This window comes from Chelon labrosus, assembly GCF_963514085.1.
Source record: "Chelon labrosus genome assembly, chromosome: 13".
Taxonomy (NCBI): Eukaryota; Metazoa; Chordata; class Actinopteri; order Mugiliformes; family Mugilidae; genus Chelon; species Chelon labrosus.
In genome coordinates this window covers 19,061,872-19,196,493 of record NC_140346.1, presented here as the reverse complement: position 1 = coordinate 19,196,493, position 134,622 = coordinate 19,061,872, and the positions used below count along the sequence as shown (strand labels likewise).

The 134,622-nt window shown below is 44.0% G+C and overlaps 3 protein-coding genes across 6 annotated transcripts; all 3 read right to left on the bottom strand.

Annotated features, from left to right (window-relative positions):
- Window positions 1-23,595: 23,595 nt before the first annotated feature.
- LOC311497916 (ras-related protein Rap-2a) lies at window positions 23,596-25,727 on the bottom strand. The gene is made up of 2 exons (XM_084558295.1): window positions 24,843-25,727; window positions 23,596-24,424 (listed from the first exon to the last, which is right to left on the bottom strand). Exon 1 carries the CDS (start codon window positions 25,446-25,448, stop codon window positions 24,897-24,899), a length of 552 nt encoding a protein of 183 aa, XP_084414421.1. The 5' UTR covers window positions 25,449-25,727; the 3' UTR covers window positions 23,596-24,424; window positions 24,843-24,896.
- A 17,116-nt stretch (window positions 25,728-42,843) lies between these two features.
- Window positions 42,844-46,125, bottom strand: p2ry1 (purinergic receptor P2Y1). The gene is made up of 2 exons (XM_084558248.1): window positions 45,487-46,125; window positions 42,844-45,282 (listed from the first exon to the last, which is right to left on the bottom strand). The coding sequence occupies exon 2, from the start codon at window positions 45,251-45,253 to the stop codon at window positions 44,183-44,185; it is 1,071 nt and encodes a 356-aa protein (XP_084414374.1). The 5' UTR covers window positions 45,254-45,282; window positions 45,487-46,125; the 3' UTR covers window positions 42,844-44,182.
- Window positions 46,126-70,760: 24,635 nt separating this feature from the next.
- LOC311498545 (muscleblind-like protein 1) lies at window positions 70,761-134,062 on the bottom strand. 4 transcript variants are annotated; one of them, XM_084559183.1, is made up of 10 exons: window positions 133,707-134,062; window positions 114,588-115,606; window positions 88,783-88,953; window positions 83,991-84,209; window positions 80,781-81,020; window positions 77,801-77,918; window positions 76,943-76,978; window positions 76,068-76,159; window positions 75,649-75,722; window positions 70,761-74,530 (listed from the first exon to the last, which is right to left on the bottom strand). In XM_084559183.1, exons 2-9 carry the CDS (start codon window positions 114,759-114,761, stop codon window positions 75,666-75,668), a joined length of 1,107 nt encoding a protein of 368 aa, XP_084415309.1. In that variant the 5' UTR covers window positions 114,762-115,606; window positions 133,707-134,062; the 3' UTR covers window positions 70,761-74,530; window positions 75,649-75,665. The 4 variants fall into 4 exon arrangements, with proteins under 4 accessions (XP_084415309.1, XP_084415308.1, XP_084415310.1 ...); XM_084559182.1 differs by having other exon boundaries at window positions 77,801-77,951; window positions 133,707-134,061; XM_084559184.1 differs by lacking the exon at window positions 76,943-76,978 and having other exon boundaries at window positions 77,801-77,951; window positions 133,707-134,061.
- Between the last annotated feature and the right edge of the window lie 560 nt (window positions 134,063-134,622).

The following is a 134,622-nucleotide window of genomic DNA, read 5'->3' as shown; positions in this document are numbered from 1 at the left end:
TCTGATGGTGTCCTGTGGTGTCTAGGAACAGAATGTTGTTAGTGCGGGCCTTGATCAGTTTGGGATCTAGTGAATCTGGAGGCCAGGTCAACACCTTGCGCTGTTCTTCATGTTTTTTGTTCCTAAACCATTTTTTTGTGTGCCTGTGTCAGACTGCATCCTGCTGGGGATGGCTGCTAACATCAATGAGTGTCGTTGCTATGGGGTTGGGGTGCCTGGTCTGGTCTAGGTGGGTGCTACATGTCTCAGTAACATCCACATGAATCAATGCCAGGTCCAAAAGTTTCGCATCAGAACACTGAATTGTCACAAGATGGTCAATGTTATGTACTTCTCCCGTCTGTGGTTTTAATGTTGTGGCTGATCGGTGTAAATAAGAGCTACTTGCAAGATTTAGTGCAGTTCAGTCTGGCCTATTTTCAGCTATCCCGCCCCCACTCATTAATTAGTCGGCCTCCAGTCGTCTTCGAACCTCGTGACCCCATCACTCTGCTGCTGACTCATCCCGAACCCCAAGTCCAGTAATTCCCCCCCATCGTCCCACCCCCCAGCTCCCTGCATCCGCTTCGCTGAACCCATCAAGTCAACTAATTACTCTTCTCATCTTCTCAAAGCTGCTTAATGAACCCTTTAATCAAATAAAACAGAAATCCGTCCTCGCGTTGGCACAGTAACCCCACACCTTCTCTGGATCCGCGGATCACAGAGCCACTCTGTCTGGGGCTAGTCTGGACAAAGTTTACGGGAGGATGAGCTCGTGTGAGAAAGGAGGATAAGAGGACTTTACCTGGGTATTGTTTCAGCTCAGCCCTCACACCAGGTGTGTTTACGGGCCCACGGCATCTTCAGTAAGCCGGTAAGTTTTGACTCACTGACTGCGTGGATGGCATCGCTGGTCACTCTTTCTTGGTTGAATTAAGCAATAAATGGCAAAGATTAAGATGATTTCATTCAATTGTCGTATACACACGTGACACACCCACATAAGCACCTAAGTACACATACAGTACAAACATACACACACCGGGAGGGCAAATCCAAAAGGAAGTTGTGATAGCATCACTTCCTTTCGATAACTATGGACTGGTGACTGTGGGAAAGAAATTGTGAATGTCTGCGTGACAAACTGAATCACACTGCCCCGGAGGGACCGAAGGCGACGCGGAGCCTTCGCTAAACTGCAAAATAAAACACTGAGAAAACCGAAGAATCCCATTATGTCTGTAATATTCCTCCAGTGGAATTTTTCCACCGCGTCCGCTGAGTCATCGTCGTGTTTTAGGTAAATAGCTGCAACAACACAGGCCCATTAGCAGTATGTTGGCGGTTATTAGGGATAATTGCTCACCTTCGGGATTTCCTACAGCGAACATGCAAGCCTCGAGGTTCGCACCTTTATCTTTCTCCGTGCAGAAATCCGCACGCTTACAGTTCGAGGCGCGGAATGTCTTAAAGCAAAGCGAGAGGGGCAGATGTTGACATCGAAGGGGGGTGAAAGATACTCACCAGAAAAAGGAAAAAAAAAAGTTTACGGTGGAGCAGAAAGTGTGAATGAGACAAAGGCAGCAGGAATGCTGGTGCATTGTAAAGCGATTGTGCGTCTGTGTGTGTTTGTGCTGGAGGTCAACAAACAATGACAGCAATTTAGCCTCGGAGGATGCGAACAAAGAGATCTTTGTTTAGTTTTCTCACACATGGCGCATGTGCTCAAACCCGGCTGACAGGTACACCAGAGGGGGAAGACACAGTCATGAAACAAATTTTTCTCCAAACTGCACGGTAAGCGGTATCTTTGTGTCGGAGACAAACAAGGAAGCCTCTACACGTCACACACACACAAGAGAGAGAGGGCCGCATCTCTGTCCCTCTACAATTAAAGTCTTAGTCACACTGCGCCAAAGGCTATTTCAGTCCTCTTCCAGCCCAGTTTCCTCAGGCATCTTCATAGCTTGTTTCGTCTCGTTACATATTTCCTCTTTTCTCTTTCTTTTTTTCCTCTTTCTTGGTGACAAGGTTGTGAGTCAAAGCCCGCTGACGCTTATTGCTATTGACGCGTGCTACCAGGCCAATATGAACCCTCAAACTGGCTGCAGCTGAAGAAGCTGTGACTGTGAGCGAGTGCTTTTTGAAGGACAGACAGAATTGCTCTTTTCATTCAAAGCACAGCACCATTCTCACCGAGAGGCTAGAAGAAAAAAAAAAAATAAATTAAATAAAACATCACCCAGTTTGACAACTCGCATCTGTCTGACACGGGCGCACAACGCACTCAACACGACTGTCCTTATAAATCACTTACATATACATCCATCCATCTCGCACACCTCGTTGTCTTGTCACTCAGTCGTAACACAGAGAGGCTCTGTGAATAGATCCCTCCTCTGCGTCTCTTGTCAGTCTTCCCTCCCACACCCTCTCAGCTTGCCATGGATCCACTGTTCCTGAGCGGCCCAGAATATCACGGAATGACAGTTCTGCCCAACATGCCACGTCTGCCGCTGACAAATTTGGCAGCAGCCCATTCTCTGTGATCCGCTCACATCATCTTCCTCTCAGGCTGAAGTCCCTGCGCTTTTTAGCTGGTGTTCAGTCAGCACTCTTTGCATCTCTTTTTCTTGTGTTCTGGTGTTATTGACCTGTTTTTTTTGCAGGGGTCTATGTTTCCTTGGTCAAATAAACCTTGATAAATCTTGTGACAAAAACTGGATACAACGTCTAAAGGAGGAGCCACGACGCTCATCAGCTCATCTATTCTTTCCAGCGCTAGTGGCACATTATGGAAGCGGCACGGCGGAAATTTTCTCCAAATGTGATTGTTGGGAAATACCCTACGGGGTGTATTGACACAGCACACACTCCAAAATTGAGGCAGCAGTATGAAGTCACTGTCACATAATCAAACTCTGCTGGGTGCCGCAAGACATTTACGATAAATGATTTGAGACGGCTTGCCTCCGCGAAAACCATGATATCATCGGGACATAACGACTGACATCACTGACAAATTTACGCCCGCCGCTGCAGTGTGACTGAAGTGATTTGGGGACTGCGAGGATGAATGGTTAAAAAAAAAAAAAAAAGTAAGTCGGCCCAGTGAGGAACAGGTAGATGCTGTTTCATGAGTGAACAAAGACCCTGCAGCATGAGCTCATCATTGAAAGAAGTGAGCTCATGTCTTGACTGTTAAAGCGGTATAGTCCTGCATAATGAAGGGAACATTTGCCACTTTTCAGGTGGATATAGGAGGACGTAGGAGGAATGAAGCTATACATTCCTCTGTCCATGCTATATTGACAAATAAATGTCCAAGAGAGGGAAGAGGTGTGCTAGCCATATCCTCTTGGCTAATGCAGCTAATGCAGCTGCAGCCTTAGCTTCTCTCTGTTGGACTGCTTCTTCCCATGCCATTTCTGCTGTTGGAAGGATAGTTTTTGAGAAATATCTACACTGTGTACACCTACCTGGCACAGATTAGAACCAGAACCAGAACTAGATGCTGAAATAATAGTTTCAGTAGGCGTCACTGGTTCCTGGAAGAAAGACATGTTTTTGAAGCTGAGCCTCTTTTGGTTACATACACATTTTGGCATCATCACTGACAGGTATAGTGCAACATTTTGAATTTAAAGGAGATGTATGAGTTTTGCACATAAGTGTGATGTCTAGTCTAGATTTGTTTCATTACAGGCCTTTTTGAAAGCATTACATAATGCAATCAAATGCAATTAAACCCTGACTACTCAATTGTCTAATACCTAAACAAAATGTGCACATACATACGTGTTGTTATTGCACAATGCATTCAGCTCAGACTGCTAAGAAGGGTATCACCTACTTGTAAAATTCCAAACAAAGGCATAACACATCAGCCTGTATAACCTGCATGGATATTACTTAGAGAATGACCGGTGTACTCAGCGTGGAGACACTACGACAACGATCTTGCGGAAACGACTCTATGTCAAGACTTTTGTAGCTTTTGTCAGATATGTGACAGAAAACTTGTGCTATCAGTTTGGGTGAGAGGTTTGAACGATGAGAGAATTTACCTGACAGGAAGCCTCGCAGCTTTATGGAGATGCCACCGCTTGATTGTCGAGGAGCCTGTTATGCAACAATGAAAAAGACAAACTCGCGCATCACTAGAAAGGGGTCAAGCTTTGCGTTCAAGCTGCATTTGAGAAATTTACAGTGATGCCACAATTCCCTGAAGTCAGCTGCTCGGGGTTGTCAGGCTGTCGATGAGCTGCCTGCAGTCCTGGTTTTTGCAGAATGGTGTCGTCGAACATGATGAATCGGTGTGTCAGTGAGAGAAATCACTCTGACTGGCTGTGCAGCTTAGAGAATCAGTAAAGAGAAGCTATAAAAGTAAGCAACAATGTCGGCGTCGAGAAGGAACACAAAGAAGGCTCCTCAAATATTTCTGCAACGACATGATCACCTTGAGTTAGCAAACTGCAGACCAACTCATCAACGTGATTCAGGAGAGGCCAGCTCTGTACAACAGCTTGTAGGTCTTCATGGCCTCCTAGCTTACTTGCTTACTAGTCCTCACAAGCGTTGCCAGATATACGTTAATTATCGTATACGATAATTTGTCATTTGACAATGAATAAAGCAGCTGATTCATTCAAATGGCTAAGCCTCCGTGTTTATTCCTTAGGTTATTGCAGTTACATGCACATAGAATAGCTTTGATTTTAAATGCACTGTCCTAGTGTGCGACGTTTTTCAGGTTGTTTTAGTACGTACGAGAGTTTGGGTCAAAATACAATAATTTTAGAGCGACTTTATGATATTTCTTCATTTCCCATCTGGCAACACTGGTCCTCACTCTTCCAGTTTTACCCACAGACAGCATAAAGATGGACGGCAGAACCGCAAAAGTGAAGCCAAAGCAAGTAGAGCTCCCCCTGGTGACTGGCTGCAGTATAGGTCATAAGCTCCGCCCCCTCCAAATTAGTGGATGGGATTGGGGCAAACTAAAACACCAAAGTACACTTCAAATAAATTTTTTTTTTTTTCCAAGGATGGTTTCTGTCATTTTAGGTAGTTAATATTATTTTTATGCATGTTCAAGTATCAATTTTTTGGATAAGTTTCGTTTTAGCTATAGAAACAGGATGGCGACCACCAGTTGCCATGCCAACTGCTCTGTAAAGCAGTCCTGTGGTACCGTGAGAGTTGTAAAAAAAGAAAAAAAAGAAAAATAAGTACAAAGTGTAATCCAACATTTCCTTCCTGATTAAACAAAAGCGAGTGAGTCTGGAGGAAGTTGGTGGGGTCGTCGATATCGTGGCTCCGCGTGGCTCCACTCTCGGACTGTACTGAACAGACTCTGGCTCCGAACTCGCAAGATGGCACCATCTGTATCCCAGGGAAAATAGCCTCAGTTTGGCCAATGCAAGGAAATGGCGCACATTGTCCATATTTATACATTCCATGGTTTTACCCTTCTGAATCAGGAATACAGACTACTGCCACCTGCAGGTATGTAGAGTTATTTTTTTCTTACACAGGCACAGACAGCATAGGAGCTAGTTGGCTTACGGAAGTCTTTGAGGTGCATTCAAGTGCGACTTTTTGATCCAGACACAAGCTATGTGACGCAACATCACAGCTGGCCTTTGTTGCAGGTAGGTCTTTGATTATTTGGTGTGCCCGAGTCTTAACATGGTAGTAGCCTCCAGTATACTCACTACAATACAGAGCCAAAAGCATGTGTTCCTGTTTAAGAAGGAAATCAGTTTACTACCTATGAAAAGAACAAAGTATTGAGACTCTATGATGGTACCTGCATATACACTGTATACTGCATATATATATACTGTACTTGCATGTGGCTCATCTTGTTTCATGTCAGTTGTATAATGAGTGGTGCCATAATGCAGATGCCTGCTCTTCATCTCAGGACAACGTAAAAGCTCAGCGTGCTGACACTTAACACACCCACACAGTAGCAGAGAGAGGCAGGAAGGAAAGCAGAAATCAAATATTTACAACAGACAGATAGACAGATAGATAGATAGATAGATGGATAGATAGATAGATAGAAAAATAGATAGATAGATAGATAGATAGATAGATAGATAGATGTCTTTCCTATCGTCCTTTTTTTTGTTTTCCTCTCAGTCCTTTGCAATACGTGATAAAATAAAAAGCCTCAGGGTCCAGAGGACTCTAATCTATTTTCCCTGCTCCTACACACTGTGAGTCATCTATCCACACTCGTCTAACCCCTCCTTTATGTACCTCTCTCTGAGGATGGTGCACTGAAACAGAGCCTCCACTCCCAGACGAGCTGTTTGACTGTGAGCCCCACAGACTAATGGAGCACTTCACCGTGACATCCTTTCCCATCGCCACCTGAATTAGAAACCTGCATGTAAAACGGACCGCGTTAGGGTTCATTTTGTCTGCCCATGCCTATGGAATGCGGGCAGTGATTGAATCAGTGCACTGAGTCACCGGCAAGCTTATTTAAACATGAAAATCTGTTACCTGTGTTATTCAATTTTCATCTGTTTGCGAGAAATGATGGGAATTTGTCTCTAGCTGTGAACACACACAAGTTGCTCACCAGAATTCAGTTAGTGAGTCATAATATCGAATGGAGCTTATTTTATCTTCTCTGAATAACTGCGCCCTTACGATTTAAAGAGATATTTTCATATTTTATACTTTATCCTGACCTTTAATCCTGTTGATTCTCTCTTTCTTTAATTCCCACCTAATATCAGAGGTACAAATGATTCTATCTTACGTGAGACTGGTTTGACAGCGTACACTGACAGGAGAAGTGAATAACATTGACCATCTTGTGACAATACAATGTTCTGCTGGGAAACGTTTGGACCTGGCATTCGTGTGGATGTTATTTAGACATGTAGCACCCACCTAGACCAGACCAGGTACCCCAGCCCTGTAGCAATGACACACAACCCACAGGACCCAAAGGCCCACACTGACAACATTCTGTTACCAGACACCACAGGACACCCTCAGAAGGTCCATGTCCATTCTCTGATGAGTCACAACTGTTTTGGCGACACAAGGGAGACCTACACAATATTAGGAAGGTGGTCATAATGTTACACCTGATCGGTGTATTGCTAAGTATAGCACAATCTGTGCCTTACTGATTACTGATTACGAACCGATACTGTCACATTTGTCATCTTTCTCTCATCTTTCATCTTTCTCTAATCTCTAATGATGCCATAAACAGTAAACATCTAATTATTTTACGTCCTTTTTCAATCAACTTCAAATGTGTGCTTCCTTGAAACTATCTATGCAATAGATCTGGAGTCAGTTTTCAATAGTTTTAAGTTATCCATAGCGAAAACTAGTTGGTCTAGTAAAGCTCAGTGTTAAGTTCAATCAGGAAGCTCTAATCCTCACTTAATCTCTTAACATTTTTCTAATCACCAGGGTGTAGACACAATAAAATCTTTACTGTACACTTGGATGCAACACTCACTTGATTAAAATACATTATCTGCCTCATTTATTTATGTTTTGGCAGGGAAAACACTCAGTATAACACAACAGCAGCTACAGCGCTGCTAGCCTCCCAACAAACAAGTTCAGCATCTCTCTGGTTCAAGAAAAACAGGAAATCACAGTATTCATGAAAGGAGCTCAACCTCATGAACTTTTCCCCTCGCACTTATGTGCGAAATTGTGCAAAAGGAGTTCAGCGTATATCGCAGAAAATCACGTTCACGGCACACAACACTGCACTTGAAACCCGAGACTTGGACGCAGAACAGAGCGGGGTCAGTGTGTCTGTGGGTCCACGACAGGGCCTTCATTCACCAGAACACAATAGTGCCAGCTAGTACAGTCGGCCCACTGTCCCGTCTGGTGGCCGAACGGCAGAATGCAGACTGACCTACAGTATGGCTCCTCTATCTTCACTCCTTTTTTTGGGGGGGGGGGGGGGGGGGGGCAGATACACTCATTCACACAGAGCACAAGAGCCCACTCAGTCCAGGAGTGAGTAGAAGCATTCATCAAGGGGAAAACAGTGAGTTTTGGGGAAGCATTTGGCCAGAGTTTGACACTAGGGGTGAGGGCGACCGTTCAAAAACAAGCCCCGCATACATATGGACAAAAACAGCCACGCAAATTTGAGGGCGCACCATCCCACCCTGTTTCGGTTTCCTGTCAACGGCTACAATAGTATCTGCCTGCAAGCTGTGTAACCCAGCCCTATCTTATCAACTGCAGGCTCAGACACAGCCACAAAACTCTGCAGCATGTGTGTGTGTGTGTGTGTGTGTGTGTGTGTCGGTGTGTGTTCCCCAGGAGGCATGGGGAATGAATTCACTTCACAGGAATGCACAGCTGAGTCTGAGTGTTTTTACATCAAAACACTACTGTATGTTTTTTTTTTCCCAAACCCTGTTTTTCACTTTTCTATTAAGCCTCGAGTTTTTGCTGATGTTGGATTTACTTGTTTGCTGTTTGGGATCTCAAAGTCCCCACGGCTAATAACTAATAACGTCAAGAAAATGAACATTTTATTGTGAAATATTTCTTGTTTTTTTTGTACAAAAACGTTTCCAGCTGACCGGGTCTTCGCGTTTCGAAGAAAACTGCGCAGAAACACACAGGAAATGAGGAAATATTTCTCATGAACAGTATGTTTTGCATTCATGCTCAAATAAATATGACGCTTTTTCTGTTTGGCAAATCTCAGAGAGGCTTGACTTCCTGTTGCAGTGGGAGTCGGTGTGTTGAAAGTGTTGAGTCAAGGAGCTTTATAACTGCATACATACAAACGCACAAAAAGAAGAAGAAGAAGAGCAATTGGAATTAAATAACAGAAAAAAAGGACAAGTCTGTTTCTCTCCTTTCATCCCCTATGCACCCGAATTACGATTCTTATCTGCTTAATGTCATCTAACCATAGATTTACTCCTCTGTCACTGCAGCTGTTGCATTCTTCAGAGAACATCTCCATCTTGTCCTGGCTTGAACACTTACTCTTTACCGCCTACAGTTCTCTGAAAATAGACAAATAACCCACAGGGAGCACTGAGACACACATTCAGAGCTCTGCACCTTGAGAAACAGTAAATTGCCTTTTTGCGAACCATTTTTCTCACATGTTCTGGAGCGTGCACGCATGACAGTATGACAAACACGCACGCGGGAACCTGTAAAACGATTATTAGGCATGGGGACGTGAGTGACGCCCGCACAATGCTCGCCAGGCGTGGATTTTTGCGCGAAAGCCCGGAGGCAGACGTTTTTCATCACGTCACCTTCTCTGCGAGCGAGCCCCAGCCTGAAAACCTTTTTATTATGGACCTTAACTGCATGTTAAAGTAGTACGTGTGGATGTTATGTGTATGATAGAAGAGATAGGAAATGCCATGCGAAGGCTGCCTGCAAGCCGCACGTCCAAGCAGTAAGCAATAAGCAGAACGTAAATCAGTACATGACACAACAGGTTGTTTCACAGAGCCTTAGTTTACAGATAACTTGCATTATAACTCCTCTCAAAACAAAAAACATCTCACAAATGATATATACCATATTATGAGCAGGTCTGTGCTAGTCCATGATAGCCACAGATCACAGTGTAATTATATACTGTACACGGAGGGAGTGGATTGAGATACAACAGACAAGTGCAGACAGCACCAATTAAATGGTGGTTTAAGTGTGTTGTTGTCATGGTGACTAAGCTAGTGGGCTACCTCTGAAATTCTGTTTCATATTGAATGCCGTTGCTTTTGTTCCTGCGCCCGTCTCCTCATCCTTAACCTCCCTCCTCGGCGCGTCTGACTCTCGCTCCATCCCTGCCTGTATCGTTTTTTTTTTTCCTTTCTTTCTTTCTTTTTTCTCGAAACATCAAAATCGCGCTTTGCATTTAACCAGCTTCCAGCCTCCTCGTCCCCTGCACCGCCCCGCTCTTTGTACGTCTCTTTGCATTCCTCGCCCAGCTGTGCCCTCATCCATGTTACCACGTTAGACGGTTAGCAGACACCGTGGCACAAGATGCAGTGGGGGTGGAGGATTTGTGCCACGGGGGGTTTACAGTCCGCTCCCCCCACCACCGCCGCCGCCGCCACCGCCACATTTCTAAAGGAAACAGCCCGTTTCATTGTTTACCCCGGTGTTCAGACACACCAGAGGTAAATGGTTTTATGTGATCTGTCTAATCTGGGAGAGAAAGCCTGACTAGAAGGGAGGCGTGGGAGCTTTGGAGTGTTTTGATTTTAGTGACCTTCCCTTTTTTGTGCAGTCTGGCTCTGCTGCAAGTCTACACAGGTACGAAACACGGCCAGACAGGAACAAGCATACACCTTAGGATTTTTACCTGTCTAGCAGTCAGCCTGGGATCCTTATCAACAAATATATATACATTTCAGGTCTGGAATTACAACTGTTTTGCATTAGTTTCCACATAGTATGCAAATCATTTAACACACCACAAAAGCTGCATTAATTACGTTATTGGGGCTGTAATTTTTCAAATGAGGCGGAAATTTTTCTAATGAGGAAATTAAACAAGCAAGTCACGTGATCAGACAGTGCAGCAGTCCAAACGCTGTACTGTATTTGGAGGCAAAAATTGACACGTCAACGTGGTAACAATAATAATATCTACCTGCGCAGAAAAATGGTCATGGACGTGATATGAATAATGTCTAACCTGGGCGTCTGTTTGAAAACCAGCAGTTCACTTTGTGAGTGTGAAGTTAGCAACTGAGGGGCCAAATGTAAGAAAACAAAAGGGCAGCAAGGGAGATGGAGGCAGAAAAAAACAGACAAAGGAAGAGAAAGAGACAGAGAGAGAGAGAGAGAGGCACCACACTGTGAAGCAACAAACTGAGTAGACAAACTTCCACTTGGGTGTGTGGGAAGAAGGCATAAGTTGACTTTTGCGTTATTTCTCAGGAAAAGGCCTGATGACTCAGGTAGGCTGGGGGCAAGCTGCTTCTGAGAGAGAGCGCGTGATGCAGACAAATATAGGCAGGTAAAAAGCAAATCAGCCAGAGAGGAGGAGGAAGAGGAGGAGGAGGAGGAAGAGGAGGAGGAGGAGGAGGAGGGCAGTGAGACTGACAGATGAACACAAGACAGGCCTGTTGGGTACCGCCATTATACAACAACAGACGTGACGGTGCAGACTAATTACAATGCACAATGCAAGTACATGATACCGAGGCTGGGCTAATTGTGTGGAGCATGTGTGTGCGTCCGTGCACTGGTGTCTCTGCTGCCTTTGCATGCGGGATTTATCTTTGCCCAGCAGGCAGCGTTGTACCATATGGTCCACGGAGTGGATATTCCTAACAACACACAAACACTCACACTTAGACACAAAAGACATGTAGGTTCACACGCTAACATTTACACAGAGAGAGAGAGAGAGAGAGAGAGAAAGAGAGAGAGAGAGAGAGAGAGAGAAAGAGAGGGATACACAGAGAGAGAGAAAATGTGATGGAGAGGAAGAAGAGGAAGAGACAGAGAGTCATTGGTGAGCAACATCGAGCCATCTGTCCACCCTGCATTGCCGAGATCCACAAATCACAAACCAAACAATAATTACACAACAAGCTAACACCGCGCCGAGACGAGCAGCGAATTGAGTTTGCTGACGATATATGCAAAACGCGAAGGCTTAAATAGAACGAGACGAGGAGAAAAGAAAAAGAGGGACGAGAGCGCGAGATAGCAAAATGATAACAAGCACTCAAGAGTTTTTTTTTGTTTTTTTTTTTTTATATTCTCCAGACATTTTGAAGCAGATGAAGAGATGACAAGATGCCCCTCTCTGAATTCCCCTCAGACAGTAGGCCCTTCAGGGGAGGGCTGGCTGGAGGTCCACTAAGCCCCTCAGAGCCCATATGGTCTGCAGGCTTACACACCCTGAGATGACATGAGAAGGCAAGCCCAGAGGCTGGATCCATAGACAGGAAGTAGAAACAGGAACAATGAGGAGGAGGAGGAGGAGGAGGAGGACGGGCAGCTTGTTATGAGCATTCAGAGACGTGCGCTCATCAAGGACACGGTCTAGTTAAAGGCGTGATGTTGCATTAGCCCGTGTGTGTGTTTGGATGGGTGATCGCCTACGAGGCTACGATGGGGGTGTGTGTGATCAAACTAACTCTACAGGATATGTGACTTGTCCGTTTGTGCACGTGTCAGGGTAAATAAATAAAGAGCAGCGACGACTCTGTCATATGACGGCCCTGCACAAAACTAACAGCATCGGCCTGAATTAGATACCTGCGACGCGGATTCACTCACAACGCCGCATCTTCTCCCTGCAACTTCTTCTTCCTCTCATCTATTGTTGCTTTCGCCTGTTAAATCGCATTTATTGAATCATTTTGGATTGCTTTGGACAAATTGTCGCTGTAATGTTTTGGCCTCCCCGCCGCCTTGATCGGATGACATCTCATTACGGCCGACAGATCACACACTTAGTGTGTTATCATTGCTGCCAGACTGAAAGAGAATCAAGGGAAGGAATTAATATATGAAAGATGAGATGTGCATGGATAATTATCAAGAGAGTCACATGATTGTTTCACCCTCTTTTTGTGTCCAGGGGCTTTGCTAACCTCCAGTTATTTCTCATTACAAGTATGTCAGCTTCTCTCTAGAATTCTGAAGTCATTATGGGAGGGATGGTGACAGTTTTGAAAATAATATGACGATGATTTCTGCAAAACCGTGGCTAATATACCGTAGCTAATGTCAGCTCATGAACAGCACAGCTACCCAGATAGTACTCATTTTGGTACGGTGTGTTTCCAAGTCATGAAAGGTCACACCCTTCCTGTTAGCATCGCCAAGAGGTGGATGAACATCCTTTAAGCTAATTTGTTTAAAGCTACTTGGGTCTACACCATAGCATGCACTCTGTCCTGACCAGACGCACCCATAAATGTAACTACATGGCAACACAGACCGCAGCGACTACAATTCTCTTTCCTTTTTGGACGAGTCTATTAAATGGTGGTACAGACCATCTACTCTGACGTCTCTCTTTTCTGCAATGCAGTAAACTCAGTGAAAGTAATCAGTTCCGGTCGCCATTGTTTGAAGTACACGAGGAAGCTCAGCGCAGCGGCACAGAAATCACATCGGTGACTAGCATAGGCTCTGATTGGAACAATTGCAGAAGTATAATCTATAAAGATAAGCTCCCTGTGTCTTGTTTGTCCAATATGTACCATCTTTAACACGGGGTTATGGGGTTATGTGCTGGACCGTTTCTTGGCAGTGCACGACGACTCCCGAGTCCTTTCATTACGTGTCCAGCCAAGAAATAGTCTGCTAGACAGATTTATTCCTCTGGACAGAGTCAAGCTAGCTGTTTTCCAGTCTTTGTGCAAAGCTAGTCTGCTCCTGCTGCTAGATGTAGCTTCATATTTACCTCACATACTGTTGTGAAAAACATGGTCTGAAACTGTAAGACACAAACAAGCTCTTGCATCATGCGGCTCGCTCAAAAGTCGGTGCTCGGAGGACAGGCTCGGACATGCCCCGGAGGAGGGAGGAAGAGAGAAAGAGAGAGAAGAGTGAAGGGAAAAGGAAAAGAGCTGCACAAGGACCGACACTGAGTCACATAGCGGGACAGGAAGTCTTAGATGGAGACACCCTTCCTTCCTGTGAGCACACTGATCACTAACACTGGACACCATTCAGTCTCACATCACATGACACATGTGACAAGTATTATGGTGGACAGTACCATGTGTTGTATTGTGTGTGTGGTTTGCATGGAGTGGTATTCTTCAACGTGTCGCCCGTAGTAACCGAGTTATCAAAACTATGAGATTCTGTGTGCAGCCTTCTCAGAGAGCTGTGTGTAGTTTTCTTTTGGTAAAAAATAAAACTCCTCTGACATTTCACCAGCCAGACATTGAGGAGTGAAAGTTGATAACCAAATTAGTTTGCGTAAAATGCCCCGAAATGAGCAGCGAGCTCCAGATTTTACGTGCGGCTCTACAGCCTCCCACCTGTTCACAAGCTTTTCAGACATCCTATTGTGCTCGTAGCCTAACGAGATATTTGCATATGAACCGCTAATATCATTTTAACACCTTCTTTGAAAGAAGTGCGGAGGACTGGATGTTATTTTCACAGGCAGATATTGGCTTAGTTAGATCGCCCCACTAGGAGCGTGATCTGTTGTAATAGAGGAGAAGAAATGGCCGGCGGACTCAAACTAGATATCGAATACGCATCGCTGTTATAACCGCTGTCGAATCCGACAAGTCGAAATCTGTTTAGAGGCACAAAGAAAAACGACTGCAAACCCACCACCGCCGCCAGTAAAATCTGATCCCGACAATAACACTGGATATGTTTACACTGTTGAAATAATAGCCCAATCAGAATATAAATGTAACCTCATGTAACAACCTCAGTCTGAACTAACTGAACCAACTGGAAGGTATTTTCAGTCCGACTGAGAGGTGTCATGTAACCTGCTGATAATCTGTTTTTGTGGGAAAATTTTGGCACCTAATAACCACGTAAACGCTCGCTCTGATTTGATATTCTCTCAGTTTGAATGAATACAGGAATTCAGTGTTGTCATTAAAGTTGATATACACCAGTCAGGCTTAACATTATGACCACTGACAGGAGAAGTGAATAACATTGGCCATTTTGTGACAATACAATGTTCTGCTGGGAAACATCTAGACATGGTGTTTGTGTGGATGTTACTTAGCCATGTACCACCACCAGGCAGTCATAATGTTATGCCTGATCGGTGCACATGAGCAGGTTGTTTGCATCTTGTACACCACTACCATTCACACGAGCCCGCTGTGTCTATCACACGTTTTAAGCTGAGTCAATGCAATGCCAAGGAACAATACAACCTGTGTAAACAATACAGATTTTAACATGTTAAATAAAATAAAAAAAAACATCAAACATGGAAATGTTTCATGAGAAAGGAAGTGCATTGTAAGTGAGGCCTCAAGTATCCCGACCAAGTGATTTGTAGAGAAACACTGAATGTAAACAGCTTTATGTGAATAGTTATCAAGAATGATCGCCAGCAACAAAACAATGCGACATGTTCGCCGGTTGCCGACATTAAAAAAATCACGACTTCCTATCCGCTGCGAAGCTGGCAACCACAGCGTAGCAGGATCCAGAGCCCAGCAATGTGGGTCAGTAGACTGGAGATTCCCAGTGTCACAGGAGACTTCCACATCTCCACACAGGATATGAGCAATTTCCTCTAAGCCCTAGCTTCTCCAAAATTCCCAGAAATCAATTCAATGTGAAGGGTCATATCTGGGGCATCTTTCACATCTTTAAGATTATAATGGCAGTTTCATGTGTGACTATTGTGTTGTTGCATGCAGGAACAATTAGACAACCGTGCATGCAGGTATGACCGCATGCACGGTACATGGCGTCCTGTAGCAGCACAGAAACAACACCTCAGTTTTGGCGAAAATGAAAGAGGTTCTTAGGATGAGTCATGAGGAAATAACCAGGCGCGACGTGTTAACATTGATTCGGCGGCAGATGTTGTGATTATTTAGTTTACGGCTGCTGCACTGTCACACTCGCTTCCTCCTTCAGTGTGTTGAAAGCGTGAGGCATGTTCTCTGGCATTCTGGGTGTGGCGTTGTGTAATTTTACGGCGTAAAGTGAACAGTCAGCTGTGCCACACGCCGATACGTCTGAGCAATCTTCCCGTCAGGACCAAATAAGGAAATTGTTTCGGAAACATAAGAAAGCATGTTCCTACAAAACACAACAAGACGCTATAACAAAAAAAAAAAAAAACCTCAGCAATCTCAGTATAATTATTGTCACAATGTGGATAGAAAAAATAGAGCCTGACAATTTCCCTAAAGACTTAACAGAAAAGTATATATAAACACCACCTTACTGTATACACACACACAAACACACACACACACACACACTAGTCTTTTTGTAGTTGCTCTCTCCCACAACGTTCTTTTTCTGCTCCCTGGTTGCTCAGGTTATAAAAGAGATGTTGCATAAACCGGTCTCCGGAGAAAAGTTTCATGATAAATCTGGACTCGTAACTGGGCAAAGGAAAAATTGATATTTAGAAATGACAAAATTACAAGAAACATAGCAAACAGATAAAACTCAAGGAAACAGGTGGCAGGGAATCGTAGATTATAAAGTGACAATGGAGACAGTCAGGAACTCGCTGTAAGAAAGGGATGGAAAAATGATGGAAAGAGAAAAAAAATATAGGATTAAAAGATGGGGGGGAGGAAGGTCATTGATGTCACGGCATGTTAGTCAGAATGCTGAAGTTGCCGCGATGGTGACAGGAGGGCAACACCAGGGTGGTAGGAGGCAGTCACATGACCCGGCGTCAAGCCCCGGAGGAGGATGCCACTAACCCCCTTCCCTCAACTACATCTCCACCAGATGGGGGGATGGAAAGGAAAGGAGGGCAGGAGGAAGAAGAAGCGGCTCGGTTAATAGCATTCTGAGCAAAAATGTTTTGTTTGCTTTACATCCCTGAAAACTGCAGACGCAGGAACATGTAAAGGGTGAAGACAGATTTCCTTCACCAGAAGGCCAAGGTTCATGAACCACTGACATCCTGTCCTGCTGGAAGTATAAGCAGTGAATCACCAACTCCCGCCAGGAGCCAGCTCGAGTTAAAAACTTAAGAACTCCTTTACAACCTGGAGATTTAGGCATTACTTCATTAAAATGAGCAGAATCACATAAAGCAGTAGGAGAACACTGATCAGCCACAACATTAAAACCACTGACAGGAGAGGTAAATAACACTGACCATCTTGTGACAATGCAAAGTTCTGCTGGGAAACCTCTGGACCTGGCATTTGCATGGACGTTACTTAGACATGTAGCACCCACCTAGACCAGATCAGGCACCCCCACCCCATAGCAATGACACTCCTTGATGGCAGCAGCCATCCGCAGAAGGATGCAGTCTGACACAGACACACACACAAAAACGGTTTACTCAAAAAACATAAAAAACAGCACAAGGTGTTGACCTGGCCTCCAAATTCACTAGATCCCAAACTGATCGAGTATCTGTGGGGTGCTCTGGAACAAGCCTGATCCACAGAGGCCCCACCCCTCAACCCATAGGACCCAAAGACCCCCACTAATAAAATCCTGTTGCCAGACACCAAAGGACACCCTCAGAAGGCTCATGTCCATTCTCTGATTAGTCACAACTGTTTTGGAGGCACAAGGAAGACTTAAACAATATTAGGAAGGTGGTCATAATGTTATGCCTGATCTCTGTAATCTTTGTAAGACTGGAGAGTAAAAGAATATAGAACGTGGTCGACACATCCGACCAGACGGTGTGTGCTGATGTTCAGTGAATATTTAAAACGTCAAACTAACACAGTATACTGCACCCCAAATGTGCTACAAGCGCAACTAAAGGAAACATACACATACATTACTTACACCTACAATAGCAATAATTAATTTAGTTGCAGGTTTAAGTAGCGTGTGACTTCTAACAGCGGAAACAAGACATATCACTTCAAAACAGCAGCTTGTCAACGGTTGCCTTCTAACACGTCCAGCAGATACAGAGTGACAGTATTTCAGTTCTGTTTCTGCGCACGTGTCTATAATCTTAGTTTATGGGGTTTTAGAGCTTTTTGTCACTGAAACACCTGCCTGAAGTAGTCAACAACACTTTAGAAGAGAGACAGAAATGAGAAGATGAGGAGCTGAAAACCACAACAATGTGACAAATGATGCTATAAAGCACTGTAAAACTTAGGTAAGCTACACATTTTCAATCTTTATAAGCTCCAGGCATTTCTTAAACATTAATTGTGCAATTTGACTGATTAGTGTGACCCTTTCAACAAATTTTTTAAAGCTTAGGAAGGATTTAATGCACAAACAAGCTTTACAAAGAGCTGGGACAACCCAGTCCAGATGCAGAGATGCTGTTCTGTTGCTGACTGTGCACCGGGACATCTCTACGCTGTTGTTAGCAGCGGTTGAAGGGTGTGGGTATTATTATATTACGAAAAAAATAAAAAAATAAATCCCTCACAGCTAGTAGTTTAAAACTTTAACCGTGCTTTTCTGTGGTTTCACCCAAACCTTCGGAAATGACATAAATAGCACTGACTGGGTCAAAATCGCCTAAATGTGACCTAATTCCCTAACGGCCAAAGCAACCCCATGATCGCACAGTGACGAAGACAAGACGAGGAAACATTTGAGGCCGTACACTTCTTGTAACTCATCTGACAGAAGGAAAAAAACAAAAAAAACAAAACAGCCTGTCATTCCAGTGAAAAACCACACCCAGACCTCAGGAGTTCCATCTGAAGAGTGCTGTAGAGCGACTGCCGGTAAGTGACTCACTCAGGCCAAAGGTAGCACTGTGTTGTCAGAAATGTTATTGATGGTGTTTACACTCTAATGAATCACGGAAGTTAACCGAAAAGATTAATCACGCATTTGATTATGAGCACAGAAGGATCAAATCGTAACCCCGATTTCCACCACGTCACAGTTAAGACACCGATTGTGAATGAGCTCAATTACAAATCGGGTCCTTAAGCATTACTTGTCCTCGCTGACACCAGTGAACAAAAGCTATTAATGCACACAAGGGACAATGCGAGTAACTAGTCCTGTCTGACTGCCTCCTTTGGCCTAGTTTCCTTTTCAGATCGAGCCGTGGTGTGAACCAAGGCAACTGTGCTATGATTATCTAAAGATGGGTATAAAGGGGAGTTTGAGCGTGTGCCCAGTGGGATCAATCTTGTGACACAGTGGGGCGGTGTCTGGGGGCCTGTTTAGACAAACCCTGCACTCTCTCTTTTATCACAGCTGCTCATTCTTTTTCCGCCTTTGCTTTTCGCTGTGGCTTCTTATTCCTCCCTTGGTTTCTATTAGCTGAGGTCAGGAGTAACAACAACAACAACAACGACGGAAGCTGGGAAACAACAAGGAAAAGTAAATTTCAATCGCACGTAAAGGGCAAGTGCAAGGCCAGAACCATACGCCGCACATGAAACGCCGCTTCTCGTCGTGTCCCGGCTTTCTCCCCCCCCCCCACTCTTCCCACCTCTCCTTCAGTTCTGGCTAAAGACATGTCCAGACATTACAGTTGAAGGAATGACAGGAATGGGAGGAATTCTGGGGCATTCCCATCTTGGCACAGTCGGCTCAGAGTGAGAACGCCACTCCCTGATTCACAGAGGGGTCGTAATGTGTCTCGGTCTCAGCTAGATTTAGATGATAATTAATTAGAAATACAGCTTTAGACAATCAGTTACAGAGGTCCACAACTAGGGCAACAGATACAACATTCTCCAGCAAAATCTATATGCTGATATAACACACCGGTCAGGCATAACCTTATGACGACTGACAGGAGAAGTGAATAACACGGGCCAGCTTGTGACAATGACATGTCGTGCTGGATGTTACTTAGACATGTACCACCCACCTAGACCAGACCAGGCACCCCCATCCCATAGCAATGACACTCCTTGAAGGCAGCAGCCATCCCCAGAAGGATGCAGCCTGACACAGGCACAAAAACGGTTTAGGAACAACTCAAAAAAACATGAAGACAAGGTGTTGACCTGGCCTCCAAACTGATCAAATATCTGTAGGATGATCCACAGAGGCCTGATCTGTGTATATATATACACACACGATTTAAAATGAAGTATTACAACAATTCACGGCTCAAGGTGCGGTATTGTTAAAGAATGTGAAAAGATTGCATGGATTATGCAATAACTGAGTAATAAGGAAACTGTCAGGTGTGATACGGCCCACTGCTCCTGTGCAGGAACTTGTTCCAGCAGACGAGGTGAGCGGTGCCTCTGCAGCTCGCGTCTGGAAAAAAGTTCCGGTGCCGGAATGCCGCAGGAATCTAACCCGCTCCGTTTAAATGCGCTCTGCGCAGGTTTAGCGCAGCATGTGTGTGTGTTCATGTGCGAACAAAAGAGCGACAAAAACAAAGCTCGTTCAGCCTTCGAGGGGCAAGACAAACAAGGAGCAAATGGATATCCCTGCGTTGTTATGGCAATGTCCTAGACAAAAGAAAAGAACAGCGGCACCGACGGCAAAAATAACAACAGCCGCTTATAAACTAAACACGAGCTACGTCGAAATGCTTTTTTTTCCCCGCCTTCTTCTTCTTCTTTTGTTCCATTACAGGTGTCGAATGATGCGCCGTGTCAAAATAAACAACACGCAGGGAAAGCAAGGCTAATAGAGTCGAATGGATTTCAGAGAGCACACTGCCTTAGACAGATACGGCGCATAACAGGCACATCTGCCAAGAAAGAAAGGGAAAGAAGAAAAAAAAAAAAAAAGGCAAGGCCGCTCTCTTGAACACAACAGAGCGTCAAAAATAGCATGATGACGCCGAGAGAGAAAGAGAAGCCTGTAATTCAGCAAAGAGCCTATATAGTGATTAAGTCCCATGTAAAAAAAGAAAAAAAAAATGCAAACACACACCACCCACTCTTGGCTGGCTCTGTTGCAACACTTCCTGTCAGAGCAAATGATTCCAACGGCAAAAACAAAACGTCAAAAAGTCAAAAATCTTGCATCAGTGCAACAAACCTTATCTTAATTATCAATATCAACAATTATCAAGATCAATATTTGGTTTAATGTACCCAGGGCTCTAAAATCTGCCTAGATGCTATCACTTAAAGTAAAAAACGCGCTTCCTGCCATCACGAGCAAAGAAAATATATACGTTTGAGGCGACCCCGCGCGAAGGATGATCAAACAAACCGACCAGCATTCTCCTCTCCTACACCCTACAGTCACCATTCCAGCAGCGGCTGAACTCCCACAGGTCACGAGGCCGCCCTGTGCAGCCATACCATATCCCAACCCCCCTTTAACCATGGCAACCACGTCACATGACCATCTCCCATGACCAGCAACCACTGACGAGCCGAGCCATCTGCAGACCCGAGCACCGCCGATTTCCTGTTGGCTGCGATAGAAAGCTAAAAAAAGAAAATGACAATAAAAATAGTGCAGTTCCAAGACTTTAAAATGATAACACTGGAAAATGCTGCTTAGGACAATGGCGAAGCTTAGCAGCTTTGCGAGTCTGTGATCAATTAAACTCACAGGCAACACTAGTGCCGAGATGTGCAAAAAGTAAAAAAGAAAAAAAGGAGGGGGGGGCAGGAAGTGAAACTTTCACCTTCTCACTCCTAAGAAAGAGATAGATAAAAAGAAACAGGAACTCAACAGGCCCCTTTCTCTCCAAAGGGCAAATTCTTCTGCTATCAGATGTTTATACCACAGCAAGAGATTGAAACTGTGCAGCAGCAGCAGCAGCAGCAGCAGGAGCAGGAGGAGGAGGAGGAGGAGGAGAGGAGGGGCGGCGGGGAGGGGGTGCACATTTACAGTAACTGGGGCATAGCTGTAAAAACTTCTCCCTCTTGTCCACTAACAGTTTAACTGTATTATTTGAGTTCAATTTCGGGCACCGTTCTGGCCTAATTGCACAATTCTGTACGGAGAGGCTTGGGAGGAAACATGCTATTAGCCTTGTCTTTATATACAGGAGATAGCGCGGCTGGAAAGCAGCCACAGCTCGTGGTGCGTGTCAAAGGAAGATCTGAGACCTGCTATCAGCAGCCACACTAAACCAAAGGTCTCCCGCACGCAACGCTGAAACCGAATATTAAGTTGCGAAGCTCTCTCGCAAGATTCAGGGAGTAGTTCGGCTTTACTCTCTCAAAGAAATTACTGCTCACCGAGTCCAGTCAAACGTTTTTACAATTTTAAGATTTTAAAGTGGATTTTGAAGTCATTTAATGATCTCTATCTTACACGATCTGGCACCAGTCCTCTAAGATCTGTCATGTACGTCCACATAGGCCAATTAATTTTAATATCAGCGTATTTATTTCAAACATATTGCCCGGCTCTGCCGTACGCCAGGGTTTGATTGCACCTGTTGGCTGTTACATTCACACCGAACTGCTCCCTCGCACAACCCTGTACTTCCCCAAGCCCCACAGTCACATGGTACAGCCAAAGCCAAAGAATACATATGATACCATTGCTTACACTTGGATAGCTGGCATAGATACCCCAGGCCTGCACGCTGCTGGAAAGTGACAGGCAGACACATTTGCTCAGACTTACAAGACGCATACAAAACATACCACGGCACAACACACATCTAGTACGGCTTAAAGACCGGCGCGCATTTCCTCGCAGAAAGGCTAGATTTCTATATGAAGCCCGTCTTGTGTTTGTTCACTCTCGGTCGGTTGGTCGGCCGCGCCAGGGCGAGGTAATCTCTGTAGGTAAACAGAAGCAGAGCGGTGGCATGCTCAGCCATCCTCCGCATCGCACCATCGCACCCACACACGCGGCAGCCGGCTTGATGCTCTGGGCCGAAACCCTGCTACGCGGCCCACACAGTTAAAAAGAGACATTTCCCTGAAGCTGAACTGCCCGGCCTTATCTATTAACGCAAGCGAAGGTGTTGAGCTGATAGGCGCGCTTTGATCCTGTATCTGTTGCGTGAAACCAGCCGTGGTTCACCAAAAGGCAGGAATGACAAACGTCAACAGGTACCTTACGAGTTCCTTTACTTGAGTTCCTGCTATTAAAAGCGCGTTAATAATCGGGAATAGCTAGGCTTGTGTTACACGAGAACGGAACAAAAAGGTGGGTTACTCATCCCTTTGTCACACCCATTCGTACTTTGTTCTGCTTTCTTCCGGTTTTTGATCTTGTATCACAGTGGTCGCGCTGTTAACCGCACTAAAGCTTTTTTTGTGCACGCCTCGAGGCGACAGAAAGATGTTTTTCCTGTTTCTACTATACCCCCACGATCAACGGAGCTTGGGGGCCGGTAGATGTGTCGACACAGAGAGCAGTAAACACCAGCCATGCATTTACCTATTGTAGTCCCACTTCCTGTTAGCACGTGGGCTACCGCACATCCTCAGCTATAATACGACTCATGTACATTTGGGTTTGCAGGGGGGGGGGAAGTCGAGATACTGTAAATAGCACTGAACGTTTACTTCTTTTTTTTTTTTTTTGTTAACCACGGCACCCCTGTGGGAATTAGCGAGCATTCACGATAAAACTCTACAAATTCAGCTGAAACGAGAAGGGTGTCAACAAAAACAAATCACAGCCGGGTTTCTTTTTAAAAAAATGCAATTTGTATTAAAAGTTTTTCTTTTTTTTCTTTCTTTTTTTTTTTTCTTAAACAGACAGCCCACTGTTAAACGGCCGGTCTGAAATTAAACTTACAATCAGGTTAGATTTGTCAACGGTACATCATCACATTTCCTGTTAAAAACAACAAAATGAACAGAACAAACTGAATATTCCTTTGATTTAAGTGGCCTGGAAGGTAAGTGTTGTGTGTTGTTATCACGTCCAAAAGGGGAGGGGGCAGGGGGGGAGGGGGGGGGTTCCAGTACCTGTGCATTTCAAGATATAGGTTTGGCCAGACCAAGCAGACAATGCAAAATAAACACCTTCAAAAAAAAAAAAAAGGCCAACGTTAAAACATACAGAAAAACCTGCCATTCCATTAACAAAAAAAAAAAATCTTTTTTGTGTTTGTTCTCAGCCTCCACCGTAAACGAGATTATCCAGAAGATGAGTTCACTAGTTTGTGGATTGCCGTGTCGAAGAATTCTTTTGGTGATACGTGTGTAGGTTGGCACTCAATCTGAACAGCTGATTTGTTTTGGAAAGGCACTCGGACACGGGAGCGACGGGTTCAGCGTTCCCACGTGTCACTTCGCTTAGGGTCCCTCTCGCGCGCCCAAAGAAGAGGTGAAGAAAAAAAAAAAAAGGACAAAAAAAAAGTGGCACTCATCACGTTTACTCCACCACCAAGATACTGTACGTGGCGTCAATTTCTTCAGACTTTAGGGGGCGGGGAGGGGGGGGGGGAGAGAAAATGGATTTGGAGTGTTGTGGGCTTAGGCAGCCCAAATCTTTACCTTGTCCCAGACTGTGCAGTTATTAAACAAAATATATTCTATCTCCCTGTCATCTTCTCATACAGAAATATCCATTATTGAGTTTCTCTAAGTGTTACTCTCCATATCTTTTCCGTTGGGGTTTAGTTCCAGTTGGGAGTTACAGTTGGAACTGGCAAGGAAGGGAAAGAGAGGGGGGGGGGGTTGGAGGCCGTTGCTGAAACTCTCGATCTGACGTTGTGTTGACATCAATGGTGGACACAGATCGTGCAGCAAAGATACTCCCAACACAGCAGAATTCCTGAAGAGTGGACCCCTCCCTCTGCCTCAGTTGCTGCCCTCCTCCTCCTCCTCCTCCTCCTCCTCCTCCTCTCGTCCCCCTGCAGCATTCCTCCCTTCATTTTCCTCCAAGGCCGGGGTGGGACACGAAGAAGAGCTCAACAGTACAGACTTGCTGCAACACACTGCCACAAAACAGGAAGAGGGTCGTGAATGAAAAAAATAAGGGTTAAATCTGAGCTAAGAAACACCAAAACAACACACACGGGTTCTTGAATGTAGGCCACGCGAGAAACTGGGATTTCCTGGAAACTCCTGTTAACCTCGCTGTGGAAAATTTAAGCAGCTGCTGTAGGGATACACAGGCTGAACCGTCAAGTTTGTGAACCTATTTAAGTCAGTCTCCAGTTCTGCGAATGACACTTCTCCAGTCTGCTTAGGAAAAAAACTACAGGACTTGCAAGAGTCCTGCTGCAGGTGATCAGTAAAGTTCATAGGAACAAAAAGTCTAGCTTACCACCCTGTTCATAATATGTGCCAATAAAAAGGTTATATATATGGTGCAAATGTAAAATATTTAAAGAAATAAAAACACCAACTTACCATTTGCAAACTTAAAACTGAGCAAAGAATAAAACTTTATGATTGTCCTGTCTCTTAAAGAATAACACACGATGAGCAGCACTGGTCGTCGCCATTTGGTGTTAAGGCATAGTTCATTTGTCGGACTATCTCTGCAAACAGTTCGTCCACCGATCTTTTATTTTTGGCTGAAGTTTCCATGAACGGGCATTTCCACTCGTCCGCCAGTGCCTTCCCCTCGCCGGACGAGACCTCCCTCTCCCCGGCCAGGTCCACTTTGTTTCCGACCAGGATCATGGGCACCCTCTCGTTCCTCTTCACCCGGATGATCTGATCCCTCATCGGCTTGATGTCCTGGAAGCTCTGCTGGTTCACCAGGCTGTAGACCAGGATGAAGCCCTGCCCGTTTTTGATGTACAGGTCTCGCATGGAGGCGAACTGCTCCGTCCCCGCCGTGTCCAGGATCTCCAGGACGGACGGAGAGGAGTCCACCTCGATCTCCTTCCTGTAGAAATCCTCTATCGTGGGGTCGTATTTCTCTATGAAGGATCCCGTCACGAACTGGACGGTCAGTGCGGATTTCCCGACCCCTCCGGACCCGAGAACCACTACTTTGTACTCTCTCATGGTTCCCAAAACAGCCGACGCTCCTCTGCTTCCTCTCCGCTGTTGAGCCCGCTAGCCGCCCTGCTGGGTTTCAAACCGTTCACCGTTGCGCCTCAGCCAGCAGTTATGTACGGGCTCCGGTCGGTGGGAACGGGGCGTGGCCGTCAACTATTGCCGTTCAGGAGGTGAATACGGTTGTTTCGGACCCACGCTCAGCATTTGTAGTGTGGCATGCTGAGTTCCCCGACGACAGCCCAGCCGGTTCTCGAGCGAGCTTCCCCCGTTTTCGTTCAAGTAGCCACCGTGCGTCCGTTGCTCTCTTTGTCAGAGTCAAGTCAAACGTAACGGAAAACCGCCACTTCCGGTTGGCTTTTTCAAAATAAAACTACCATAGCCATACTGTATGCTGAATAAAATCAAACCAGTTATTTTCAATACTTATTGAATAAAACAGCTCAATAAATATTTAAATACAGTAAATTATTTATCTGTATCTATTACCAATTATAATTTTAATTCTATTGTTTTCCCTCTTATTTGCTAATTTCCGGTGCACCTCTTGCTAGCTTCGGCTAACTTGACACAACAAGCTCTCTGCGCTTCCTGCCCACACTCAGCACGCAGTCTGCGTCCCACGTCACTCAATGCATACGCTCCTATGTTTAGTTAAAGGTGCAGTGCAGCTGTTATTGCACAGTCAGCGCAGCTACTGCCCCCAGTACCCACGCAGACCTGCCACACCTTAGTTTCGACATCGCTGATCCTTGGGCTTACTGCTGCTTGACTCACTCTTACGGGAAATGTCTATCTGTTGCGATCCGTGCAGTCTAGAAACTATTGCTTAACCCTCAGTGTGGGGCCTTTGTTTTTCACCTCTTAAACTCTGCCTTGGTCGCATGAGTTTCAGCAGCATTTCCAAAAAAAAATCAAGATGCATTACATCATAAAGTGTATATAATTCCAAACTTTCCAAATCCAAGGTTATTGTGGGAATTTTCACTTTTTTTTTAATGTGGTCTACAAAAAAAATAAATAAATAAAGATATTACCAAACCAGAGTGACATAACAACAAGTGTGACGAGAGCGAGAGTAGTGAGATGACTCACATAACCATTCCTGTGAAGCATGACCCCACATGTGACGCATTTGATGGCTGTTGTCTGCGTGCTTGTTTTGTTTTCTTGATGCAGCCAGTATCAGACAAATCTTTAGTTCCTTGTTTTCATAATTCGTATCTTTAAGCCACACTCCTGTACCCAGGCAGCGCAGTGAATCATGCTCAGAACTGCCAGGAAGGAAAATTTTGTTGTTGTTGTTGTTGAGTTTCACTTTTGGCTGATTTACAAATTTATTCAGAATCTGGAAGTTGTCTACAGCTTATGGAGCAAACCAAAGCCCATGTGGTGAACTATTTAAATCATCACAATTCTCTGTGCGTGTGCATGTGAGTGGGTATACGGTCATCATTACACCCTCTTGTTGTTTCAAATCAATGCCTGTAAGCGCACGCAAGCGATGATTAAACCACATTGGTGACTTCATCACCTAGAGGGATAGCTGGGAAAACTCTGTTGGATCAATAGCGGTTTAATTCAGCCACAAATCTCTACCGCCGATACAACCCACAGATGAAGTTAATCTGTGAGTCATTGGCTCACACGCCAGCAGGCAGATGAAAAGTCACAGGAGGGTTTGGCCGCAGGTTAGCTTTTAGGTGACATGTGGATCCGTCTGCCACGAGGACTGTAGTGCCCTGCAGCCAGCCCCTCCCCAAATCCCATTAAGAAACAACAAGCCTAAAAGACAATCAGCACTCTGCCCCATGGGGAGCGGAGGGTAATGTGACCTAGAGCCTTGTGATGTGGATTGTCACATCTGTGAGAGTGATCACCCTGACTTTAATAACCGGGACGTCGTGTCAGAGAGTTTATTTTCACACACTACTGATAATTAGATAGACATGGCCACTTTAACAGTTAATGGTATGCCAAACCCCCAGGATAATTCTCAACAAGAATCCATCAAAGAACTGGATAAGGGTTGCCCTCCACCTTGACTGTAACGTGTCTGCTTGAACAAGGAGAAACTCTGTAAAAGTCATTGTTAGCAAAACCAAAGGCTCCAGAAAATACTGAAATAACACTTCTATTGCATTTTTCAAACAGAAGGAGAAGTTACAGACTCACAAAGAATTTTTCAGGTTTATTTTATCTTCAATCAACAGTTAAATTCATTCATTTATTTTTATTTTTTATTTTTTCAAGTGAGCACGCAACTTCGAGGCTAACAATATTAAAAAATATATAGTCACCAGAAATCAAGGTTTGTAAGAGTGCATGTTTTATTTCAATAACAGGATGCGGGGTGAACATTTTAGAAGGAGATCTTGCAATTTCCTGTTTTATTTTGTCGTGGTATCGCTATGATAACAGGGCCAAAGTAACCTGATAGGACTGCGGTTGGGCTACAGGTTTACTTTAGAGCAGCGTTCGCTTTGATGCCGGAGGTTTTTGAAGACAAGAGCTCTGGGAATGAAGATGTGCTTCAAGCTACTGATAGAATACTCAGTTTGTGTGCAGTTCTTGAGTTAGATCATTTAAAAGCAGAGCCTGAACAATTACATGTCAATTCTGAAAATACTGCAGCGATAGTAAGTGCAGAGCCACAATAACCTGAAGTATGAATGCAGGCATGGTAGCAAAGTTACCTGTGCGTTTGAGGGTTGAAACAGTACCTCAGTATACACTGAAAGTGTGATTGGTAACTGTTTGTTTAACATTTAATAGTCACACACCCAGACGTCTGCTGAAACTGAAACAGGGACTTTCAGACTATTAAAGAACCACAGCCAGGATTTCCTGACATCTAGTGGTGAGGATGCAGATTGCAATCAAATAAATACACCTTTCTGAGCATCCACCATTTTTGAGTTTGTCTAATTTGGGTTACTGCAAGTCATGTTGAAATAAAACGGCAGACCTTGTTGAAGAGGACATGCTCCCCTTTTAGATATGACTAACTCATTATAAGCCTACAAAATCGCTACAATTCATAGACAAATGCACCAATGAAAACATAAATACATATAATCGTTCACATGGTCATGTAGGTTGGTGGGCTTATTTCAGTATTGTGCTTAGTTTGCACTGCTAAAACTTTCTTAATCCACAGATCCTTTCTTGTCTTGTTACTGCTCTTTGTAACTTCTACCAAGGGGCCTGGGCTCATCGGCCCTTGCCTAATACCACCCTCATCTTATACTGTATCATCCACAGCATGCCCTAATTGAAAGAGCCCGAAATAGCCAGAGGGCTGCCCCTGTGCAATCTATTCAGGATAAGGTGAACATTTACAACAACACAATAAGATGTACAGTGACAGGTCTCTAATCCTCACTCAGGGTCCTCCGAGAGTGACAGTAGACTAATTAAAACGTCGGAGATCTCTGAGCTAATTAATGACAGACAAGTTGCCTCTGAGCCCGCGGAGACGTTTCAAACAACAAGTTTCAGGCTTTAATTTGAGAGAGAGAGAAGTGGTGTGGCAAACTGTTATCACTTGGTTCTGATGTGCTGTTTACAGCCTCCTGACCTTGAATTAATTGCTTTATTTTCATCGTTTGTGTTTCCACTCAACAGTCCTCCGTGGCGATGCGTGCACATTTTGATTTATGAATTCAGACGGTGGAAGATGCTCATTCATCATTTCAGGGGTAACGGAGCAAAGCCCAAAAGCCATTTTGAGATTAGACTTAACAGCTAACAGAAATATAAAGCCATGCTTATGCTACAGTTTGTATCCTTTTGTCTTGTACGGTGGTATGTGAGTGAGCCCATTTACAGGGTCAGGATGTCATCTGAAAAAAACAATCTGCAAAAATTGAGTTAAGAGAGTGCTGAAAACCTCAAACTATAGACAGTTGTGATAAGTTTGGTGTCTCACAACTCCTGCTTAGGCTACGTACTCCATTTAATATCTTCCTGCACTTTGTCATCATCTATGCTGTGTCACTGAATATCTAAAAACAGCACTGAAGGAGCCGCTTGCATGAGCGGTTGAAACGCCTTCAACAAAACTCAACAAACAAGTCCAGTTGCTTCTGTTTTGGAGATGTCGTCATCTTAGATGAAAGCCTTTTAGTCTGAGGAGAGGCCAGAAATGGGAGAGAAAATCACACGTTTAATCTTCTTAATACTTCACGTGTTACCCATTGCGCCTATTAAGTAAAGGCCATAAAAGCCTGCTGTAAGCCGCTAATTCTTTTAATCTTGCCCGCTTCAAAACGTTGATCACCTCCCGTAGTCGTTGTCTTGGCAGAGCCCATCAACCTGTTCATTGCTGTACAAAGGAAAAGAGGGAAAGTGCACTCTTGACCTTGGAAATACCAGTTTGACAAAATAAGCTTAAGCCTAATGTTTTGTTTGGCGTCCTGCAACACAGGCTCTCTCTAACAGTTCCAAAATGCACTTGATGTTGTTTCTTGGAGTTGTTCTGTCGGGCTGATAATTCTCCAAATTCACAATAATTGCTTGGTAGTATGTACGCCAGAAATTGGTTCTTTGTTTTTGACCCATCCAAGTCTACGTTCTTTGAAGCGTTTCTGTGAAATCTTTCTGTGAAATGGGACGGATTCTCGTGTGTTCTATATCAGTGGAGCTGTGTTACATCTCAAAAGAGTTTACTGAGATTTCTATTGGTGGAGTGAGTGAAGTCTAAAAAACAAAAAGTTTGAGCTCTCTGTGATCAGTTGTTTGCTTCTATTTCTTGTGCATCTTTTGATTGTAGTATTGTTCATTAATTCATCTTCTGTAACCGCTTGTCCTGTAAAGGCTTGGGAGGACTGGAGTGTATCCCATCTGTCATCGGGCGTGAGGCGGGGTACACCCTGAACAGGTCGCCAGTCTATCGCAGGGCTAACACAGAGAGACAGGGAGAACATGCAAACTCCACATAGAAAGGCCCCAGACGGTCTGAACCCGGAACTTTCTTGCTAAAAGGCCCACTATGTTTTTTATTATTACTACTGTACACAATACCAGGATCAGTGGGATCCAAGACAAAGGTTTCTCTGTCAGTCTTAACAAAACAAAGCTCACATGTTAACTAAGTATTCAGTACTTTTTGGCTTTTTCTGAGTTGGACAAATTTCCTCTCCACTTTCTGGACCTTTTAGAGAATATTTTAGGGAGAGTTCATGTCTTCCATACACATATATGTGTACAATCTGTAATTGCTTTGTTTGAAGAAGGATGAGAAAGACTGAAAGATGCCTTGAGCCAGATTCCAACCGAGGATATCAGATCAAAGACAGTACAGGGTTTGCACTGTGAAGTTTTTTGTTTTTTTTAACTAATAATTTTCTTATTCTGTTTGTTGCACAAGCCCTGCGATAGACTGGCGACCTGTCCAGGGTGTACCCCGCCTCTCGCCCGATGACAGCTGGGATAGGCTCCAGCAGACCCTGCGACCTTTCACAGGGACAAGCGGTTACCGAAGCTACCGAAGACATTTTGTTTACATACTCATACATATTCATTAAATTTGAAATTATATAAATGAAATAATCTGAGTGAAGAATGCCTTTCCTTTACATATAATAGCGAAATTTTGCTTTAAAGTGTCAGGAGCTTCAAAGGTAAAAGGACCAGACAGGATAGAGGATGTAGAGAGTCACCGTGTCCAGTGGAGGGCAGCAGACTTTCATCCAACCAGCCTACATGCCTGACATTTCCTGCATGAGTTCAGACGCTGTTTACGGCCCAGGTGAGGCGGTGGCTCCACACTGAGGTGCGAGAGCTGCGAAATGTGCGTGTCATTTCACACAGACGGAACAAAATTACAACGGAGAATTGATGAGCGTCCCCATAAGGAAAACAATCACTAATGTGCCAGTTTTGATTATTAAGTGTGTGCCGCAGCTTTTGCAGTTTTAAAAGACACAGAAATAAGCAGAGACGGCGAAGAGAGGATCTTCTGTTGGCCTTCTGGCGTGCTAAGAATCCAGCATTGTCCAGAAAAGGATGAAGACAAAAGCCCGTTGTCCTGGGTGAAATGCCATTATTGCCATTCGCCAACAACACCGGAACAGTCTGGAGAGTGTCGCTGACACTGTGGCATGCAACTTTTCAACCAAACTAATCAGAAAACGGACGAGAAAACTGAAAGAAAGAGAATATGTGATGTAAGGCGAGGCAGAGGGTATAAAACAGAAGGAAGCAGTAAATGGACAGAAGCAGGGGTGACAGAGATAGAGAGAGAGAGAGAGTAGACACAGGGGCTTTCATCCAGGCCACAAAGCCGGCCTTTCATGTGTGGAATTTGCCCATCATTAATAATACATATCCAGTTCAGTACAGTTGACTGCTGGGGGTTAAAGTTTAGGGTAGAAAGTCACAGCAACCGCCATCATCACAGAGAAGAGCCTGACATTCTCGCTTCCTCACTGAGGCCGATGGGGGAAGTTCATAATAATGAGAAACGCTCTGAGCGAGTGTGTTCATTTCATGGTGTGGAGCGCCGAGGTTGCCTCGGGAGACTGCAGCAGTTTTGTAAAGTCCTCAGGCGGATGCAAATGTTCTCGTCATAACCAGATGTCATTCTTGGGGAGGATGTGAAGTCTTTCGGGTTCAGCGCAGCGGCCAGAGAGAAGCGGCCGAGTCCCGGCTGCGGCGTAATTACTGCCGCCGCCAACACAATGGCGGCAATTCATCTGTTAAAATAGGAGGTGTGTGTTATGCGTGCGTGCTTCCTCCAACGTACTCCACGCCCACCATGTCCTACACGGGAATTGGAATTGGAAAGGTTCCACTGGGGTTCAAGAGAACGCTTGAAATAGACAAGAATGGAATGACTTCTTACCTTGTAATTATAATCCTACCTACTGCCAGTGCTGGAATGGCATTCAAGACATGTCCACGCTAATAGGAAAAATATTTGAGCGTCGACGGATTTAGATTGTTCCCTGCGAAATGCTGCCGAACATATTTTGGAATTGCCTCGTTTTCCCTTTTCTTGTATTTTAAATTAAATGTCATTTTTGGGAAATATTTACCTTCCTGCAAAGAGTCAGATCACCTTAGTGTTTCTAAATGAAACTATACATTCAGGGGATGGCGGCGTTAGCTTTGTGCAGGCTGGAAGCAGAGAGGGGGAAAAGCCTCTGTTCAAAACAAAAACAATCTACCCAACAGCTGAAATACTCACAAGTAAACACTTTAAATTTTGTTTCCTAAACGTGTTCAGAACTGTATTCTGCGGCGTATGTGCTGCATAATTCCCTGTCCAGGCTGCAGTTCAACGAGCTGTTCCCAAGCTTTAAACTAAGCTAACCATCTTGACTCGACCATAATCACAAGGCATGCTCTCCATCACCAGATTTAGAGAAGACATGGTAATGAATCTGCTGACACCAGAGTTCAGTAGCTGTTTCAGGATGACCTACTTTCGGGACTTTTCATTGCTGGTTATGACATATAAATCCATTCAAAAAAGACATCTAAAATTTCCTCTTAACGTCTTTTTCTAAGGCTTTCGACCTTTATGCAACCGCTTCCCTACACATGTCTGCTTTGCATACATCAACATGAACCCAGGAAGGAATTATGCACGACACTACTGTTACTACTTATGTTCAGCCATTTCATTTGTCAATTCGTGCGATTTATTAGTTACGTATTTACATAGCAGCTACGAGGATATACAGTATTTGTTTAACAAAACTTTAGCTCTTTTCTGGCTGTACGTCTTTTCTCTTCAGGTGCTGTTTCGGGTTACGTGCCATATAATCCCCCCCCCCCACCCCCATATTTTCAAAGTAAGATGTGAAATCGTAGAATGTGGAGAGGATGCGAGTTGAGAGAAAGGGTTCCATCAATGTGTCCGGGATGTGTGTATGTGCGTTGTGTATGTTTCTGTAAAGGAACACGAATGTTCGACTTGCATGAATGTTTCTAGTGTTATTCACCTGCATCTGCTAGAAAGTTAAATGCTGCACTGACATTTTGGCTTGTCATAACAACATTAATGATGAATGTTATTGTTGCAGTTCTAAGCAAGAGTATGAGTAAAAATGAAAATGAAATGCCATGAAGTGGAAGTTGCTGACTGGAATCTAGCCATCATAAATTTGACTGTTTACTCCGGTCAAAATGACTTCTGCAGAATTGGCAATCGAAAGAGAAACATGACAGTGTTTTCGTCTAGTGGAACGACAGGATGGGTGAAAGGTTAGCCATGTTGCAATCAAGATCAGCTTCCCCATTCAGTGCACGACGTCTCAAAAACTCCAAATGGATGGATTTTGAACTCTCCAGAATGTCAACTAGATGTGTATGGATGCTCAACTTCCTTGACTACATGTTAAAATGTATCTGCATCGGAGCAGATATGACCTTAAACCCCAGTTCCAGCCTCTGTGACTCACGGTGCAGCCACCCTCTGCTGTCCCCCGGCTGGATCAATACTCCATTTATCAGTGACTTCATGCGGCGCGAGTTCAGCTGGCTGAAGCAACAGGTACCTCAGATACATCAGACAAAAGTGCCCCGGCCTCGGCCAAGGCCCGCGGCTGAATGAACCCCGACGATGACCACTCAATCATGATAGCAGCCGCTTGGCTAAGTTTAGCAGGGGAATCCAGGACAAGTGGATCGTCTTACGCACGTACACACACACACACACACGAGCGTGCGCGCATGTCATTGGCCCAGATGGAATCGCAGAGAAGATCTTTTGTGCATACTGGAAAACGAAGTGCAAAACTGCAAGACGCTGCTTCCTGTTTGTCGCAGTGTCCTCTTAACGGTCATTTAAGTTCCAGTTTCACAACTATATTCCTCTTTAACGTCGCGTGGCTCCTTTTAAAGCGCATCACTTCCACCTCCTTTGCACTACATCCCCATTTCACTTCCCTCTATGAAACAGCCTTTCTCCGGAATCCGTTTTTGTCCAGACACATAACCCCCCCAGACAAGATACTAACAGGACACCTGCATAAAGAATCTGGCTGTGTGTGCGGGTTTGCGCGCACACGTCCGTGTGTGTTGCCATTTTTCACCTCGCCTAACCCAGACCATTAATCATCCGCAGACGCTCTGCGGCCACTACACTCTCGCGCTGGCACCACTTACAGCCGACGCAGACATCTATGAACGTGCACGAACGCGCACACACCGAACTGCTAGGATTAATAGGGTGAGGCAGCCAAGCAGCACAGGATAATAGAATCTAAACAGCAAGGCTGGATGGGGGGAAGAGGGAAAAAGGGAAATAAGGAATAAGAAGGGGAGGCATGTGGAAACGGACCGGCTAATCACCAGAGTAGGTCAGAAAAGGGAGAGGAGAATTTATGATTGAATCGGGGAGGTCAGGGGTGAAACTGACAACACAATAACAGGTGTTGAATATATACATATATATGTATGAAAAAATGCAAATTTCATTGCTGTTTTGTGTCTTTCTTTGATTAACTCTTGCTCTTCAGATGTGTGTGCAGCACATTCACAAGGGGAAACTGTTTTGTCAGCTGTTTTCTACGGAGGAGAATGCATTCCGCAGCGGATTTTAGGCTAATGGGTAATGGAGGAGCATATGCAGTGCGCAGATGCGTTGGTGTGTGGGCTTGTTAAGGTTTGGCAACACATTTGTGTGTCTGTCGGTACAACTTAAAGGTGCACACAGAGAAAAGAGGTGGAGATAATTGAAGGAAATAATTGAAACAAAAAAGGTTTCATTTTGTTTCTGCACCTGGAAGCTGTCAAAAACCTACCTTGACATGAGTTTAGGGGAGAATGACACGACCTTCCCTTGGTACATTTCACACCCAAACCAGAAACACACCCAAACCAATACCGCAGAAGTAATACAAGTTAACACCTGAGAGTCACCTGCTAAGCATGCAAGGTGTATCTTTGTCTAATGAGCTAGGGAAACCACACCTTCCGTGGAAGGCCAGATGATTGACAATGCAGCGTTATCTGCGGTGGATTATTAACACTCAAGGACCAGAATAGGAAGTAGAACGCATGACGTGACCGGCGACAAGAATAGCCTCTCAGTGTGCAGCAAACACACCTACTGTGTGGAGAAGAGGGCGGGACAAATCAATGGAGGGACGGGATTAAAAGTAACTTTGAGGAGATTAACTTTGAAGAAGCTGAATCAAAAATACAAAGTTAATTACCACCATGTGTCCGCTTCAGAGGAGATTTACCAACACTGAGTCTGCATGGGGATGTTCAAAGCAGATATTTTTTTCAGACCTTTAAACTATCAGGAAACTTATTTTTTATTCATATATATATATATATATATGAATAAAAAATAAGTTTATGGTTTAAAGTTCTAAGTGATGCCTTGATGTTTTGCATTAAGATTAGAGCGCTCAGAATTGTTCCCATACATGGTGTGGGTTTAGAGCAGATCACTGACACAAAAATGTCATGCTGCACAGGAAGTGGTGCATATTTTTGGTTTGTTTATGTATTTTTTAATGAACTGAACTGATAATGAAAAAAAAATAAAAAATAAAAAACACCACAAGCCGCACGCACCAGGAACCAGGAAACTGTCTGCTGTTGTCATAGTGACTGCGGTTGTGGAATCTGACCTCCTGTCCTGCATGTTTTGATTCTAAACTATTACAAAAAGCACAAAGCCTAGAAATTATTATTATCATTTTTACAAAATAAAAAAATAACATCGGCACAGTGGTGAGGTGGTTAGCACTGATGCCTCACAGCGAGAAGGTCACCGGTTCGAATCCATGGGCCGGCTGGGCCTTTCTGTGTGGAGTCTGCATGTTCTCCCTGTGTATGCGTGGGTTCTCTCCGGGTACTCCACTTCTTCCCACCATCCAAAGACATGCTCATTAGGTTAATTGGTGATTCTAAATTGGCCGTAGGTGTGAGTGAGAGTGCGAATGGTTGTCTGTCTCTCTGTGTTAGCCCTGCGATGGACTGGCGACCTGTCCAGGATGTACCCCGCCTCTCGCACGATAACAGCTGGGATAGGCTCCAGCAGACCCCCGCGACCCTTACAGGACTAAACGGGTATAGAAGATGAAATAATAAAACACATTGCTTTACACTTCGTGTGCAGACATTAAACGTGCATGCCGCACACACTCAGCGACAGAACCTCTACCAGATGTTTCAACCTTTGTGTTCTTAAAATATTCGGTGACAGAAAATTTCAATACGCTCGAAACTGCTTGTGGCTGTGTTGCTGTTTCCGCTCATCAGTCAGGGAGCTACGAGATGAAGCATGAGTGTTTTGCTGGAATAATAAAGCCACTTTTTATCATCATTACCATTGTGCAGTATTTGTTGGGTATTTAAATCTGAGGAGGAGGCAACATAATAACAAAAACCTGCTTTTTTGACTGCTTGAAGCAAAATATGCGATATAATTTAAATCATGTAAATCCTGCTTCTGTGAGATATAAGGCTTTAAAGGTATGTGAAATATGTAAGTATTTCGAAAAGCTCAAAAAGTCCATTTTCTGTGTCTGTTTCAAGTCTCGCTGAAGCCACTTTCGTAATGATGTGCCGTGATATGATGCACGCATATTTGTGTTTCAGTGCCGACTCAAAGAGCACCTAAACGCTTGCAGCATATAGAGACAATTAGCCACACAGCTGGCGTCCACTAACTAATGGCAGGTCGAAAATGCACAAAACTCGAAATGCGCTGTGGTGTGCAGCAGCTGCTCTGGACCCTACAGTGCTATTTTTACTTTCTCAACACAACTTTCTTTCATTTCCACACTGACATCGGAGCGCCTACCCTTACCACACACACTGCCACAGCATAGAAATCGCCCTACAACCAACGCGCATGATGATCCGCAAGATAAGCTGCGTGATCCCGGGCCAGCTGAAGAGACCAGGCCTCGAGCCAGGAGGAGGGAAGGGATGTTGGGGGTTGTGATTCTTCTAATGGCCAAACTTGTACTTGTTGTCCATTTCAAACACTGTATAAACACTTCTGGATAAACTTGAGTGCCGTAATGTACAGCGTTCAAGTCTAGTCTAAACAAATATTAATCTTTATGGTGGGCTGTAAAAAAGGGTGCGTGGACATCTCGTAATCCTTCGCAGAAGCAGGAGCTTATGTCTTATGGCCCCGGTTTGACAGGAAACCAAAAGCGGCGAGGAAGAGTAGACCTTTGAAGTCCAACGAGACCCTTCTCCTTACTTGCCGATAGCACATTTAGTTAAGTTTGTCCAGTATCTCCATTATTTGCCTGCTGTGTATATAGCAGTGTCTACAAACAGCTTGCTGCAAAGCCCTTTGCTTTCACAAACGCCGTCTCTTCCCTGCAACACACACACAGCAAATATGGAGAAGCGAATGAGATCTGCCGGTACATAAACTTTGGTCTTGAGAGATTTATTCCCTCCACCTTACAGCAGGGCACTGAGCAGACTGACAGGTTGCCAGCTAATAAAAGCATTGCATTCTCGGCGGAGTGCATAGCTCATCACCCTTTACAGTAGTTTCACAACTCCAAAGAGGAGCTGCAGGCTCAGAGAAGCTTGCTTAATACTTTTTGAGAAATGTCTTCCTACGTTTTAGTTATGGCTGTCTGTGCAGCAGTTAGGCCCTTGGTATTCGTTTTGGACTGAATTAGTTTGGGTTGGGTCTGGTTTTACGATTTTATTAAAACTATTTCTGGAACTTTTTCCTTATGGCTTCATGGGTGGCCCATTTTTTTTTCTATCATTATATTTCACTAGGATTTTAGTGGACCTAGAGAAAGAGCACCAGACATGAGATAAAAAGATGGATGATATGACTTAATTGCCAGAGGAGGAGAACATCCATAAGCCTGTGTAGTTATTGAAGTGATTGATCTAAGCTGCTCCTTCATCCTTTATATTCTGTATGTATACTATATAGCCAAAGTCCAACATCCTTCCTACCTCTCCCGTTTCTATCTTAATGTTTTTTTTCTCTCTCTATGCCTACAGCACATTTTGTTATCGCCTCAGTTCTCAGCTTCTTGTTCTCACACCTTACTTCATCTTATCTCATCCCTATTCTCCCCGAGCAGCGGGAGCCCTTTAATTTAACCTCAGTTCATTTCAGAACTACACTTCCTATCTCATAACTCTTATCAGACGGCCCGGCTCATTTCTTCCCTGTCTGACAACGCTCTCATCACCCGGGCCCGCCGAGCTGTTTGCAAATCAGCCCCCCTGTGAAATCCGCCGACAGGGGAGTCGGCCCAGCACCGACCGCTCCGGAGCCGTTTTAGACATTCAGACAACCCTCCTCTCAGTTGGGATTAAACAGCTTGATGGGATCCTTTTGTGCGAAAGACGAAAGGTTTGTGGATGACAGCCAGTGAGCCGATCGTTCAAGTTGATCGACGACGACGCCGGGAAGAGGCAGAAAATCAACAAGAAGCCAGACGAGATTGGTTGCAGTGATATTGATCATAAACCTCGTGACTGCCAAAATATGACAGCCCTTCGACTGTCTCACACGCTCTCCCATACAAGTTCACCTAGTCCCATCTAATCCTTGTACACATTATATGCAATACAAGTTTACTATTATTGCTACTGGCAGCAGTCCAAGCTTTAAGGATGACTTTACAGGAGTCCACAGAGTTCAAAATGTATGGCAATTACAGCTGTGCTCACTCCATCTGTACATTAACAGAGTAGGGAGAGTAGTTGTCTGCTTGTCCATACATGTGTTAGACAAATAATCTGAGCGTTGCGTCTGACAGCATGATGAAGTCATTCCATTGAGTCAAAGTAGGGCAACACCAGAGGGAACAGCAAACACATGGGCCCAAAGACACTCATCACTGTTTCATTTCAAATCGCTTTTAACGTCAGAAACGGCCACACCGCAGGCCGCTGGTTCTGCTGATAACCTGTCACTCACCGCTACTTCGCTCGGTAAAGGTTTATCTGTTGGGGACAGTCCCTCTGTCGATGCAGACATATGAACGCAACACAACGGAAGGCTGCACGGACCAAGATGGATGATCAAAATCTTTAATAAAATTCAGTAGTAGCGATACTGCAAAAATGGGGGGGGGGGGGGGGGGGGGGGGGTGTTATTTCAGTATATCATAATATGGGATTATTATTACTGATGCATTCATATCTAAGCTGCAGCCTATGCTGGAATCGATTTTTATAAACTGTCGGGTGGTTTAATTGGCTGTGTAACCTTGCATTTTATAGGCTCATAAGTAAGTAACTGCAGTGTTCAAATAAAAACAGTAGATTATAAACGGGACGCAGCACCCGTTATCCAGTTGCACAGTAAAATACCTGAACCTCAGAACTGTTTGGAAACTAGACCTCTATTTCCCACGCTTACCTATAAAGGTGTGTCCTAACCCTTTCTCTCTTATCTGTTCGTCTCAGTTCCCAACCCCCACCCTTCCCATCCCTCACTTTTCTTTTCTTCCTCTTCCACCTTTCATGACAGGAGCGAGGGGACAAGGATCCAAACCTTCCTGAGATGTGCCCCCCACTCTGAGTCTAACTCCCTGGGTTCCTCTACCATCATCTGTCTACACATTCCTCCCCCTTTATGTCCTCCCTTTGACCCTTCTCATCCCATCCACTCAGCCCTTTTCATCCCATCCCCTTCGACCCTTTTCATTCCATCACTTCGACCATTTTCATCCCGTCCCTTTCGACCCTTTTCATTCCATTCAACCATTTTCATCCCATCCCTTTCTACCCTTTTCATCCCATCCCCTTCAACCCTTTTCATCCCATCCCTTCCAGTCCTTTTCATCCCATCCCTTTCCACCCTTTTCATCCCATCCCCTTCAACCCTTTTCATCCCATCCCCGTCAACCCTTTTCATCCCATCCCTTCCAATCCTTTTCATCCCATCCCCATTCAACCCTTTTCATGCCTCCATCCATTTCTCTCACAGCCTGTCTACCAGTAAACTTATTTGCATTATTTAAGGCCTGGTCTTTGTCAGTCAAAAGGAATAAATATAGTTTGTTGATGTCACTGGTTGCACACGCGCATAATGTTAAGAATGTAACACATCTCGTTCCTCCACTTGCAGACTCTGGCGAAGAAAAGAAATAGCGATGTCAGAAAATAGTGTAGTATGTGCACAAAACATATAACACAGAGAGACAAATTATAGGTTTAGTTTCGTGAATACCACATACACACTGACATACAAAATCAGATCACTTTCTCCAAGTTCAGACGACTTTTAAAATTCCAGCTAATAAGACTTATGCAAACCAATGCCTCCAGGCTTGTGAACACCAGGCAGACAGGTTTGAGTAAACATTTCTGGGTTATGGCATTTTCTCCTGTGTAATTTGTCATTTTAACTTCTGGCTGAGCAGCGATCACGTGACGGTTTAGTCTCTTTCCAGTGCAATGGTGTTTTTACTAAAAATGTCTGCGCGAGAAACTGCACGCGCGGTCCTACTAGTCGCAGCGGCATTTCACTGTCCACCAACTGGCAAGTTGAGTAACGTCCCGCTGACTGTGTGAAGTGTGATTCCACACACATACATGGGCACACTAGTTTGCATTTGGGCATGCATCAACAGCCTCGAACCTTTCACAAATATTTTCATTGTCAGTGAGGTGTGAACTCTCCTTACCTGACTGGCAACGTTTGGTCATGTAATGAATTCGGGATCCACTTGCACAAGCAGCCCGCTGGTTGACGAAGGCGTGGCCAACGGGAAAACTTGACATGCTTCTTTATGCACGATAAAAGTTTTCAGGACAGTTTCCCGTTACCATATAAGTGCAACAGCAGTTGCCGGTGTCGTGCGGTGTGTCGATGCATGACAGAAGCAAGTAAACACATGTTAATGTCGAAGCAGCGCAGCGCAGCAGTGCAGTGTTGTAACCAAGAGTCACTGAGCAAAATATTTTTATAACGTGTTTACTCAGATGCAGCAGTTGGGAAACACGCAGTGAGTGAGTTGTCTTGAAAAACGGCACCGTGTTGTGTACAAACAGACGCCGTTATGAATGGCCCTCAATGCTCTGAAAGGCCATAACAGCACATACCGTTTCCTCATACGTGCTGTAGAGAGCATTAAGTGCATTTTCATATGATGTCACCACAGCACCGTCTCCGTGCAATGATCCACTGACACAGAAACAACGTGGGAATTGATATGAAAGCGAGCGCATATTGTCGCGTGTGGTTTTTGCAGCAGTCACATGGTGCCAATGGATCCACTAGAATTAGCAGGCTAACCACATCACTGCAGCCGTCTCGTGATAGTTTGTATCACGGGTTCCTCACCGGAGGAGCGGACCACACTCTGACATTTTGATTACGTTTGGTTTCTTGTGTGGTTAGCGGTAGTTGAGATGGTGCCCCTGCGATGGAAACGGATGCTGTGCCAAGGCGCACTGTAAATCCCCAAGAACAAAGCTCGGTATTTTAGTTTGGTTGTCCGGACTGTGAGTACCCTGAGGGGGCCCCCCCTACCAACAACAGCTTCCCACACAAAACTATGCTCCCCACAACCGCCATCACTCTTCGCACTCGACTCTTCCTTCTGTTGTCCTCTGCGTTGCCGAACAGTCTCTTTACCGACAATTGTTTGAACAGTTTTTTCCCTCTGGGTGATGAAATGCGCAGAAGTTTCAAAGTAAAGAAAAGAGGAGGATGTGAGAGAAAAGAGGTGAAAGGTGGCTGAAAAAAGGAGGGAGGAGATGCTGGCAAGCATCCCAACTCTCTGCAAGTCAAGGCTCAAAGGCACTCATGTAAGCTTGAGATTTGGCTCTGGTTGAATATAACTTTCGTCTCATCAAATCAAGTGCAAGCACAGAGCATGTTATTTTGCTTCCAAAAATAAAAAGATATAAATGTGTGTGTGTATCAATAGGTCTGGGGTCAACAAAGAGACACAACGCTACCTACTGCAAGAGGGCCTCCGCTTGACACACAAACACATTCGCACACACACATATATGCCAAGGCCAGATATGCAACGTGCACCTCAAAGCCAGGAAATCAAAAGCCGTTTGTATTCATGGGCCCCGTTTGGAGGGAGGAGGATGGTCGGCTTCCTGTGCCCACGACACCCCGCGCGGCCTCGGGCGCCTGGCAACACACCTCGCTCCCCTGTCTGCATCAATAACTCCACGGCATTGTGACAGAAACAAAGGCGGTCTCGAGGATAAGCCGGGAGGAAAAGGTGCCACTCTTTATTCTTCCCGCGTTCTCTTTACTTCTTCCTGGCTGCGCTGAAAGAGAAAGCCAAAAGCAGCAGCAGCAGCACGGAGGACAAGGAGGTGGAGCAGTGGGGAGGAAGGAACTCCGCACGGATGTCTCCAAAACTAACAGTTTGTTCGCTCGCAACAGTGACAGGCGTTTCACTTCGAGCCCACCCCGCCGCCGCCTTGGAAGAACGGCGCGAGCCTCATTACGTCGTCTGTTTTAAATATAAAAATTTATTGACAAAGATACACGTGGCCTCAAATATCCTGTACAGCTGATTTACTTCCTTTCTTGTCACTTACAGCCGACCACAATACAGATTTACAAAGGAATTAGTACGGACATCAAACATCTAGGTTAAAAGATATACAGAACGAGACAGAGAGTGCTCCACAATCATTTCTCCAGAATGTTTACAACAGATACAAAACAGAAATGATTATCTGCCTAAACACAGACACAGTGCACTATTTACTTTGAGGTATTCTCATAAAAACAAATCTTCAATATGTAGATGGAGTCACATAGCAGGCGACCGAGTGCGTGTGTGTCTGTTCTGCTCGTTTAAAAGCTAATATTCTCTATGCTGCAATAAACACTCGAGTAGTTAGAACCTGCTTTGGTGAGTCAGTGTTTCTAGATTTGATACTGGACTCATGCACTAGAGGTCTGGATTAGCGATACTGACGGTCAACAGCACAAACTAATCTGGAACGTCACAACATCCTGTACAGTAATAGTTCATCATGGTATTATATACACGAAAATACTGTAAATATTATCTTCTTGGTTGTTTTTTTTTTTTTTTGTTAAATCTGTAACGAACAGGTTAAAGAGAGAAAGGTTGCGGTTACAGAGCCGTCACGGACCGTCACCTCAGAGCTGTCAGATTGGAAAAAAGGAGTTAACCACGTCCCTCACCCCGTCAGTAGCAGATGGAGAAAGAAACGAGGAGCGATAGGTAGCCGTCAGAGCAGAGGGAGCCCCGGTCATAGTGCATTACGACGTCTGCACGGCAAGTCCATGCAGCCGTCTCGGGTTCAGTGCATTTACTTTTTTTTTTTTTCCTCTAAAAAGCCATCCCAGGTACACTTCCTTAAGCACAAGCTCTCACATGCCTAATGACTATTGATTAAACATCAGCTCGTGGCTGGAGAAGGCGCCATCTATTCTCAGTCCTATTTTGGCTGGACAAATTGATGAAGAGGGTATTAACGCCTGTAGGACATCGCGTTTCCCGCACTCCGGTTCACCATAATGTTCATTTTGCCCGAAGTGTAAGCAACACTAACTGCTTGACAAGGAAGAGGATCGATGGCTCTAACATTTAGAGTACAATACGGGACAATACAGTACAATAGCTTATCAACATCGACAGGCTGCAAGCGAGCGATGGTTATCACAGGGTTAGATGGAGTGTTTCTGTTAAAACATCGTCCAGTAAATTCTACATACAGTCTTCAGTCCACACAGTGCATTTATTTATTCCAACTCCATCATCGGTTTCAGAGAGCTAAAAGAGATCCGCAATCACGACCGGGCACGCGTTGGTGCCCCGTCACAGCCTGCTCCGGTCCCCGTTCTCCACATACTCGGCCAAGCTGTTGAGCGCCGTCTCGTCGCTCTTGGACTGGAGGACATTGTCCCCCTTCCTGGAGGGCTTTTTAGTGGCCCGCGACAGCTTCCTCCTGAACGTATCTCCAGCCAAGAAGTAAAGAATAGGGTCCACGCAGCTATTGAGGCTGGCCAGCCCCCGGGTCACCTGGTAAGTCGCGTAGACACGGTTGTTAAACTCACACATGTCAGGGCTCTGGAAGTACAGCCTGGCCCTCATGTTAAGGTTTTTCATCACGTGGAAGGGCAGGTACGAGACGGCAAAGACTGCGAGGACTATGATAACCAGGTGGATGGATTTCTGCCGCAGGGGCGCATTGTTCATATCGTTGCAGATTAACGCTTTGACGATCATGCCATAGCAGCAAAATATGATTATAAAAGGGATGCAGAACCCGAACACAGTCAAAGTCATGCTGTAGATGAAATAACCTGGTAACTCATCCTCAGTGGTGGTGTCATAACAAGTGGTCGCGTTACGCTTCAAGCCGGTCCTGGAGTAATAAAGGATGGGCGAGATGCCTATAACAACCACAATCCACACCAAGGCGCTCGTGATAACGGCGTTTTTCTTCTTCAGCCGACCCAGAGACTTGAGCGGGTGCACCACGCCGGTGTACCTGTGAACGCTGATGCACGTCAGAAACAGAATACTCCCGTACAGGTTCACGTGGAATATGAAGCGCTGCAGTCGACACAGAACGTCCCCGAAAATCCAGTCGGTTTTGTTGAAGTAGTAGAAGATGAGGAAAGGCAGGGAGAGGACGTAGCAGAAGTCAGCCAGGGCCAGGTTGAACATGTAGACCGAGATGCTGCTCCAGGGTCTCATGTGGCACACGAACATCCAAATGGCCAGGCTGTTGCCCACCAGCCCGGTGATGAAGACCATGATGTAAACAGTGGGCAAGTAGTAGAACTGGAAACCTGTCTTGGTGAGGGAACATCCTCTCGTGTGGTTGTGGAGATCGGCTTCTGTTACATTCAGGAGGGAGGTCAGGTTCAAGTCCGCGGTCATGGTGTCAAGGGCAGAGGCAGGTCCTTTTTCTGCATGAGAGGGATGGACACATGAGGAAATGGTTGCATGATGACAGCAGCCGCATAAAACAGTTGGTTAAATGTAGATAACGTGCTGTCTATATGCCATTGTTCCTTTGGTTTCACTTTATATTCAGCCGTGCACATCAAGTCGAGCACCGAATTAACTGTGCAGAATGCCCGCGCGCAATCCACACTTATTTCAACACTCACCGCTGAGATCGACTTGTGTTCCACATTCCTATAGCCTTCACAGTCGCAAAGATTTCAGTCAACACGCGGACGGGGCGTCTCAAGCTCGTCAAGTCCGTCTTCCTTCAGTCTCCTAACAGAGTTGGAAATTGTTAAAAAGTTGCGATATCCTTCAGGTCTGTGCTGACACTTCAAGGGTGGGGGGGAAAAAAAAAAAGTCCGCCGTCGGTTTGGTCATGCGGGGCGACGGTGTTCCCACAGCAGCGGCAGCGGGACGCAACAGAGACAGCTGCAGGCTCTGGCACGAAGAGCAGGAATTACAAACAGGCTCCGTAAAGCGAGAGGCGCAATGGAGAGGGGAGGTGCGCAGCGCTCGCACTAAAACCACTGAGCAGCTTCCCGTCTCCAAACGCACAGTTTCTGTTCCTCCCTATTCCAGTTGGATCCTTATCAGGTCCGACCCGCCTGATTAGGCACTGTTTTGATAAAGGGATATGGATACTTTGCAGTCCGGCTGAGTCACTTTGTATACCGCGTTACTGTTCCAAAGAGATTATTTGGAACTCGCTTGCACTCGCATTGTTTTGCAATCGACACCTGTTTTCACATTTCAGATGTGAGCCATGCAGACAATAATGGTGCACAGCTTGATGTATTGATATCAGTTTGACATTTAAAGGAAATGTGAAACAAACAAACTCACCATAACGAGAAAATATGAATCCAAAACGCGTTGGAGCATTATCATTTTGTTATTATTTCTTTATTTATTATATAGTTTCTCCTGTGTTCCCGATGCATCCTAATTTTCATCCTATGGTGTATGGCTGAATGACATCAGAATGGAAATGAATAGGAGGAAGTCATATATCATCGTGCAGCCGTAATGGACTCCAGTGATATGTCATGGTTATGGCTTTGCCACTGTGATTGACATTTTGCATGTAATAATCGTCCACAATCACTGTCTATCGAGATGAGTTATGAGCCCATGCAATCGCCGAAGGTTAGTCGGGTCAGAGGCATAAAAAAACCTAAAAACAAATTCCTGATTTGCACGCCAAGGTGGTCATTCTGATTCCCCCGAAACAGAGAGCAGGATGTGCGTGGCACAGCCAAGGACGAAGCAGTCGCTGGCACACCAGCGAACAGACAGAGGATGGTGGGGAATAGTGAAGGGACCCGGGGGGGATGTGGAGTTATGGAGCCAAAGGTTAAGTTAATTATGGTGTGATGCCAAACATCTTAAAAATGGTGGAAGGTGGACTGAGCCAAGACTGGAGCAATAATCTAATGGATGGTATTAATAAGACAGAGAATAAATGTCCACAGTGGAAGTGGGAGATGTACATCTTGGGCCGTCAGCGGACATTCGGTGGGGTATATGGGAGCTTTTTCATTCAGCCATGAACCGCTCTTTCGCAATGATCATTTTCTTTTTGAAAAGCTACACAGAAAATGTCATTATATAACAAACTGCATATGTACATACAGTGAAATCTAATACAGCTAAATATACCGCTAGACAAAACATACTAAAACAAATGATAAAACTTTATTCTTCTTTCCTCTATTCTTAAATTTCCTAATAATTTCTAGTAATAAAGAAAAAGAAAAATGGAGCAGGGCGCCATAAATAGACTTTTAATTCCAGATGCCAGCTTTACACTCAGTCTTAATTATTCCCTTTATTGAACTTAAGCTAAAACTAAAACAATCAGTGATAATATTTCATGATTTCTCCTTAAACTCAACAGATATTTGCTCGAACTCATTAAGAGGAGGCCATTCATTCCCTGGAAATCCACGAGTTCTCGCAATGTAATTTACATTTTCTCCTAAGGAAACACAATAGTAATTTTTGGATGTCCGTTAATCCACAGGAAGTTATCTACTTAACACGCTGTTTAACAGCTGGCCGGAAGGAGGCCACTTCGCCAAGTTATTTAGCAGGGTCACATATCCACAGTAACTTATCTGTGTAATTGCGCCTTTCCCGTAAATGTGTCACTCGAGTTCACATGATTACACACGAGACATACAATATTACTGCAACAGAAATGTTAAACTGAAAGAACTGCCAAGAAGTCCCAATTAGAGTCCGTGTATTTGTGCGGGAACATTAGAGACGGATATTTGAAGGGAATTAAGCAAAGATGGACGAACATTTGAGCACGTTTAACCGCAATTATGCTTCTTCCGTGCTAATTTGCGCGGGAGTTGTGAATGTTTCTGTAAAGACTTATCTAAGTGTCTGTTTTGGAAACTTGCAGCGTGGCAACTCTCCGAAGGTATATAATCAGTTCAAGATATTTTACACTGTACGTCTGCCAAGAGTGGTAGAATGTGCCCTTTGTGGTTTATCTGTTTTGTGCAGAGCAAACACAGCGAGTGAGCAGCTGTTGGCACAGAGGCAAAGGCTTCAATCAAAATAGATTTCTGCAGGCTTTGTCACCGGGCAAGCTAATTCCTGAAACAAAGCTGACGAGCGAGTTTGACATGTGACGGCGCATCTGTTGATTCAGTCCTTCGATCCTCACAGAACCGTTGTCTTTGACTGAGGTAAGTGAAAAGATGTCATATTCACAGCTTGAAGGTGGGATGAGCAAACTTAAGAAAGGCTCTCTACACTTACCATTAAATATCCTGCCAAGGACCCTATCCTATTTGGCAATGACCTCCATTTTCCTCCCCCAGAGGCTGACAGGGACAGTGACATATTGGGCATGGCTGGGTGCTCGCTGTAAGATTAATTTAAATGTATTAGCCACCAGCGCCGGTGAGGTCAGTGCACCTTCATTTCATTTCTTCACGCATTTATACACTGTGTTTGCAGAATTCTTATTGTTTCTGATCTTTTGACTGACTATTGTTGCACAGGCAGTTGTTTCTTGGAAAAGCAAAGATCGCAACAAGAAAAAACATGTTCGTACTCAAGATGAGGTTGCTGCAACCAGTGGAAATAGAAAAACACTGAAGTCGATAAGTCATCTTAAAGGGGAACTGCTGTTTTTTACAACCTGGACCTTATTTCTGGCATAAAATACAATCATTTACTCACCCATATAACTTTTGTGTAATTTGTAGTCGTTCGGGAGATAATTAGATCCGCGTAAATCCATATAGTGGGAGTGACTGGGGCACCGAAACGCAGCCTCAAAATAACGCATTATCTGCTGCGCGTAGATTGACCTACAGACCCTGGATGATGATAACAGGTAACTCCGCACTCAACGGGGAATAGCACTAGTGTATCATTACAAAATATTGGTGAAATGAACGAGTTTTGCACCAGATAATGCGTTATTTAGAGGCTGTGTTTCGGTGCCCCAGTCACTCCCACTATATGGATATATACTGATCTAATTATCTCCCGAACGACTACGAATTACACAAAAGTTATATGGGTGAGTAAACGATCGTATTTTATGCCAGAAATAAGGTCCAGGTTGTAAAAAACAGTAGTTTCCGTTTAAGCATTTTTGGAGTTCTGGATGTTTACATGTTTCCTCGCTTCCTCTACTTACTGTTGTGGAGTTTCTGATGGCGCATTCTTCCTCAGCTAGTGTCCACTTCCATGAAATAAATATGAAATATACTGTATAGTACAAATAGAAAATTTTAATATTGATTAACAAAAAAGTTGAAAAATATGAGAAAAACAGAAGTCAGTCAAGCGACATTCGTACGTCTCAGTGAGAAACATCATAATCTACATCCTTTAAACTGAAAAGTTTGAATCAATAAACTCTTGCCCATGTTAATACACTGAGGGCTATTCAGCTATAGCTCTAATAGCTCTAATATGACCAGTGCATTATGTAGTTTTATTAGCTAACGTCGGCGAACGCTAGACCAATATTGTTGTATGCTTGTACTGTAGCACTGTATTTATGTGTAAAATGTGTTTTTCTAATTTGTCTAATGAAAGTGACTACATGCACTCCAGCAGCATGCATGCAGTCTTTATTAATAATGGGAAAAGAACTGCAACAGTGCTGCACTCTGAGCCTTATTTATGGATAAACGAGGCACGACTTTCATTTTCTCCGCTTGCATTGTCACCGATTTTTGGCGAGTCAGGTGTTCCCAGTCAGAACCAATCCCACGTCTGAGGGGGCAGCGTTACCCTGCTCACGCTTCCAGGTGTGAAGCCAGATAAGGACAAAGTTGAAATTACCTTCTGCAGCTCCCACAGCTTTACTCAATGCAACTTATGGCTCACAGCCTCCCGGTCCAAAACATCCCGACCACTCCACTCCATTTGGTCTTGAAGTGTGTAAAAGACAAATCGCGTGCCCCAAGAAGCATGACATTATTGCAGACAGTTTAAAGCAGGTCGTTACTTGAAAGACACAGCTAAGACAGAGAGCACATTCTTAACTTTAATAAGCCCATCGGGTCCCGTTGTTTCTCAGCTGCACCGGGCAGATTTACTCCCACTGCCAAAAGTCTCTAAACTGCTCGGCCGCAATACAACTTGTTGTGTCCCAGACGCAATCATAATGACAAGTGGAAAGCGCAGAAGGGAAATTGTATTTGTCTCAGGTTCTGACCCGCATTTCTTTACATGCTGCTTCACTGGCTCCCCTGACAACCCAATCACCATCATAGTGGAGATGGTTAGCAGCGTTTTTGTGCCTCCAGAGTCTCGACAGCACCACCAGGAGATGAAAATCAAAACCTATCTGCATTAGCAAATTTAGACCGGGATGTATTTGCTTCAAATTAGATTTACGAGAAAAGGAAAAAAAAATAAAATCCGCTTTGCTTTTTAGTCCTTCATATCTCCCGAGCTTCAGCACCGGCCCCAGTTTAACTCCTTTCTTCTTCTTGTATGTTTCCTTCCCCCACATTCATCTTTTTTTGTTTTCTTTGTCTTTACATATATATAATTTCTATTAATTTAATTGTTTTTTTTTCTTTCTCATCCACTTCCAGCTCATCCCCAACAGACACATGATTCTGATCTCAGCCGGTATTGATGTCTCTTATCAGCTTTCCAGCAGACTAGGCTGGAAAATAATGAATTCTTCTTTTTTATTCCCTCTCTCTCTCTTCTTCTGTCAGTCTGAAGCAGTCCACCATTGTGCCTCCTTTTGCAGTCCCCATTTTATGTTTCTCTTGCTCTCCGTTCCACTTATCCTTATTTGTTTCTGCTGAACATCACATTCGTTACCTCTTCCCCGAGCCGTGACTTGAGTTTAACAAAGAGATTTACCATCACAGGAGCTTGTGACGGTCTGTATTTTCTAATGTTTGTTCTCTGTTTCAAGCCCAAACACCAATTACTGCAGGCCATCTATGTTGATGGTCTGGAAGACATTTCCAGTAACAGCACGTCTGATAGCCCATTCGACTCTTTTCCCATGAGACTCCCACCACGTCAGCAGTCAGAAATGTTGCAGTGTTGCCTTTTTTGGGGCACATTTTTGATATCAAAGGGTTTTAAATTTATGATACGGAGCGTGACATTTAAGGGATGGTTGAAAAAATGCAGAGTACAGTGCAGAATAAACTAAACATGCCAACAAGTCAAACTGCGATAATCTGTTTTATCCACATGAACATATACTCATTTATTATCCCTTTTTTCTAAACAAGTTAGTCTACACTGCATTACTGAGTGAAAACTGAAGTGTGTTTATTCTACAAGACAATCGACATTCCTCTCACTGTGAGAACTCACATTGTCATCATAGAAAGGAACAGTTTATGCAAATCCTCTGCACTCAGTATTTTTTATATTAACAGTAGTTTTTGAGGTGTGTCCAACACTTTTGACGTTAGTTAACCCCTATCGGCATCTTTTTGGCTGATTGAGCATGTTGAATCGGATGCAGAGCCCAACGATGATAGAGATCCATCCAACTGGCTTTTCAGCTTATTTACTTCTTTGTTTATTTGGTGAGGACAGTGCAAATGAAAGAACGCTTGGTACAAATACGTGTCGTTGCGTGAATATGTCGGATTAAGCTAGAAGCTAATTTCCACCCGTAGTCCTTGGACACTGAGATACAAACACAACATAAACATACACACATACACACGCGTATACAGCACTATATAAAAGCAGCAAATAACATTTCAGTACAATGAATAAAAGGCTTTTTAAAAGTGGGTGACTACTTTAGAGTGTAAAAGCAAACTATTGCAGCAGAAAAGAAACAGGAGTGACAAAAGTAAGCAAAGGCTCATCTAATTTTTCATCAAGACCTTGAAGTTGAGACCAACTCCTCCGCATGATTCAGCTCTTCTGGTTCCCCCCTTTCTGAATGAGGATACAGAATGCTGCCACCGGCTGGTAAGGAGACTTATTTTCTCTCCCTTCAGGTTCATGTGCGCTGTTTGGCTTGTAGTCAGTGCAACTTTTGACCCAGACCCTGGTATGTGAGGTTGCTGCAAATTCTTCGAGGTCATTTTTGTGTGTCTGGGGCTTACAGCCAAGTTCATTTTAGTTTTTACCGCCATAGCAATCAGCTGTGTGTTGAACTCTGAAAGCTAATTGTAATCGTTTCCAGCCACGGTTTGTTTCAGCAAAAATGACCCCAAAACCCATGTGCATGCCGCACAGACAAAGCACAAGAATAGCGAGAAGTGGTGTGTTTAGCTGCTTTAGAGCCGGCTATTTCCTGAGTAAGTGGAGATTTTGGCCACAAGACACGATTCTAAATGAATGCACAGCTGAACGTATGAACTCTTTATAAAAGGTGATGATGCCGTGTGTTGCTGGAGAGACTTCTGGAGAGACATCATTACAGTAGCCATAAAAAGTTATCACTGGTATTTGTAACTCATTTAAAGTGTCATGCTCTCCTGCTCACCTGTTATGTTTACCCGATATTGTAGCATTCACAGTGGCTGGACCTTAAAAGAAAGGTCAGTAAAGTCAGACGCACTCTTTAGTTTTCAGTAAACAGCTCAGGTGTGTTCCCACACACAGACACACACACGTACGCTCACACAAAGGTCAGCTGCTCCCTAGGGCTCCTCCGACTGCAGCTGTGATCAGCAGGCGAAACCTTATGACCAACCCCACATGAGACCTCCACTCCACCTGCTCATCTTCTTTAATCTCCATTTTTCCTTTAGCTCTGTCTGCGATTCTTCTAACCACCATCTGTCTTTCTTAACGAAATGACAATATATCATTTACCTTTGCCGGTCCACATTGAGTAACTGTCTTTTTTCATGGTCTGATCAATTCAGCTGAATGTCACGGAGGCTTTCTATCAAGTAGAGAGAAGGTCAGTGTGTCTGTCCTGTGTAAATACCACAGTAATACAGCTCCCAGACAGACCACCAGTCTGCTGGGGCTTATGTGGAGAAAGTCAAAATTTGGTCATCTTTGCGTGGTAAGGCAACTGCGATGTGAATACACTCTGATAGTTGTTCCTTGACAAGAACATAAGCCTCAGTCTGAGCTAATTGAATGAAAGGTTTTCGGTTTCGAAGTTGTTGGTGATGTCATGTGTAATGGTGCTGAGAAATCACAGCCTGTTTTGTCTGGCTAAACACTGATTATCCATCCATCCAAGACAAAAAAAAACAAAACACAAAACTTTGCTGTAAAGAACATTTCCGACAGTTCAGGTTTAGACTTGTGTAATTTATCTGGGCTTAAAGAGGAATTACAGTTTTTTACAACCTGGACCTTATTTCTGGCATAAAATACGATCGTTTACTCACCCACATAACTTTGCTGTAATTTGGAGTCATTTGGACGATATTTAGATCCACGTATATCCATATAGTGGGAGTGACTGGGGCACCAAAACACAGCCTCTAAATAACAGGTAAACAAGCTCATCATCCAGGTCAGAGGTTAGTAGGTCAATCTACAGACCCCGGATGATGATAACAGGTAACTCCGGACTGAACGGGGAATAGCACTAGCGTATCATAACAAAATATTGGTGAAATGAAAGAGTTTCGTGGCAGATAATGCGTTATTTAGAGGCTGTGTTTCGGTGCCCCAGTCACCCCCACTGTATGGATGTACGCGGTGCGCCGCTGGATCTAAATATCTTCCGAATATATCTCTGGATCTATGCAAACCTGCTCTAGGACACTCTGTCAACAACATGGAATACATTCTGGAAATAAATGTATGAGTGCTCCTACCTCCGTAAGTCTCGGCAAGGTGTCCAGGTTGCATCTAACAAATGACCTGAACTGCGTACTTCCTCTTTAGTTGTTCAAATGAATCCATCCATTTACATTTTTATCCAGAGTGGCGTTACAGCCTGGTGTTCCAGTCATCCTTTTAATTCCTCATGAGGAATCCCGAGGCATTTCCAGACCAGTCAACATATGTATATGTAATCCCTCCTGGGATGTCCTTTCAGCTGGCCATGCAGCGGAGACACCAAGGAGGCATCCCTACCAGATGCCCAAACCACCTCAACTAGACTCTTTTGCAGCAGCTGTACCCCAAACTTCCTCCAGACGTCTGACTGAGCCCAGCCACCCCAGAGAGGGAACTAATTTAAGCCCTTTGTATCTGTGATCCCTTTCTTTCAGCCTCTACGTAAAGTTCATGACCATAGGTGAGGTTTCAATCTCCAAGATACTTGAACTCCTTCGCTTGGGTCAGCAACTCAAGAGTCTATGGGTCACTTAGGTAGGATTTTAACAATCACAGTCTTGTCTCATCCGTAATTCCTTCCAAAGACTGTGTTCCTTGTTTATTTTCCTGCAGCATTTCTTTCTGCTCTAACTGCATTCATATGTCAAATTAGACACTTCTGGACCTCAAACAACCTGAATGCCAGTTTATGTTTACGTCACCAAATCAACAATCGTTTATCATGGTGTGTAAAAATGCTTTTAGCAGTTTTCTGTTTCAGCATGTATCCTTACACACCAAAACATGGAGTAAAGTCTTTCAAAGCGTTAAGATGGTCAGTTTAAAATGACTTTCCCAGCAAACCTGCACTCATTACCATCACGTATCCTCTAAGAGATTCCAACACATACAGAACACATACAGAGTTCATGTCATATCAGGCTAAATTAAATTATGAATAAATTTGTATATATTTGAATGAATATATTTAAAAAAGCTTTGAGGGCTGGGGGGAGGATGCAGTAGGTGTGGGTTGTGGGGCTTTCCTTGTGATCCCCCCCTGAGTCTAATTTCCTCCATTTTCAAGTAACACAAAGCCATGTGGAACAGTAGGTGGTGACCGTTGCTTCCAAGAGATGAAAGAAAGTCCTCTGGTAATTAAGACAGCGGATGCTCTAATGGAGGCAGCTGCTGGAGGCAATTTTAATTAAGGCAAAAGTGGGGTTTGCAGAGAAATCTTGACACGTTATTGTGGAAGCATTGATATGTTCCATTTGGCCAGTGCACTGGTGCATCAAGGGTCAACTCCAGGATTCATTTTTATGTGCTCATTTACACCCGAACCAACAAGGGAGATCAACAAGAGACTAATTTGCACTCAAGACACTATATTCACCATGGTTTTTCCAAAAGGGAAACACTTGAGCACAATCCGTCTCTTGCATGATCCCTTATTTAAGTAATGACCCGACTTTTTAGGTGCAAGTTGTCAGAGTTAGGTGAAAAAAAAAATGAATAAAAGACATATTTGAATGAAATTAAATAAAATGGTTCCAGCAGCAAATGAGTGATGACTTCCTGCAGGGCTCTCCACCTAGGTATGACCGAGTGGGCTAATCGAGCCAATGCACCACCCAAAGGCTCTTGTCTGTGGGTACAGAGGGGCATTGAAGTAGCATTATCTAAATGGACGCATCAATCTGCAGACCATGACTGGCATTAAGACAGAAATAACTTTATGTATGAGGTAAAGTATCGCCTCCCATTGATCAGTTTATCTTCAGGACTGGTTTCCCGACATCTAATGCGCTTCATACCGTCCATTATTTTTAGTGGTGTGGCTGTGTTATACAATGTTCATTAAGAGAAATATAAGCTAAATGTAAAAGCAATAAATGAAACTGTATGTGTGCACTATAGTCTTATAGTCTGTAAGGGATCGTCTAACTTCTAACTGATAATAAATAATAAGAAATCTATATTTTCAGTAAAACACAAAGTTGAGCCCATCAAAAGCTTGATGCTTTGATAAGAACTGTTGAATTTAGATGACCATTATCTTACAACATTTGATGACTGAGACTGTAAGATTAAAAACTGCGGCAAGGTGTCATCCTCCTCGCTTGCCCCGTCCGTGAGGAACAACAGCCTAGATGGCAAAACAAGCTCATTTTTTAAAACTCAATGTGCAACAACAACAGAGCTGTAAAAGCAACACACTTACCCTGAGTTATGAGAGGAGCCGGGTCAAAGTGAAGGGTTTTAAATGTCAAACGTGAGGAATGTGGAGGGATGTACGCACGGGGCTGCAGGGAAAAGAGAGAGAGTATAATTTGTTGCCCCAACGGCTGGAGACAAGGGATTCTGAGATGCTTCAAGCAAAGTGGCAGTGAGAGGGGCTAATGGGGCGCATTAGCGTGAAGTTCCGTGTGCGGCCATATAGCGAGGCTGATGCTGACTCGCGAAGACTCAGGAGCTTCCTGGTACATACAGGATGTACATTATCGTGTTTTCAGGAGGGCCCCACATCGATCTAACCCCCCAGCCGGAACTAATATTAGTATAATCAAATTTTTACTTCCATTCCAGTACAACATGACAGCGGTAGCAAAGCATGAGCAGTAATCGCGTTCACGTTTCTGTGTGTGTTTGTGTGTAAGCGAAGTATTTTGTGTGAAAGAAGATTATGAGTAAACCGATGGCGCCATCCGAATGTATGCTAGCATTAACATTATTGTCCCGTCGCTGAACCATAATCAGAAAGGCAGTAATTCACTAAATCCTTAATACAATAAAGCAGAAATGATGAAAGACGGCACCGACGGATGAAATGACGGGGGAGATAATCAAACTTTTTGCCCTTGAGGGACCGAGCTTAGGTAAAATTCTTGTACATTTGGACTGAGAGCGGTAAACGAGGTGGTGGGATTTATGAGTAATTTGAAAAATAACGCATATTTTGCGATATTTGAGACAAAGGATCAGATGCGAATGCAAGAGATTGTCTCTAAGAGCTCAGAACTACTGTATTGTGTGTAAAATAGCGTGCCTAAACATGCCGAGGAGCGTTACTGCACTTTCAGCAGCAATTTTAAAAGCGAGGAGGAGGAAGAACAAAAGCATGAGAGGGCAATAGTGGAAATGACACGATGCAACAAGTTTGCATCCTTACGCACAATCGCTCTGTGTGTGTGTGTGCGTCTCTCTCTCACACACACACACTTGTTTAGGCATGCAAAACTGTTAATGTGAGTTAGCACTTAAACATTTCTCCCAGAAAAAGGACTGACCGCATTCCAATCTGTGGCTCTCTCACTTTCAAATTATTTTTTAATTAGTTTTAATGCACACCACCACCGTGACACAGTGAAAAAGAAACACTTGATGGTTGCGGTTGCCCACACGCACAAAAAAAAAAAAAAAAACAGATTATAGAATGCCGTGTTCGCATGAGACCACAGGGCCGCGAGCCAATTTAAACACGTCTTGGCAAATACAAAGAACACATTATGTTACAGTATGCGGAGGTTTTTACGGGAGCGTCAGTTCCCAGTTATCGACATGCTGCACAGCAACGGGAAAGGTGCAGAGATGGGTGAAGCGCGGGAGGGAGGAGGACTTAAAAGGTATGAAGGGACAGCGCACAGAGGGAAGAGAGATGTGAGAACAGGAAGCTTTGGTGACGGAGAAGGGTGACTAAAGGGTGAATGAATAAAAGAGACGAAGCCAAGAGAAGAAGAGAGGGGGCGAGGGGAGGCATAGTGGAATATAGAGTACAACACAGGGGGAAAACTGACAGCTATGAAAAGAGAAAGGAAGCAACAGTGTGCTACATCTGGAAAGGAGGGAGTGCCAAGAAGTGAAACAATCCATCCTTTCTTGTTACGGGAGGCAAAGAAAGGGGCAGGAAGGCAGCAGTGCACCATGGGATTTCTAAAGCATATAACTGGAGATGAAGACTAGCAGGCTAAGAGCCAGGTTCAAACTGAGTAGCACTGAAGGAAATAATCTGAGGCCGAGGATGAACCTTCAGCTGAATCCAGCTCTTAGCTCACAACGTGAAACAGGAACTGCCTCAAAAGGCAACCGCCACGACTGGGATGTAAAGTCAATGTGAAAGTGCCAAACTGCTGCAGTTCCTCAAATGGCTCCTAAAGACCGTCTGTTCCCGCAGACCCCCCAAATACGTGGCCCCTTTGAGGGCCTGGTGCGCGCCGTCACAGGTTGCTAGCTGTCGGCCTAGGCTCCACTCAAGCTCCAACCTTTTGCTCGGTTTAGAATCAGTCCAGAATTCAGCGGAGTCAGGATGTAGCTACTATGACTCAAGGGGGAGGGAAAAATGAGACGTTTTAAAATGCTGGGACAAACTGGAAATATGGAAGGGAAACTTGTGCAAACATGTGGATTATTAGAGAGGTATTAGTATATTCGTGGTTTCAGCGAGTTTCTGCTGACCCAAAGGTAACCTGCATGCAAAGTCATGTCTCCTGCTCTCTTTAAAGTCTGAGCCTCAAAATGCCCTTCAAAGCCTTAAAAAGTACATTCAATAATTAATCCCTGATTAATTATTGACTGTGTCCTTATACAGCAGTCATATCCTGAGCAGTATTCATAGCTTGTGCCCTGTTATTGGGTTAAATTTTACACTTGCTGCTATTTGTACTCCTGGTTGGACGGCAAACTGCATTTCGTACCCGTATAATCTAATTCCGCCATTATTTACGGTGTCATTTGTACCTATAGTGAACTGCTGAACTCTCTCCTCTTTTGTCTTTTTTTTCCCCCCTCCTCCGTAGTCGTTCGTCTTTCGTCCTCCTGCATTCTCAGAAGCATTAAACGAAAGAGCAGTTATGCTTCATTTTAACTTCATATTAGCAAGCTGCATGGTCTGGTGAACACCGGTTTTCCAAGCCTAATAAGGTTCCAGAAAGGATTAGAAAAGGAAGTCAGGTCAACTTCAAACACTTGGTTTTATTTAATCAACTGGCACTGGTCCTTTTTTTTTTTTTTTTTGCTAATTAACATTAATATACAGATTAGTCTAAATATGATTAACTTCAGAAATGGATCCGACGCTACCTCAGTCCAACAGAGGCTTAGATACAAATAGAACATCTTGAGCAGCTCTTTGTTCTGCTGTGATAAAGTGTCGTCTGAGTCACAGTGTTACTGAAAATGATTCACTCCCAGGTTCATGAGAAAAAACTGCCTGCCTGTGGTTTGGCTGCCTACATAAATATATTCAAGCTGAAGGTCGCACCAAGGAGCACGGTGGAGGATTGGGCCCGGGAGCAGGAAATAGCCGAGAGATTAGACTGACAGTCTCTAAATGAAACAGCAATTTTCTATTTTTCTTTACCCTAGTAGGTTTTATTAAACATATTCCAAGGCCACGATTGCTTGACCTGATCAGATTTCATTTCAGGGAGAAAGGCCCTGTGTGCTGTGTGAAGCCAGGGGGGCGAAAGCAAATATAAGCATCGGAGCCTGTGGCTGAGACATAGTTTCTCTACAGTGATCACTATCTTTCGTATACATGGGAAGAAATGTTTCCTGTTTCCTGTTTGGTACCAAACACAAACAGAGGCGCATGTGCAGCAGGATGTTGCTGGGGCTGGATGCACAAAAAAGGTGTGTTGAAGAAAAAAGACATTGTCAGAAATCCACTCCCTTTTTTTCAAAAAAAAAAAATAGATACGAAGGTGAGTAAGTCTCTTATGTTTGTTCATTGAACGCTGTATCTTAACTAAATTTGTCTCTCTGTTACGGCCAAATGGAGTTTGCGTGTTCTTCCTGTGTCATGTTCTTCCCCACAGTCCAAAGACATGCTCATTAGGTTAACTGGTGATTCTAAATTGGCCGAATGCGTGAGTGTGAATGGTTGTCTGTCTCTCTGTGTTAGCCCTGCGATAGACTGGCAAACTGTTCAGCGCGTACCCCGCCTCTCGCCCAATGACAGCTGGGACAGGCTCCAACTCCCACTGCCACCCTTCACAGGACAAGCGGTTACAGAAAATGAATGAATGAATGAAAGGATGTTATGTCCAAATGCAAAAAAATAAATAAATAAAGGAAGTTTACACGAGCAGCAGCCCTCCAGTCCCTTGCTGACTAAAGGCTCATTTAAAGTACTGCGGGACATAGACGGCCCAACCTACGCACGTAGCCTACGCCAGCACGAGCCGTTTACTACTTGTGCCCTCGTCAGTCTGGCTTGCGCTGTAAACACGGCACCCATACTGTAGTCAGCGCTTTGTCTATTTTGTCAATCAGGTTCATTTTCGTTTCTACTTCCTGCTTCACTTTCAACAATGGCGACCGAAACTTTCACCGAGATTTGGCCGAGGACGAGTGACACAAATGTTTGTATCTCTGAATCTCCTCAGTTAACCTTTCCTCGATGTCTTCCATCTTTATTGATCCAAAACGATGAATTCGGAAATTGCTGAGACGGAGAAGCAGCTGGAAATACACTACTACTAGATAGCATTGGTGTATAGGGGTTGTCAATATCTTAAACTTGGAAACCACTGATTCAACATTTACACACTCTTCAGCAATACAAAGGTCACTGAGGAGCTTTGTACACCTTGTGTGAGTCTCCTTTCATACTCAAATTGTCAGGTTTCTGGTCACGTGGGACCCAAACACAGGACAGCAAAACAATTTTAATAAAAACTCAAAACGCAGAACTTAAGGTGCTGCAGGGTATGCAGGTACAATCCAAGAACTCAACCCCCAAAAAATCAGCTGAAGACCGAAACCAAGACGAGGAAGCACGAGGAACTGAACAGTGAAACAAACGGGGCAACAGAACAGAAGAATCGACCGAAACCAAACAAAGGCAGGGCTATATATACACACATGGGCAGAGGAGCTAACTAGACACAGGTGAAACTAATAAAGGTGGAGCACATAAGGAGGAACCAATCAAACAATCAGAGGGGGAAAACACTGGAAGTACAGCAAGACAGGAAACACCAATGAAGAACTTTACAGAATAAAAGCAGGAAACATAAGGACTCAGAAATGGTAGATGGTACTGAATGGCTCTGCAATTACAGTGGGGAAAAGCTAGTTTGTGATGCAATTTCTATTAATAGAAAGAAAGAAAGAGGCAGGGAGGCAGTGTCAAGTGTTGGGTCATGTATATCAAACAACTGGAACTGAGTGGATTAATGAATGTTGAGCAACAGTTACTTTTTACTAAAATGAATGCTACGCAAAAAAAGTAGAAGACGTCTGAGGACATTACATGCATTGGTTCCATTTCTGGGGATATGAACATTAGGATGTGGAGGGTATGCCATTATGCCGTGCTTTTGTAGATTCAAAGAGCAGATTTATAAACCGACCAGCTAAGCTTAGCATAAAACAACCTGGAAACAAGGGGAAACAGCTAACTTGCTACTTTTCTCACTCACATTACACATTAAATCTCATTAAATACTAACTGCATTTTTAAAATCATGTTTTAAGACCATGCCAGGCTAGCTGTTTTCATCTGTTTCCAGACTTTATGCTAGGGGGATGATACATAAATTTAAAAAAAACCTTCTAAAAATGAAGATGAGGCTGATCTGTTTTCGATTTCTTCTTATTTTTTACCGAAAATTGGAAGCGACAGATTCACTGCCATATTCATTAATTTGAAGCTGATGTAAGGGATGGGTTCTTGGTAAAAGAGTTGAGATAAAACATCTTAGATGAGATACAAAGAGAAAAGTGCCTGTCTCAGCAACGGGCCCCTCTCACTCTTCTTAAATCTCGGCGAATTAATTACAGAAGCCGTGATTTAGGTGCCAACTGCCGCTGAGCCGCTAGCTCGGTGATAGCCTCAGTGGACAGGCTGCTTTATGAGCTAAACAAGCATGGCAGAGATGGACTTGATAAGAAATGGCGAGGGAGGAAAAGACAGAAGGAGCTGCAGAGGAAAGCCATTAATAAGAGGGATGGATTAAGGTTATTACGCATCCACACACACGTAACAAGAGGAGCATGCTGATTTACACTCTGTCTAAATCAGTGCAAATTTGCATTAAAGCAGCGTGATCCCCTGCGCTCCTCTCCTCTCCTCCCGAACTTCACAAGCGGGACGGTTGACTTGAATCCATTTTGGCTTCTCACACATCTTCATTTCATCCGCTTAGCTGTCCACAGAGTCCTGTCATGAAGATATTTAGCCTACACTGCAGCTGTTAAAACAGATTTCTTCTTTCTTTTTTCTTCCTGTGGGTTCTGGTGTCACAGTGGGATCTTTCTTTAGGGTCTGTCTCTCTCTGTACGCCTCTCGCTCTCTGTCAAGTTCCCCCATCTGCTTGTTTCGGTTGCCTTCAAATAGGACTGTGGCTCTGTAAAGAAAAATGACAGTCTAATTACAATCGAGGATGTCCTACAGCGTGCTTATAGGACTTACAACGTGCCTTCCATGACCTCCTCTATCCTCCCTTTATTACTGCCTTTGTGCACCACACGTAACGCTGAGGGACATCCTGTCACCAAGTGAATAGTGGCTGTTCATCTCTGGGTACAGCTGTGCCCTCAGTACCCTCTTTGTATGACCCATATTCTGTCAGGAACATGCCCTGCCAACTGTTATGTACCCCCTGACTTCTTCCTCCATTAACTAAGAGCTAAAATATTCAGAAAGCTGCAACCCTGCAGATCGCTGCACGATTAGCATTGTTACAATTTAAACATCATCAAAGGTCAAAGGTCCTCCAGGACCATGGAGCTACTTGCAGACATAGGACTAAGTACAGTACAAGGGACTGAGCATAAAATGCGCGTGTGCAAGCTTATGTAGACAGTACAAAACATGTACGAATAGTGCAAACAGTGCAAGGAAAAGAGACAGTGAAAAAACCCAAAAAATACAGTTGAGGCAGCGTAAAACACTTAGGAGACAATGCAACTATAAAAAAACATAACACAGAACAGAGAGCAGCGCCGACTAATAAGCAGACCAACAGAGTATGAGTCAAGGTGGTTGTAAACATTTGACTGATTAGCAGGATAATGTGTGCAAAGCGTTGACAGTTTATGAGTACAGGTTATGATATTATTGTGCTTGTGGGTGAGTGTGTCTATTTGTGTATGTCCAGTCCAGTTTCAACAAGTTCAAGAGTCAGAAGGCTTGAGGGAAGAAACTGTTGCACAGTCTGGTTGTTAAATAAATAACAGAACACTTCTTGCATATGCCTCCATGTCAGTTAAAACGATTTCAATTCATTTTGTGAGACAAGCTCCCTAAGATTTAAAAACTTTTGCAATTGATTGCAGGCAGAGGGATGTAGCTAACTAAACAATTTTCCCCTGCTTTAGGGACAAATAGTAAACTCTGCCTACCGGCTGTGGCTCAGTGGGTAGAGCAGGTATACGGACCACATGACTAAGTGTCCCTGAGCAAGACACTGAACGCCATTGCATGGTACTGGTGTGTGAATTTGTTTGTGCTTGTGTGAATGGGTCAATAGAAGGAAAGAAGAAAAGTATGTGTAAATACAAACCATTTACCATTTACCACAAAAGAAATAAGTCCCAGGAGCAAAGATGGTAACCTCCCATTCTTTTTTGAAGGAGCAATAGTGGAATGTGAGGTCAAAGTCAGCTTTACTGTCAGTACCATTGTATGTACAGGACACACGGAGGATTGATAGTGCTTTTCCTTCAGACCCACAGTGAAAGCCACAACAAGTAAGACAACATATAAAATATATATAAAAAAACAACTGAAAACTATAACTATAACCATAAAAAAAACATGAAATACAGCACACAGTGTTGACCTGGCCTCTAAATTCCCTAGATGCCAAACTGATCAAGTATCAGTGGGATGCCCTCGAACAAACCTGATCCACAGAGGACCCTCCCCTCAACCCATAGGACCTAAAGGCCCCCACTAACAACATCCAGTTGCCAGACACCACAGGACAAGGCCCGTGTCCATTCTCTGGATTAATTAATGGATAATATATATATATATATATATATATATATATATATATATATATATATATATATTTTTTTTTTTTTTTTTTTTTTTTTTGTTTGTTTTTTTTTTTTTTTTGAGTATTCGCAGCCATGAAGCTCAAAATTGAGCTCAGGTGCATCCTGTTTCCATTGGTCAGTCTTGAGATGTCTCTACAGCTTAATTGGAGTCCACCTGAGGTAAATTCAGTTGACTGGACATGATTTGACATGTCCAGGCATACACCTGTCTATATAAGGTCCCACAGTTGACAGTGCATGTCAGAGCACAAACCAAGCATGAAGTCAAAGGAACTGTCTGTAGACCTCCGAGAGATGATTGTCTTGAAGCTCAAATCTGGGGATGGCTACAGGAAGATTTCTGCTGCTTTAAAGGTCCCAATGAGCACAGTGGCCTCCATCATCCGTAAGTGGAAGAAGTTCTGAAGCACCAGGACTTTTGCTAGAGCTGGCCGGCTGTCTAAACTGAGCAACTGGGTTAGACGGGCCCTAGTCAGGGAGGTGACCAAGAACCTGATGGTCACTCTGTCAGAGCTCCAGCATTCCTCTGAGGAGAGAGGAGAAGCTTCCAGAATGACAACCATCTCTGCAGCAATCCACCAATCAGGCCTGTATGGTAGAGTGGCCACTCCATAGTAAAAGGCACATGGTAGCTCATCTGGAGTTTGCCAAAAGACCCCCGTGAAGGACTCTTAGAACACAATCCTCTGGTCTGATGAGACAAAGATTGAACTCTTTGGCGTGATACCAGGTGTCATGTTTGGAGGAACCCAGGCACCGCTCAACACCAGGCCAATACCATCCCTACAGTGAGGCACGGTGGTGGCAGGGTCATGCTGTGGGGATGTTTTTCAGTAGCAGGAACTGGGAGATTAGTCAGGATAGAGGGAAAGATGAATGCAGCAAAGTACAGAGACATCCTGGTTGAAAACCTGCTCCAGAGCCCAGAGCGCTCTTGACTTCAGACTGGGGCGACAGTTGATCTTTCAGCTGGACAACAACCCTAAGCACAAGATATCAAAGGAGTGGCTTCAGGACAACTCTGTGAATGTCTTTGAGTGGCCCAGCCAGAGCCCAGACTTGAATTTAATAAACTTGTGTAGAATTTTGAGGATGATGAATTTAAACCAAGTGGAATAAGTTTCTTATATAGTAGCCACACTTACCAGTAACCAGTTTCATGAAGCAGTCACCATATTATGACAGGATTCGCTGAGTAACTGAGCAAACAGAAACAACGGATCATCTGTACTTTAAGACACGAATGACATCATTCAGACAAAAGCATTTCACAAACTGTGAAAAGTGTAGTCTCCAAAAACATCCAACACAGCAGAACACTGAGTGCTGTTTCAAATGACCGGGCCTCCACCATGACCCGAACTAAACCCTGCGGTTTGGAATGAACTGGACCGAAGAGTGAAGGACACACAGCCAACAAGCGCTCAGCGTATGAGTGAAATCCTTCAGGACTGGTGAAAACCTCCTGAAGCTATTTGAGCTGCTATAAAAAAACACATTTTTGACCCATCTTGGATATCAGAGGGTTAATCCTATACATGCTATAAACCTATAGTTATATATGTAGTGATGTACCAATCAATACCGATAAGTTACAAGGAACATAAGGAATAAATATCTGCTACTTGGAAGTTATCACAAGTTAGGTTTCTTCTGTTTGTATCCGCTGTGTTCAGGGTGTTTCTGGGCTGCCACATATGGCCATTGGGTGTGTATCCCATAGCCAATCGTCACTTATTGTGTACATATAATGAGCTTCAGGTTTGTGTGTCTGTTTGATGGATGGCCAGGCTGACACTTAGGCAACAGTTGACAAAATGAAGCATGTCCTTCGCCTGCGTTGCCCTAAGTCTGACAATTCAGCAGATTCAGAGGTGCGTGTATGTTTTTTTTGTGCGTGCTTCAGAACATATTTGTGATAAAACAATCAGATAATAAGGTTTAATCACACCAACGCCGCTCCCTCTCTTCATTTGACTTCCTAGCTTGCTTTCTTTCTCGGTCATTGAGCTGGGGATGAAAGTCTGAATGTTGTGTTTACAAAGAGCAACCACAAATGGAACCTATTATACCTCTAACATTAGTTGCAGGCATAGTCATTTGCGGCACTTGTAGTAATGCATTGAACTGGAGCCATCCACTTGCTGATAGCATCGGTACAACTAAAAGCTAATGGAGATTTAGGTAGTTTAGTTAGTTTTTCTGAAATTGGCAGCAATTTCAGTGGCAATTTTGAGATACAACTCAACAGTTACCAACTTTAAAAGGTTGGCACAGCTATATATAGTCCAAGATATAAAAGCAAACAAGGTTTTAGCCAAGCTTAAACTAACACAGTGTCTTTGGACAGGCTTTCAGTTACATGATTCCATCAAAGCACAACCAAATCCCAGGCACCTTGTTGGCAGTGCAGCAGACAGCTGGTGTTAAATTCTGTGATGGACTTCAGTCGGCCTGATCAATACCTCTCCTCTTCCAGGAGGTGATCAGATTAAGCTTAACCTGCCGCAACTCTCCCACTCTCTTTTTCCACCGACACGGGGAAACACTTACTGTAAACATATACACACTTACTATAATCACACACACGGATGCAGACACACACATACACACACACACACACACTCCCTCTCAAACGCCAAAGAGAAAATTGGATGTCTGAGCCGTGCTCCAAGCAGCACTCAGTGGAAGTCAAGTGGTGACTCAGCAGTCAGATAACGGTAAGAGAGAGAAAGAGAGAGAGAAGGAGGGGAAAACGAGACAGCTATAAGGTTTGAGTAAAGGTGGAGCGGACGGCGCGTAAAAAATAATGAAACAATCATTTGTGAGGAAAGGTGTCAGGATGAGGAATATGGTAATCAAGCTGTCCGTCCTTTTGATCAACGTTCGTCAACCCTTTAAAATAACTTGTCTCTTCTTCAGCACATCAGATGCCTTATGGTGCGTGTTTTCTCTGCTCTTAAAGGAAACACATCCTCGTTATTCTTTTATAAATTACACCTTAGTGCTACTGTCACAGCTGGCGCGCAGTGATTTAAGCACTCGTGCCTCATCTTCATTTTTCACTTTGGCTTCTCTTGTTGTTTTTCTTCTCTCGCTCGGATTCACACTCCCCCCCCTCCCTTTTTCACATTATTGCCTTCATAATGAGGTCAGAGCACTAGTCCATTATGGGGTCAGTGTAAAAAAAAAAAAAAAACTGGTCAGCTGCTTATCCAACCCCACAGTGGTGCAGAAACGTCACTTTTCTGTTTCCATAATTCAAAAATAGATGTGTTTAAATTCTCAGTATTTTCCTCCCCTGAGCAGTAATTCATTAGGTGACATTTATTGTGTATCAGTGGACTCGTACGGCTCGGTGCTCAAAGTGTACTCTGTTTCCCCCTTTCCTCACATGACAGCTTGGCTGCGGGTTCAGTCTTTTTCCACTCACACAGAATCAGACATCCGCGCGCCCATTATTAAGCCTTCCTTGCTGTTTAAGAGGGGAACCTAATTGAAAAACTAGGCATGTTGAGGGGGCAGTGGTAAGTGAGATTCGCACTGCGTTGCGTACACGAGGTCGTACATCACACTTTGTGAGGCGGGCGACAGAAGCTGCCGTTATTGGATCAGCACTGCTTCATTAAGTCCCCACACGACACAGTCTGCCGCTAACGCCCGTGGACAGAGAAGAAGGGAGAATCAAGGGGGGAAGGAGATGAGGGAGAGATTTGAGGAGGAAAGAGAGGATTGAAGCTGGGAAGGGAAGGAGAAAGTGAGGGGAGAAAGAGACGAGGCAAAGGGAGGAGGCTGATGCCAAACTGAAGGAGGGGAGAGAGCCAGTATATTTGAGTTAAATGGAGGGGAGGGAGATTGAAAAGGAAACAACGGAACAAAACCTCAGTCATCCACAATTTTCTGTAATTTTCTGTAATTTTAATGATTTCTTATTCAGGCAGATACAATTTGCAAATTGGGAGTAAGGATGTGATGCAGTATGGGTAATTACCTGCAGCTTCCTCGCTTCCTGTGCTACCTGAGTCAACATTTCCACAACAATTTAAGCAAGGCGTCTTTAAAAGTTAAAGGAGTTAAATTCCTTTTGTCCGTAAGAACAGTAATCAAATACTTTTAGAGTTAACTTGTCTAAACGGTTTCATTTATGCATTGCTCCACAAAGGGACTAACAGGTGATAACGGTTTCCTACCTTGTATATACAGCGGTAGACTGGGAGGCCGTGATTCACAAAGAGAGGGTGCCATCTGGTGACTTGACTGTGAATCACATATTTGAACAAGAGGCACGGTCTCTATTACTATTGAGCATGTTATCTCTCACTGGATTAATCGAACATGCTCCTGAGTCACGCACAGAGTCGTTACTGTTATTTAGCCTGGCTGGTGACCCTTTTCAGGGCAGTGTTGGCTCATACACAGGCCCGACTTACAGTCTGATCAGTAATAATTAACTCAAGTGAGAGAATCCTGGCTCAGACGCATAATATTTCTCATGCAAAAATTATGACATGAGCCTCACTGTGCAATCTGCCCAGAAGACACCACAGTGTGAGGTAATCTCGGAAAAATGTATTGAATGGGCCGCCTTTCGCATTTTATGGCCTTTTAAAAGAGTCTATCTGAAGTTTTGTCACGTAGAGATCCTATCAGCGCACCGGTACACGTTTCTCAAAGAAATGAGCCACACATCTCTATCGCAATTACGATCATTGCTCGTAATTAGAAGCTTCACTGGGCAGAACAAAGTCATTCATCATGTGTAGAGATATCTAAAATAACATTTTAATGAATGCCCCAGCTGGAGTGGAGCGTCTGAGTGTTTTGGAAACATTAAAAAGATAATGTTTTTTATGAAATAATTACACTTGTTATATGTGTGAATGGCGACAAAATCTTTAAATTGACTTCAAAAGCACAATGACTGGGGCGTAAGTCTGTTTAAATTATCTATTAGAGTGCTAGCACTGACTCTATTCACCCACAGTGGCGCCACACGTTGACTTATTTGAGAAATTATGACTTTCATTGTGCTGTTGAGAGCCAGCGATGGTCCACTGTCATATGACCTTACCGGATCTGCACTTGAAGAAATGCTTGCTTTTCTTCTTGGGTAATTACATTAATTTCCTTTCCTTGCCTAGAGTAGCCTTTTTGCTGGGATAACTACAACAATTTAAACACATTAATAGGATTAACAGGAGAAGCTAAAAATGCTTTTTTGAAGAAATTCTGCTGGGATGGAATTATTTACAAGAAAGCAGAGAAGTGTGCGCTAACGGGAGGTCTTTCTTTGCCACTGGGGTAGTAGCTCAGTTACTTGTGTTACTTAATTCTGCAGGCTTAATTTAAATCATAGGCGTGCAAAGAGAAAGCATTTGTATCTCCATAAAATTAATATTAAACTCATATATTGTTAACAGCCACGGGATAATCAGGGTCGCTAAAATGAGTGCAAAAATGAGTAGCCCCCTCTGTGATGCTCTGTGGCAGGAAGAGTGGACATCCAGTGCACTCATCACTTATGGTCAATCTAGTTTATACTGTTTTCTACAGTTTATGGATGTCTTTATTGTTAACTGTCCACAAAACTGGACCCAAAAGCAGACACTGACACAAACCCAGGCAACTGAACTGTTTAATAACAAAAAAAGAAACAAAATAAAAACACTGGAGGTGGAAAATAGTTGAAGACAGGCAGATAGGCAGCAGATGGCAGGCGGTGGTAGAAGTGTGGCCTGGAGAGAGCTAGAATGAACCCAGAGGTTGATTAAAGCTCACCAAAGCAAACTGTGGATGAATAAAAGATAAGGTCAAGAAAGTAGCAGGCAAGAATTAGAAAACGTCTAAGAGCTCTCAAAGGAACCAAGTCACCACCAAACAAGACGGGGTGAGGCGGGAATCAGAGCCCGGGGACTTTTATGGAGGCTTGATGAGTAGATGAGATGCAGGTGAGTTCAATCGACCAGACCAGGGTAGAGGGGCAGAGAGAGGGAGGGAGCTGCTGCCAGAGAACACAGGAGGGGGGTGGGAATAGTTCCTGGAATTTACGGCCTGATATATCGTTACAGGGTATACCCATAGATACAAAAAACATCAAATCAGCAGAGGTGATTTGCCATGTTCATACTCTATCTGTTCTCTCTATTTAACCCAGAAAAGTGGAGCAATGGGCAACCATGCAAAGCGCATAGGGAGTGGTCTGGGAGTTTTTAGGTGCTTGCACAAGGCATCTCACTGATGGACGTGGAGCTGATTGAACCAATGGCCGAACTGACCCAAAGCCCAGCGACCGGAAAGACTGTGAATCAAAAGTTGCACAAAGGGTAAAAGTTGTGTGATGTCCTCATAACCTTCTGTCTCTTGAAGACAGATGAATAGATTTTTTTCCGTCATCCAGGAAGAACAAGTGAAAATTTTCCATGTTGGTATCGGTGAGGTTGGTTGGTGAAGTATCCTTTGCCAGTCGAGAGATGTAGCTCTATGAGCGGTTTCACATGAAACTTGGGACCTAATCCCTAAAATGCTCCCTGGCGCCCACTGCTGGGCATACAAGTGTTTACAATACCCTCTGTATGTATAAATGGATGGGTTAACTGCAGAGAACATATTGTATAAGTACTTGGCCAGTAAATCTACATTTAGATTGTTTCTTTCTTACAAAAAAAAATCAAATGTGTAACTGATGCCATGCCAATGTGGCTGGCATGGCAACTGGTAGTCACCTTTATGTCACATCCTGTTTCTATAGCACCAAATAACGGACTAAAACGAAACTTGATGACACCTGGACATGCATCAACATTATATCATCTACCTAAAATGACAGAAACCAAAAATAAAATTTGAGTGTCCCAAGTCCCATCCACTAACTTGGAGGGGGTGGAGCTTATGACCTATACTGCAGCCAGCCACCAGGGGGAGCTCTACTTGCTTTGGCTTCACTTTAGAGGAGCTGTTCCGCCATCTATCTTTATACAGTCTATGCCTGAAAACAGCAACTTCCTGAAGTCATCTGACGTAGCCAGACTAGCTGTTGCCACTTGTTTCCTGTCTTAATGCTAAGCTACATTAAGTGTCTGCTGTTTATGCGTGTGTGTGACTTATTTACCTTCCTGCAGTAAAGTTTGTCGTGATATTTAAGACAATATCAATTACACAGAACAACCTTGAGCCACAACGTCTGTATAAATGAAATAACACTTAAATTTGTCTTCACTTGAGTTCATTTGTAAATTTTTATTATATTTTTTTTTAATTCATAACAGCAAGAATCAAATATAGCAATGCAGGCCCCGTGAAAAAAACAACAACAAAACAATGTGTCAAGAACTTTTCTCTTAACTACACACATCCATCAAAAGTTGGCACAGCACACCAGCAGGTATATTAACCACATTCATGACTTGAATTATTGCATGATGTTGCAGTTAATAAAACCAAGGCAAATGCATTCTTATCAGCTCCCGAAGGTACCATCTTCCACCTCTCTGTCATTTCCGGGTTCCTTCTCATTTTTCATTCGGATGAGATTATATTTTATGGCTTTAGACTGTTGCAATCAATGGTTTTAAGATACGAACGCTTCCCAGACGAGGCGGCCGGCAAACGTGACACATTCTTTCTTTCACGGGGCCTGGAACAGTAAAAACAAGCAGAAACAAACTGCGGCAGAGGACAGAATACATCATATCAGCACTACGAGCAGAGAAAAACAAACGGAAAGAAAGGAGAAAACAAAAAGAGTTCAGTTTACACTATATCATAAGCGTAAGCATGCGTGCTGGTAGGAGATGAGAGATGACTGAATTTATCAGGACAGAATTTCAAACGAGTGACCAAACTACAAAGCGGTATTTCAACCTGCAGTTAATCTCAACCTCACATTCTTCTCGTTTGGTCAGTTTCATCTACTAGAAGCACAGCTTACATGAACAGAAAGAACATACTTATAGCTATGGTGTTGGTGTTGCATGTATTTTAACTCTCCAAGTGGTGAAACTTTAGTGAGTATAGTCTCAGGAATCTTTTTTTTTTTTTTTTTTAAATAAACCACTATTCTATTTTTGTATTTTTTTTATATATATTTTATTCCATTACATTGATAGAATATTGTATACTGTAAATACATCTTTCTTTGTAAATGTTTTCTTATTCAATATTACTGTGTTGTGATTTTTTATTATTTTTTTTTAAACGGTATATGTATTTCCTTTAACATGCATTCCTCTCTGAGTAACGTAAAGAGACAGGACGTGTTGTGATTGGTTGGGCCTGGGAGGGCGTGGCCATGACACACAGACCTGTGAGGAGCACAGGCAGGTTAGGGGACCAGACAAACCCAGTCAGGCCCTCACGCTGGAGGGTATAGTGGACGCCTCCTCCGGAAGGTTACCTGGCAAACTACAAGCTGCTGACAAAAAAGAAGAGCAACACTTGGCCTTTTTTCTGAAAGGGGTAGGAGAGTGAGAACTCAGTGCCCTTTTTTATGCAAGCAATTTTGTTCAGCCTTTCATAAGATTTTTTTTTTTTAGTTATCCTAGCAAAATTCCATAATGTGTTATTTTTTTTTTTATTCAAAATAAGATCTCAATATACATGATTCTCTCTTTTTTGACTATGTACAGAAGTGCAAAAAAGTCAACCTTTATCACCTTTATCGCCTCCAGATTCCCCCACCCCGCCCTTTGTTGTTTGCAGCTGGCTGAGTGAGAGGCGAGTGTGCGGACGGACGCCGTTTCCCCACTCGCCACGTTCACCTGACCCCCGCCAGCAACGCCCCCGAAAAGTGATCAAATATGCAGCTTGTTTTCCAACATGGCCCAATTTCCAGGGAGAGTAAAAATATTAAAACAATAGTTACTATTTGAAATGGATACAGTAGAAAATAACATCTTTACTCTAAACATCTAAGAACTAGATTTTTTTTTTTTTAATAATACTCTTTTTTTTTCTTATATGACTAGTTACAAACCTTACAATCATTAAAATATTACTCGGTTTATTGGCGACGGTTGCCACAGTGACAACTCAGCCTCTCTGTTCTATTATTTCATCACTGTTTAGATACTCATATAAAACATCTTTGTTCAAAGAACACAAAAAAGACTAGAGAAATGAACAATATGCATACAGTTCAACAATATGCATAACGTAGAAAATATTGAGTTTACAATCATAATCATACTAAAATGAACATTACATGGAATTTCAGGAAACTGTGCATGAGGAACACACGAACACACACTGTACCTTATATTCATTATAAGAAAGATAAATATAATAGGCGAAACGAAAAAAAAATCTTAACCAATACCAAAAAACGTCATCCAAACAAAATGAAACACTCCTCATCGATCTAAAAAAGAAGAAGAAGGAAAAAAAAAAGAAAAAAAAGAAAGTGACAATTACATAGTGCTCTGTGTGTGTTAATATGGCGTGGATTAGGCAACTGGATGGTTCAAAATGGCATGTTGCATTGTGCTGACCCGATGGTACATTCTAAGGCTTTGGATGAGTAATACAATCGTTTTTATTCTTGCCACTTTCCCTGTACTATCCACCATTTAAATATGCCTGAAAAACACCCAGAACACGCACACACAAAAAAACTAAAACAAAACAAAACAAAAAAGACATCTACTCTAAACACCCGATCCTTCTTTGGGCTGCTTTAAATTTTTAAGCCCCGCTACTCTACCCACAACACCAGTGACACGAAAAAAATACTTTGGCTGACTATCTGAAAAGAAAACAGTTCTCGGGTATTAAAACTCTTAAATATGTCAGACTATATATACACACACTACGCTGAATCTACTTTTGACAGCCTGCCTTTAAAATATGCATAACCATACAAATGAAAAACAAATCACTTATCCATCACCAGTTGCACTGTAGGTTTCGACTTCCGTCTCACAGCAGTTTGGACACCAACTCATCGCGCCTGTTTCAAAAGCTATTCGTCGCCGCCGCCGCCGCCGCCGCAGAGGGAGGCTTTGGTCTCCCGAGACCCCTCGCTTACAACTCGGCCGACCTTTAGAGTCAACAGACGCCCACGGCCACGGAGAGAGCTGCGTCAGTCCGACAACTGACACCAGCAGCAAAGGCAGAAAACAAAAGCTTCAGTAGGAGATTTAAATAAAGCAGACAAACCGGGGGGGAATCTAATCAGCAGTGGTACTTTCAGGGAATCACGGGTGATGACAGGCGATGGCATTGGACACAACATGCTGTCCAAGAGAGAAAACAGACATATTAAAGGGAGTTGTTGAGTTTATCACTTTGTAACACGGCTTAGATACCATTCATGTATTTTGAGATGTATGGCACTTTACAGGGATGCCTGCAAGGTTAAAGACATGTGCTTAAGAGATAGAAAGGTAGGCTACAAAGGTTTGAAAGACACCTCACAGACATTCAGTTGCTATTCTGCCTCTGAGGGCACTCATGTAATTTCCCTTAAATCGCCGGTTTCAACGAAACAAAATCACAAACGAAAATCCTTGTGCATGCATATGTGATTCAGTCAGATTATTAGTTTCTTTTACCTCAACGGAAATACAAGGTGCACCTTGGTGTAAACAAATGAACACATTTCGGTCAAAGACCAACAACCGATGATTAACAAACAACTCAAGTCATGATTCTTGGTCAATGGACGTACCACGCCTCAGCCGACCTCTCTGATGACCGCTCCACACGCTTACATCATGTTAACATTCAAAGTGTGTCTGGTGAATAAAGGTTAGTCGCCTCTACGGAACGAAAGGCAGTCTTTAATGCAATGATGCTCTTTTCTGTTGTCGTGTAATAGTGTGCATGAAGTACACATGAAAACACTCCTAACAAACTGTGCCTCCTTTTGTTAACATGCAGATTCGCTCCAAACCGGATTCAGAGTTGGGTTTTTCCGTTTCGCTCTTGATGTGACGGGCGTGAAGGGTGACCGCTAATCTTGGACTCGACACCAGCACACTTCAGTTCCGTCTGGAAAGAAGTTCACAGAGTACAGGAAGTTAGATGGTAAACTGGGACAAGTTGTATCAAAGCTTAGCTGAGATTCTGGAGTTTCTTTTTGCCGGTTATAAAATCAGCCACAACATTTTTAATGTCAATCACTTTAAATTCTTGCTTTCAACCATGGAAGTTTAAGTCATTTAATAAAAGATCATGCCACTGAACCCTCTGTTACTATAATTTTACACTCTACTTTACAACAGAACTGATTTCAAACACATTCTTTTAAGGCGTTTGCAGCCGAATTTTCTAAATAAAAGCGTAGAAAGGATGCTAATTATCAGTAGCTCCAATCAGCTTTGTTTTGAAACTAAATCTCAGGTATTGTGGAAGGCTGTGGGACAATATATCTCAGGAAATGAGTGGATCTCTGGTGGCATTGGGATTATTGGTATCATATAGTTTGATATCTTGGGAAGTATGCGTATTGCTTTGAGGCCATGCAACCAGTGCAGACTTCAGGAAGACTTGTATTACGTCCTGAAGTCCATTCTAAGTACAATTTAGTACGCTAAAACAATATCTGAGTTAGTTTTTGTGTGTGTGCATACTATTAAATGTAATTTCAAATATGACAGTATGCACACACTGGACACTCCACTAGCATATATAGCCAACAATGCAATGCAGCAGAGATGTAGAGGGCAGGTAACTACATAGGTGACGATTGAGTGCAACCGAGCATGTGTATGTGTGTAGGATGCAGCTACAGCGTCGAGATAAGAAATAATTCCAAAAAAGGTTTACGTAAGAACACAACTCGTCGTTTTTACCTTACTATTTTTCATTTTCTTTTTGCACGAATTTCAATAAACAAAGCTAAAATATGTAAATGAGTGAGGTGTAGGCGTCAGTATGCGTATTTTTATTGTGTTTCCAGTCTTGATGCCGATCCGAGCAGCTGCTGGCCGCAGCGTCATGCTCGTTGGTAATAATCTCGTCTAACAGCAAACATTTTCCCTAAAAACTCTTCCCTTATCAGCTGAGAAAAGTTCCTGCAACTGCGTCGGCTTTTCGCCCCGAAAGCTGCAGACTGTTTTGTCCAAAGGAAGTGTGTGTGAGATGCTGGAACGAGGTGCAGTACATACTGTTCTGATTGAGACTCCTACATCTGGGTCACATACTTGTGACTAGTCAGATGGTCTGCAGAAATTATTGGAATCTGATTGAGAAGGAGGGGGGAAGAGAGAAATAGAGTGGGGAGGGGAAGGGGAGGAGGGGAGTGATAAAGACAGAGGGAAATAAACAGATAGATCAGCTGAAATGAGGACTTCAACTAAAACTGATAATAAAGATAAGCATGGTGATTATGTTTATAATCACAGTATGAGACGCTAACTAGCAAAGATCAGAGATGAGCCTTGTGCGCTAGTCATGCATTTTCTTTTTTTTTTTTTCATTAAGAGGCACATTGGAGTCACAAGATTAAGAAAAATAAATAAAATAAAGTCACAGCTGCTACAAGGAAAGTGAAAGAAAGTGAGAGGAGGAAGGAGAAGAAGCAAACCTGATTGGCTGTTGCTGTTGCAAAGGGAACACTTGTGGCAGATGTGGTGGCTGCAGACACAGTGGCTGGAGTAGCACCGTGCATCATGGGTACTTGGAGGGAAAGATCACACAGGCAGTTGAACCATAGCAGATTTAAAGCTTTTTATGCTTCATTTTTTTTTATTTTTTTTTTTTTTCAGTGCAGAATGCTAATAAACATGAGAATATACTATAGTTTTAAACAGCTTAAGCCTATTTTCTGGTGAACATATTCTGTTCTTGCAGGAGCAATTTGAGTAAAGAGGCAGCGACAGACGTGCTGTGGAGAAAAATATCGGTTCAATTCTTTGGAGTGAAAGGTGGCTAATCAGTAATTTGAAGAGCAAAATATGAATTTTGGGTTTCACTTTGGTGAGGTTTTTATGAAAATTACACTTATTCAACCGCTTATTCTAGACATAATAATAATAATAATAATAATAACTCCTCATGTTTATTTGGCATTCCTAAGCCAGACGGTATAATGAAGTGCTCAGAGGTTAGAGAGCTTGAGATGGAAGTATAATGAAGCAGGTTTCTCAGGAAATTTTGAACTGCAACAAGCATTAGGTGACAGACAGAGCAAAAGAGGGGAGGTGGGGGGAGGGGTTCATTCCATACTTCGAAGATGAATCGCATAGGGTATAGTAAAAACACATCAACTTCCAATTGAAATTACACATTTAAATTCAGAATTTTGCATTTTTAACTTTGTCCGTACAGAAAGATATCTTTTTTGAGGAAACGTCACAGCCTAGGTTCACACAATGGACAATGCGCTCACGTCATGTGGTGAGTTGAATGAATGACTACAATGGGCTCAAAGATAAATCAGTAAGGAAAGCTGGCACCTACCAACACTTGTTGCAGGTGTCATGCACAATATCGAGCCTGCCCATCATGCATTGCAACAGGGAGTGGAGTGAATAAGGGGGGGAGAAGAAATCAAGAAAACCCATTACAAGTGTTATAAAGTCAGACAATATTGGATTTAATGTGGATATGAACAAACTGCGATCTGAATGTGTCGACCTGCCGGCTTCAACACAGTGGCTTTAGCTGCAGTTACAGTATATGACATGATTGATTATCAGTGATGACACAGGTCACGGTTGCACACAAAGGAAGCAGGGAGAAGAGTTGAAAAACTGAAAAACTTCCCGGCCAGCCCCAGTTTACTCTTCAACTGCTCCATTAAATGGAAGGGCAAATTAAACATTACCAGTGGCCCCATTTTCCTGTCAGCTGGATAGGGGCTGTTTGCGCTGTGAAAGGCTTAAATGACCTGCTTTTTGAATCCTCAAAGTGCGCCGCAGTGACCTGACAGTCCAGTAGCGCGGGACATACGAGGATCTGAGCGTCCGAATCTCTCGCAGAAGGGAATCGATGGCAGGCTATTCTTAGGCTGTCAGATGAGAATATGGGACGCGGTGTAAGATGACTACGCAGCAGCGCCCGGAGAAGAGCGGTTCAACTGAGCCGTACGTGTGAATGACATTTCTTCTCACTTTTCAAAGACTTTTCCAGCTGATTTACTAAATCACACACGCGCGCAGCTATGTCCGTGCAAGTTCTTTCCGTCGTGTCACCAAAAGTGAAATCACACATTCAAGGCCAAAACGTAATCAGGGAGTGAGATACATGTGATTTGACGGCCAGTATCAATGGGATAACTGCCTCAGACGTGGGTTCAAAAGAAGACTCGGCTCTTACCTGATGGTATGAAGGCAGCCTGCTGCTGAAACTGCATGTTGGCCAGGGCCTGTTGGTACTGGAACACGCCAGCATTGAACATAGTGGTGGCACCGTTGGCTTTTTCAAGTGCAGGTCTCTTTGGTAAAGGAGGCAAGACGGGAGGGAGCCCCTGATGAGGGGACAGCACCAAAAAAAAGGGACGGGAGTGAGGGAAATCAAAAGGATGGTGGCAGTGACATTCAGGACAGAGAGAAGAAAGAATTTCATTAGAAGATAAAGTTGCCCTTTCAGACAGCTATCACAAACATTGGCAAGCAAGCAGTGAACAACACTACGTATGTCAGAGCCAGACAGGACAGTGGTGCTAGCTAGACATCTAACTTGCTAGTGACAACAACAAAAATGTCTTCAGCACATTGTTATGAACCTTATTTTTTGGGTAATACGATAATTACATACAATAATTACTCTGCAGGTTAACTCATAACTGTAACTATTGTACTGGTTGTTGGACCGTCAGCAGAAAGGAAGTAGTTAGGGAAAGCTGCACTCCCAGCTCCATGATAATAATACACTAATAAGCCATGTTAAGACTGTCATGACAACTCTTCAACAATAGCGCATGCGGTATGGGAAGCGACACAGTCATGCAAAGACCAACACATCTTATTTAAAGCATTGCACTTTCATGCTTGCAATGAATTGCTTTTGAGATCCACTTGAGGTGACGAACTGACATTGTAAAAGTTCCAGAAAAATCCACTTTTTTTTGCATTTGCGTTGAGATTCAAATGGGCAACTTGTTAAAGATTTTACGCCGCAGAAGTAGAGGCTGCGATCAGTTCATCACCCCACAGTGTTTCCCTCAGTTTGGTTAATTAAGAAATACATAGTTTTAAAGCATATCTATCACACCACAGCCACATGCCAAGCTAAAAGGTGAAAGGTCATAGTACCAGGTCAAAAGTTGCGTCGAGGGGTCGCTTCAGTGATTTGACAGCCGACTGAGTCTTAATTAGCAGGCAGCGAGCACATGATGGCAATGGGCCAATGGGGTTCAAGCGCATTAACATAAACCAGCAAGCGGAGGTGCGTCATGGGGGCAGCAGTGCAGTGTGGGTTGGTGAGAAAAAAACAAACAAAAAAAACAAAAAAAAAAATAAACAAACAAACAAATAAAAAAATCAAATCATTGGAATGCAATATACAACAATTACAGGACTTGGGCATGCACATTAATGGCTGTTGGGTTACTGGAAAGAATTACGGCCTTTGAGTTGAATTCTGGTCCAGAATGGAGCGTTAGTCAATTAACCAGATTGGTTCAAATCCAGAAATGTCCTATGAGTAGTATGTAATATAAGCCTGACTCCTGCTAGTGGCAACAAGGTACTTTAATGGCACTTGTTCCTGTCACTTTTTTAAGTTTTCAGCTCTCGAACTGAGGGTGCAACTGATGTTAACATCATCTGAACAGAATGTAGCTCTGTGTTTTCTCCAAAATTAAAACTACCTTTGCCCTACGTTCTGCCTTGGCACACCAGCGCGTCGAGTGTGGAAAAGTGAGCGTCAGTGCTCCTCTTATTAACACGACGGAGGGAGGAGTATTATTCCACAGACGGCAGGGTACTTGCACTTATTTAATTAAGTTTCATTTCAGTTAATAGAGTTTAACCTGGCTGAATAATCTGCAAGTTTAGTTCCTTGTATTCCCAGCAAACAAAATAAATAAAAAAATCCCTGAATACTTTCACTTGGTTCTACTTTTAGAGTGTCACAGAAACAAAGCTATGCTGCACCACAGAGCTCTATGACCAGTTCCCCCCTCGGGCTATCTATCTATCTACACTAGCTTTGGTGTGTGGTGAAATGAAGGTTAGATCGGATCCGGCTTTTGAAGCCCTGTTTTGCCATCATCTGACGGTAGCAAGGTATCGCCGGCGTTGTGTGGCCCATTTAAAACCCTGCTGCACATCTTTGTCTCATTTTAGATTGGACTAAACTGGAGTAAACTAGTGTTCACGGCCCACATGGCATAAGCTAAAACAATGTTGTAGAATTGTAATTATTTTAATATTATCTAATTTGTCCTTACTTTTGACTGTATAATTCTTAATGTCTTTAAAATCCCCCATTTAAGTTACATAATCATGTCAAGTTTGATTTGAATGCAGCAGAAAAACAATCGTGTATACTCTTCTTTGTAATAGCATCTGTTCCTAAACTAACCTTTCACTTCACCACTTAAAAAGAAAAAGCAGGTAGGCCGGATCACGCCGTGCTTAATTTGGCTTTGTGAAGTAACTGAAATGTGAAAGGTTAACTGAAAGCTGAGCCTCCTTTCTAGATTACTGCACAATGTCATCCTCGCGTCTTGCACCGAGCAACACCTCGCCGTGTCCCTTTAGAGAGAAAACGATCACTGCATTGCGGGAAACGAGATCGAAACGAAACACTAGTCTGCATAGTTGTCCCCTCAGCAAAAATTTAACATACCCGTTGACTGTGAATAGCAGAATATATACAACTAACCAAGCAGCAAAACAAGGACGAGCAGGAGATGGGGAGGAGGGGAGGAGCGGAGGAGGGGAGGAGGGGGGCAGAGTGCTCATTCGCATACTGGCATGATCCCTACAGCCTGCTGCTAATAAAGCACTCTGTATCTTTTCTGGTGCATACTAAGGGAGAGCTGAAGAGAGCGGAACAAGAGGGGAACAATGGAGACTTGAATGTATAGAAAGTAGAAGGCTCAAATAACTCTATAAGTCTATAAGTATCTTTAATTAAGAGTGTTTGTGGTTTACTGTTTGTGCCATTAAGAAACCAACCTTGCTTGTCCATTATTTCTAGATTAGCTATTATTACTGCACTCGAGGTTACGTTTTATTTGTTTTAATTGCAATCATTTCCACTGGCTGTGCTGGGCTGAGGATGTTCCAATACTTAAGATGTTCCTGAGCCTGATTTTAAAATGTGCCATCCGCGGACAGATACCTACCATGGCTGCAGCAGCCGCGGCCTGGTTGACTTGATGCTGGGCGGCTTTGATTTTGGCCTGCAGGTGAGCCGGAGGGTGAAAGTATTTGCACTTCTCCCTAGAGCAGCGGCCCTTGATGTAGTCCATGCACACGGTGACCGTGTTGTCGTTGGTGTCGATCATGGTGCTGTCTGACGGGTGGGCGAAGCGGCAGTCGTTCTCCCCACGTGTACAGTTGCCCCGCTGGTATTCCCGGCACACCTGGGGCACAACAGTGCAGATTTAAACTCTAAACTTCAACAAATACCCTCGCCTTAAAAAAAAAAATAAAAAATGCACACAAACACCACAACCACAGGCACATTATGAAGTTACTTTTGACTTTACTTCACATCTGATGAAGCGATCCATCAGTTCGGTCACTTCAGAACTTGACAATCACTTTACCAGACAGAGCAAACCAATCTTAATGACAGGCTCGGCCATTACTGTTGATTGATACGCAGAACAGATTGTAACCAGCCTTTACAGACCCATCAATCTTGCAGAGTTTATCCATTATTCAAATAAGCCGTGTTGTTGTCCGCCCTCAGAGGGACAGAAGGGGGCAGCACCTGCATGAACACAATGCAGCCGCCTCAGTGCGAACGTATGTGCTCAATGAGGCTCATGGGAAATATGAGCCTGGTTACCCTCAAGGGAGGCTGAAGCTGACGTAATCACCAGCCCACAGATAATATAACACACACACGTACACGCACAAGTGAATTATGAGGCAGCAGGCACCCCCCCCCCCCCCCCCCCCCCCCCAGGACCCGAATTTTGACACTTAAAGAGCCATACAATAACTTAGGATCTCTGCAGGAGCGCCGTCAGCCACCGCTGAGTCTGAATTGCCGCTCCAAACACTATCCTCCCCCAAATGAAATGTAATTTCATGGTGCATCGTATTGATCTATCAGTTATTGTGATAGAACATGCCATTTGCAGAGTCTGTTTACCAATCTCACTGTCTGCATGCGTAAAGGATTTGATTTGCGGCTGGGCCCGGCTGCCAGACAAAAGGCCACCAGCGCCGTTATCTGCAAAACTAACCCCGCTCTGTCTCCTGTCATGACAGCTCATCATCCACAATCACAGATCGCTGTGAGGGGGGGGGGATCTGTCTGTCTGTCTGTCTGTCTGTCTGTCTGTCTGTCTGCCTCTTGTTTGTCTTATTGTATCTCTCTCAAACGCAACCGCAATCACACACAAATCTCCGCCTACACACACACACACACACACATATAATTCCCCACCACTGCTACCATTACTACTACTGCTGCTGCTCTTATTTAAAAAAGAGAGAGGCCGCCTTGTTGTCAGGCAGATGTTGGAGAGGTGGGTGCGGGAGGAGGCAGCATGGGAGAGAAGGGAAATCTAAGCGCGGCTGATGAATAAAGAGCAAAGGACAGATAGATGGGAATCGAGCGAGAGTCTTCGGGGACGAGGGGAGCGCGGCTGGCACAGAAGAAATTGGAGACCAAACGGCGGCAGTTTAATGTTCTTTGCACCAGGTGTGCTTCTCTTAACAGCGGTTAATTGCGGCACTGGAAGAAGCTAAACCGGTGAAAGTGCCCAGTTGGACAAACAAATAAACGGCCGGTTAATCATATTTCTGTCCCCATGGTAACTCTCCCTCTAGGCCATTTACATCACCATGGTTGCAGGTAAGCCACGTATGATTTTGTGCGCGCCGAAATGTGGCCGCTTGCCGGCGCTCCTTCAGAGAAGGCGACCGAGAGACTCCCGGAGCATATTTTCTCAGGAGAACAGTTTCGAGGATTGCCTTCTAAAATAGGAATTTCTCTCGGCCTCATGGAACCGATCTGTAACATATCTACCGACTGGTATGTGTGCTGGTCCGCAGAATTCCAGCTATGTTTATTTTGAATTGAACACACGAGCAGCTAAAATATGGCTCGGCCTTTTTCTCCGAGATATTTTTAGCAAACCCAGTTCCTGGCAAATTGGGTTATGACATGAATTCCCTCAATCAAAATGCTTCGCTGAGCCCTAAAGGCGCTGTTGACCACCGGCCCTGATTGTTTTAGTAGAGCAATTTGTAAGTATGATCAGATTATTATTGCAACTGTTGAATAAATATGTCATCTCATTGTCTGTTTACTAGGCTAGATTGGGGCCAAATGCTATCAGTCTTTTGCTAAACAGTTGTTCCAGTCCTCTGGAACGAGACCTTCATGTTCTCCCTGTGCTGAGAACAACTTGCCTGCAGTTATCCGCGTAACTTCTCCTAACTCCTCTATGAAATTCAATCGCCGCTCTCTCCCGGGTTTTCCGTTATCTTTGTCTCTGCTCGCCCCGGCCCTTCTCCTGATGACCACAACAGGTCCACGGATTGATTTCCTATCTCCCCTTCCATCTCTCTTTCCTGTCATTGACCCATTCCCTCGCTCCGCATGTCGTCCGCTCCTTCACTCGGCCTAGAGACTTACTCAGCCGCAACCCCATTAATTACCCACCTACCGAACATTACATCTTAAATGTAACCTTCCTAACGTTCTCGCACGCCTCCTGCCTGCCTCCAACGATTTCCCCATTATTCCGCTGCAAGTGTTTCTCGGGCGGGGCTGCATAATGGATGAGATTGACTTACTGTCCAATTAATGATTATCTGAACGCAGCTACAGGAGGGGCACTCATCTGGTTTCAAGTGACTAATTGCTTTCATAGAAGAAGTAAAGATTTTTCTGAAAATTAGATATTTGTACAGTATAACTCGGGCTTGTTCCAAACGATGTTGTCTCCCGCCTGCTGATGGGAACGACAACAGTAATGTTTGTAGAGAGATACTCTCATTACCGTCTAGTTCTCTTTGCTTAAGTCAGGGTAATGACTGTATTATGGTAATGGGACTGTAGTTACTGTAAGAGAAACTGTGTACCAGATACATAATTAAAGTCTACAAACAGAAACTGTCGAGGCAAGACTTTCGAACCCATGCTCACCCTTCAGTATTCAAATAGGTGCAGCCCACATTTCAAAGCCCAATCTGTTTGGATAGCTGTGAAAAGGATCCTCAACGGGTGCGGTATTTACTAGAGTTTTGTTAATCTGTTTTTTAGTATGTGACTGATGGGGCAGTGTCACGATAATTATGCAAATCCTCTCATCTGATCAGCGGCGTGCGTGTGCGCACTTAAATCCTGCGTGTGTGTAATTGTTTCTCACCTCCAGTCTGTCTGTCCTCATGAGTTTCTGTGCAGCGGCGGCGGCAGCAGCGGGTACGGGGACGTTGGGGTTGCTGGTGACCAGTACGGGGGCACTGGGCAGGATGTCAGCGGGCATCAGGCCGGGCGACACGGGGCCAAGGTAGGGGTTAAACGCAGCGGCGGCTGCTGCAGCAGCGTTGGCGTTGGTTGCAAGGCTGGGTGTGACTGAAAACATGGGCTGTGGGGACATGCAGAAAAGGAGAGTAGGTCAAAACTGAGCAGCCCACAATGATTTCTCACAATGTCTATATATAAAAATGCTGAATATTTAATTACATCTCCAGAGCATAGTGCAATCCTTCCTTACTCCTACTCAAATTACCCCTCCAAGATAGGAGGGTAGATGGTGAAATAAAAGATATATGCAAATGTCAATTGTAAAGCTTAAGGATAGGAATTACAACTGTGGATGTGGAGGAAAAACAAGACAGCAAAGATAGATAATTAATGGGCTTACATCTGAGGAACAAGAATATTCTTTTATGGCTGCACCTCTTTCATTTGCACTCACATAGAAAAGAGGCTTAGAGTCAGCATGTGGTGTCACCTACTTACACTGATCAGGTGGAATCACATGCTTCAAGCTCTACGTGTCACACGTATAGCAGAAATAATGATGAAGGACGTCAAGCTGTGTGTGTGTGTGTGTGTGAGGGCTCGTGCAATAATGACTGTATGCATTGTGCTGGCGCTTGATATAGAAATTACCCGTGCTACATTTTCTGCTGCCGTTCTCTAAAAACAAGGCCGAGGAGAGCGCTAGCTGACGTAGCGCACTTCAAGTTTTCCCTGCACGTTCCTGACCTCGGCCCCAGTCTGAGGATTGTCTCTTGAGCCCCTGCCAACAGGACACGGTGAGTAATAGAGCAGCAAAGGTTGGCCAGCAACATTCTTCCCGAACCCTCCTCGCTGCTCTGGGATGACTCAGAAAAGCAGGGAACGATGCTGTGCACTCCCTAATTCTTCCAGCGCTGCTCCTCTGGAATGTCTGGAGAGTTAAGTCCTATCACAAGGTGCTCAGGGTTGGGGATGAGATCGGCATGATGTCATTGAAAACCGCTCACAGTCAGGAGGTTTTAACAACGCGGTGATTTCACCCTGCAAAAAGTTCCTGGCCTCGCTAACGGCCTTTTATGGAACATCTCTTACGTTAGCACCCAATCATTTGCATTATTGATACTTCATATTCTTCAGGTTTTAAACTGCTAAATTGAGCGTGTGAGAGGTGCTACCTTGAGCATGTTTACATAGTAGGAGGTGAAAAAATATCTCATTGCGCACATCCTGTAAGCAGCTTGTGTTGCAGCAGTGACGGGCTGCTTGCTCTACACAGTACTGATTATTTATTTATATGTTTATTTTTTAAAGTAACACACTAATACACATATTTTGAGCTCAGCTATGAGGATTTTATCATTTATAGTATGTTTAGCTTGTATAATACGGCGTAATGTGAATAAAACATTAAACATTTCTGGACTCAAACTGAAGCAAGTCCGTGTAACTTTTCCGAACATCCTCCTCCGCAGTCGCAGCCGCGACTATGGCAGTACGTAGCAGCACAAGTAATGACATGTCACACGATCCCAAAATAATTCAATAATGTCACTGCGCAGCTTAATTTATCTATCAGCAGTTTGCAAAGGTTGCTAATTATCCATCACGCCAGTCGAGCCAGGCAAATATTTAATACTGAGGCCCGACCTCACCGAAAAAAAAACAAAACAACAGCAGCGGTTGACCTGAAATGACCCGTGGGTGGTTGTGTTTGCGCCCTCGGGCGGTTGTGTGAATAATCCTGACCGAGGCAGGACCCAGTCATGGCAGCGAGAATGAATTTAGAGAAGCTTGTTGCAGATGGGAGAGAATTTGCCTCGTAACAACTATTGATTCACGTCTCCTTTGAGCCAAACCATGATCTTTTTCTAAACCTAACCAAGTGGTTTTGGTGCTTGAAACTACTCAAAAGGAAAATAACATAAAGAAAGGGGAATAATCAGTCAACTACATGAAAGAGGAATGGTCAGACATGGGCCACAAACCCCTGTCTTCTTGGTGAAATCGCCAACGCCACCATGCACACTGCACATTTCTGCAAACAATCATTCCTCACATATGTTTCAGAAGTCACTGGCAATCTATGAGGACGTGTTTCCTTCAGTAAATCTGCAATCACATTTAAAAATTGATCCACTGAGACGCGTCTTGTCAGCTGGCTTTATTTCTCGTATCTTATACAGTGTCTGTAAAAACATGTGCATGGAATTTCCTTTGGGGAAGTTTAATGTGAACGAGCGAATTAGCGGGTGATACAGTACTGCAGATAAATATAATTGTAATGTGGAAAGCCTGCTGACGTTGATGCCCCAGTAAAAAGTATCATGGGCACCATCACTCACAGAGAGACGAAATTACCTCGCCCTCTGTACAGTTCCATGCGTGAAATGAAAGCACTTTTTTTCCCCCTACATAAATGGGGGGAGGCGGGGGCGGCTGTAGATGAGAAGATAAAATGCGGTGGAGGTGCTGAGGATGGGGGCAGGAAACTAAGCTACAAGAGAGAGTTGGAGGAAGAAAGTCCTGGAAAAGTATCCCGTCATACTCTTTGTTCCCTTTGTGCACAACAGCCTCTGTTTTCCTGACTTCTCTTTTGTGGTGCAGGTCTAAAGCCATCTCTCCTCACTGCTGTCGTCCTATCTCCCTCACTTTGCCTACCTGTCTTTACCCTGTCCATTTATCTCTTCTTGTGGCGTCGGGCCCTCCCTTTCTTCTGCTGCTGTGTCCTTCTCTGTCAGCCTGTCTTCCTCCTTCTCTCTTCCCCTTACTCCTCTCTCCCCATGACACGGACAGAAAGGGAAGGCTTTGCAGTCCAAGGGAGATCTATTGCTTCTTTCAACCCTTTCATGGTTTTTCTCTGTTCCTCTCAATGGGCCTCTCGACAACCCAGGTAAGGGTGATAAGCCATCGGCCAAATGTGCACGCGGCGCGCGTGTGCGCCCAAGCGCGCAGCATCTTTTGAATAGTGCGAGACAAATTCACTCCATTGCTTTCACTTAAACATGAAGGGACAGAGGAGATGACAGAGGAATTACTTCAAGCCTGACTGGCAGGTCTCATTGGATCTGTGAGGGACTCAGGAACCGGGGGACGCGAGGTTTCACGTGAACTGGCTCGCTGGGGCTCCGGTTATCACCTTGAATATCCTTGGAGCATTCAGTGTGGTCTCAAGGGAATAGCTGATGTAATGTGCTGCATGTGTGTGTGTGTGAGTGCATGGACTTGGGGTGAGTGTGTGCGTATAATATGTACTGTATTGATCACTTCTACTCTTATAGCTGTGTTACATCTCTTCACACATTTAATCCAGTCTGACAGGATAAAAAAAAAGCAGATATTAGCTTTTTAGTTTCCCACTTTGTGCAATGTATAAATTCCTCTCGCTGAAAAAGGAAAGTTGCTCCAGAAAGAGCTGGATCATAGGTTAACACTTTGTTTCTGAACTGCTGCTTCTAGATTCAAGAACACTTTCACCCACAATGTTAATTTGAATTTTAAAAACAAGCTGACAGTCACAAGCAGACAGTCACAACCTTCCAGAGCGCTGCGATCATATGATATCACACGTGTGATTGGCTGGTGCTGGATAAATGTAGGACAACAAATGTTTAGTAAATTTAAGGCTGAAGAATCGTCTTACTTTCAACATATTCAGTGAAATGAAATCCCGCCGCATGCTATCGTAAAGCCGATTACGGGTAAACCAGAGATTAAACCGCATATCACATTTTCAGCAAGTTCAAGAGTTCAGGATTCAGTCTTTGTCACAATATTACGATTAAATGGAAGGTGTTTGACCTGTTAAAAACGGAAAGTTTAGGCTGATTTCATCTCTTCCGCTACCTCTAAATTATAAATGCCTGTGACTTTGTTGTCTTGTTTTGTTTTTTTATGCTTAGTTGTTTTACTCTTTCCTGCAAAAATTAAATGACACCACATAATCTTGGTCAGGGTCTGGTTGAATGTGACTAGACTTTCAGCTTGAATAAAAAGCTTTTATTGCCTCATCTGTGGGAATCAGTTTGTACTGCTGAGTTCTGGGAATGCAGTGACAAGTCCAGTGTCTGTATAAAGACGGACGGCGGAACTGCTCCTCAAAAGTGAAGCCAAAGCAAGTAGAGCTCGCCCTGGTGACTGGCTGCAGTATGGGTCATAAGTTCCGCCCCCTCCATGTTAGTGGATGGGACTTGGGACAAACTGAAACACTAAAATACACGTAAAATAATATTTTTTTCAAAGATGGTTTCTGTCATTTTAGGTAGTTAATATAATGTTGATGCGTGTTCAAGTGTCAATTTTTTGGATAAGTTTCGTTTTTAGATGTTTTGACGCTATAGAAACAGGATGTGACATAGTGACAGCTACCAGTTGCCATGCTAACTGCTCCGTAAAGCCGTGTGACCATGAGAGTTGTAAAAAACAATAAAAAAAAAGTAAATCCAGACTTGTAACTGGTGGAGGTAGAACAGAGCGTAGTATCCCCAGGAAAATATCGTCAGTTTGGCCAATGCAAGGAAGTGGGGAGACGTTGTCCATATTTATATACAGTCTATGATTTAAACACTCGTGAACCACAGTTTTTTCTTTCTTCTTACAAATAAGCCAAAGAATCCAGAGTTGCAGGGTCACTTTACACTTGCATGAACAAATGACTCTGTACTGAATTTCATGTGATATATATTGTGTCTGCTCACCACTGGCTGTAGTTGTGTGCCGGGCATCATGGCGTTGGCGAGCTGCATCTGCTGGGCCAGCATGGCCATGTTTTTCTGCTGGATGAGGTTGTTCCTTCCATTGATCTCCAGCTGAGTCTTTAGGTGAGGTGGAGGATGCAGGTACTTACAGTTCTCCCTGGAACAGCGGCCCTGATGGATGGGACGAGAAAGCAGGAGGGGTGCACGGAGGGCAAGAAGGAGGGATGAGCAGGAGGACAGAGACACGGGAAAAAGGGGTGGATTAGAATACCGTTTCCTTTAACGGCGGCCTAATGTAAAGAAGTAATGAGCCTTGACTCGACTTGCTGCCCTCCCATTTAACAGCCGCTGACCTAACATCCCCGACATCTGGGCCTGCCACTGGGTTTGTCGTAAAAAAGAGCGATCAGTTCTGCTTTCTTTTCCCTCTTGCGACCCAAGCTGTGCGCCTGCTACCGTGCCTATTTCCTCAAGGTCCCACCGAGAGACAAATTAGCTCCAAGTGCAGAGATAAAGAGGATTAGCAATCTATCTGCTTCCGCTAACAGATTGCATTACAACAGAGCGAAAGGTAGACAATCCCTCCGTGTTTCTGTGATGATAGGGACGCTGTGTTATTATGCATTTATCAGGCAGTCATTTCTTTGGATTAATCTGTTAATTATTTCTGGAAAAAAGCACACTTTTTATGATCACTTCCAGCCGAATGTGGCATTGCTAAACTGCTTGTTTTGTGCCACCAGCAGCTCACAACTTAAACATATTAACTGTGAAATGTGAAATGTTTGACATACAGTATTTCCTTGGAAACTGATTTAAATGAGCAAAACATTTGCCGTTATAGTTTGCCAATAATAACCACAAATCAGTGCACTAAACTGTTCTACTTTCCCTTTTTTCTCCAGTTTTCTCAAGAAGTTCAAGTTCGAAAAGGTGAGGAAATTATAACTTTGTGAAGAAAGACCAAGAGAAAAAAATAAAAAATGCCCAGTTTTTTTTTTTTTTTTTTTGCCTGCTATTTGAACTGCTGCTGCATTATTGCTCTAACCCCAGAGATGAATTGCTTTGTGAATCCTAAATGAGATAAACTCCAGGGTCTGTCCTCCGTCCTGCCGCCACCTCTGAAGCTGTCTAGCTTGATGCTGGATGTTTTACAAAACGCCGCGGATCACCATCGACCTATTCCCAATTGAGACAAATGAGTTATGTGTCAATATTGGACGTAATTTCAGAAAGGAACAAGCTGGGGAACTGATGCGGGATCGATACATGATTGGAGCCTTTTGTCACAGTAAACACACACACACACATCGCAGCGATATAATATTATGCTAGTGTGTATAGACAGTGTGTCTTGGTGCACGCTGCTGTGGGTGAATATATTCATCCGGCAGCCGGCGGCCCAAAGGGAGAAGGAGAGAATGTAATTTACGCTCTCATAATGCCTGCTCCACTGAACACTCCCCTGGATAGGTGGAATATCTTAGATATCTCCTCCTCTTTTTAACTCCCTCTTTCTCACTCAGTCCCTTTCCTTTCGCCTCAAACCCCCATTCATCCTGATCCCCGTGCTGATATTTGCTCTCCTCATCATGAATACAGAGCAGTACAGGTGCAGAGGTGCTGCTGTGATCCGTGCATGTTCATGTATGTGTGCAGAATGTGCAAAACAAGCGCTACTCCTCACCTCCCCCTGCCTTTGTCGGCTTCGCCCTTTCTTTCCTCTAATGCCTCAACGTACCACATCAAAATGCATCCTCTGTCCATCTCTCCCCATTACCGCATTGTGTAAATCTATTTCCAGGGGGACCGGGAGAGCAACCCTGCGGCAGCTCCGCAGTACCACCTCCCATGAGGAATTAAAGGTTGGCTGTCATGCTACTGCTTATCTCGGTGAGATTACCGGCTGCTCACCGCGGCCCACTGTGACACCTGCTTTCACAGCCTTACACATGCACTCCCCCAGTCTGCCTCCACGCCCCACACCTCTCTTCTTCCTCCTCCTTTCGTCTGGTAGTCTCGGCCTGTTCTGCCTAGCTACAGCAGCAACAGTACTTTGCATTGGAGAGCGGCAGAATGTCAAGAGTTCTCCCGGCATTTCCATTGGCTGAGAGCTGAGAGGAACAGTATTCCCAGTCTGACGATTGGCCTAGAGGCACACATTAACAATGTTCCTAGTCTGGCTCATCCCTGTGTGGCTGTGGCTATTGATCAGTGCTAATTGGTTAATGTCTTTTGATTTTCAGGGTCCATTCCCTCTGGGTGACTAGACTCAAGCATGTCAAGTTCAGCCCTGCGTGTGCGAACAACTGTTACCGCTGCAAATCTAATCTGTATAAGGAAAGAAACCCTAATAGTTGAAGTAAAAAGATATTATGAAAGAAGAGGAGCCAGTCCGTACATTTTTCTGTGTCAAGTGTGGGACATACACCGATCAGCCACAACATTAAAACCACCGACAGGAGAAGTGAATAACGTTGACCATCTTGTGACAATTCCATTTTCTGCTGGGAAAGTTTTGGACCTGGCATTCATTCTTGTTGATGTTACTTAGACATGTAGCACCCACCTAGACCAGACCAGGCACCTCCACCCCATAGCAATGACACTCAGGATGCAGCCTGACACAGGCACGCTCACAGAAATGGTTTAGGAACGACTCAACAATACATGGAGAACAGCACAAGGTGTTGACCTCGGCTCCGAATTCACTAGATTCCAAACTGATCAAATATGTGTGGGATGATCCACAGAGACCCCCCTCTCCACAACTCTTAACAACATCGTGTTGCCAGACACACTTTTCAAGAAAAACTTTTGTATTTTGTGTTTAATGTTAATAAAAGCTGTGTTTCTGCAGCAGCATCGGCAGACTACGTGCTGGAGAGCAACTGAAAGCGGTTTTAAGGAAAAGAAACGCTGTGATGGATCAAAAAAGCTTTGCTGGTAGATGCTTGTCTGATGTTCTCTTCCTGTCATCTCTTGAATGGCGGTCGTAGAAACACTGTAAAATGTTGCTGCTGTATTACTGGATAACTCTCAGATCATCAGCGGCTTCTACATTACGTTTCCCGAAAGCGTCGTTTTCTTTTTTTTAAAAACGGACACGAATGTAATTAGATTACGTGTATCAGGATAAAGATGGAACCAGAATAATCAGATATCGACCGCGTTCGGAAAGGTCACCACCCCGACGTGTTCCCACTCCCCTGCTTCCACCAACAGCCCCATTATCTGTTGCTGTTGTTGCCCGAACAATGCAATCCCGCTGGAAGTCGCTGCCAATCACTGCCTGCGATGCTAATGCCCTGGCTTTTCCCCTGCCTCTTTTTTTTCCCCCCAGCTATTTTCTCCACTGTCTAAACAGTGTCAGTACGGGTTAATGGCGGGCCTGTCTGATCCACAGCAGTTCTCCCTCTGGCGAGAGTGCGCGACTACCAGACTCAAGTTGTTCCTTCACCTGTCTGCCTGTCCTCCGCTGAGACGCTAATGCGCTAACAGACTACACGCATCTGCCTCTCAAGTTCGATCTTCTTGTCCTCTTGTCTCCTCTTTTTTTCCTGTTTCTTGCCGCAAACACTCGCAAATCATCCCTTATTCATTTAAAGCAACGACTCAAGGTGAGGTTTGGTAAACACATAAAGTCCTCTTCACCAAATTTAGATTCTGACACTTGAGCCGATTCACTTTTGCCAGAATATGGCTGTGATTTCCTTTGACTTGGCAAGCAATTAAAAGAACCAGATGTCACAGTCACACACAGTGAAGTGTGTTGGGAATAGAGCGTTCCGCACTTATAAATCACCTTGGCCTCATTAAACCAGATATCTTTCCGCCGTATTTCAGCTCCTGGACACACACGTACATTTGTACTATTAGAAATATTTAATCAGCAGTTTGGGATGGTGGAAAAGTATTCATTCTTATTTATCCTAGCGGGGGAAGTGGAATGGGAAGAATAGAAAGATCACGGCACATCTGTTGCAGGAATACACACACATACTGTAAGTATATGCAGTACATATGTTGAACATATGCCTCTTAACCTTGACCTAGTTCAATTACCACAGCATTTTGCCGTGTCACACATGTTGCTGGTTATGACTTTGGCAACGGCATGTTTTTGATCAACATTACATAGTCCTCCGAGACAAGGCTACATCAACAAGGCTGTCTATAAGAATAACACAGAGACTGTTTTTTTTTAAAACATTTTAACCGCCAGGTTCAAAATCCGGACACATGGATGCTTTTAAAGCCGCTCCAATCGATATATTTTTTCAGATCAACACCGAATAACGTGGCTAATTTTAATGATGTTGCTCGTGGGGACAAATGTGCAGTATACCTCCCTCGCTTTTGCAGTCTCCTTCAGCTCTCAACCAAAGAGCAGCCCATTGATTTCGCTTCACGGACCGCGGCTTTACTTTTATGGTTCAATCCCCCTTCTCTCATCAGCCTGGTTTCCAGCCACAGCGGGCAACTAATATCAAAGGAAAAGGCATTCAAAAGCTATCACCGGCGTATATGAAAATGTCTACATATTATTAGTTATTAGACACATCTCTAAATGCTAATTAATGTTGCTCCGTATCTGCTACGTGCAGCAACTTTCTAAGGCTAAAATATGTCGTACTGCTGTTCTTATGAAGCGTTATCACTAGCTGTACGAAAGCCAATTCAAAGTACGGATCTCATCAGTACAGTGCAAATGTCCGGATGTGTACTTGTCCCAGCCGTTCTATCAAGGACGCTTTTGGGAGGTACCGCATGTGGACTTGAGCCAGCCAGGTATCTCAGAATGCATTTTGCAGGGGACCTTCAAGAAGGCTGCCAATCCAATTATAGAACGACCGTACTGCATCCTAGTGTCAGTACTTCAGATTTGAGCTTGCCAAGTATGAAAGTCTGACGTTCCCGTACGTGGTAATGTTTTTTTCTGCTGCCCCGCAGTGGTCTAAAAATGTATCATCCTAAATATATAGTATGGCTTCATTCATGTATTTGTTTATCGTACTTGCAGGGCACTGGCATGAATGTTGGACATAAGTATAGCGTCCCACTGGCACAACAGTGTGGGGAAAGGATGATAGAGGTTAGGAACCGTCTGCAAATGTACATTAAGCACAGAGATATGATTGTATACTTTTGTGTCAACGCACTACATGTAGATTGATGCCTTGTGGAGTACAGAAGCCTTTTCATTCACCAACTTATAGTTTTTTTGTGTGTTAAAGAAAGCATAAATCCAGCTGCCTTACTAACTACTGAGATATCTTCTGCTGCTGCCACTCTGCCCCTCATTTCCTTCCTGCTAATTTTTCCCAATCTGTTTAATACAAGTTGTTCAAATGAGGCATCGCGGAATCAATACATGTTCCCGTTAATTATCGCCAAACGTAATCTCCTCTTATAACAATGTGTGTCAAAAGCAATTTGGGTATGGTTATTAGAGACAGACTCGCTTTTAATTTCTTGCGCGCGCCTGTGCCCGAGCGTCGTGGGACTATACGACCGTAATGTCAACGCTGTTACTTGCACTTGTTGCCTGTGGTACTTCAGCAGCTCTCCTAAAGGATATGTCTGAGGGATCCCAGTGAATAAAAACCTGTGTGCAGCATTCCTCTCACAGACGGGCAACAGAGGCAAAGACAAGAACAGAGGGAGCTGAAGGTAAGAGAGACAGAGAGAGAGGTTCAATAACAGAGAGACGGAGTGAGACACAGATGCGGAGTGAGCTTTTCCTATTAATATTAATCAAAGCGGTCTGTGCAAGTGATTTTGCCAGTGTCTTCGCTGGCATGTATCTATATCCTCCAAAGGGCTGCATGGCACACGGCTTTCCACCGGGCCCTTGTACATGTTCACTCCCGTAATCACCCATCGATTCTAAATGATCTTTTAATCTACCCATCCAGAATGACTCGTTCTAATTTAACCACACATAATCCAGCAGCCTCTGATTTTTTATTTTTTTTCCCCCCGCATCCTTTCTCTGGGCTCTTGCTGCGTCTGAGCTCCTCCTGCTGCTGCACGGTGAACACCGTGACCGGTGTGACAACTGTAGAGCTTAAGTCTGGACCGCCACCGTCCCAAACCTGTGTGCATTATTAATTCTGTCCCAACGGCCACTGCCCCTCCCTCCCGCTCGCAAAGACAACCATCAATCAAGAAAGCGCCGTCTGGATGAGGGGGGTCGTGAGGAGAATGCACAAGCACACACGCACGCGCACACGTACGCACACTCACGGGCATGGTCTTTCTTGACCAGAGGTTCCTGTTGGCAAGCATAAGCCAGGCAAATTATGACATCAGACAAGGCACAAAGAACAGCCTGTCTGAGGACTGAGAGTGCTGCCAGACGAGCCAGTAACACACACACGCACTCTCACACACAAAAACGCACACTTTAATACAGATTTTTTTATTAAGCAATACACTCCAGCTGTGAACCAGTGGCCAATCATGCGGCATGTTAGGAAGTAAACCCGCAGACAAACATGTTTTTTTTAAAAAGGGAGAGAAAAACATCCCGTGGTCCCTTTCCCTTCCTCCATCTCTCCATGCTCCACGGCTAGCACTAGATGTCTGTATAACTCTCATTATCTCTTTCCAATCATTTATCAAATGTGGAACACCCCTGGTGCATTAGTATAATAGCCCGGATCAGTTAATGACCTTAAAATCTCATTTAACTGGGCAGAGGGATAAGCCTCTGAGACGACAACGAAGACAGATGTGAGAACAGGAGGTGACACGACACCAGCTAGTAGAAATTACAGCTGGAATAAAACAGCCGAGGAGTTCACAGAACGTCACCACTGACGCAGAGTCCAGGGAAAGCTTTTAGCTGCGGCGCTCAATTAGCCAAAACATAAATTACAGCCCTCAATAGCGCTACTTAGCCCGGCAGAGTGTTAGCATGTTTGGGATGAGTGCGGGTACAAAATCGTTAGCACCGGAAGCTAATGACGGGGCAAAATCATTTAGCCGTCATGGCTAATGACGGCAGTCTGCCGCGGCTGTGCTGAAGTGTTTCTGAGTTTGTGATCCAGGATTGTACACGGCTGCACTGTCAGGCTCAAACAGTCTGACATTTAACTGCTTGATTCATTTCTGGGTATCAGCTTTTTGTTGTCATTATCAGTGGTGTGTTGACAATTAAACAAATGTCTTCTTTATGACCTGACTAAGTGTATCATTGCTAGTTTGATTCTAAACATAAAGCAGGGCTTCAGAAAACAATGAAAAATGTCCATTGGCGGTTCCAAGAGGCTAAGACGAAACAGGAAGAGGCAACACTTCTAAATTTCTTTCAGCTGCGCATGCATTTGTGGATAACTGTATGTAAAAAAAAAAAAAAATGCAGCCTCTACCCTGTACCGTTTTACAAAGGATAAACATGTTTAGGCAATAGACGGATGTTTACCATAAACCCTACATACCGGACCCCCGCAGACTTTAATTGACGTCAACCGTGTGATCAAAACAAGTGCAGAGGAGGAGGGTGTTGTTCACAACCTACCGAGCATAATTATGAATAAGTGATTTCGAGCAGCCGTTCACCTCTCGTTGACATTTTGAAACTGGAACGTAACGATGGAAATGTTAGCTCCTACTGTACTTGGTGAAAAACAAATATCAAACGAAGGCGATGTGAACGGACAATCTGATGATTTGATCGTGTGTTCAGTGCTAGCTGACTATTACACTGTACATAGATTGGTCACCTTGGAGCGATGGTTACACATAAGACTTAATGCTTAACTTAATGCTCTGCTGCTTGAACAAATAACACTTCACTCCTGGTTATGACTGCACCAAAATGAAAAAAATTATCAGCTCATTAAAAACATGTTTTAAACCGGTTGTTCTTATCTGCATCTTGTAAGTCTACACACACCAATTCAAATAAGATAAACGTGCAGCCAACTTGAACTGGCTTTTCAAACAATACGACTGCGGCTAGCAGCAGAGGCCCGGGCTTAATTGCCGGCCAGTGCAACAACCTTTTCCAACGTGTCCATGGCTAAGGTGCATTGAGCAAGCACCTAACAGCGAAATTGCTCCCCAAGCCTGGCACAAATGATGCAGCATCCCACGGCTCCGAGTGTACACACTACTGTGTGACCGGGATGGATGATGGGTCAAATGCAGGAAAATAATTTCCCCATGTGGGATTAATACAGTATAAATTATTATTATTAATCATCTCACTAATAAAGAAGGGAGTCTCTGTGTCTGCTGTTCATCTGAGCTACTGCACGCTTTGATGTTGGTATTGTTGGTGACCCAATCGAGTCCAATGTCGGGTCTGGAGTCATTTGGATGAGTGGTCCATTTGTGGTGGTTCATGTCTTGCAACGACCCGGAGCAATGGCATATTTTCCTATTCTCCCCACGCTGCCGTCCTTGCATGAATGGAGTTTAAAAAGCATTTATATAAAAAGCATAAGATAAACCACCTTCTCTAATCACCTGAGCAGACACCTTTGAGGTATTACAGTGTCACTGCTATTTTGACGCCTTTAGAACTCAGAGGGAACATCGCATGGCAAACGCTGAAACTGGGTCACAGAATGTAGGGGTGCATATCATATGATCATCAGACTCCGCCTGGTCCGCCGGACGGATCCGGATCAGACATAACCCGTGTACTGCTGACACCTCTGAAAGTGAACATCCTCACGGAGAGGAAAAAGTCAGCATTAGCATTTGGGGATGAAAAAAAAAAAAAAAGAAGATGGCTGTGATAAAAGGGATTAAACATAATGTCACCGGCAGAGAATCCTTTTCATCATGACCTGGCTGCAGTCACACAGGCAAGACTTTTACATTTTTCACTTGCTTGTAAAAATCTGCTTTAAAGGGAAGGAGGATGAAAAAGTTCAAATGAAAGAGTCCCTGCAGAACCTTTCTCTCTCTCTCTTCCTCTCTCTCCCCGGAGGCTACGATATAGGTGGCAAGTGTTGTCCTCGCTCCTATGGGAATGTCACTGTAGAGTTGTGCAAGGCAAAGTCTCTAATTAGCTTTGTTCTCATTAGGTCTACAACACTATCTCCCCTCAGACTGACAAACACACACATTCACCAGCCCACACACACACACACATATAGATAGTGATGTAGAGAGAGGAGAGAGAGGGAGAGGCCACCCCACAGCCCCTGAGATATGGCCCTTCTTTTTTATTTCTCTTTCAATTAACCCCCTTCCTCCATCATCCTTTTCTCTCTGCCTTCATCTCTCCTTCACTCCCAGCCTAAATGCTCTTTTTTCTTTTTTTTTGCAATCTCTAAAGTTTAGTCTAATTCAGTTTTTATCTCCCATTCAGTCTGCCAAGGAGGCAGGCAGAGAGCAGACCCATTAAAACATCTTAATGGAAGACTGGTGAACAGGCACACAGGATTCAACAGCTTTTAGGCCTAATTATTTTCTGCCCATCTTTGTAGCACTCATTCGGCAGACATACGGGCCTCACTCGCTGCTGGGAACAGACCTCTTTCTTTAAAAAACATCTAAACCTCGAAACAGTTTTTTCATATCTTGCGCTCCACCTATTCTTAATTCTTATTCTTAATTGTTTGGACCTTCTATTTGAAGAGAGGAGAAAGTCAGAGAGTGGGGGGGGGGGGGGGGGGAGAAAAAAGGGAAAAAGATAAAGTTGTCCTTGTGAATGAACAAAAGATGCTCGCCGACAAAGACTGGCGGCTGGCTTTGCTCCGCGCCGCAATCAAAAAGGCGGCGGGCGGGATGCTGCCCCCCCCTCACCACCCCACCCCCCGGCTCATGAAAGCTGCACCTCTGGCCACAAACAACAGACGCAGCCACTCGCGAGCACGGAAGCTGTTAACGTGACGCCTTTGTACGACGACCTCGGGAAGGATTTAGTATCAAATAACTACTATTTTCCCCTTTGCCCTCCTGATGAAACGAGTCAGGATCAGATGCAATATCGAGTCAGAGGGCTGGAATGTTCTATTCAGCTCTACTTCTGATGAGTCATGGGGGACGTGGCAGATAATCACAAGACCACACCCTGAAGCTTCCAAGAAACAGCGTAGAAGACGGAGAGAAAGTTGTCAGAGCCAGAGCAGAGACATCTTTTCTTACATGCATGCGTGGTACATCTTCATTCGCACATCACACACACACACACACACACACACACCTATTCTCCTTCAACAAAGGGTGTCACTGTACTGGCATCAGCAGCTAGTGTCATTGCCTTGAGGTTAAAGCAGATAAGAGAGGATTAGCATTCATTACTACATAGAGGGATGATATACCCAACGCAAGCTCGCACAAGATGAAGCGCAGACATCCACGCACGGAAACGACTGCTGTAAAGCTCCTCTTTCTGAGGACTACACTAATAATCAAAGGCAAATACAAGGGGAAATAACAGAGCTGGAAGTCCTCAAACTGAAGCTTTCGGTATTCATGACGAGATCTGACAACGTTGGGAGGGGAAAAAAAGAAGATAAGGACGACAATAGATAAGATATATTTATATTCCTTTCAGTTCTTTACTATGCTAAAGGACCGTCCAGCCGACAAGGCACAGCGTCCTGCTTCTTCGAAGAGCCACGATGAAAGACACACAGAAAGAATAAAAAAAAACACAGACAGAGACAGAGTCGTTTATAGGTTAAGTGTATATTTCGTTAGCCAAATAGAAAAGCATGACATGCTGTGTCTTAATTCCCTCCCACATACACACTCACACACTGTGTGCGACAGAGCCGAGGGCCATCACCCCCCCCCCTTCCTCCTCCTCCTCCACGTAGCGCCTTCCGGCTGCACACTCATCCACATCGATCCACATTGATCAAAGTCGGCTTGTACCACTTCAGCAAAGAGCGGGGAAGCGGTGGGAAGGGTGATCACCTTCTCTAAGCCTCTCTGACTGTGGACTCATCTGCTGCTGCTGCTGCTGCCACGTATTGTATCTGCTGTAGTCAGTACTGTTTGAAGCCAAGATCCAATTAAGAAGGACGGATGAAAATGGGAACAAATTTGGCACAAAAAGTTACAGAAGCTTAGTTGTTTTCGCTACACAGTACCAGTCAGTGTGTCATTTAGTTTACACATATATTTGTGAGTATGTCTACTCCGGTCTAGACTTAAATTATCAGACGGGAAGCTGCAGTGACAGACAGTGTGGTGACAGACAACAAGCTGTCAGCAGACCCAACACAACACAGCTGCTGTAGCCCTTCTGATGGCTGAGCCTGATACCACTGTAATCCAGTTAAAGCCTCTTGAAGAATCACAATGTCCGACAGCGAGCACCGCAACATGCACTGTAACAATAAAGGGATATTACAGACATTCTTCAGTCCCGCACGCGGCGAACAAACGACTGACACGACTCCTGTTCACGCTCCCCTTCTCCGTTATTGCTTTCTCTCCATCCATACCCCATCTATCTGCAGTTCCTTCCCCCGCCATCTGTCCATCACTGTCCACGTTACAACATTTGATTTCTATGCAGCCATCCGTCACTCGTTCAATCTCTTCCACTCCATTTCATAGCTGCACAGTCTCTTTTCCTGTCTTGAGCTAATCTGCTCGCTTGACACCACCCTCCTGCCTGCCTGTCTCCGCAGAGATCGCGTTCTTTGCCTCATATTTAATGTCACGATGATGCAATTACAGACAGAGGCATTTCCGCACACAGAACTGGCCCACTGGGTTCGTGCATGTGCGGGTTTTTCTTTTCTTTTCTCGAAGCATGACTTGCATGTTTTGGAGTGGTAAAGACGAGTGGGTTTTACAGGTGAATCAGAGTTGATGCAGTAGCTTTTTTTTTTTGAAAGAAACAGAGGGAAAGAGAAAACCTCCACCAGAAGCAGCAGAAAACATCCGCTCCATAATGGTCATGAAGGATCAATATTGTATGGAGACAAAGTGCTGCTAAACAGTGTGGTTTCTGTTAATTAGCACTTCTCTAATGATCTTTCCCTCTTCTCCTTTTCCTACTCCTTCACATTTTGTCCGTCCCTCCCATTTTCTCACTTTATTCCCTTCCATTAAAAAGCCCAGTCTTTCCTTGGCTTCATCGCTTGATCATTCTTCTGTCTGTTGATGCTGTCCTCCCAACCAGTGTTGTATCGCCGGGCAGAGAAAAACAAACGTGAGAGGAGGTATGTGAGTTCCTTTCATAAGCGTGATAAATATCATGCTCCTGTGTTCGTGGCTGATGGCTCCCAAGGATGAGATTTAATGAAGCCCTCATCCAACTCTGATTATTTTCTAATTAAAGGAGTGAGTGATGGGGGCAATGAGTAAATTCATAAATGCATGTTTATGACTGCGGGGGGAAAAAAAGTTAGACAACAAACACGCAGATGACAATGACGCAAAGACAGAAATCACGCTCTGACAAGGCTTGTCTTGCACCCCCCCACCCCCACTCCCCGATGCGAAGGTCGTTAGGTTGAAATAAATGCTTAAACAAATTACAGATCTAACATGAAACTTTGTTTAATATACGATAATAAATGCATGCATCATGTGCAAATATATTATTATTTTTTAGCTGCATTAATCAAGTTGGGCTTAACAACTAAATAATTGCATATCTGCAAGCCTATATTTTATTATGCATGATGTCGCAGAAAGTTTTAGAACTAAGAAATTTTGTCATGATTTATACCCTTCTCATGGCGACACTGGCACACTGCTTATTTTGTTTTGCTAATACTTTTTGCCGGTTAGCAACAAAAGGAGAAGAAATAGGAAAATCTGACTCTAAAGTTGTCTTATTTGAAAGTCATTCAATTCAATTCAATTTTATTTATATAGTCATGTGTTCTTAGCTAGCTTCCTAACATTAGACAAGCTTACATGTGTGACATTTTCAGTAAAAAGCAATTTATTACTTACAAAGAGTTGTTATTTTTTAATTATTCAGTAGTTAGCTGAGTTATTTTTCAGTTATAGTGGTAGCGTTAGGTACTACAGTGCAAAGTCCAAGTGGACAATGGTGCTAATATTAGCAAGCGAGGCTAACTAGCTTGATTGGAATAGAAACTTGTTACTTTTTCAATGAAAAGCAATTTATTACTTACAAAGAGTTGTTATTTTCCTTTACTTTTTCAGTAGTTAGCCGAGATTCCTGCAAATGCAATTAGTCTCTAAACATAACTGGCCAAGCTAAATGCTTGATGGCTAATTGGTAAAGTATCTCTATTTAATTTTATTTTTCAGTTACAGTGGTGGTGGTAGTTACTACAATGCAAAGTCTTTGTAGAAACAAGTGCTAATATTAGCAAGCAAGGCTAACTAGCTTTCACTAGAGTGGAATAGAAACATGTGTTGTCTTTTTCATTCATTCGTTCATTCATTCATCTTCTATACCCGCTTATTCCTGTTAAGGGTCGAGGGGGTTCTTTTTAAGGGTCGCGGGGTTGTCTTTTTCAATGAAAAGCAATTTATTATTTACAAATAGTGGTTATTTTTACTTTTCCAGTAGTTAGCCAACACCCTGATCATTCCTGCAAATGCAATTAGTAAAATTGCTAAACATAAGCTAAATGCTTGATGGGTAACTGGTAAAGTAGCTGTATTTTATTTATTTTTTAGTCACATTAGTGGTGGTGTTACTACAATGCAAAGTCCAAATGGAAAATGGTGCTAACATTAGCAAGTGGAGCTAACTAGCTTTCACTAGAGTGGAATAGAAACATGTGTTACATTTTCAATGAAAAGCTATTTATTACTTACAAATAGTTTTTATTTTTTTATTTTTTTTACTTTTTCAGGAGTTAGCCAAGATCCTGATCATTCCTGCAAATGCAATTAGTCTCTAAATATAACCAGCCAAGCTAAATGCTTGATGGCTAATTGGTAAAGTAATAGAATTTGCTTTTCAGTGAAATGAAACTGACAAATAGCTGTCATTGTTACTCATTATTAACATCCTGGTATTTAAGTCACTTTCATTGTTAAGTCAAGACCCTGATCATTCTTTAATCCTAAGCAAATGCAGATAGTCCCTAAACATAACCAGACAGATGCTTTGGGCTAAATGTTCACACAGCACACTAACACGCCTACAATAACAATGCAAACTGTTGTTGTTTAGCAGGCATTGCAAGCATTTGCCGCAGCATAATTCCGTCTGAATGGTGGCGCGAGATGAAAAGGGGATCTGCAAAGTTAAAGCAGTTTATCCTGTGGGGACGTTAATTTAATTGAAATCCATCCAATTTCACACGTTTCACTCAAAACCCCAACTTTTAACCTCTTAGCGGCACAAGTGGCAAAGCTTACCTCTGCATCGCTTCTCCTTACGTCATGCTCAATCCAAACCAATAACACATTTGCCTTTTGTTCCCTCTTTGATCATGCAAACTCTCCCCTGACCCATTTTAATTTCCCTATTCCATTACGTTGGGATTTAAGAGCTATTGTGCCGTCGCTTCCATAACGACACATGCATACATAATCAATTCAACACATCAAATGATACAGCAGAGACTTGCCCAGCCTCCAACTTCCTGTCTGTTGTAGACTGCAATACCATTATCCAGGCACCAAAGCCACTCTAGCATGATTACCTACCTGAGGTGAATACTCATGATGTTACAAAACTCTTTCTACTTTAGCAGGATCAGTGTGTCCGTGTCAGAGTGTGTGTGTGCGTGTGTTGACAGCAACTGTTTCCTGTTTGTGTCGATTTGTGTGTTGATGTGTCCAGAGTGAGCGATAACAGGGGCGACTGCATCAAGCCCAAACTCCTGAGATCAGATGAAGAGCAGAGGGTCAGTGACAGATGGAGGGAAGAGGAGACGGAGGAAAGACAGAATTACGGCGCTTCTAAATAGACGACTCCTCCGTCCCGCTGTGAATTAATGTTCTGTTGCTCCCACTCTCCATTTACTTCACCCTCCGCCCACGTACACCTTGCTTGTCCACAGCCTAATTTAAATGTTTGTTTTACTGCATCGCCCTGAAAGATTTACAAATGGCGTGCTTTAAAAGCTGTCAGAAGACGGTGAGGTAAAGGTGGATCGGAGGGAGAGGAGAAGGCGGGGAGGCGATCAGTGCACACGGAGAAAGACGTGGAGTTAGTTCGGTGAAGTGGGGACGGGGGGCTGACACAGACTTACAGGAATGGATCAGACCATAACTGATTATATATTCTGTTCACAACAGCAGTAGCAGCAGGAGCAGCAGTAGCAATGGGACATCACGACTCAGCACGCAGAGATGCTGATATTACCTTCAGACTCTCTAAATGTCCAGGGCCCTCCGGCTTGGTAAAAAAAAAACACATGCAGAGGTTTGCAATGCTAGAAAACCGACTCAGTCTAGAAGAGGGTGACATTAAGATTAAAAGTTGAAGAATGAAGGGTGCCAAAAGGTGAAAGAGAGACGCTTGCATGGGGTGGGAGGCTATTCCTGAATGCCCTTGTATGTATTTTGGCTCCGGTGTAGTTGTGTCATGTCTCCATGCTGATGCAGCATGTTTAAAGATGGATGTGTGTGTTTGTGTGCGCGTGCGTGTGTCTGTGCTGATGCAGCGTATCCACAGATGGATGTAGAAATGGTGGCCTCTCTGAGGACAGAGAGACATTTAGAGGAGACGCTTCGGGGGGGGGGGGGGGGGGGGGGCTGCTCATGAATAGAGGCAGACAAAGTTAATAGCTGCTGGCTGTGGGTTGGCTGCTTATTTCCTGGCAATGTTGCTAATAAAAAAAAAAGCTTCTTTTTATAATGCCCTGTGTAGGATGGGCGAGAAAATCAAATATAGCATATCCTGTTTAGTTTGACCAAAAATATAGATTTTATAAAAATTTGGATTCTCAATGAAGGAAGGAGAACACCCACAGACATTTATGTTTTGAAGCATCTCTTAGACAACGACCCCTAGTTCAAAATACAAAATAAATCTCTACTTAACCATAACCACAGGTGTAGATCCTGCTATCACTCTGACATTGACTAATAAGGCCGTTCTAGAGTCTAACCGCATCAGTAAATACACATCTTTGGTGACTTTTGGTCTGTGTACCCATTTGGTAAAACTGTAATTAATATTTAGTTTTACAGTGGTTGTGTTAGTTACTGCAATAGCGCAAAGTCCAAGTGGGAAACGGTGGTAATATTAGCAAGCTAGGCTAACTAGCTTTCACTAGATTGGAAAAGCAATTTAGCTAACAGTTGGAAAAATAATAAATGCAACATGTTGTTATTTACGTCTGTAATTGAGTAAACCTTCAATCATCTATGCACACTCATCCTGTAGAAGGTCGAGGGGCTGGAGTTTATCCCAGCTGGCATTGGACGAGAGGCGGGGTACACTTTGGGCAGGTCGCCAGTCCATCACAGGTCAAAAGGTAAAGGCCCACAAAACCGACACCAGGAAACTATTTGCAAGGCTGACTTTGACGTCACCTCTCGCCACCTGTGTCTGGACCAAAATGTTGCACTTGGACACGTTTCTGCAGCCTATGGCTAGCTGGCGCATGCATTCTGCACCTACGTGAAAGGAAATAACTTCATACCAGTAGTCTGGCAGTAGTCTGCATTCGTCAAAGGGACACGAGAGGGGCTAGGATCACCTGGGAGGTTAGGAAGCTAGGAAAAGCTAAATACGAGCAAACCGTCGACCATCAGCTTGGTGCGTCATGGATCTAACACTGACAAACAAACTACCAATTATATGCACACTTGCGCCTGATGCTAGCATGTCTTTGCAATGTGAGAGGAAACCTGCAGAGAAAACCACTCAGCAAACCTCTCCAAACAGAAAAGGCAGATTCAAACCAAGACCCTACTTGCCATAAGGCAACAACTAAAAGTTAAGGGGGTACCACCACCATGTTGCCCGAATAAATCATATTTTGAATCAATGCATACTGTAAATCACAGTGACTGTCCGCATATGTATCAATAAGATGTGCATATACCTTATGAAGTTACAACAAAAAAACACATTTTAAATTCGGGGAAGAGAAGAGATGAGTGGTTTCAAAAATTAACATACTCTGAGTTGAGGTATTGGAAATGGTATAAAGAGAGAAAGTTCTGGCTTGAGTTCTGACTCGACTGACTCAGTTTGAAAACACATCCTTTTTTCTTCCAAGCCAGCACCGTTCACAACCAAAAAGAAAAACCAACAAGCTTTTATCAAACAGGCGCCAAACTGTGGCTCAAAATTAAGACTGCTCAGATACAGCTATACAGCTTAAAAAGCCTGTCGCACATCGCTTTTTTAAATGCACACTTAGTACAAGCGCAGATGCCCCGCAGACCAAAGTACGAGGACGCGACGGAGACACGTAAGCAGTGTCTGTCGTGGAAGCATGATTAATTTCTTCCTGATGGCTGGCCACATTGAAAAAGAACAAATCCCCAGACAAACAAATGTCTCCCCAAAATATGATGAAAAGCGATAAAAGATAAAAATCACTGTGTGTGAAATGAAAGTGTCTGGGACGCTTGGAAGAGAAAAAAAAAAAGAAGGAGGGGAGGGGAGGGATGGGGGGGCGGGTTGTAGGATGGGTTGAGTAGACAGATTAACAGAGGTAATGAGAGGAGAGGATGAGAGCGGGGAGCATGACAGTAGAATACAGATACCAAGCAGATTAACACTGCTGGAGAACGTCTCCTTTTCAAAGAGCTCTTATCCAATGCACCGCATCCCTCTGTACACTGTGCACGCACACACACTCACACAGACTCACACCTCTGTCTGTTTTCGACTGGGCTCTCATCTCGATGCATACCACCTTACCTATTCTTTTATTATCTCTCTCCTTTCCTCTCTCTCTTGCACTCACTCTTTACATTTTTTTTGTGTCATCCCAAGGACTCTGAAGTATACTTTATATGTAGGTCACCATGCGTTCCCATATTGCTCAGCTTGGGTTTAAGATGCTCTGTCTGTGTATTGTGACTATATACACCGATCAGGCATAACTTTATGACCATCTTCCTAACATTGTGTAGGTCTCCCTTGTGCCTCCAAAACAGTTGTGACTCATCAGAGAATGGACATGGGCCTTCTGAGGGTGTCCTGTGGTGTCTGGCAACAGAATGTTGTTAGTGGGGGCCTTTGGGTCCTATGGGTTGAGGGGAGGGGCCTCTGTTGATCATCCCACAGATACTTGCCAGGTCAACACTGTTTTTGTGTTTGTGCCTGTGTCAGGCTACATCCTGCTGGGGATGGCTGCTGCCATCAAGGAGTGTCATTGCTGTGGGGTGGGGGTTCCTGGTCTGGTCTGGTCTAGGTGAGTGGTACATGTCTGAGTAACATCCACATGAATGCCAGATCCTAAAGTTTCCCAGCAGAACATTGTATTGTCACAAGATGGTCAATGTTATTCACTTCACCTGTCAGTGGTCATAATGTTATGCCTGATCGGTGTATGCCTTTATACATTGTACCTCACTATGCTTTTATTCTTTTACCCTTCTTGCTGACTGTTATTCCACCTGTCTCTATGTAACGATGCTACTGGAGACTGAATTTCCCATGGGATAAATAAAGTATCTCTCTATCTATCTATCTATTAGCTTTTCTGCATCCATTGAGTGCGTGCTTCTTATATATGCAACTTCAAAAAAATAATTTGAAAACCCTTCTGGCACCAACTCTGCTCTATAAAACCTAATATACACTTTAACAGGCTGTTTAAAGTAATTATAGAGGCGCTATGTACAGCAGTATGGCGGAGATTATAGTGAGCAGTGCCCCTTGTAATAATAACACATTCACTAGTTCTCATTGACGCGGAATTGCAAGTATAATCGTCGTCTCATATAATGCCTAATGAAACCCAAAACACCGGAGTAACATTAATACACAACAACAAGTTTTCATTACACTCTAGTCAGACCTCAGGAGGCAACTTTTTTTTTGCTGTTTCAATACTTTGAATCAGTGGCGGAGCGCGCTGGTGAGAGAGATCCCTCTGACTGGCTGATTAGCTTAGCGAACCAGTGCACGAGAGGTGGCAGTGAACAAAACAAAGTTTACAGGTCACACAGAATCTAATCTGATCATTCAAATTAATCTTTTCTCCTTGACATAATCAAGTAGAATTAATCATTTGTAGCCCGACTGATTGGCGTGATTAAGGAGAGGCCAGGTTTGAAGCTCGTTCTAGCTTTCCGGCTAACAGTAGGTCGTCTGGTTTTCCCCTTTCCATTGACAAATAGAAGACTACTGCCACCTGATTTGAAGTCCAAGCATTACCAAGCTTTATCTCACGTCATTGTACAGTGTTAGCTGTGCAAACAGAAGGTCTAAACTAAGAGAAATGGACTGACAGTGACCAGGCTTTACTAAGCAGAACTAAGTGACATTGCTAAACTAATCGCTAACCAGCTAGCATGTCACTTCTGTGTTACTATTGACGTTGCTAATGCAATAAACCTTTTGAGGGTATAAAGTTCTTGGAGGAGCTCCCCCCATGGATAGTTGCCTTCAGAGAATTTCCAAGTAAGTTTAAGTTTTGCTAAATGGCCAGGAAGAAGCAGCATCTGTCTTTCCATTTCCCCATCCTTGTTTTCACACAACAGATTTAAGTCTGGTCGCCCCGAGAGTGTGATAAACACTCCTGAATTGCCAAATACGAATTCATCTTCGGTAAATAATTGTCAGAGCATACACTGTCCAGAAATCGAGCGACTGAAGCATTTCATTACTTCAGCTGCAAAGAATTTTGGTCGGGTCTTTGTTGAACTTTCTCTTTGTCAGCGTTGGCCTTGGTCTGTGGATTACTTTTTCATTTGACAATCTGTGGCAACGAGCCAGAGAAATTAAATCAAACCAATGGCTTTCTCATAAACGCATTTTTTTTTTTCTGTGACATTCTCTTTTGGCTCCATTCAAAGAGAAATACCTCTGTTGTGTAACTGGGTAATTAGTATAAATCAACTAACAGGTAATTGGTCATAATACATCAGAAACTTGAGCTTACACTACAAGGATGGGAATGCTGAGAATGTGACATAGATGAATGAGGGCTACCAAGAGAAAAGAAGGAGTCTGACTAACAAACAGCTTTATACAGCTACCAGTACTCATAGATGATTTGCTTCTTGAAGTCACAAGTTAGGAGACGCTACTAGGACTCTGTGGGGATGCACACAGTGCCACATTTTCTCACAACATAAATGGAGACACATTCTTGGCTTTTTTTTTTTTTTTTATCTCTTCTTTGATTAATGTAAGACACATGTGAGTGAATTTTTTTTTCAGGAGACCACGTATTACCATAAAACAAACAATAAAGTCCTGCCCAGGCTTAACAAACTCACTAGACAGTGGGAATATCACATTGCTTCATGTGAGCACTACAAATTAAAGTACAGCGTAATGAAGTACACGAAAGGTTATCTTAACCTGTAGGCAATAATAATAAAAATAATAATAAAGAAAAGAATTAGGTGGTGTTTAAAGTTCAGACTTTCTATAAGAATTTAAATGTTAGCATCGATTGCACCTGTCTACGGCAGTCTTCATAATAATTTAGCCGTGGAAATTTTTAGTTTTTAATGAGTTGTATTTTAATTTAATACATTTTTTTTTGGTTGTAAATATGGCCTGGGGGACGTGGTTGATAGAAACCGGCAAATTGCAACCTTTCATGCTTTTATTTCTTTCCGAGCTCTAGTTCTAACAGATACACGCAGAGAAAATGCATCTGGAGTATAGATAGCTTTTAACGTCACCCTTAACAGCATAAGGCAATTACTACTAATGTATACATGTATATCCATGACCACTTTGAAGTTTTTTATGCAACACCGTTTTTAAACTGTGAGTTCTGAGTGGGTTTTTTAGACTGTGTGTAAACACTAAGCAACAAACTCTATTTAGAGGTTTAGGGACAAAATCAACTCTTCTCTATTTCTGGTCCATTTTCAATAGCAAAAGGAAACAAACAACCTTTTCACTTAATGCACCATTCGGTAGCGAGTATAGCTTTTAACGTAGCTTCTAACGTTTTTACACAAAACAGCAGCTTCCGAATGTTATATCGGATTCCAACAATAACACTATTTTAGAAAAAAAAAAACATCAAAATGAAAATCCTAATAAGAAGGAATTACCAAGTCATCGGAAGCCACTTTGTCATACGGCACTGGAGCCCCTGAAGCTTTTTGGCCCACTCTCACCTGTTTCCCATCAAATCCCAATGGTAAGTTTATTGTATTTCGTCAGTCTAAATACCCCCAGATTTGCTTTTTATTCACTTGCAGAGAGCCCAGCTTTGTCTCCAGCTGCTAATGGCAACAAGCTGCTGAATTCTTTCAGCAGTAGCCAAAAGAAAAATACCAGCTTCTTCTTTTTTTTTTTATACATTTCTCTCAAACTTGCTCAACGAGTTCAGTGTTGGTTGTTTGTTGTCTGTGCCTGGTAAGACTAACTTGCGACTCTTCTTGTTTAGCGGAAGAGTCGGAAGATTAATTTCTGATCTTGTGGTCTTGAGGTTTGGTTTAGATTGCCAAAAAAAAATACTTCATTGACTGTTTTTGCTATGCTTAAAAGCAGCAATTTACAAAAGTCAGCAGCAGATGGGTTGCGAACATCTACCCAGAACCTTCATCTCACCGTCACATGTCAGGCTAACTTGGCATCACCAAACAAATGTGCAAACGTGAATCAGCGTCAAACCTCTCAGTTAATCAATAAGGACAAAGTGCTCTGGATGAAATGGTTAACAACACAACACAACAGAAGTGGTAGTCCAAACTACCAATAAGCCTTAGAGTTACATGTTCATTTCCCACCATAACTGTGCACTATATCAGGGCTCCAGTCAAGCCGAGCAGTTGTCAAAATGATGGAAGATGTGGAGACTTCGGGCTGACTTCCAGGTCACAAAAAATACATCGCAGATATTAAATATAAGATTAAACTCATCCCTTTTTAAAGTTTCTAGTTTTGATCCGCGCATAAAATCATCAAACGTTCTAAAACCAGAGCTTTTACCGTTTTCCTGTTTCCCATTCATAGACAACTAATTTTGGATTCTCAATGGAATATCAAATAAAGAAAACGATGACCTGAAAGCATGCTGATGAAAATAAATTACTTTTTCCACACTACAAGACTGATGAAGCAGCTGTGTCATAATGCAGAGGTTGAGCTATCTCTTCCATCCAGCTATTTTTAGCAGCATTCCCAGCAAATTAACACTATGTGAAATCCTCCTTGCGCCTTTGTGAACATTTTCGGAGTTATTTTTGTGAGTCCGGGCCGAGAGGGTCAGCCCCTCCGTAATATCGGTCAATCCTTTCAGAGTTTGTGCTCTGACTCATTTCCTGTCCGCCTCCATCCCTCCACATCTCTTACACCGGCCGTCAAATGGAACTTTCCACCGCGTTCGACCGCTGACGAATACCTTTTTTTTGACACGTCTCTGGACGACTGAATGAAGTGTGCGAGGGGAAGGCATTTGTTTAAACGGACCGGCTGGTGAGAGTGCAGAGGGCTGTTTGAATGTGAAGGGAAAGATGGAAAAAGTAAGACAGATTCCCATGTGCGTTTCTATTCCTCCTGCTACAAGCCCTCCCTTCTGTTGCTGGCCTGCTTTTCAAAAGCAATGAAGGGCGGGTTGGTATGACAAATTGTCCAGTAGCGGGAAGCCACGTTTACCACCATCCATCCCTTTACTCTCTCTTTTTTTTCCCTTCACTTCCTCCTGCCTGTCCTTCCCTTATCCCCTTGCCCCTCTCCCCATGCCTAGCTATGTATTATGAATTCGTCTGCAGATAAAGTAGATCTATCATTCTGTCATGAAGGCAGGGAAGGGAGGTAGACTGTGGAATGCCCTGGCACTGTGAGCAGGGACGGGCTCTGTGCATTGTGCTATGCTTCCTCGCACACTCCCTGCTGCGCCTGCTCTTGCCCTCTCCGGCTCAGTCTGCCTGTCTGTTTTCATGATCCGCGCAATGCCCCAGCAACTCCCCCTCATCCATTCCCGTCTCACCTGCACCAACCGAACCCGCGCGAGCCATCGGAGCTCCAACCAAACAGCCCATAACTCTAATAACACAGCGCCCGGCTTAACAGGAGATCCACCCTAGGCATATACCGAGGTAAGCTGCAGGCCCGGACGGCTTGACTGACTTCCAGCTCCGCTCTCCAGTTACACTGAATAACACCCTGCTTGCCAATCAGATAGGAGACAAATCACAGGACAAGTGCACAACACAGCAGTCGAAACTCTATGATCCAGAATCATTGCGCCCGCGCCGGCCAAAACACCCAGATTGACTTTACTGATATCGCTGAATCCTATGTATTAGCGCAATCTGAAATAATGAGGCAGCAGTGGGTGTGCGAGCGCATGTGTGAAGTGTACTCAACATGTGCCGAACATGTAATTTATATACAAAACAGTATATTACAGAAGGCCAGTATTTACGTCTGGCTCTCAGCCACGACACATGCTGCCATTTGTCACCCTTTCCACACTCTCTCGCTGTTGCTGGCAAACTAAGCGTCACCAGATGTACTGCAAACTCACCGAGTATGGGTTCTCACAGCGGTGTCCTGTTTCCATAAGGATTATAAGTGTTACTTACTGAAAAGATCTTTATTTCTGCTGCCTGATCGTTTAGTCCGGAAAGGCCACCAAGGTTAGATTATTTCATCAGCTTGTATCAAATGATACTGGACGCATGCAAAGCATTTTCAGTGACAGATATTATTATTTGTTCTATCTACACCTTGTGCTCAAGGCAACCAAAGCATGATTAAAATCTTTATGGTTATATTTTCTGTCCCCTGCCTTGGCTTAGGCAAAGGAATCAGTCTTCTTTTTTTTTTTTTAGTTTTTAGCCTCACCCATGTTCTCACCTTGACCAAGACTGAAAAAAAAAGTCAATCATTGAACACATCAATTTTTTCAGACTCTCCAGAGGATAAATTGTATCGACGGCTCTGTTCAAAGGCATCGACTGCCTTGAAATATGGCGCACAACTTCTGGAGGGTTGCCTCAAAATAACAACTCCACTGATTTTTCAAATAAAGTCATCACTGGGCCGACGTTTTCTTTGTCCGGTAGTTTGGCTTTTGACCAAATCAGCAAAGCTAGAGTTGGATGTTCCGCCTTGTCTTAACCATTGGCATATTTATATTCATATAACGCTATTCTTGGTCAATTTTCCTTTTCTACAGGCTTCAAAATAGTACAGGAAGTTACTGTGTTTGCTGCCAGTATAATTCCTACTATGCTATCCTAAAGGCTGCGCCAAATTGGACCTAAGGGCATTTAAGTATGCTGCTCCCTCTGCTTGAAATCCATTGCAAAATTACATAAATCTTACAGAGTTGGTATCACCAGATGAAGCTAGGAGTCATTTTAAATGACTTGGAAGCAGCCTCATCTGGTTGTGCATATTTTGTCTGCTTGTGACAATAATTTGACGAATGTTATTGTGATTCTGTAACTAGATCTTTATTTCCGTGTAAATTGTAACACGGATGCCTGTAATCTTGTGTGCAACCCTATAATTAGTGATGCTGCCTGTCTTGACCAGAGCAGATTTTTAATCACAACAAGGTTTTCCTGGTTAAATAAAGGCCGTGATACAATAATTAAGATATATTCTCATTAGCCTCGAGCCGTAGTTTGCGTGTCATTGTCATTACCAAATGTTTGTGTGCCACCACTCGATGGTGCCTGTGATGGTGAAAGCGTCAACGACCGTGAGAACACGGCGGTTAACGGCGACACCGACCAAAAGCAGAAACCTCCTCAAATGAAATATTTTCGCTGCCACCCTCAGTTTCCAGTGTCAAACGTCTGCGCTACGTCTACCGACCGTCTACTACTGCACTTCTTCTGCAAACGTCTGTGCACCGTAAGACTGCTGGGGCCAAAACATATCCGGTAAATTGCATTCAAGCGGCAATTTGCGTTTCTTTCAAAACGTGTTAAGCAAAACAGCTGCAGTGTGTTAACAGTTTTCAGAGCAGAGAGGGTTGTTGACATTGACAAAAAGACATTAATGACTGCCGACACAAAAATTCAACTGATTATGAAAGTTTCAATCAAAGCTAAACTCGAGAGCTTTGGTTGCGGACCGGAGACGTTCTAATCGGCAGCACTTCTGAGCGCCAGATAAAAAACAATTCCCCCCACGCTTAATACATAGTGTTTTGTAATGAATGCCATGATTTATGTATTTTTATTTTCCTCATAACTCCTTGGCCCGGTCCGGTCTGTTTTGCTCGGTCTTTTCCATCCCCTCCGCTGTCTGATTTTTCTTCCCCTCGTCTCTGTGAGAGGAGCCGCATGGTGGGAGTGTGTTGTCTCAGTGCCAGGGCAAAAATAGACAGTAAATTACAGAGCCTTCTGAGAACACCCCGCTGTGCAGCGTGACCTCAAAATAACACACAGACATACACTCGCTAGGCTCACATACGAAACACACGGCATGCCGTCCCACTTCTTTATTTCCCATTCAGCCTGTTGATGTGACGATCACACAGAATCTTTCGCAACGTGCCAACCGACAGTCTTGCACAAAAAAAAGTTATGCGCCTGTGAAGGAAACTCTGAGTCTGATTCACAGATGTTAATGCGATTACGACCTCATCTCAGCTTACCAAGACACGCCGTCCCCTTCCGAAAGGCGCGGCACTTGTTAGAAAGTCAACAGGGAAAATCAACCTCCTGTTTCCTTTCATATTATAACTGAATCTTTTTCAAAGTTCTGCATCAATGCCTGGTTATACTGTTTCTTCCTAACTAAATTACAGGCGGCGCTGCGAGCTAGAGAAAGAAAGCACGATTGATGAATGAATCTCGCAGGTGTATGCCATACTCACCTTGAGTGAGTCAAAACAGGCAATGACTCTGCCGTTCTCCACTTGACAGCTCTTGGCAGGGTGGGCAAACTTGCACTCGCTGTCCGGCCGCGAACAAGTTCCTCTTTGGAATTCCCGACAAACCTCCAACGTCAGCCACTTTGTGTCCCGGATCGGCGTCACATTCACCGCCATTTCAAACCAGACAGGTGACGTCGAGTGGAGCGAGGGGATATCCAGCGGGCTCACTTATGTACGTACTTTAATAAGAAATGTTGCAGAAATACAAGGGAAAAAGCCAGACTTTAGAGGTTTATTTTCCCTAGAGTCCGATTCTGAAGTGATGCCCGTGAGGCCTTGGACTCGCCTACCACCTGCGGCCCATCCTAAGAGTCTGTTTGTGGCTCAAATAGGAATCCTTCAGTGCCTGTCACCCAAGGCCTGGGCTGGTGATGGCCACAGAGGTCTGCTTTGTAATCTCCCTCTTTCAAACACACACACCGGTTCTCTCCCTCGCCTTGCCTGCTCTTCGGCTGAACTGTCAGATGAGACGAATGGCAAAACACATTATCGACCGAGTTGGCCCATGATGAAAAGATGCGGGGCTGGAGGAGAGAGGGAAGGAGGAGAAAGAGGAAGAGAAGGTCGGAGGAGGAGGAGGAGGAGAAGGAGGCCGTGGGAGGGGGACAGCAAAGAGGCGATCTCCTTCCGCTCACGGGAGCCGATAAAAGCCGCGAATCCTCGCTATCAGGCTCTGTCCGCAGAGGAGGGGGAAGGTGTTCGACTTCCACAGAGGAGGAAGAGGGCTGAGTGGCATGGATGGAGGGACGTCTGGCTGGCAGACAGAGGCGGGAGTCGGAGGGGAGGAGGGAGGTGTCGGCGGCGCGGAGACAGCCTCAGTGGACAGCGCTGGCAGTCATGGCAGTCCTGGTGCTCCTGGTGTGGCTGGCAGCTCCCGCGGACATGGACAGGCACAGAGGCACGGGCGGCTTCAGTGGAGCCAAACAGCCACAGGGGTCAGCAAATGAAGGCACTTCTCTCTGTGGAGAAGGAGGGAAGAGTGTCAGTGGAACAGGGCTTAACCCACACACACACACACACACACACACACATGCTCTCAAACACAAGGTTAATAGGCTCGCACAACAACACAGTTGGATTCATAGCTTCATTTGAACATTCATTCTCTCGTACATCTTCTCTAGCAGCAGCCCTCGCCGAGAGTTTCAAGCTCTCAACTGGAAATTCAAACAGCGTATTGCTAACAGTAAAGCTGAAGCATTCAGCCACAGACAATTTATTTCGAAGGATGACAGTGAAGAAGAAGAGAGAGAGAGAGAGAGGAGAGACAGAGAAAAATGAGAGGAAGTGGAAAGAATTATGTGTATAAATCTTTGTGTGTAGTATTCTATAACATAAATACATCGATCAGCCGCAACATTAAAACCACTGACAGGAGAAGTAAACAACATTGACCATCTTGTGACAACTCAGTGTTCTGCTGGGAAACTTTTGGACCTGGCAATCATTCGTGTGGATGTTACCACCCACCTAGACCAGACCAGACACCCCCACCCCATAGCAATGGGGCCCATCCCAGCAGAATGCAGCCTGACACAGGCACACACACATAAAAACGGTTTAGGAACAACTCAAAAAAACGTGAAAAACAGCACAAGCTGTTGACCTGGCCTCCAAATTCCCTAGATCCCAAACTGATCAAGTATCTATGAGATGATCCACACAGGTCCCTCCCCTCAAAGCCCTCCCTCACTAATAACATCCTGTTGCCAGACAGGACACCCTCAGAAGGCCCATGTCCATTTTCTGATGAGTCACAACTGTTTTGGAGGCACAAGGGAAACCTACACAATATCAGGATGGTAGTCATAATGTTATGCCTGAATGGTGTAAATATGTATGAATGATTCAGACTCAGATTTCAAATGTATAATAATAATAATAATCCCTGTCATGATACTGTAATAATTTAATCAAAATGAACATAAAGAATCACAAAAAAAGAATGAATACACATAAAATATAACCGTCAAGGATGCCCCATATATGCCGTTCCTCAGCCGTCAATTCACAAAATAATCACATCTCAAAAAGGCGTTTGCTGTGAAAATGTCTAATCAATACTTTTTCATAGCTACCAGTAACAAGCGCCGAGTGTTTGCGTGTCTGTATCGTATCGATTAGGGAGTTATTAATCTGCTCATCCCTGGTGAGATTGGAAACGGCCACTCAGCTAGTTAGGTGGGTCCACCGTCGCCGCTGGCAGGTGGCCAGGAAAGACAAGCGAGGTAATGACTAGATGAGGTCATTATGAAAGAGGGAGAGGGAGAGAGAGAGAGAAAACACGGGTCATATTTTCCTCTTTAATTGTATTGCACTCTTTCCTGCGTGCTCCTTAAGCCCACTCATCCAAACACACTCCGGATGCTGAAAAAAAAAAAAAAGAAAAACTCCTACAGCTGCTACGCTCACAATAAGTGCCCCCAAACCTACAGCCCACGTGTGGTTATATCACTCCTAGGTCCCCCACACTCTGACAGATGTATTGTTTTTATGAATATGCTAAAATGTGACACCGGTTTATATAAAGCAGCGATCCAGGCCGAAACGTGTGGACAACTTTAAAATTACCAACAACTTAGAGTACCTGGGATTGATCTATGATTCATGCTGTAGTTCTCTTCCTAAATGTGCACGTTTTCTAACATCTAATTCGCGGTGCATTGACTGTAGAGTCAGATCTGTACTTTGAAACCTGGTAGTAGGCTCCTCTGTGTCTGATGGGCCTGCTGAGATTGTTCAGATGCCGGTGGGAAACGTCCGTGAGTCTACAATCAGCTGCGCAACACTACTGGTAAAAACAAAAATGCCAGAAAATCAATCGGCAACGCTGATGAATGATGTAAGAAATGAAATGTTTGTGAAAGGTTATGAGATCTGCAACCAAAGACACCAAAGTGACCTTTAAAAAAATTGGTAAAAAAAAACTAAAAATATTTAATGTGTTTCTCTGAGTGCTGTGCATCCTTCTGTCTGGGCTGTCACAATGCATGATGGGAAGTGAAAGTAATCATAAACTGAAACAGAAGTTGAGTCAGGTTGAAAGTTGCTATATATATATATATATATATATATATATATATATACCGCAAGTCATTTTGAGAAAAAGATGAATAAAAAATTTTAAAAAAGACACTGGAACATACATGATCATCATTTTTAAACCTTTAAAATGTCCGAACTAAAAGAAGGAAATAAATTAAAATACGTGGTCAAACATTGCTTATGTGTCACACTCTCTTCTCTTATTTGGGCCAGTCACTGTGGTGAACTACTTTTCCAGCCCAGATATTTTGAGCCGTGCATGTGGACACAAGCAAGAGGCCAGGGCAGCCCGCTGTATCTGGCAGGACGACTGTGGTGAGCAGAGAGAATACGGCGAGGACTTCCGTTACCAATGCATTAAATATGGAGTGACAAAATTAGTCTTCTGCATCGTCTATTCTTACTCATTTCCTGACCTCGCCTGTTGCCTTTTTCTTTTTATTTCTGCATCGCACAAGCAAAGCCCAGATGTTGGGATGGTAGGTGGTATTTCTCGCATGCTATTAAACACAGGCAGGCCTGCATACCAATGCAAATTAGTCCAGGAGTATTAAAGTGTATTTATGAGAAACAGTCAGGTATTTTTTTGCAAATACATGGATAATTTTTTTATGGAGTGGTTGTGTTTCAGGACAAATTTTCAGTCAGTGCCTCGCGGTCAACTCTGGCATCCATCCGTCAGGTCACAGTGGCAACAAGTTGCTAAGGATGGTATTATAGATGTCTGTTTAGCAACACATTCCAGCCCTTTGCGTGTAATCCCAAGGCAATCCCAGGCCAGTCGATATTTCTAATCCCTCCAGTGAATTCTGGGTCTGCCCGGAAGAGGTGAGTCCGAGAGGCATCCTCAGCAGATACCACCTTGACTGGTTTCTTTTCGACGTGAAGGAGCTCCACACCTCATCTCCAAGGCAGCGCACAGCAACCCTACAGAGGAACCTCGTTTCAGCGACTTGTATCCACAATGTCATTCTTTCGGTCAACACCGAAGGTTTATGACCAAAAGGCGAAGGAGGTTGGACCTTAGACTGACTAGGAAATCAAAAGCTCCCTCTTCACAGTGACGGACCTAATAGCGCCAGGTCGCCTGTCCAACACATCACGTAACTCCTTCACGTTGGGCAGCAATTCACCCCAACTTCCACCCTTTTCTGGCAGAGCACCATGGCCCCAGACTTAGGGGTGCTGACTCTCATCCTGGCAGTTGCGTATGAAAGTTCACGGTCCGGTGATGCCAGCAGTACCTTTGTCAGGATTATTAAATAATTCACTGTATCAACTATCGGTACCATTAAGTCAGAGTCCTTTTTAGTGCCGCAGATTTATGACCTCATCTTACCTTCCAGTTAAAAAATGATCAACATATTGTGAGATATTTAAAGTTTAGAAGAAAAGAGTGCACTGGTATTATATCAGGAAGCTATTGTCCTTGAGAGTATCGGAGTACTGTCATGCCCAATTTTAATTCAATTCAAACACACTCGAGCTACCAGTTGTTGGCCAGAAACGAGGCTCTGCCACAGTACCGCTGCTGCTGCTGCTGCTGCTGCTGCTTCAGGGGTCATGGGTCCAAGCAGAGAGAAAATGTGAGATCAGAGCGGAAAACCCGCTAAGTATCCCGATAGTTCTAGCATGCGCCGACATAAAAGAGAGTACGCCACATTCGCAGTGACTGCACGGATGAAAAGGAAGCAAACAGCTGGAGAACGTGCATAGATCAGATTAGACAACGCTACCCTTGAGTCCAAAGGCAATGACGTGCCGGTTTTCTCAAAGGAGTTATGTTTTCAGGTCAAAGCAGAGGATTAAAACGAAAGGGTAACAAATGTTGAGGAATGGCCCTGGCATTGAGGAAATGTATAAATGAAGGAGTCATCAATAAACATCTTAGCATGTGTGAATAATGCATGTGGCCATTTCCCATAGCCAGAGGCATAAGATATTATAACACCATCATACCAGCTAGCCAAGGTAATAAGTTGGGAACTAGAAGGAGGTGGAGACCGATGGGAATATTACGTACCCGCAAACACCCAATGCTCAAATTCCCCCCTAACATTCACATATACACACACACACACGTGCTGCGAAGACTCTTCACTAAATGTATACAGAGCAAAATTCCGGCTAAACATTTCGTCTCAATGCTGACCGGCCTCAGCTGTCGACGTGCGATCTTGCACAAAGCAGAGCGCAATGCCGGGAGTGTCCCCGGGGCTTCGCGCAGCTCCTCATTTAAGGGAAGCCATCGGATCTCGCGCTAAGCCGTCTGCTAAAACGGTGCCACCCGTTTGGACGCGCTCGCGATCGTTTCACGCCCATGACGACTCTCCAGGAAAAAGCTGCACTTGATTTAGACCGGAGAGGCGCCACTCCTTTCGGAATTACTGATTGCCAATACCCAATTTCACACACAGGCACACAGAGACAAAGTTGCGTTAATCTTCCAACGTTCAACAGTAATTTGGTCGGTTCGTTACTTCATTGGAACAGATATGTTTTCAGACACATTCAGTTTTTTTTTATTCCTACACTAAACACTTTATCTATCGAGAATGAATCACGCTGTCAGAATTATTTCATGAGAAGAGGTAAAAAATATTTTATTACAACTTTATTTGCAACGGTGTGTAAACAAGACTCTTAGCCATGATAGCGGCTATCAAATCCTGCTCTGTGAGGAAAATACGCAACGATGCAAGGCATTTATGATACGTGTCGTGGTCACCATCTGAGTCGAAGGTGCACGTTGACAACAGTTAATCCTCCTGAGTGGCACATCTTCGTCAACATCCTAATAATTGTTGTGACATTTCACTTAAAAAGAGCAAATGTCAGCCTGCTGGTGGAACCACAGAAAAAAATCAGGAGATCAGTATGACAGCGGGATTCATCCTCTGGGTACCATGAACGTCCCTACAAAATGTCAGGGGAATCGAGTCAGTCGTTGCTTTGAAAGTCTGGAACGAAGTGTTGGGCCAACCAATAGACAAATTAATATTACCATCCTTAGCACCACATTTTTGGGGGGTTTGTGTAGCTGTATATCTTGATATTAAGTGTAACCCATGTGGGACGTTAACTCGAGCCACGACCAGCGCAGACAGAAAAAAAAAAAGAAAGAATGAGGGGGAAAAAAACAAAAACGGAGTGAAATGGCGCCAGCGATCTGAGGCATTTATTCACCTTGAATGACTTCCAGAGAAAAAGAAAAATGAAGAAGGTGGAGAGAAGAAAGCAGTCTCCTCCATGTTTGGTTTCCTATGCCTGATCTACTGTATGAAAATGCGGCACACAGAGACTTGTTGAAAAGTAAGAGGAAACACTTTGCTTCAAAAAAAAAGAGAAAAGAAAATAAATCCCCCACGAGAACCATGGTGTAAACTCTGATCTGTTAAAGAGCCCTCAGATTCGCAGTCGAGCAATCAAAACGACTTGTTTGTTTAGGCGGTAAGCTGATGGTTCAGACATTCCTCAAGTGTTGCAAATTCAGTGAAGGGCTCCGAATCAAAATGCTGTGGGTGTGTGTTTTTTTTTCTTTCTCAGGGAAATCTTCTCAATTAGAAAGACAGATTGTTATAACGGAGCTAAAATGTAATCATGGCGCAAAAGGTCAGGGGTCAGTGGAGTACGGGGCGTGCTATCCGAAGAGAGGAAGGGAAGGGATACTCAGTAATGCGAGAGGTTAAAGGGCGCTGACTGCAGCAGCAAAACCAAGACGCTGGATGCCTCGTATTACACCACATCGCCGCCCGGCCGGGATATCATCTCCAAACGACCTGAGCTGCCCTTTAGACTGATAGAAGCGTCAGGGAGATGGGGATGGGGCGGGTTAGGCCTGTGAGAGACAAATGGAGCGAAGGAGACCAGAGGTGGTGACGGGAAAATGATAGAGGCTAAGGAGGAGAGTGACGCGGGGCGAGCAGGAGCAATTAGCGCAAGTTAGCAAGAGACGCGCGGCGAGAGAGGGAAATCAAGGTGAGTGCAGGGAGGGATAAACGAAGTGGGGGGGAGATCGGAGAGAAACGTCGGGAGTGGAAAAGCGGAGTCTTGTACCATTTCAAAGCACTGCTGGCGCTCTGCTGTGATACCATCTTGACATTTCTCATCCCTCTTCATTTATCTTCGTCTGATCCCCACCTGTTCTCCTTTCTTCGTTTTTTCTTCACGCACATGCTTCAGCGTTTTCAGACTTTCCCCCTCTCTCCCCGCAAGCCTGTCTTCTTCTTCTTCTTAGAAATCTGCTCGCCTTCTGCTAAGTTTGCGCTCCGAGTATCATGTGACATAAACAACTTTGTGAGCGTGGCTCGTCTTTTAATAGTAGCTGTCCTCATTTTATTCGCCCGCTGTCTCTGCCACCCCCCACCCCCACTCCCATATATCTTTCTTTCTCGCTTGTCTCTCCTCTCGCTCCTTGTTCACACAACACCTTGTGCTGCAGTACCACGGTAATGTGCTGCAAGGTCATCATCGCCACGGCAACTAGATAAACCACGCTTAAAGCAAGGACAAAGTGGTTTATGGTGTCATGTCACCCGGCAGAAATTGTACGGAAGACACGGAAGGAGTTTTCAAACGAACGCCAAGGCATCATGACATGACACCTAGATGAGTTGGAGCTATAGCAACACACAAGGCTGGTGACACCAAAAGATTTAACACAGAGGCCTCATATACAGTCTCCTTTAAAGGCATATTTAGCAATATTATCAACCAAATGCTCAATAAAATGCTTCTTATTGGGCCTCGTAATCTCTCATTTCTGACTCCAAAACTGGTGATAAAACAACATTAATTCAATTTAAGGCGTCCTGTCTGCAAAAAATAAAGCGAAATTTTTGCATTGTGGGTTTACATGTGCAAAAACAAGATGAAAATGAACCCAAACAATGTCAGCTTGGCTGATATAATTGAGAAAAAAAGGAGGATTCTGGGAAGTTTAGACTTAGACAGACTTTATTGATCCGTGAGGGAAATTGCTTGGTCACAGTAGCTCAGCTGCAAGCGAAAAAAAAAAAATAGATGTGAGACAGTTAAAAAAATCAATAAATAAAAATAAAAACAAAATAAAATAAGCAAATTTATACACAGGAAGGATAAATGATAAGGTGCTAGTATGGATGGAAAAGTGACACATGAATTCTACTTTCATGTGAACTAGTGTTGGCCATGTTACATGCTGCACTGGTCGACTTTGTTATTTCATTTTGTTAAAAGAAACTGAAATGTGAAACAAACATGATCAGGACGCTGAAAAATGCTGAAGCCAGATCAGCGTTGCAAATGTCGAGTAGCGTCAGTTTGTCGCTTCGTGTCATCAACTTGCACTGGATCTAACACACCATAATGCACACAGCGAGGACCAAACGACAGTGGGGAGACGCACTGGGGAGACTTCTTCCTCTCGTCTAGAACTTTCAACAGCTGATCGATCATGTGACTTCATTGTTTTCTTCATCAAAACACATCACTGGAAACATATACCAGTGCTGTTATTGTTTCTCACTTGAGCCATATTTTGATAAAGCTTTATCCTCAGACTCCTAACACAGCCCGGGGCATTGATAATTTTGTCAGTCAACATAATTGAATGACATATTCAGATTCCTATTATTATGAACACTGTCCTTTCCCTTTGCTTTGGTCAAAAGTCATCAGTTTAGTTACATATTGCAGCAAAAGAGTCAATATAAATGAAATTATCTTAAATACTGTATTAACAGGAGACAAATAGTACTGATTTAGTGCACCAAAAGATAAGCCATGTTTATGCATGGTTACTGAGCTACATTGGGATTTGTAGTATTGCGTGATGAATTCCCAGAACTTTGTTCTTAAAGTTATATTTAGGATTTACAGTCCTTATTTCTGAAGGAGACTCATTTCTTCTTTATGAAAACTTCTTATCACCCAACAATGAATAATGGATGGTGCATAAGCTCCTTCTTTTACTTTGGGTAAAGATATTGCGTGGGTAAACTTACTTTATACAGTATCAGGGAACAACAGATGATCTCAGCCATACATTAATGAACTCAAACACCTCACCACGGGTACAGCAGCATTAATAAGGATCACACGTGAGCCCTGTCAAACGAATGCTCGGTCCCACCCCTGTGCAACGCCTGAGCTGTGATCTGACAGTCCTCAGCTGGAGAGTTGGTCATTCTGCAGGGATAGTCCATTATGATACCATCAGGGTAATCCTACACCTCACGCTATTGCCTAGATTCTGACGCACACATTAGTATTGACCCCAAACTATGAGACAGCAGATCTGCATCGGCCTACAGAGGATACGCGGCTACAGAGATGAACGGAAGGTCAGCGAGTGCATTGGTATTCGGGACGCCACCATACCAGTAGCATGTATGCATATGCACCACATCAACTGCTCTCTCTCTCTCTCTCTCACACACACATGCACACAATCTGTGACTCCCTCCTTCAGCTGTAAGACAAACAGAGGGGAGGGGAGACGACGGGGGCAGTCAAGTGGCACGTGTGCAAGCTGTCGTCTGCACTGTGATATCAGCGCAAGTGTTTAAAGAGCCTGACATGAGCGCAGAGACGGGGCGAGGCAGTTATATTAGACGGCCATATGACGAGAAGCGTGAGGTCATACACGTTTAAAGACGCGCTCAAGTTTCTGTGCGTTGCAGAGGAGGAGGAGGAGGAGGAAGAGAAGGAGGAGGCGCGTTCTGCATACCTACATGCACTTTGCCCGCCTACACATCTGCATTTTGCTGCCACCTTCACTGCAGTGTGGCTACCTGGCTCGTGGTGTTGCCAGGGTGGTGTAATGCAGCGGCAGCGGGGGTGTCATTGAGTTCATGGACATAAACCAACCCACTGCCAGACCCAGTCTGCTCCTCTCAGGAATAGCAATGGAGGAGGTGCGCGAGTATGTGTGTGCAAGGGTGTGTGGGTGGGAGGGTAGATTGAGAAAGATTGGAAAACAGCAAAAAACAAATAAATAAAAAATGAGAGGAAGAGTCACAGAGACAGAAAGACAGAGAGGGCAAGAAAGAGACAGTGAGCGATAGAAGGAGACGTCCGGGGGATATAGATGTAAGAAAGTGGAAGGGAAAGCGGACAGATGCCAGTGAATAAGTGACCCCAAGAAAGCTCCCTTGTGTGAATTTACCACCTCGGCATGTGGCATTTAAAGCACAGGGCCATTATCACACATAAAAAAATAATAAAAAAAAACAGAGGCAAACACACACACACACACACGTCCTCAGAGGCTTTTCTTTTAATGTCTTTCTTTCTGACACATGTCAACCTGGGAAGACAATGCAGGCAGACAGGTGAATGAGGGGATTGTAAAAACAAAAGAGGAGACAGAAACAATGTCAGACAGATGGACAGGCAGGCAGACAGAAGGGAGGTACAGGTGGCACGGCCCGAGAAGAAGACCGTGGACGTATTCAGCGAGTAATGAAACGGGAGCAGAGCGAGGAAAAGGGAGAGAAAAACAGAGAGGTTTCATAGGGAGAGAGACGTACAATAAGTTCAGCAAGATAATAATAATTTATGACTCGGGCCGCGGAAATTCCTTGACAGGAGACGGTTCAGTGACAAGCGAGATGGTCACCGATTAGAGGCTGAAAAGCTTAACAGCACGACCGAGTTTAGTGGATGACGATTATTAATGCTAATGATTTGCCCTTCAGTGAATTTTTCACATTGCAGACTGTGGTATTTTAGATCGAATCAGGAAATACCAAAGTAGTGGGAGAGAATATCTCCAGTCGGTTTTCCAAATAAAGCAAACACACGCACACACACAAACATGGATCCCATACTTGTCATCAGACCAGCGTCGGTCCAAACAGGGGATAATCCGTACTCTTCAGCTGTCTATGACCAGTGATTCAGTTTGACACCTTAATCTGTGGAAATCACACAGGGCTCCTCCATGGAGCCAACTGTATTTACTATAGATTACATCTTCCACTAGTGTGCATTAGTCCAGTGACAGCTTTGCAGACTGCAGGGAAAACAGCAATCATACACCATTGACTGACTCACTGTGATTTTGCCACTCGCCAAATGGCCTCGTAGGACTCCCCCCCCCCGAACCATTTGTCTGAGCGACTGCCTATCTGCCACTTTTGTGCATGCCCTGTGTCCAATTCCTGAGGCTTGGGACCTAAAGTCATCTCCACTCACATTCTCCTGCTGTCACCTCGATTGAAGATTCAGCCCTGTTTTCTTTTTCTTTTTTTTTTTTTTTGCACGATAAGTGAATAGTGCAAATGCATGCGATGCACACGCGCGCTAATTTTTCACACAAACACACACCGCTCATCTGCATTCGACAGACTGCCCCGCGACTGCCGGGGACAGCAGGGAGATGACATCACTTCCAAAGGACAGATTAGTTGGTGGATGAAACCAGAAGGTGGGGGAGGATGAGAAACGAAGACGAATTCGTGAGAGAATTCCTCATTTTTTTAAATTAGCACGGCCAAATTCCGCGCGCCGCACGCTCCCCTCCCCGGCTTCTTTTCTCACACCCAGTTGTTTAGTCAGAGTCATGTGTTCTGTGAAATTCAGTATGTATCTGAGTGCCTCTGCGCTCTCGCTCTTCTATACCCTAATGACCTTGTAGATCCGCCTGCTCTGATCTGCAGAGAAGTTTTTCTTTCAGCCAATCGAGAGCCAGACACCCAAAGGGAAACGCAGAGCGAGCCATAAAAAAAAAAAAAAAAAAAGCTGAAAGACAGAGAATTAGACAAAAAGCTGCAGAGAGAGAGAGAGAGAGAGGGAGAGAGAGAGGGACGGGTGAGGAAGTAGAAGTGTGAAAGCGAGTGAGAGGTGTGAAGATTAGGGAGCGAGAAGGGCGTGTGAGCAAAACAACGGAGGAAACGTAGCCAGAATCAAGGTGCGTTACAACATCGGTCCGGTAAATAACATCTCATCTGAGCGCTCAAACTAGGGTGATCTATTTCATTGCAAAAGGTGAAAAATTGTTGTGTCTCTACCACGCATTTAATCGGTGAGCCGCCCGTAAAAGTCCCAACAAGATTTAGGCAACACGACATCCTGTTTTGCAAATTTCAAGCTTTCTGAGTCACTCTTGATTGCCATGAATCAGCAGCCAGTTGATGCAGGTAGGATTAATAAGAATCCCTAACCCTCACATTAACAAAATAAAAGTTTTTTGTTTTTTTTATTGCACAGGCTTTTACTTTGTAACGTGCAGCTTTAGTCGTAAAAGGTTAGCGACCGCGCCAACCTATGCAACTTTTAAATACTTTCAAACGCTGGATAAGGGCCGGGGGCACTCATAACAGTTTGGGTGAACCTGTCGTCACGTCAGCATCGAGACACCAACTACCAGCAAGCCGCCAGCGTGCGGTGTGTAAACTGTGTATAGGATGGTGACAAATGAGTCGTGCAAGTAGAGAAGGTTTATTGGAAGGTGATCCGAAAGTTAATGCGTCCCAGATATATTAACCTACTCTGCATGTACTGCAAAAAAATTGGTTAAAAATGAACGTTTAATATAATGAGATGATGGTTTTAAAAGCTCATATTTATTGCTGTTTATTATTCTGCAAAAACTCTCCACATATAAATCCGTCATGTTTCTGCCCTTGCGTTCCCGAAACTTCACCGAAGCACATTAAGACGTGCGCTCAGACAAGGTCCGGCTCTCTTTTATGCATTCCTGCATTCTAAACAGGTTTTGATGATTTTCTTTTTATGCGTAAATGTGTTTATGTGTCAGATTAGCGCAGACGGCCCGGGTAACGCTGGATTCTGAATCATTTCCTGAGGGCAGCTGTAGTGTAAACACCAGCCCTGGCATCGTGAGAGTTTAGGGCCGTTCATATACGTGGAAGGGTGAGCCGGCATGTGTGTGTGCGTTTGTTTTTTAATTCATTCATCCATAAACCTGAGCGCGTCCTTAGCTTAAACGGTAGTAGTCGCACAACAGGGATTTCAGCGCGGTCCAAGAAGAGAGGAAAAGAGAGGCAGAGCGCGGTCTGCCAGAAAAAGGGAATGTGTGTCGGTGTGTGTGTGTGTGTGTGTGTGTGAGTGTGAGTGTGTGCTAACTACTCTGCGGAACATTAAACACCAATGTTGCCCGTTCTTTTGTCTGCTCGGCCCTTTTCCACATTTAAAACCGTCCTGCCTCGAACTACCGCACATTAGCAGCGAAGCGTGGTGGCACTCTGAATATGCAAGCCCACGCTTACAAACAGTGCTATAACTCAGTGAAACACACGTCCACACATCACGCTCAGCGACCAGATGGTGTATATAGAAAAATAAATAATAAAAAAAAAAAAAAATGTGATGTGGCAGAATAAAGCAGGGAGAAAAAAAAAAGTAAGCGCGGACAACTCAATCTTGTGTCAAAACAAACGCAAAGTAACACACGGACACACACAGAGCAAACAGCAAAGACTTACTGTATCTCTGCAAGGACTCATCTGACTGCTGCTGAGGGGAGAATGGAAAGCGAAAACCTCATGCTTGCTTCGCGGCACTCCTCTCTTTCACTCCCTCTGTCACTGCCCCCTCCTCCTCCTCCTCCTCCTCCTTCCTTTTTCCTTTCTCCCTCCCCTGCCTCTTTTCCTTCCTCCCTCCTTCTCCTCCTCCCTTTCTTCCTTCCCTCCCTGTCCCTCGCTCCTTCCCTCTCCCTCCTTCCCTCTTGGCAGAGCTGTACTGTATTCAGACACGCCAGTCTCCATATAAGGCGGCCCAGCTAAACATGTCACACATAATTTATCCACAGCGGGCTGCGAGTTCACCTTTCACAGCTTGGATCGTATGCAAAAGAGGGAGGAGAGCGGCGGAGGGGCTGGGAGACGCGGGGAGAACAGACAAACTTCTACTGTCAACAGCCACGTTCCCACAATTTCACACTGCGTGAGGGGGAGAGAGAGAGAGAGAGAGAGCGCGAGTGGATGTTTGTACGTTAACAAATGCTGGCAATCAGACCGTGAAAATACCACCGGAGACCAAAATGCAATTCACCTGCACTGTTCCCTCCCTCCCCGTCTCCCCACCATCTGTATCTGCAGGCAGTAAATCTTATACAGATGCTGTTTGTGGAACCTGTCCACCTGCACGCCACCCCTTCACCACCACCCTCCGCTCCCCTTATCTGTGCTACCACAGTTATAAAACATGACAGACGGGAGAAGGGAGAACGAGAGGCCAGGCTGCAAGGACGGACGAATTTCAAGAAGCAGGAACTGCAGACGAGAGGGAGAGTTAAACCGTTTTGTTTGTGCGACTGGAAGATGCAGCGAGTGAGAGTGCAAGGAGATAAAAATAAAATGTCAACAGATGAGAGCGCAGTCTGGCCGCAGCTGCGGGAATCAGCGCAACCCCCTTCTGATGATGTGTGAGGTTTCGGACAATCGATGACTTTAAAAAGACATGGCCGCTGACCTCCCCCTCCGCCTCCTCAGCCTCCCCTCGTCGAGTGTTTTTCCTTTAAACTCGCAGCCTTTATTATGCACTTGAAGAAAAAACAAACGCGCGGCGCGGATAGCGGCCGGGGCTGAAGAGAAAGGGAAAAGGGAAAAAAAAAAAGAAGAAGAAGAGAAGAGAGATACCGGGAATAATATTAGCTGCACATGGGTAGCAGAGCTGGCGGGTAGCTTTTTCCTCCCTCCTCCACAGCTTCAGTCCACTCACAGGACAGCAAGAGTCACAGCTCTGTTGCCATGGCGTCTAACTCCATCAAACACTACGTCAGGTGCATGTGTGTGTTTTGCGTGTGTGGCGGTGTGTTTGCAGAGGTGTGTGTGTGTGTGTGTGTATGTCAGGTGGGTGTTACCGAGTGACTCAGAGCCACATCACTGACTTGTGGCTGTAATATATCAGGGTGTTTGGAATTTATCACCGTATTGGCCTGTGTGTGTTTTCGTCCGTGCGCGTCTGCGCGCGCGCGCGTGCGCGCTTGCGTACGAGTGTAAGGCAAAGGTGTTGATTGAACAGCAGCCTGCAGCCTACCCTCAAAAGCATTTATGATGGATGTCTGCGCTGCTCTAAGTGTTAATGTTGAGCCCCAGCTTCTATAAATATTTATCAATTTGATCATAGAGTCAAAGCGACAGACTACAGATGCCGGTAATATGGAATTTTGATTTTAGAGCAGGCAAGTCGTCGTCCTTTGCCCAAAAAAGGTCTCGCACTTGCCTTCCAGGATGCAGCGTCTCCAAGTTTGCCGCGAGTTGCGCTGCAATCGACTAGAAACCAGATGGGCTTTAAAACTACAGGAAGAATGTTAAGTCTCTTAAAGAAAGTATTTATTGTCATCTGTTTCACCCACAGCACAGATGTCAGCTACTGAGTACAACTCGTGGATATGACGGTGGAGAACACGGAAATGTTGCGGCGCAAAGGCAGCCTTTTACAAGAACAAATCTTGCATTCAAAATCATGCTTGATTAAGAGTGCTTTAGGAAAAATTCATTGGTGCAAATGAAATGAATCAAAATGAATCAAAGCTGTTACCTTATAAACTTAACCATAACCCTAACAGCTGCACACGTACTCACAGTTGTTCATTTGTTTCTGCCGGTGTGGCACAAATTCAAATAGTCCAGCTATCCTTTTAGTTCTGGTCTCCACCAAGTGCCGAGCAAAAATATTTAGTTTAGGCTGCTAATGATGTGAGTTCACCAGCAGGCCTCCGACCTCTAATGCTACGCTCACGCTACGAGGGACAACGTTGCGAAGCGGCTGCGCTGTCGGCGAGGCTACCTCAAGCTCTCGTAGAAATCGTTGTATGAAAAAAAATAGATAAAAATCAAAAACAAACACAAGGGAGTGGCCGTCGCTTCCCGTGTCGCTGGAACCTGAAGGCAGCCAAAATTTTATCTGCAGCAGTCACGTAGCAACAAGTCATGTCTTTAAGTCTGTGGCATTATATCGCCGGCTGCTACGAAACATTCGCGGAAAGCGAGCTCACAATCTTCCACGATCTGTAACGTAGAGGATGTTTTGAGAGGTTTTTCACCTAAAAAAAAACCCTGCCTGCTGTAGCTGAAAATATATAGGTGGTAATTTTGTAGCAATTATATAATTCTAGTAAATTCTATAATTCTAAAAAAATGTTTAGTGCCAGAAAAAGCTGTGCTGACTTTAATGTAATGTATAGAAAACACTAAAGTGGCAAGAAGGTCACAGGTAAAAAGATTTGAATCTTGACATTTAACTGCTCAAATAAAGGATGTAAAAAAAATCATATTAATGCTTTAAAATCATTTGAATGTTTAAACTGATATTGAGCTAATTTAAGCTAACTGTTTTCTGTGATGCTTCTCTTACTTTGTGCATTGTATTTTAAATGCTAGGTGGGAGGTTTAAAGGTATCAGTCTTCACATCATTCTTCTCCTCCAGTAAATAAAATTACTACTTTCCACTGGCAGTCTTTGAGTGTAAAAGGAGAGGTGCAGTGACGAAGAAACAAGACACACTGAAAGGTTTTGGACTTGCAGATAATTGCTGCAATTGCAGATAATTTAATGCACACTAAGGTTCCTGCTCACCGCTCTGCTGACGCCTGCGTACGGAGGTGAGAACGAAAGCGGACTTTTGTGGCACTGCTCTTAAACCTAAGCCAGTCACGTCACCTCACATTCGGATCATATCCAAAAAAGAGGTTGTGGACCCTTGAACATGTGTCCCCCTATATCCCGGGTCGTTAAAGGCAGGAACGAGGAAAACTCCTGAGCGAAACAACAGAGGCTGGATGAGTCAACTGCTGGGCAAGGAGATCTGGATCCATATATCACCTCTGATCCGGGCTGCTAAGGGAAGCCAGAGCTGGACCAAAAGCAAAACGACTGGAGAAGCTCACCGAACTTACTGAATGGAAAATCCAGCAGAGCAACCTTTTGTGAGTGTGACAGGTCTTTAACATTCATAGCAAAAAGCCACTGCTCTTTTGTTGAAAAATCTAAGGTCCAACCAAAAATATATGACCTTGCAGAGCTTCTGTGTCTTTCTCCTAAACCGTAACAGCTCTGTGTGCTGGTACCAACAGATTCTGGGACACCAACATGTGACATCAGTGGAAAATGAGGGGAATCTGTCAACACGGAGCTTTATAACAGACCAGTAGTCAAATATATGGATGTGCATTGTTAAAAAAAGACTCCCAAACTCCAGGAACCACCGCTGAAATAGTTCTGGTATGACCACGGTTACTCAGAGAAATGCTTGATTTACTCTCAAGATCTGCTTGAGCCAGTATTAAAAAAACCCAACAAACCGCTTTTGTCTGTTTTGTCTCCAAACCTTTAACTAAAGACAGACATACATTCTTCAGCTTTTTTCTTTTTTTCTTGTTACAGTATCTCCAACACATACACATGCACGAGAACACACACAATGCAAGCGCAGCCGCATGCATGCACACACTTTTATATGGCTGCTTTGAGCCCCCACACTGAATTATTACTGAGCAGAGACAGGGATATAGATACTACTGTCACATAGGTGTCTGGAGGACAATTCTATCAGTCGACAGCGCAGATAGCGGAGGGAGGCTCTTAATGAAAGCAACCATGATGAAAAAGAGGAGCCTCTCCATTTTGAGTTTTGACAGGTGGATTTCTGCAGGGGAAGAGCAGAAAGAAGTGGTGCACTGTCAGTGCTAAATGGAAAGAAACTGAATATTCAAAAGACTTTTTTTGTCTGATCTGCATTATGGCTTCTTTTTTTTTTCCATCTCCTTTCATTTCCCGGTCCGCAAAGGCTCTTTGCATAGTCTGTTACAGGGTTGCAGAATAAACAGCTCCCCAAATCCACATAACACACACTGTCAAAAAGTTCAAAAAGAACCATCTCAAAGGAGCTTGGAGACGTTTTTGTGATGGGGTAATATAAATGTATCTACCGTGAGCTGTATTTTATTTAAAAGCGGGATTTTTGACATAACACAACTTGTGTTTTCTTCTTTTCTTCAAGGCTCTCTATGCACCGCTGACATTTAAATGGAATTAGGGTCCAGTTTATAAATCATTAGCTTTATATCAAACCTGTTTTTCTGATCTTTTGTTATGCACCTGCATGAGAGACCTAAAACATTTAAAGATGGGCACCCAGAGGGGAAAGCAGCTTGGAGTCCTGAGGTAATAAAGTTTAAGAGTCCCTGCCCTAAGCTGCTGCAATCGCGTTTTCCAGCCTGTCTGTGTCTGTGGCGCAACAGATATGGTCACAATCCTCCTCAGTGACCGTTAAACCACAAAATGACCCGTAACAGAAAAGCCTACGCTATTACTTCTCAGTCAGCACACACTGGTGTGTCATGTAGACACCTTGAGCATTGGCAGAGGTTGTTTTTAAGTGTTTCCAATGTGGTGTACTGAGAATGTAGTCCTTGAAAGCAATCATCAATGATTGTCTTCATAAAAATGTCACTTTGGCAAGTGACAATTTATGTCAATTTTTGCAATTAAACATTTGACAAACACATTTCATTTAATATATGACTTCTGTTGGTGAACTTTTTTTTCTGTAAAATTAACATCTTAGAAGGTTTTCCTGTAAAAGAAACTGTCCTGAAGACACTGTTAAATTCAAGCGTATCATTTCCCAGAAGTTCACCATCACGCCCCTAAAATAGCACATGCAAAACCTTCCCAGCATTATTCAAATCGACTACCGTTGAACAGAATCTGCAAGAACAAAAGACAAAAAAAACAAACCCCAGCAGACAAAAACCAACACACATATTTCAAAAGCAGATCAACTATTTACTCTCCTTGCCTAAACATATTCTTGCTTTGAAATAAAAATCCCACATATTCTCCAGGAAGGAAAAAAAAAAATTACAGCAGTAATCACTAGCAACAGGCGGGGAAGTTGTCAGAATCATAACATGTCAAATATTAATGACATCCTGGCGTCTGTGTGGAGCCACTCTCCCCCTATCCTCTTCTCAGCAGGCAGTAGCAGGCAGAGAAACAGATCTTGTAATCATCTTGTAAAACCAGGAGCCCGGTCGCACGGCCGGAACGAGGCTGTCTTACCTGCCTGGTTGTCCGTGTGTTTCTCTCGCGCTCGGGTCTGGGTGTATGAGTGTGTGTGTGTGAGCTCACACACAACCCCTCGAACAGGAACTGATGAATCTGCACGACTTCAGCCCTGCAGCGTGCAGTGCATTATGGGGTTTTGGTCTCTCTCTCTCTCTCTCTCTCTCTCTCTCTCTCACTCTCTCTCCCTCTCTCTCTCTCTCTCTTCCTCTCTCTGTTGGCACGGTGTTAGAGGGGGATGTCCTCGCCTCCTGTCTGGAGAGAGGAGGGTGAACTCACACGCGCTGTGTCCACACACACTCGCACACACATGCGATGCAGAAGAAGCCTCATGATGATGACGACTGCCGCGGCATTGGTTGCCATGGCAACAGCCTCCCTCCTCCTCCTCCTCCTCCTCCCCCCCTCCTGTAGTTCAGGCTCTCCCTGTGTATTCTGTTTAGATAGTGAAATAGAGTGGAACCGAAAAATAAAAAAGTGCACTCATTCTGCTTCCTTCTATTGAGCATCTTCAACTCAGAGTCTGAGCTAACCAGCTGACACAGAAAAGAGGAGCGACTCCCGTGGACATGTGATCGCCAACTGTTGCTTCTGCCTTCTGAGATAAAAAGAAGGGTAGGGTGTAGTAAGAGGGGGTAGAAGCAGAAAGCAGATACTGCGCGTTTGTGTGTGTGTGCACGCATCTCTTGTGTATGTCGCTGAGTGTGTGGGTAGATGTGATGGTTCCTGGAAACTGGCTATGGTTCCTGTTTGTGGTTTCTTTCCTTTTCTCCATTGGTAGTGCCAGTGCGCTGAGGCCTGCAGCCCTTTGATAACACGCATTCGGTCACATTACAAACAAGGGAAGTACAGCCGGACTGGCCGGTGAAATGAATCAGCCATGCACACGTATGCATGCACGGAGACGGACATA

Excerpts from the sequence above, each read along its gene's own strand:
- LOC311497916 (XM_084558295.1), bottom strand. The coding sequence starts at position 25,448 with ATGAGAGAGTACAAAGTAGTGGTTCTCGGGTCCGGAGGGGTCGGGAAA.
- LOC311498545 (XM_084559182.1), bottom strand. The coding sequence starts at position 114,761 with ATGGCGGTGAATGTGACGCCGATCCGGGACACAAAGTGGCTGACGTTG. Across the intron at positions 88,954-114,587 it reads CCTGTTTTGACTCACTCAAG|GGCCGCTGTTCCAGGGAGAA; the intron begins GTGAGTATGGCA and ends CCCATCCATCAG. Across the intron at positions 75,723-76,067 it reads CAACAGCAACAGCCAATCAG|ATTCCAATAATTTCTGCAGA; the intron begins GTTTGCTTCTTC and ends CTTCTCAATCAG.
- p2ry1 (XM_084558248.1), bottom strand. The coding sequence starts at position 45,253 with ATGACCGCGGACTTGAACCTGACCTCCCTCCTGAATGTAACAGAAGCC.